This window comes from Amphiprion ocellaris, chromosome 22 (genome assembly GCF_022539595.1).
Source record: "Amphiprion ocellaris isolate individual 3 ecotype Okinawa chromosome 22, ASM2253959v1, whole genome shotgun sequence".
In the NCBI taxonomy this organism is placed as follows: domain Eukaryota; kingdom Metazoa; phylum Chordata; class Actinopteri; family Pomacentridae; genus Amphiprion; species Amphiprion ocellaris.
In genome coordinates this window covers 18,302,287-18,425,073 of record NC_072787.1, presented here as the reverse complement: position 1 = coordinate 18,425,073, position 122,787 = coordinate 18,302,287, and the positions used below count along the sequence as shown (strand labels likewise).

Here is a 122,787-nt window from a genome sequence, read left to right as displayed (position 1 = left end):
GGCAAGGGCACAAACAATAAAACAGAGGAGCAGCTCTGAGGCTGAAATTGATCCTGTGGCCCTCTGATAAATCTCTGACCCAGAATCCAGCCAAAGACCCTTCAGTGATGGAGAACGAGACTAAACAGCAATGACACTGGAGGTTGTGGTCAAAGTCTAAAAATTAAAGATTCATAGCGTGCAACAATATGAAGGGGTGGGAGTATTTCCTGATGGCTTTTGACTAAGTGCAACGACTCAGCACTCAGACGATACAACCCACACATTTACCTGACATTTATTATAAATGGGATGGAGACTGCAGCAGCTTTAGAAGTGTGCATCACCGCTCCAACTCCTTATAAAAGCCAGAGGTACTGCAATATAAAAAAAAAAAAAACAAAAAAAGCAGGTTTGAAAGAAATCAATGTTTTTGTCCAGTTAATGTTTAATAAGTCTGTAGACATGACTGTGTGAGAAAGAGGGCACATTTCTCAGTAAACAGTGGATATTAAACTATTATGATTTTCAGAAAATAGTTTTATACGCTTTCTGCTGAGAGTTTGATGAGAAAATTGATTCCACTTCTGTGTCTATAAAGCAGATATGAAGCTAGGATCAGCATATATTGCTATTTTTGAATAAAATTTGGGAGCAAATTCAACAAAAACGCATTTATAAAAGTGGGCCAAACTAAAATAACTTACAGCATATTTAGACAGATACAAGAGCGGTATCTTATCTTATCGTGTGTCTTTGCGAGAAAGAAATGACAGCCTGATACTGAATTAATGTCTACATGCTCCATTTAGCGTAATCGCTGTACACTATACAGCCTGATCTTGTAAATCATCCTGTTGACTGTCAAATATGAGAGGACTATTTATAATGACACACCTAAAAAGAGCCATAACTGAACAGTCGTGAAATTTAGAACAGATAGGTTTAACTGTGCTGTTTATGATCCATCTGCTGTGTGCTGTTTGATACAGAGTCAGTTCAAACCACACACATAGCAGCTGAAGGACGCCAACTTGTAATGGATTTTAATTTGCAAATAAAACGGGCAAACTATTTTATTTGCGCTTGTGAGGATTAAAGTGGCTCACTAATGAAGTCAGGACTCTATTTGGAGGCTCTGTGTGCTCAGCGGAGCATTTCAATTCGGCGAACTGGATGTTTTCTGCTTTTGCCAGCACTGAAGAAAACCTTTAATCACCATTCACAAGGCGCCACAAATAGAAAGACTCTTGTAGCGCTTAGTTAATACACTGCCACAATGGTGTCCAAAATGTTATTTCTTGGATTTGTTCTAATGCCCTAATGACATTTGTCCGTCTCTTTTAAAAAAAAAAAAAGTATTTAAAAATTATGCTTTTTTTAAAATGTTTCCACAGTCAGCATTTAATGGAGTACATTTATTCGCTTTCTTGCCAAGAATTTAGTGAGAAGATCGATGCCACACTTGGCTATAGCCAGCAGAAAGTCTCCATATAGATTCAAAAGTTTATTGCTCTTGGCAAAGAAACACGACCCATAAAACTGCAACTCGGCATTTTTAATATTTTGTACAAATTAAACAAACAAGATATAATATGTTACTTAGTGAGTTTTAGAGGTAATAGTAGGCAGATGTTGTTACAGTGTGGCTGTTTCTCCTGTTTCCAGGCTTGGATCTTACTTAGCTCACCATCTTGAGCTTATATTTACCTGACAAATATGAGAGTGGTATTGATCTTCTCTTCTAAATCTCAAAAAGAAAGCAACATAGTGCTGCACAGGGCACAGCTCCTGCAGTTAAATCGACATTACTGTTCATACCGTACATAAACATAGTCACACTCGCTCTGTGGGTGTTGTAATCTGAACCACTCTGTTCTAAGTTTGGGCAGCCGGTTCAGCCACTCATGCATGTTAGTGCATGCGAGTCCCTCCCTTTGAAACTGCTTATAAACAACCAAGAGTGAAGTCCCACTCCATTTCAAACTAATTTATGTACATTCATTTTATTTCATTTCAGCGTGATGGTTCCTGTCCACAGCATCCTTCACTTCAACATTTCAAAAGTTGGGGCGTTGCGTTGCCATCTTCTAATTTGCATAAAGATGAGGTCTTGGCTACTTAATGCAAATGATGCGAGGAGCGTCGAGTGTGATGTGTCACGAAACTTCTTGAAAAACTTTTTAAATGATGGTTGTTGATCTAAAATGAAGACAGATTCAGCAACTGCGTGGGTTATTTCTCACCTCAAATGTCTTCAGGAAGACAATTAAAGGGAGTGCCCAAGCAAGCAGCTATGTTGGTCCAGTTTTAAATCCAGGAGCACCAAGTGAAGCATCGTCCAATCAGGTGCAGATGATTTTTGTGCAGTCGTAACGGGGTGAATCCTGTGCTGATTCCTGTTGAAGAGTAGCTCAATCATACACTGCCGAGTTGTAGGCCCATCAGACATCCAGTGTTGGGAAGCAATCACACACATCAAAAAACTGACAGGTACCATAGTGTCACTACTGCTGCTTTAAGGTTCGTCTGCTCCTCTACGCTTTCATCCATTCCATTCCACTCTCGCTGGATTGTTTTTTGTTTGCTCTTGTGTATGCAACCTTCGCGGTTGTAAATTAAGCAGGACGATAAGGAGAATGTTTGACTCATGTTCATTTTGGTCCGAGGTGCTGGTGATTTTTGTGACATCCTGTGGATCTGAGAAGTTGCACACAGAATTTTTGAGTGCTTTAATAACTAATTTATTGGTATTTATACATAAAACTCGGATTCAACGATCATCGGCTCTTCTGCAGATCGAGTGGGGAATACCACGCCAAGTCATTTAAAGACTGTAGCTACGGCTCACAACTACCATTGAAAAGCTTCTTGCAAAATATCTGAAATTCACTCTTTATATTTTCAACCCAAACTGGTACCTCAGCAGCAGGTCAGGACATCATTTAAATCTGACTGATTGCAGAATGAACACATAAAGGACGACTCCCGGCCAGCCAGACCTTTGCCAACTTATCATTCCCCTGCTCTCTTTCCCTACATGTACTGTCTATCTATACTATGCAATCTAAACAAAGGCAAAATGCCAACATCTTAGATAAGGTCCATTGTTTTTATGCTTCAGAGCTGTTGCAGTCAGCACCATTAGCATCGGGGGGGTATTTGTACAAAGGGTTGGAGAAGGACAGCTTGGCGTCTTTCCAGTTCGAACCATGCTGTGGATGAGTACACACAAAGAGACATACATCACGTCACTGACTTCCGCACAGATAATTAGAGTAAAGGCCGGCGCAGACACCTCACCTCCACCTCCCGCCCCCACGGGTAGACACTAATGGAAAGCCCACGACCATCACTCCTGCTGGGGTTAACGCCAGGACAACCACATGACCTTTCATCCAGGGACGGGCGCTGGGGCAAAGAAAATCATGTACGTGGGTTTAAAATGAGATGTGCCTTAATGTGTGAGAGCGCGTGAAATGCAGGCGCAATTAAAACCAGTTTGACCTGTTATGTGTCCATAATTACACCTCTAACCTCCATAAAGCATTTCATCATCTTCTGGAGGTGGAATAATCACACACCGTTTCCGCTCATCTGCGAAGCAAGTGGCGAAGTGGATCTGTCTATGTCATGGAGATACCACTTCACACCTACAGCACTCTATTTATAGCAGTGGCAGCCACATGAAAGCAAACATGTACAGACATGCCAAAACAGATATAGAATAAACTGGAATGTATTTAAGAGCTCTGTGTGTATGCAGTATATCATAGAAGCATAATCAGATTTTAATTGTTGGCATGAAGAAAACATAAAGGTTTCATATTTGCTTTTGGAAAAGAACATGTGTAATGTCACATGTCTGCGTCTCATCAGTACAAAACACGCACGCACGCACGCACGCACGCACGCACGCACGCACACACACACACACACACACACACACACACACACACACTTTCCACCATGAAATTTGTAATAATTTCCCTCATCAGAGCCGTGACAGTTGTGGCTCCCCACATCCCTCTCATGTTTATTATTCGATGATATGCCCATGGACATAAAAATGTGTGCGTGTGCTCAGACATGCATCACACTCATTTTGTGTTTTTGTTTTTTTTTTTTCTTTTTGACACACACTCATGAATGCACACACACAAGAGCCATTAACCAAATGGAAGAGCTGCGACTGTATCATCTCCTGTCCTGGGATCTTTCTCACTGATGGCACGAATAACGGCGGAAATTGCGGGAAACAAAGCACACAGTGGGCGGAAATAATAGGAGCACCTGTGCAACGTAATGCAATCTGGTGTATAGCCTCTCGTCATGTGACCTTTTTGTTCGGGCAGCGGCAGAAAAACGACTGATTGAACCGGTTATTTTTGGCTTTGTAGGTTTGTGCTGCTGTATTTGATCAGATTATGTGGTTGTATACGGCTGTACATACACCACAGTGTGTACATATGACACTTGAAGAAACACAAAGTTGCAGAGACGTGCATTAAGGGCAAAATCAATAATCTTAAATCAAAAATCTAATTTAGCAGAGAGGCTTGGCAATCACCTTCTGACCTCCTCTTATGTTAAATCCAATAATTGAATAAATGCGAGCTGAAAGGGAGAAAAATGAGATTTGTATAGCCTGAAAACCAAATGTTACTCAAAATGAATTCACTGATGATTGATCGGACATTTCTGTGTGCTGACCTGTGCTCCCCAGTCAGAGTCTAGGTTATCCGTCACCATCGCGTGAGGCTTTCTGTGGAGCCAGCAAACACACTCATCATCACCTTCATCATGAACAACACCAGGATCAGAAAAATGAGCAACAGTGACGGTAATATTGCAGATAAAACTCACATTTGGCAGCATTTGTTCTTGAATAAAGCCAGAAAACACACTGCGAGTCCGAGTACGAGCAGCAGCAACCCGATACCGATGCCAGCATACACAGCATCTAAACAAGGAGGAGGCATTCAATCCTCACTGGAACGTGCTGAGACATTAACAGGGTATGCAAGGATATGGTAATTAAGTTTGGTTTAACAGAGGTGAGTGGGGAGGTGTGTTTCTTGATTACCCAGCTCTGTGTCCTCTGGTGTGGGTGATGAAGTGGAGAGGGAGGTTTCTCCCTCAAATGGCAACGGTTTCCTGTCCATCCTGGATTACACCTGCGATCAGATACAAACAAACAGTCAAAAAGATGTGAAATGGATGCTGAGACATAGTGCTGCAGCAAAATAATCAAAACACACTTTACTTGCACCTTTCAAATTTAAAAATGGCTTACACTACATTACAGCACACATCCGGTACAAGTATTATTATTATTCTTAACAAGTCTCACAAAAAGACGAAGGCCTGTTCTATAAAGCACGTTACAAAAAGCAAACTAAGAAAAGCAAGGATTAATGAACCCAATACATCAATTCGGGCAAAAGCAGTTCCATAAAGGTCAGTTCTAGGTCATGCAGTTATTTTTCATCACATGAAATCACCGTGTAATTTATTTAAGTTACTATTTATGTAAGCTGACCTTCTGTAAACCTTTATTTTTGGACTGTCCAGTTAATTATGTCTAATAATATGGCAGAGAGTCAGTGGTAAAATCTTTGCTTTCCAACCAGGTGAGAAACTCCAGTTAAGCCACAACTCAGACTTATCCTGAGTTTGAAAAATGCTGAATTTACTTTAGGAATCCGAAACAATCCTAAAGTATGAACTGACTAACTGATATAAGCATGGCTTATCAGGAACAGGCCTCCATTCTTATTTCTGTACCACCTTGAGCTCCATTTTTGTCCATGAACTTTTGAAAACACACCAATGAACCAAAGACACTGTAGTTTATCTTGAATCAATCTCACAGTCACGTCCAGCTGTCAGAAATACTGAAAAAAGCACCAAAGTTGGAATAATACACCTTTGTAAATAGCAACCAACAAATCCAGTTTGAGAAAAACCTGATGAATTTTCACCCACCTGTTTTCTGAAATTACTGTGCCTTTAAAACCTCAGCACACTCTACATTTGTGGAGAAAACATAGGAAACACCTTATGGTGATGATTTATAAAAGAAAAAAAATGACAAAAGTGAAGCAAAATGAATGAAGAAAGATACTAAGATAAAGAAAATAACCTGGTTTCTCCATCAAACATGTGCACACCGTTTGTATCTTGGCAAATGGTTTAAGATTTATGCACCAGCAATCCAGCATGGAAATACAGAGTAATTTACAAATAGTTTGGCTGGTTTGGTGAGCTGCATCTCTGGGAAAGCAGCTTCCTCGTCTCCCAAACTCTCCTCCAAGTCAACATCTGTTCAGTATCAGCTTGATTTCTGAGCAACATTGACCTTCTAATGCGAAACACACAGCTCTCAGCGAAGCCAGGCTGTGTCATTATCATTCAGAGGGGGTCAGCGTACATTCTGTGTGACAGTCTGGCCATGGCAGTGGGCTGTTCCTGGCCCGGGTCCCCGGTGGACCCTGCTCAGCAGAGTGCAGGGACGTGATTCAAATACAGAGCCAGAGGTGCCCTCCCAGTGCTGGCCTCGGAGCTGTTATCAACGCTGCAACAGCTACTAGAGCTCCATACCACACTGAGCAGTGAATGACAGTGGTAAAGTCCTGTTACATAATGAGAGGAGGCAGCGGCAGTGGTGGAGCTTCAGTGGGGAATGTTGGACAGGGGGATGAATAGGAAGAGGAATCAAACACAAGAATGAGAGAATGAGGGCACGAGGGAGAGGCAGCATCTCTGACAAAAAGCAGGCACAAATAATTTCTTGTCAACAGTTTTTTATCATTAAAAGAAAGAAAGGGCTCTCTGGGGAAATATAAGAATTGCCCTCTTTCCTCTCTAGCAGCTGGAAAGGCATGTTGGTATCTGTGTTTGATTGACAGCATCTGGCAGGCTGAGCTCTGGCAGATAAATTAGAGACAAGCTGCTGATATGTCTCTGGCAGGCAGCTTGTTGTAAGTAGTAAAGATACTGAATAGTAACGGCCACACCAGCATATAAAAGGATGTCTGCAGGTACATATATATTCTGTATTTGCTGTCTAGCCTGCAAACTGACATCAGCGGTGCACTTCTGGTAGGTTTGGCAGCTTACACATAAGGCTAAGCTGGAGAAGACGTGTTGTAAGTTAAGTTAGGTGAGGGCTGCCATTGAAAGTCTGCAGTTTGTAGCAGTTATGGTTTAAAATAAGGCGATTTGACCAACTGTACAGAAAATGAATGTCAACAAAAGTGTGGTTCCTCATTGGGGTTTCACAGGATAATTGATTTGCAGACAGATACGGAAGATGAAACAGACAAACCCTGATGTGTTGCATTTACAACAATGTGACACTGATTGCACTGTCGACACACTGTGCAGTTAACAATGTGACTTTAGAGAACATATATCTCACCTGCTACACATTTCACATCCATTTTTTTTTTTTTTTTGCAGAGTTGAATCCTCATGCACTCATGTCTCAGAGAGGATTCACTGGTGCGTAATGATGTTAGCGGATCCAGCAGCAAGTCTCATAATTGCATTCTTATTTTTTTTAATGAATAATACTTCACTGCACACATTCCACGCTGATGAAGCAGATTCATGAGCTTCATATAAAATCTCCAACAGAGTGAGCGTAGTGTCTGTCTCGACTAAATGAATGACTGAATGAGTTTTCTGTGGCCTACCCGCTAAGACCACTGGTGGCGGAGGCCTCGTTTAAATATTGACCAGGAGAATCCATCGGAGATTCCCAGGAAACACTATGCTGGTGGATAAATGAAGGCAGAACCCCTGTTTAATCTGCAGGGGATAAGCAGATTCCCACATGCTTCGCGGAGCGTGTCTTTCCATGGCAAGAAACAAGACTGATGGGATTTCCATGATTTAAATCTCTCAAAGAGAGATAAAGGAAGGGAGGAGGAGGAGAGAGAAAGCGAGAGAGAGTAGACGTGATACCTATCTTTGTTTGTGCTTGTTTATGAATGTGTGAGTTTGTGCATAGCTCTGCTTATAAATGCATGTTTGTGTCAGTTAAGTTCAACTTACATGCAAACAGGGCCGTTTTGCTCTGCGACACATGTGCCGAGATTCAGGCAATACATTGGAGGACAATCTGCAAATGAAGAAAAAGAAAGTAGCCATTATCAAACATAAAAAAAACACCAAAAATAATTTCTTTGAATGCTTCTTCCTGTCTCCATGCTCTCTTTCTCTCTGTCACTAGCAACCATTTTTCTCTTCCCCTGACAGGGAACAGATGCATTATGTTGTTGAGGGAAACAGCGCACTGTTGAGTGTCTTCCATTAACCTCTACAGAGAGCATGTGGAGTGCTGTGAAAGAGTTTTAGTGCACGAAATAAAATGAGGATGCTTTCAAAAGTAAAGCTATGTCATAAAAAGTGCAGGTTCTCCCAGGCACACTTGAGTCAGTTTTTCAAGGTACTTGGAAAGTAGGTTGTTCCAAGCATTTTGGAAAGGTTGGAGACAATTCTTGGTGTCTTAGTGTTTTCTGTGTCTTCATGTAACCTCAGACTGACTCCATGGTGTTAAGATCAGAGCTCTGTAGGGGCCATCCATCTGTTGCAGGACTTCTTGTTCTTTATGTCTCTGGTTGCACGTTTAGGCTTGTTATCAAACTGCAGAATGAATTTGAAGATAGTACCGCATGGATAAGAATCTATACATCTACCTACGACTTCTGGACCATACTGTTGATTAAACCATTTCTTCCTTCTTCCGTACAATACACCTGATGATGTGTGTTCCTGCCTTCATAGGTTAGTTGAGGGTTATCAGGGTTGGCTGTGAAATAATCATCATGTTTGAAACACCATTATGAAGTTCTGTTCCACTCTTGATAAAGCGACTATGGCTTGGCAGTGAATGTAGGCTAAATGGGAGGTTTGGTCTTGTTTCTTAAAACGCAGGAAAGCAGAGGTTTATATGGATTGGATTTTGGCAGCTCACTGTAACCTGTGAGGTGTGCTTTGAAGACTAAACAGCCAGACCCCAAAATGTGATGGAACACCATACTTGAACTAAATGTCACAATGACTGATGTCAAAGCTTTTAAAGAAGCTAAATCGAAGCATGCAGTCACGAATGCAAGTGGAAAAATGTGGAGAAATATATGATCAAAGCACATTAGGCGTGGTGTTTTGGTGGTGGAAGTAGAAGTAGTCAGACTTTGGAGTGTTGGTAAGGTTAGTAAAAGCATGTTACCATCGCAGCTGGACTCATCTGAGTGGAAAGGCAGGCAGTCGGCAGAGTGATCACAACGTTTCTGAAGCGGGATGCAAGCAGGCGAATTTTCACACACCAGTTCTCCCAGCTCACACTGCAGCAGAGCTGGTGGAAAAATGAGGAAACACGAAGAGGGGTGAATTCACCGATGAGCGGAACATCAGCGCTACTTTGATCATAATCTGTGAGATAATCTGTGTTTACTTCTTCAATTTTCCTACTGCACATTACTCTCGTCATGTTTAGAGTTTTGAGATGTTTAGAGTTTAGATGTTTCTTTGCAAGTAAACATTGTGCAAGTTGTTGCACCAAAATTCAAACAGTTCAGCTTTTGCCTCCATGCTGCTGAGAAAAATCATCATACTGCCAGGCACCACAAACCTGCTGCTTTCAATCAAGGACACAGAAACATCGAGTTTATTTAAGGAGCACATTTTAAAACAACAAACGCTGACTAAAATAAAAATGAATTTAACACACAAAATAAATAAAGCGATACAGTCGTCATATTTTAACTACTGGGATTAAGAGCAGATGTAAAAGACAAAAAACATGAAGAGAGTGAAGAAATCTAACACAGGAGACAGAGAAAATGGTGGAATATGGTTCGAGACAAACCTGGAGTAAATTTGGTTGGTTTCGGATACAAGGACACAAACCAGCAACTAAACACAGCTTCAAAGTCAAACACCTCCACTCATGCAAAAAATGGTTTCATATCTGATTTTACTGCCTCTACAACAGCAGCCATGTTGTCTTTTTGGAAACAGTGCCGTTGCTGCTTTGGATAATCAACATCACATGCTGTCAACAGTTTTTATAGGGACTACTTCTCCAGTGGAAAATAGTTCCAGTGAAAGCAGTTCACCATGAGGTCTGTGGATTATCCACAAGTAACCATTATGCTTTTGGAAAGAGATGATGGTGTTGAATTTTTGAGTTATTTAGCTCGATCACTGACAAGCTTTTATACAGGATAATACATCTATCTGTTACTGGATCACATATTTGTACTATTTACTTCAAGTGAAGTGGATTCCCCAGAACTGCAAGGCCCGTTTCCAGTCAACTATCCTTAATGACAAAAACACACGAGCTAACTCACGGCAGCTGTACTCATCCTCTCCATCTGGGCAGTCAAGGACTCTGTCGCAGCGCAGGATGGAAGGGAGGCAGCGGAGGTCTGAACACTGAAAATATCCAGTCGGACAGGCGTCCTGAGGAGGAAGAGTTCCGGGTACCAAGGCCGGGCAGTGCTCCTCATCAGACCGATCAACGCAGTCCGGCACCCCGTCACACCTCCAGCTCTGGGGGATGCACTGAAAAGAGTACGAACACTGGAACTGGTCCGCACCACAGGTCAGAGGCTGCGGAGTTACTGGTCCTGAGATTTAAAAAAAATGCCCTTTTTAGTGAAGATGGTTCAATGAGAAATGTCAGAGAATTGTTTGGAGATGGGTGTACATGGTGGAAAAGCAGAAAAATTATGCTAACGCTGTTTTTAAGATCACAAGCTTCTCCAGAAAGTCAGTTGAAGAAGCAGTTTAAGGGTAAAGGCAGAGTGAGAAGGTGGGGGTGAGGAAACAACACAATATAAATGTAATTGCTTTTGCTCCCTGAAGCCCTCTGTGCCATCCCCCGGCATTGACCCCGTCTCCACGGTGAATTTATATATGGACCTACAGGGCAACAGGCTCCATTAGCTCACTACACTCTCCCCGAGGGTCCACACAAGTCACATGGAAACTGAGGAGCAGAACGGGGATGTTGGAGGACAGAAAATATGGAAAAAAGAGGAAATGGGAGAAGGTGAAAACGGGAGGAAATGAAATGAAAAATGAGGACGGTGCTGGAGGGGCGGGAAATGTGGGGGGAAAAAAGAAACAAAATGGAAACTACCTCCAATCATGCAATCTGTGGTGAAGGAGATGTCATCCAGAGCGATGTCAGTCCACATGTCTCCACCCACCTCTGCCTGGAAGGTCACTCTGAAAGGTGCCTGGTTGGACAGGATGACATTAGCGTATCTCCATTGGTTGCCATGGTTTCCAGTGGCTGCCCACATCCGCAGACGGGTACCGCTGGATCCAACGGTGTAGACCTGATGAGTTCACGTGACATAAAACGACATTTCCAAATGATGTTGTGCACTAAATTGAGCGAGACAGTGGTTATTGGTTATTTTTGAGTGGTATTTGTTCTGAATGAAATTTATTTTGGTCTGAAAAGGACCCAAACACACTATAACCTTTACAACAACACAAAAGAACTCTCCGTAGATCGACACTGTGTAGGATAAAGTTACAGTTTGCTATGTTGTAATAAGACATCCTTTTGATCACACATTTTACTTGTGTTCATTCATTTTAAAAGTTCCCCTTCAGACGAGGAAGAACTACTTACATCTTTTAACAGTTCCAATAGTACCACAATGTAAAAATATTCCATTACGTACAAGTCCTGCGATAAAATGACTACTTAAGTGTCACAGTTTTTTGTACAGTATTACCATTCATCTACCATTCATTTCCTGTCAGATTGTCTTTTCATCCAGATTTCCAACCATAAATAAGATATATACACTATCCTTCAAAAGTTTGGGGTCACTTAGAAATGTCCTTATATTTGAAAGAAAAGCAGTTTTATTTAATGAAGATAACATTGAATTAATCAGAAATCCAGTCTAGACATTGTTAATGTGGTAAATGACTATTCTAGCTGGAAACAGCTGATTTTTAATGGAATATCTACATAGGAATACAGAGGAATATTTCCAGCAACCATCACTCCTGTGTTCTAATGCTACATTGTATTAGCTAATGGTGTTGAAAGGCTAATTGATGATTAGAAAACCCTTGTGCAGTTATGTTAGCACATGAATAAAAGTGTGAATTTTCATGGAAAACATGAACTTGTCTGGATGACCCCAAACTTTTGAACGGTAGTGTATATATGTTTTTTTAAAATAATTTTTTTGACCTTTTAGACCAGTTGAGCGAACGAGACGGCATTATTAATAATAATTTCTGTTCTGTTTTTGACCTCTGTTTGCTAACCTGGAGCTTCTTTTTTTGCCTGATCTCTTTTCCCTTCCTGTTTTGGTAAAATACAGGCAGACTTTTATCTGCCTTTCTCCGAGTTGTGCATTTGGGCTCATTTCCTGAGCTAGTTACAATGTAAACGTGCTGACTTTATCAACAGTAAAAGTACTCATTATCTAAATTAGCCCTTTCAGAGTGTCACGTTATCAATTATTATGATACTATCCATGCATATTATAAGCACTTACACCTCAGTAGCTTTTCAACGTGGTAAGTGGTTGAGATGGAGCTAATGTTACTTAGCTAATTAACTACTTTATGTGTTGCTGGGTAATTTAATCCTGCATAAGGTACCATATTTTATGATATCTAGTAGGTAAAGTATTTATCTGGAAAGTAGCCCATAATTATATGACTCAGATGAATGCAGTTAAATATACAATATTTTTGCACATATGAATTTTAGTGGAACAGATGCTCCAAATAAAGTAGCACAAAATAGAAGTTATCAAGCAAAGTATGGAGATCATAGATTGTACTTAAGCACATTACTTGTTCATACCTTGTTTTAAAACATACACATTCTACTCATCATGTCAAACTAATTCTCCTTGATTTTTAACAGTTTTTGAATTTTGTATAGTTACAGATTACGAGGCTCAGTTTTGACTTTATTGTCATTATTTGTACTTGATTCTTAGTTTAACAAACTGAAGCGAGTTGCTTTTTGAGCAGCTTTGTTTACAATCTGTGTGTGATTGTTCCCTTTAAAGTATATTTATGTACATCAGCAATATATAACAAAGTCTGATTGCAGAAATAATTTATTTTATACAGTTCTGCAATTACAATGTTTACTTTCACATAATTTAAATTAGTGTATATTCCACATCAGTTCTGAGAGCCTTGTCTTTTCTATCTAATTAGGGTGTTTTTTTTAGTATTTGCTTGTTGTTTCTTGTTTTGAAATTAACCCAGCGAACAAAGAGAGCCTAAAAAAGACATGAAAAGATGGATATGATAATCAGGTTTGTAAGGTGCCATGCTTTGATGGATTATTTGCTGGCAGGGAGACTTTCATTCCCTCCTGTGGGTAACAGATGATTGACAGTAAGCAGACTGTAATGCAGTGATTGGGTGAGTAAAACAAGAAAGAAATTCCTGAAAAAGTGCCTTCAGGTTGATTGTGATGGATCATCTGATGGTAAATGACAATAAAAAACATCCTTGGAGGCTCGGTGCCTGATAGAACCTGAAGAACAGAAAGACTTTGAATCATTTATGGAAATGTGGCTGATACTGGGTCACCTTCAGTGTTCCCATCCTGTCAGAGCCGTGCATGAAGAACCAGAAGCGCAGGTGACACTGGCCGATACTGGCAGGAAATGGACTCCTGGTGGTCACCATGGCAACGTCACCCTCCCTCTGAGTGGCAGAGTGTACGTACAAGAAGTTCCCTCCACCCCCTTTGGAGACAAATGCAGTAAACTTTACATTTGTAGTACATTTATGTAAGATATGAGTAACATTTCAGAGCTAAATCCTGCTCAACCATCCAATTTCAGCTGCAGAAAAAAAATCCAATAATTTTGTTCTGTTGGTTCCAATATACATGATATTTGGACAGAAGAAGGTTGTTGTGAAATGTTGTAGCCTGCAGCAAAAAGCAGCAGAGGGCTTCTTCGGCTCGGCTAGGCTTGGAGATGAGACTGCATCTGTGCAACGCCAGAACAAAGTGGGAGTTTTCCACATGAGTTAAAGGGGATTTAAGGGCATCACAATCCACAGTGAGCAGCAAAACCCTGCTCCCACCCACAACACTGGTTTCTTTTGCTGTGACTCAAAACATATAAATCAAACGAGAGTCAGTGCAGACACTCAGATAAAAGTTGTTTCCCATTAACACATGTTGCTCTGTCATTCTGATGGTAACATAATCGGATAATGCAACTAAAGGATTTCTGCAGAGTCATGCTTTGAACTTGCTCATCGCTGTAATATGTGTATGTTCCACATGGTCAGATTTATTGATCCAGATTCCAGAGTCATCACTCCGATCGATGAACTCAACCGGCCAATCAGAATTGGCTCAGCAGCCCGCTGACAGCCAATACAAGGAGGAGTTACAGCTACATCTCAGAGTAGGACAGCAGGTTAATCGAGTGCACTGTCACCCTCGAAAAAACGCTGCTTCATCTTCAAGTTTATGGTGGACGAGGTATGTGTGGATGATACACCTCCAGTCCAACATCAGCTCTGCAGCATCAGTGCAGAAAAACATAAAATTCCCTTTCAATAATTGTACGTTTGCCCTAGATGCTTTTAGATCAACTGTTAATCACTACACATCAAGGTTATCACAAATGAATTATAACTTGGGCTGCAACAAGCAATTCATCGACTGTATTTATACCTTAACCAACAACCAAAAAAACAAACAAGAAGAAAAAAGTCATTTTATATCTACAGAAAGCCAAAACTACATTATTTCACAGAGCCTGAACCTACAAAAACAGAAAGAACCATTGGATTTCCAAGTTTCCAACGGTCTTGAACCGTGTTCGACCTGTTTTTCTGAAAGGAAAATCTAAGCTTTTTAAAATTGTGGTATTTCATCAAAATCACTTTATTCTACATGTCACATTTAAAAATCCACCAAAAATAAGTAGTAGTATGTAGTTGCAGTAGTAGTAGACATTCCATAAAAAAATAAAAATAAAAATTGCATTCATCGGTGCAGTTGAGAAGCTATGAGTGACTTAGCGATGGCCGAAAGCCACATCAAAAAAAAAAAAAAAAAGACAGGTATTTCATTTGACTAAACTGGGGTGACACGCAGGTTGTTTTTACAGCAGATACAGTAGGAGAAGAAAGAATAGAAACAAATCATAAAATATCTATACTATGTAAACATCTATGGGCAGTTGGAAAATGTTGCACTTTTGCAAAAAAAAATTTCTTTCAATTTTTGTAAAATAAATAATCAAATAATTCACTTTTCATTTTTTTAATTTATGATTTAGGGCTTTCTAAATTTGCTATGTTGCACATAAAACATTTTAAAAATTTTCCTACTTTGAGGCAAGACTCTGCTGCTTCTAGGGAGGCACGGGACTTTTTATTGCAGTGAAAAATGGGCCCACACTGTATAAAAATGTGGCGGAGTTTTAAAAAAAAACAAAAAACTCTAGAAACTGCTTGGAGTTCAAAAGGACGAGCTTCACAATCTCTTTGTACCAATTGTGATGTCTCCAACATTCCAGGCTCTGAAAATGTTCCTTTCACGATGATATAAAACAGAGACAGAAGCAAACCCTCAAATTTGGAGAAGCTGAAAACACTGTGTTCTTAATTAACAGTTATTATTATTATTATATCAACAGACAGAAGACAGACAGAAGACAACACAGTAATCAAAGGTTTGCATTGCCCTTTATAGTTGAGGGTAATTGTAGCCTTGGCACTATCATTTCTTAATTAATCAGTTAAAGCTGCATGGCTATACACAAGACAAACAACAAGTCCGATGCTGTTAAGCTCAGTTTGACTCAGACTGACATTGATAAGGATGTATTATTAACCCTGCCTTCACCTGCCTGTCGGAAGCTCCTATTTCCCGGCTGTCAGGTTGTAATTACAAAGGCGCTGCACTGAGCTGCCTGAGAGCTGAAAACATGGAAGATGTCAGGAGGATGGAGAAGTTGTTTGTTCTTAATTTGGAGAAATTGGCTTTCTTGACAGCATTATTAATATTTCACTGAAAAACAAGCAAGAAAGCAAACAAGCAGGGAGTTTGGAGGACAAGCAAGACCCTTAGTCCAGAATTAGAGCTGTATGTTTGCTCATTATGACGTCACAGGTTGGAAGAAATATTAAAGTATGTTAATTGTACCAAAGTTAGTCGCTGCATCGGTGTAAGGAGGTGGTCAGTTTCGATGGTGGGTCAGTCAAAGTGCAGGACTTCGACACCTAAACCTGGAGTTTGCATTCTGAGTCTGGCATATGGTTGGTTTTAACCAACTAAAGCACTTTGGTTGAGGTTTGGGGAGGATCGTGGTTTTGGTGAAATGTTTCTTAAATGAAGCAGTCATGTCTCGAGCTTCAAGTTACTGCTGACTTTTCAATGCTAAACCAAGATGTCAGTGGTTCCCCAACATTAAGCAAATGCTGTGAGAGTCTGAGCTTAACCATGAAATATTTTAATCATCATGCTGTTCCTGCGAGTGGGTACTGTATTTAAAAGCAGACACGGTCGGGGTAACAAAATAAATGTGCTGTCAGTAATCATTTTGCAGACACATTTAAAATCAACATTCTGCCACTTGGCCAATATACATATTAAAAATGTTTTATTTAAGTGACATAGAAAATAGAAAGTATGACTCTTGTCTGCTGGAGTAACAGAGGAAGTCAGATAGTGGTATTATAAACTTTATAAGGACAGAGTGGTTGAGTAAGTCAGTGAAAATGTGGGAGAGAAACATTCAAAACACTCTGCTAATGTGTGATATTTACTAATTTGAAACAAAAGATACACCAGTGGGGTAAACAAAAAATGATTATAAGTATTCTTGAAACCAGCATAAAGATCTAGTCACTACAAAATGAAAGCGATGAAATGAAAACCCAAAAACAATCCATCCTTTAAACAGATTTCAGTCTGTGGAGCTTCTTCTAAGCAAGAAGTTGCCAGACATTCAAATTAAAGGGGTTTAAAACTAAATTTTATAGCACCAGTCAGACTTGAACCTTGTTAACTTTAGCTGAAGAACCGAATGAATACCTTCCATTTGTAGACCACTACATAAATCAAGTGCATTTGGTGCTTGGCAACATTAAAAAAACATACTATAGTATTATAGTTTATCATTCTATAATTCTTGCAACTCAGTTTTCAATCAGTCAGCATGTTTTTTTTTTAAAATTTGTGACCGTGATCAATCCAACAAGTGATCCTCTAACTTTAAAAAAAGACAATTAATAGAAGTCAAACAATAATCTTTTCCAAAACCCAAACCAACTAGATTCTTGTGCCTAAATCTAACCAAATGTTAACCAGAGCTTTGACACACATAAATGATGCTTCCTGCTGATTCATCAGACCAAATATTGTTTTTGTGGAGGTCAGTAAGAAAAGATGCACTTTGTCCTTTAACTCAGATTTGTTTTTTAGGAGATATTGGTGGCAGCAGAGCAGGTACAGACCTGGGCTGTGGTCGGTGTGAGGTCCAGCTCCTGGTGTCTCGGTCTTGTGACTGATCCTCCAATCAAAGTCATCGTCAGCGTCTTGAGAAAGCTGGCAGCTCTCTTCCCACTGGCCTTCCTCCATGTTGAAATTACAGGCACCTGGCGAGCCAATTATGTGGTCTAAAAGAGTGAAAGATGGAAGGAAACAGTGAGAAGTCTTTCTGCTCTGTAGTAAGACGGATTCTCTCTCGCTGTCAAAGAAAGCTATTTCCCTTTTCTACTCACCACAGTCTATCTCATCTGATTCATCATCACAGTCGGCCTTGTTGTCACATACCAGGTGGTACTCAATGCAGTGGCCACTGTGACACACAAAGTCTGAGACTGCGGGACAACTAAGTGCATCCACAGCACCTAAAACAGACACAGATCTGAGGGGTAAACAATTATCATTCCAGTTTCCACTCTACATCAGCTCATCTCATTTAATCTTTTTCAGGACTGGCTCATTAGACGGGAACCTATGGCCCTTTTTTCTATCCAGAGAATTAAATCTAGCATCAGACAAAATGCTATGATGAACAACTGTATCTTATTAAAACACAGCTTTCCTGGGCTGTGCACAGCAGCAGAGACAACAGCAAACAAAAGCAGACAAAGGCCTGTCGAGGAAATCAAAGCCTCCAGCTCCACCTTGTTTGAGACAGAACAGAGAGGAAGGAAAAGAGATCAGGTGGATCAGAGACAGGGCACATATAACTACATTATGTGCGTCTGTGTTGATATGTGTGCACTGTTGAACTTCAAAGCTAGAGCCATTAAATGATGACTGAAATGAGGAGGAGGTCAGCGGGGTTAAAACCATCATAGAATAAACTGGAAATCCATTTAAGCATACATTTAAAGTTGATTGAAGTCTGTGTCATTTGGTTTTGGACAGACAGTTTGTCTGCTTTTCAGTTTTTACATACGCATCTCTCAGTCTTTTTCTGTCTTCACTTGTCTGTAGGTTAGTATTTATGTCTCTCTATGTAAGTGTGGTAATATTTGTGCATTGGAGGTGAGGAGGAACCTGGCAAAGGAAAAAAAAAACATCCCACATGGTGTCCAGCTTTGTGCCAGGTCCTGTTTAATGTGAAACATCTGTCTTGGACGTCAACATCAAACGGTGTCTGTCAGCGGCTGTCATCACATTGAAAACCCTCATTTCAAGACACACTCGCTCTCTCTCCTTCTTTTTCTCTGAGTTCAGTCAGTGACAGAGTCAATTTCATACCCAAAACTATCAGTTGGAAAGATCATAAAATAATTTCACAGCATAATTATATCTCGCTTGTGAAGATTATTGGAAGAATACTTTGATAATAGAGCGACAGAGGAAAGCAAGAGAGAAATTTAATGTCACTTAATCCATATTATATAATATGGGCTGAACTCTTCTTATTTTCTAGGCCATTTTTGCTGCTGTAATTACTTATTCGGGTGCTTTGAGACACCTAGAATTGGTCAAGGTTTACATCATTCATTACTATTCTTTAATCCCACATTTACAAAGAGATTGATTCATGGTTCAGTGATCTTGAAAGACAAGATTAAGAACATTCTTAAGACTTCTTAGCCAAAGATAGAATGGTATGAACAGAAAATGAGTGAATAATACAAACTCTTTTTCCCAAACTTTTTAAAGTAAAGTTGAATTAAAGGCTACTTATAAACTAAAGAACCAATAAGAAAGATTTGTGCTGCCACTGTGCACAAAGAGGTTTGCTGAATACCAGTGAGTCTGTGATTACTTTGCCAGGTGGTGAGATTTCTGCCTTTAAAAAAACTTTCCTCTCCACTGCTCTACTTTGGACAATGGAATTCCAAGACCCTGTGAATCCACTATGCTCCCCTACAGTACTTGAATTTTAATGGCCCAGAAACATTCAGAGATGAAAGTGGACAAAGGTGCTCTTTTTATGATGCACCATTATTCATTTTTGTGGAGCGATTCTTGTCTGTCTTCTCTCCGTTGTGAATGAAGGGACTTTCTGATTAAAGAGGAAACAAGACAGAGAGTGTGAGTTTAGTCAATGTGTCTGCGGTTATTTTTAATTAATGAATCATATATATATAGTTTATATTGTCCACTATAACTGCAATTATGTGTGTGGTTCACCAAGAAAAATTAGTAATGTAATAATCTAGAGCATATAAACTTGGAAAAAGTCTTGGGAAAGTCTTTCACGTGGCCTTTACTCGATTATATACCAACCCTACAGCCATGCTAGCAGCTCCACCAACATGCTAAAGCTTAGCAAAGGTAATGTCTGCAAGGTTTACCATCTTAGTTTAATGTGTTAGCATTTGATAGTTCATACTGAACAGAACATGCAGCTGCAGCTAAAGTAAATCATTCATTTTGCAGGTGTGTCATCAAACTTCTTCGGAAGAGGATCCGAGGGATGGAAAGTTTTGAAATAACTACTACTTTTTATTAATGCCAGCATGTCTTACTTGTTTTATTATTCCATTGAAATTTTGCTCTAAATTGTCTAAAGTTTTTAGTCTGGTTTTATCATGTAAAGCAATTTTTTATTTAGTTTTGAAAAGTGCCGCATAAATAATTTATATTATATTATATTATATTATATTATATTATATTATATTATATTATATTATATTATATTATATTATATTATATTATATTATATTATATTATATTATATTATGATTTTATTGGATGTATTAAATACTGACCTGAGAAGAAGAAAAAGTCAGACTTTATCGTCAGGGAGCATGAGTATCTTCACCAAATTTCCAACCAGTCTATTTAATAATTGCTTATATATTTCAGTTGAGTGACCAGTTGACAAACCTGCATCGCCATTCCCAGAGGCCTGGAATCTGAAAGAGATCTCCTGTGCTGCTTTGTGTTCAACCCTCTATCAAGATGTACCATTAAACAAAGAGCCCTTGTGGCTTGAAAAATTGACTTAAACTGTTGATTGCATTTATTAGCTGATTTTTTATATTCTATTTTGGTTTACTCTATTGGAAACACTCTTGAAAATTAGTTTTTGTCACGTACTTGGAGCACAGTCTATGAACTCCAGATCGTCCAGTGCAGCTCCTCCGCTCACGTCCATCGAGCGAATCCCCTCAAATATCACCTCAAAGTTCCTGAGCTTCCTCAGGGGGACCTCTGCTTGGTTCCACTGATTCCCCTGATGCCCCGTTTTATTCCACACCTCCACCAAGTTGTCCTCCATCTGTAGGGAAGAGCAGCATTGACAAAATATGATCATGTGGTGGCATTTCACATACCTCTCTGCTTATAACCCTACTGGAATATCATTTCATTGAGCCTTAAAGTGGATTTCAAGCTACAACTGTGATTACTGTCAGAAATATATTCTTCAAAGAATGATTCAGATGTCAAAAGTGAAGAACGTCAAGTTAAAATGAGCTGAAATTAACTTTTAGACAGACTGCTGCTGCTGAGAAACAGTGAATTCCATCTAAGAGGAGTCATTAAAGTCTCATTAGCATAACATCGTAGTAATAAGTTCCCCGCCTTGAGACCTGCTATTCAGACTGAAACCCTGCTCTCTCTGAGCTATGGTAATGGATTTCTCTCATGCCACATATGGAATATATTAGAAGTCAGACCGATGTGTATTCCTCTCTAAGTCCACTCTGTCTTTCCTCATGGTACAAGCAAGGCACTAAATCATGACTAATACAGCTTTGAAACAGTGAATGTGACTTTGAAAGAGGTTCTGTGGACGTATGTCTTCATGAGTCAGCGTCTCACCGGTGGTTTTTAATGTCATGTTGAGAGCATCGATGAGACATTTACAAAGACATATCATATCATATTAAAATTGCACTGTTTTGCTTAAGAGTGTGAAGAACAAGCACAAAGTCAATAATGAAAGCAGTAAAATTTGTACAGCCACTTATAAACTTTTAACAGTAATCCATAGGAAATAAACAGCACCTTCTATACACTCCTGTATGAAACCAACGAACTGTATTTGTGAATTTTATAAAGTCACACTCAAATAAGCGACATTGATTGCAGTATCCTGTTTTGATATTTGCAATTGTGTCATCTAAGGCTGAAATTGTACATTATTTTCATCTCCAGTTAATCAGCAGGTTATTTTTTGCCAATGTCTGATCAATCATTTGCTTCGAAAATGTTGAAAAATACCAAAAAAAAATCATGTAATGTTTTTGTTTTGTTCAACCAATAGTCAAAAAAATGCAGACAAACAAAATCACTAAACTGAACAACAGCAAAGCAATAACGAGGGAATGCTTGGGGCATATTTACTTAAAACTAGCTTAAATGACAAATCAATCACAGAAAACAAAGCGGGAACTGAATCAATTTTGTGCTTATTGACTAAACTGACGATTAATCATCTCTTGTTTAGCCTCTCTTGTCTCATCTACTTTGGGGGCAACAGTCTTGGATGTTTTCAGACATGAGGAAGCAGTTGTTCTCTGCCCTTCAACAGAAGTGTGAAATTCAACCAGGTGTGTATTCTGAGCTAAACCCATCCTTGTATTTCTCATGTAAACCCTGAAACGCTTGTTATACAACATCCTCACCTTTGTGTCGTGCATTTTTGAGCAGAAAACAGGCTCATATTTGCTGCCTGTAAATGCCAGGGATAGAACAAATCCACGAGACTGTAGATGCAGAGACTGATTACTGCTGTTCACTTTTAGGGTGCAGAAATGTGAACAGAGTGAGCCAAAGAATACAGAGCAACAGGAAACTTAAGCTGGTCTCATATAACATAACAGATTTTGAAATCAGGTCGCATCACACATATAAAGTGAATGCCGCAGCCTAGAATTGCTGTAGATGTTCAGCTGATTGGTGTAATTTAGCCTCTTCAGGTGCTGTATATATATATTTTTTTATAGTAATAAGGCATATAAACCTAGTGAAAATGCATACTTATAACTTTTATTTATTTTTGGGTTTCAGAGCCACACAAATCTGCTCATTTTCCATAATTAACAAATGGACCATCTTGTTCGGAGTGCATTCTAAACTATGCCCACTGGCAGCCACAAATTTATGAACCAGTGAAATTATACAGTCCTCTCATTCACCATAACTTAAGCAGAAACCTCACAGATATTTTTCTCTCTAATCTCAGACATGCACACACCACACGATTTGAAAGATAGAAAGATATTATTAAAATTGTTGTGCAAGAATGAGGCAGAAACAACCTCATGTGATCTCTTGGAGAAGCAGATGTAAACAAAAGAGTCTCTGATGCATCAATTTGCTGTAATTGTAATAATAGTTTGCAGTGAGAAAAAAAAACTCCAAAGAAGCAGATCAGAAAATGGCTGGACTTCAGCTTAAACATCTGAAGCTAACATTAACCTCAAGAGCTAGCGGTGCTTGGCAACAGTGTCCATCGAAGCCACATTTTTACTTAGAAATATAAAAAATGGTTTATATTATCAAGGTGGCTGCAAAGAGTCGAAAACCCTTCACGTTACCATTTCTCCCCTGATTGTTGGGAGAAGTCACAAAAAGGTGGCATTCAGGATTTAGCAGAAATGCTTTCATTTCCACTTTCCACCTACAGTGAACAGCTGCAACAGCCTGTTTTTTAAATTTTTTTCTTGGAATCATTTGGAACTGTGGCCCATTCAGTCAACAAGACAGCCAGTCGACAGGGCATAGATCTGTGAAAGCATTAAACAAAGAATAAGAATGAAGTGTAAAGCAAGCCTCACACATCAACCTGACATCCACTGTTGGCAAGCGGAGGTAATATGGATTGAAACGGCCTTATTGGCATCCAACTTACACAGATATTTTAGAAATATGCATGCACACACTCATACTTTCTATCTGGTTTCTCAGTGGAGGTGATTGAAGAGATCGTTAAAAGTCTATTTAAGCTTCAGGTCAATACAGTGAAGCCGTGCCTGGTTAAACCAAAGAGTGTTTAATAGTGGAAAGTATAGATTTAACTACCCATCCTGCTGAAGTTCATGAGTCTAATATTAAGAGTGGGGTAACTCTGCAATAATTTATAACAGCTTCCTCGTCCTCTGGTCTTTGTAAGGTGACAGAATTACTGCGGGTCTATAACGTCACATAATTAATTCAGGGCAGTGCTGCACTGGGAATGAATCGTGGCAGGGCGAAACTTTCTAGACACTGCAGATGAACAAGTGCGCTCTTACAAAATAAGACATCACACTTGAAGTTGCTAAATGTGACCAGAGGCTTGACTGCAGTGAAAGGAGACCTGGTCTAATGTACTCAAAACCAGAGGACAAGCAATGTCACATTCTACTCTGCAGTTTGAAAGCCTATTAAAATGCACCCTTGGGTGAGGCATGCACAGGCTGTCTCCTCTGCTTTATACCAGCGGAGCCCTGGCTTGAAATAATCTTGTTACTGTGAGAGTTGAGCACAGATTAATAGGCAGCGTTACAGCAGGACTTATCCAGATTTATGTCATGGAGTAAAGGCTCAATCTATAAAAGCAGCCTTAGAGCGACTGATGAGTGTATGATACCAGCATACGTAGCACACACTTGATGTCCGGGTGGCATATCAATCGAGGCATTTATTCGATCAATTTGAAGCTTCATTTCCTGAGCTCGCAGTCAAGGCAGCATAACCACAAATTCAGTTTGCTCAAAGCGAAGAGTAGATATACATTTGCATAATTTCATTTTTATTATTCCCCCCAGTGAAAGTCAAAAGGCCAAAAACCCAACACAGAAACAAAGCTGCAATCATAAATGTTTATTTTATTGCAATTATCAAATCCCCATTGTCTTAACTATATTCTGAATGTTCCACTAAGCTGAAATCCTATTTGTTTTCATGGCTTTTTCATTATACAGAACCGCTGGCAGCTGTGTTTCTGTCGTCTCACCTTCACTTTTTTCTCCTCAGTCTCTGCTAAGCTAAAAGATGTTGCAGTACTGAGGGGATATTAGCAAATTATTTTCATAATACGAATATGCTCCGTATCTAGAACATATTCAAATGATTATCCTGGTCATGTTCTATTTTACTTGGGTAAAATATCCTCCCTTTGGCTTAACTGGTGGATGTTTGACTCACTATGAAGGCAGGCCACATTCGAAGCCACAACACCATACACAGCAATATAAATGAGCAAATAGCAGGCTATGCAGGAACTCCTCTCAGTCATCATAACAGTACGCTGATTCAAAATGCATCTGGCAGTGACAACAAACAGCTTGCTTTCACAAATTATCAATAAACTTACATGATATCCATGAGGGAAAGCAGCGTATTAATTGCATGAACAGGGAAAGACCATAGTTCTCTAAGATCTACTGTTGAGATGTGAAAAATTATAATAGCACATGCACAAAGTGTATTACAACACTCTTGTTTCATATCCAAAAAGCATAATTCAGCATTATGGGAAACAGTTTATCGAAATGGGCAGCTGCGTCTAAGGCTGTAGAGTGGGTTGTCCACTAATCCAAAGGTCTGCAGTTCAATCTCCAGCTCCTCCACATGCTGGAGTGTCTGAGGCTGGATTTGCTTCCAATGGTAGGCGAGCACTTGGCATGGTGTGTGAATGAGTTGAAATTAATGTGAAACACTGCAAAGCGCTTTAAATGCTACTAAGAAAAGGACTTTGTAAGTGCAGACATGACATTTCTCTGGTGTCCTGCTGAGAGTCTAATTGGTGAACTTACACCACTCTCACCTCTGTCCAGTAAACATAATCCTGATGCTAACTGCCAGTTAGCGTAAGGCAATTAAAGCTCTTTTCAGACATAGGATACGTAACATTTCTGGCATCATTCAACAGTTAAAGTGATGGCATTCTGTCATTCAGACATAGGTCACTTTTACATGAATGTGCCTCACAGCTTCCTTCACACATATCCACCACAGTGACGGAGAGAGTCACCAATTACTTCAGTTGTTCCACTGCATACATGCGCAAAACTCTCTCTCTTTGGATACAATCGTACAGATCCTGCTGCACTATGATACTGCAAGTACTTAAACTCACAGGAAAGATTCCTACAAAGAGATGGAAGCAACAAACTACACTCAAAACCTGGATTACATTCAATTTATGTCTGACTCAAACAAAAGTGTTTCATGAGCAAACTCAATGTGATCACTGTCAAAAAACTCAGAATTCAGCTGTAATTAGCTGATCTCATATGGTGAATGCTTGAAAATGGTGCATTCACTTTGTGCTATTGTCCCTTAAATGTATTTGTGATGTTTATTCAGAACATAATTTCTGCGAAACAACTGTATTCTAGATTTTAGACTTCAGACTTGTTACATATGGTAGCTTAGGAGTTTGGAAGCTGGCATCTTTTGGTGCTTTGGTCACTGACACTCACACCATTGTTCAGTTCCTGGCTTACATTTCCACTCCACTCTGCTGCTGACGACAGACACTAAATCAGTAAAAAGAATAATGACTCACAGGAGCAGTTCACAGCCCTGGTGATATAAATAGACAGGTCTGCTGAGCCCTTTGTGAACTTCACAGGGGGAAACACTTGCCAGGTAAACATAATCCCATCCCTCCCACTCTGTGTCTTCAGTGTCATTATCATAACTCCCTTTGTTCTTCAATCAACCTTTAAAGATGGCTCACATCATATTTACACTGTGATGCCTGCAGTGTGTGTGAGTGCGGGCATTTCTAGTGTTGCCTGTGCAAATGTGCGTGCGAGTTTGTATTTATGTAGCTGCTTGGGCTCAAGGCAACATCAAGGCTATAAAAATGGTCTAATGTTGTAAATGATAGCACAAAGCAATAATCTGTAAGTGCTAATGTCTTTGAACCTTCTAGGTCATACAAGCACTTAACATCATTTATGTGGCATGGGAAGCTACAGCAACGTAAAGCCGGGTCGGTTCTCTCTCTCACACACACTTCACTCAATGTTTAAAATCAGAGGACGACCTCTGAACTCAGCACCTTCTGTGTCTGTGCATAAATGATCCCCCTGCCTCATTTCCATGTCGACAGTTGACCTTTCTTTAAAAGGCCGGGTTTTACATTTCCCATCCACATGTGCAAAAGGAGGACATGCAAAATAGCCCACACGCATTCATCATCTCCTGCCTCTTGGCGAGACACATAATCAATCAAAAAGCCAGTGGGCTTGATGGAAAAACTGGGCAAATCCCATTACAGGAATTTTTAAGATCAACGGTATCCTTTCACATCAAGATTCAAGGTAAAATCAATAGCATTTGTCTCATAAATGTACCATCCACTAGATGTTCCCAGGTGCCATGATCAGTGTATGAGAAACACAAGAATGGACACTGATAAGCCACAACATTAAAACCACCATAAGCTCCACGGAGCACGAACACAGGATCTCTGGAGGTGTCCTGTGGTGTCTGATTGGAGGCAGATCCTTATTCCTTGTGGGTTGCAGGGTGGACCATTGATCAGATTTGTTGTTGTGGCTCCCACAGATGCTCAATCAGATTGGGATCTTATGCTCTTTGTCATGTTCCTTGGTGCAATTTTTTTCAATGTGGCAGGGACAATAGTCCTGCTGGAGAAAAGCTGCAGCAATCTGGGGATGCTGTTGCTATGGAGGGAGTGTGCTTGTCTGCAACAATGCTCAGGTGTGGAATACAGGCTAAATCACCAAAGATTTCCCAGCAGAACATTACATTGCAACAAGATGATTGATAGATTATTCAATGTTCCTGACAGTGGTTTTAATGTTGTGGCTCAGCAGTGTATTTTAAGTTAGTGTACCTTCAAAGGATTTTTTTGTTTGATGATTTTTGTTTTTGTCGTAAAACCTCAAGAAAACATGTAAACCAACCATGCATGTTTACTTATATGTTTGACTTCACCAGAAGCCCACAGGCTCCTGTTAATAACATCAACCTTTAAAAAATGATATAAATGTGTCAACTTTAATAACTGAAACGGCAAAAATGATTTCCTGAAACAGCTCGGCACTGCAGGTTTCAGCAAATCTTACTTAAAAATGAGTAATGTGTGCATATTTTTAGCCACAGTGCTGGTATGCTAGCAAATATTGACAACTGCAGGGGATCAATCAAAATAAACTACTGTGCTCGTGTTCATAATGGAAACACATGTCAACCAATTTACCAGCGTGACTCAGTGACTGTGGTACAGAGGGATAAATTGTATAATGCTCGAGCTGCATGGGCAATGCTTGTTAGTAGGAGCAGCATGAAATAGCATCAGCGTAATGATATGTAAATTTTGCAGGGCAGGGTTCTACTTCTTGCTGCTTGGAAAAAAAAAATTTTTTACATGATTACTTGCTGACCTGTTTTGCAACCTGCATAAAACTGTTTCTGCAACACACATGAGGACGCACTAAAAATCCTGCAAGTGCTACGCATACGGGAATATGCTTTTTTTTACTACACGCTCCCAAACGGAAACTCGTATACAATGCCTACACCTTAACCTTGAGTCATGTCTGACAAAGTTAGAGGAAGTTGAACGTACACAAACCCAGGATGGAGGCGGAGTAAATCACAGCAGACTTTAAATGGCAGAAAGCTACAAGCAGAAACCTTAATCCCTGAAAGTCAACCAAGCACACACAAACAAGACGACTGAACGGCTAACAAGCAAGAAGCCTCCAGAGCTGCCAAGGAACGAGTGTGTCCAGATGGTGAGGTTGGGTCGCTGTGGGCCGAGGACGACTCTGACCCCCATCATTCTCACCCACAGATCAAGCACTGCAAGAAAGAAAGCCTCACCTCTCTCTTTACCAAATTACCGTGACCCTGAGACAGTGGTGCTGTTATGATGCGATTACTGTCTCCATTAGCATAATTTAATATAATCACACTTTGCTTCTGACTGAGAGTAACCATGGTAACCACATTTGACAGATGGAAGTGGGTCTTTTGTGAACCACAACGGGCTGGAATTGTGTCATATCACAATTGTGCGCAAACAGAGTTTGCTCAAATCTAAATCAGAAGTGCAGAGGGTTTACCTTGATCAGCAGTCGGATGGTTCCTGAGGCCTTGTGGGAAATGTAGTACCAGAAGGAGAGCTTGCAGATGGCACTTGACTCTTTCCAAACAGAGCTCCTAATATGAGCTTTATCGCCTTTCAGTCCCACCGGTGTAGCTTCCAGATAGACAAAATGACCTGAAGGGAGAGAAAAGAAGTGAAGCAATGAAGGAGGAGGGCAGCCAGCAGAAAGGAATTGATAAGTATCTCTGTACTGGCAGCCGCTGACAAATCACAGCAAGGTCACGGAAATTGTGTTGGGGGAATGAGGGCCAGGAGTCATGAAGTAATCTCTGACACAATGCTTAATGTCTCACTGCCTTTTGACACAGGGGACCACTCAAAGTTTCTCAGTTAAATCAAATTCTCAAAGAAGGGAGAAAAGCTCAGAAAATGGGGCTGACTACAAGACAATGGGAGAACTGTTATGGGTCTGTAAATATAAGCAATAATACTCTAAAGCTCTTTAGGGCATAGAATACATAATATTACAGCTTTATCAGTCTGTTATAGTGACTGCATTCTGTGATTCAGTCATAGATCAATCTTGCATTAGTGTTCCTCTCAATTTCATTCAGATATATCCACTACAATGACGGAGAGAGCTGGAATATGAACGCAAAATTTGTCTTTCATTTGTGATTGGACAGCACACCAAGTAATTTGCAATACATAGTGATGCACTAATAACCAAAAGATTAAATCTAAACTCATAGCAAGCTTATCAAAATGCCCAAATTACAGCTTGTCCATGTGTGATGATAATCTCACTACTACTTTATGAGCAGTAAAGTGAAAATTTCCCGGACAGCCGCTATGTAACAAATGATTTAACTGCATCTTCATGAATGTAGTTATTCCACTTGTGTAAATGCACACAACTCTTTTGCTTTCAACATGCTCACACGAGCTGTTTGATGCAGCAGGTATTTCATAAACTCAGAGGAAAAACTGCTACAAGCCGCTGGAACCGACAAACCAAATTTCAGTCCCTGTTAATGTCTTGTGGGGGAAGAAACCCCAGGTTCCATTAATTATTGGTAACTCTCATTAATCCAACCTGCTAGCATCTGTTTTTATCGCAGCAAAGATTAATTGCTATGGGCGTTTCAGTTTGTAGCCTAATAGATGTGAAACTGTGGAGCAAAGTGAATGAGGAAAGCGTTTTTTGTTTTTTTTTGCATGTTTTCGGACAAAAATTGCCTTGCTAAGCCAAATTGCTTCACACAACTCAACGTACCGTCGTACCTATTCATTAATGTGACAGCATGCAGTTCAGACTTGTGCTGTGCTGGAAATGGTACAGAGATGTCACTAGATCCAGCTGAGTAAGATTACCAACCATGATGTTTTCAGACATGAAGCCAGCGTGTTCAGTTGCTAGCAGATTAATGGAAAGCAGTCAATGTCTGAAAGAGGATTAAATCAACAATGGAATAACATCTTAGAGAGCCTTCCTCATAGTATTTTGCTTTTTATCTAGTGCTGAATATTATAAACCAAACAAACTTGAAGTCAGGTTTCAATTTTGTAGAGTTTCATGTAGTTTATATTATTAATGGTCTACATTTTTCAGCAATACTCATTCTGACTGAATATTTACATTCAGTCCACCTTCCTGGATTGGAATTGCCTTTATAAGAAATGATGCAGCTTCCCCACAACCGTTTCCAGACTACATTAATTTACTAGCCATGAAACAGAGTGGCTCTGTACAATACAGTACGATGTATTTGTTACCACAGTTTGCACAAACAACAAACATGTCCACAAGACATGGTCAGTTTTTTGTTGATAACAATTTCATGTTTGCAGGGAAGCAAGGGAAAAAGCAGCGAGACACTTTTCTTCTTCCAGGTAATAAACTTCTTGTGTCTTGCTGTTGCATCTTGCACACCATGATATCATTATTGACTGACTTGTTCATTAAACACTGTATGCCTGATTGATGTCATGTTTTTCTTTGAATAAAGTAGCTACTTAAGTAGTGTCTGCTGTGATATTAACCCACAGCAACCAGAAAGGTTCATCAAATAAACTAGGACTGAAATCTTTAGGGTTCATTTTAAGATACTTAAATGGAGCATCTTCTTAGGAGCTCTTTGTGTGCATATGTGTTTATTTATTTATGTGTATTGCTTCTTAGCATGCACATTGTATAATGGAATTTCAACGCTGCATCAATCACCTGAATTCTCACCTGCTGCACACTCACATACTGAGAAGTAGATTATTGATTTTCTCTCTAAGGTGGGCAAAACATGAATTAAACATAGAGGAGAGCTACCGCAGCAGTTTGGCTTTAACAGGTAAAAATTTTTAAATCAGTTCGTTTTCATTCTGTTTGATTTCATAAAATACAGAAGTGCTCAATTTTACAATGCTAATTCAAAGGGGAATAGATCAATAAGGACCTACCTTTTTAAGCAGAAACTGAGAATTTAAAAAAATCAAAATTTTAAACTTAGTACACCAGGAAGACCAACAAACACAAACCGTTCTCATCCATCAGCGTGTGATCATATGGAGGTCGTATGCTCTGGACAGATCCAGTACCCAGCGTCCAGTCGAAATTATCAGCCAGCGAGCTCTTCCAGCCACAGCGACCGTCCTCAAAGGAGCAGGAAGTCCCACAATCCTTTTCATCGGTGCCATCACCACAATCATCTGTGAAGTCACAAGTCTGCCCTGGAGCAAAACACCTGCCATTTTCACAAGGCAGGAAGTCTGAAGGACAAGACTCTGGGAAAAAAAAAACACATACAGAATACAATTTATTGTATATGTTCTTATATGTACAGTATTAGGTTAGTCATGAAGGACAAATAAGGATGACGTAGTACTGAGGTCTAATGGCAAGTATGCCAACACATGCTGACATTGTCGTATTTAAAACAGAAAAACCATGGAGTCAGAGGTCAAGACAGCGAGGAGGGACACAAATGACACATTATCCTGTTAAAGAATAATTTGATGTTTTAGAAAATATGCTTATTTACTTTCTTGTCGAGTGTAAGATGAAAAAAAAACTACTGCCATATCTGTATCATAGATTGGATGACTTGCATACTAAATGCACACAGTCGGAAGCCAATTAGCTTAGCTTAGCATCAAGACGGTAAACATGAAGGCAGGGCTCAGCTAGATAAGATATTTTCACGCTATAACTCACAAAAATATTTAAACCTGTAAGAATAAGATTCAGGAAATTTTTGCTCCTGATTGTGAAACAGTCAAGCAGAAAAAAACTACAACTTTTTCCATGTGGTTTGGATGAATTACTAATCTTTGAACCTTATAACCCACCAGCAGGTTTGAAAAGGATATTATCTTCAGAAAAATCCCCCCAAAATAACACCATTTATCAGAGGCAGAAACTGTAAAAGCAGATACAATCATCAGATATTGAACACTCCCAATTCCCATGAACTAATCAAAAGAGACGTGCCATTATGTCGCAAAAATGAATAAAATCTAAGATTAGAATTGCAATCATTCTCATTTTATTCTACAAGCCTCACTTTAAAATCAAATCAATAATAGAAAAATATTCCAGATTCTGTGAAAAACTAAAAATTCTGCACTTGTCAGTACAATGCAGAAGCCAGTAGTGATTCAGCTGCAACCAACAAGACAAAGATTTTGGTACTTTTCAGATGAACTTGGCTGAACTGCAGTCAGGCAAAACAGAAAGGAGAAAATTACAAAGATCCATTTCATTTTTTTCTAGTGTTGCATAGCACCTGGAAAAATATTGTGCATATCAATTCCTGATTTTTTTCAATTTTTGTGAAGTAAATAATCAAGGAAAGTCACCTTTGATTTTTCTGTTTTGATCATTTAAGACATTACTGCTGTTTAATCCCTTGTAGTCGGGGTTGAAAAATGCAAAGCAGAACAGAAGCAGAATGCCCAGAAACTACTTTTATTTATGCTAAGAGGGTTAAGTGAGAGACACCTTGGGGTCAGAAGTCAAGATGGTGAGGAGAGAAGACATAATTGACAGGTTAAAGAATTGTCTGATGTTTTGGGGAAATCCTTATTCACTTTTCTTACTGTGAGTCATAGTCTTATGTCTGTAGCATAGACTGTATGTTATGCACACTGAATATGAAACCACAGCCAGAAGCCAGTTAGCTTAGCATACATGTAAAGACTGGGTTCTGCAAGTCTGTTTCCTATTTATATATATGTTATATCTCCTTCGTTTAGCTGACACAAAAGCAAAAAGGTGTAAGAACATGATTTCAGGAAGTTACTGCTCTCACTCAAGAAATAATCAACAACATAAAACTGCAACTTGTCATTTCTGTACATTGTTTTTTGTATGTTCTTTGAACAAATGCGACATAATACGTTAACTCATTAGGTTTAGGGGTTTTTGTAACAAACCTCATCAAGGTATTTAGGCTTATTCTAGTTTCCTGTGCTAACAGGCGGCTGGCTATAGCTTCATTTGGAGCTTACAAGAAGTTAATATTTGTATTTTGCTATTATTTTCCCTGCAAAACATCTAGTATGGGCTTCACTGGCTTGAACAGCACCCCAAGAGTTGAGTATTAACTTCATAGCATAAGAAGTCAATTCTAGAGTGGGGGGACCATCTGCATGCAGCATCAGGGTCTCTTTAAGAGGCTTAGCAAGACAAAGGAGCATGGAGCTGTAAGCCCAAATCACTGTATCATTGGGTGGTGGTGCTGGAGGGGCGAAGAATCTGCTTCTTTTGGAGGCAGGCATTCCAGTGGGGTGAGTGCTTGGCTTTGGGGAGTGTTAGAAAGGGATATGAGGCGTGATGAAGAGGGGTGGTCCTTGTAATTAAAGGAGAGAAAGGGGTATAAGTCTTCCCTAATCCTTTGTTCCTCTTCAGATGCACAGGACCAGAAGCAATGCGCCCCAACAAAGGCACATAGGAAGCCAGGAAGCCACAGCTACCGACGGTGAAGCCAGGCTCCCTCGCTGCGTGTGGATTCATTCTAAAGACATTTTTGAGGCTCATAACATACCGCCACCCCCACAACAGTCGCAGTCTCTGTTTACCTGCCACTAATTAGTCCTCATTAATTCCAGTACATATCCTGTTACATGGATACCTTCAGGGCTTACATTGTTGTGAACAGTGTGATCTTCTCACCGGGGACCCATGGTCCTCACATACAGTATGCAAGTCAGACACCTTGGGTGACATACTGCCCCCTGGTGCAAAAATGTCAACATTTTAAAAATAACAACATACAAAAGTAAGTGTCAATCTGACAGATGCAATGAAGCCTCCCAGTGAAACATGTCTGCCATGTTATTTTATCATTTCCAGTTCTTTACAAATAAAGTACAAACACCACCCATAATGTAGTACAGTAGATCACCACCTTTAACTATGATCTCACTACAAAACATATAATTGAACATTGTGAGTTTTGCTACAACAGAAGTTATGCAGAACTGTTTATTAGACTACATCAGTTTGTACAGGAGTTCTTCGTAATGTGGCCACTAAGTGTAGGTGACTTTACATGTAAATATTCTTCATACTCGATGGGATCTTTAAAGAAAGAGCCACACTAAAACATGTTTAAAAAAAACAAGGATTGTTTTGTTCTCCTGCTGCATTACAAATGGATTCACAAACTTATTTTGCTGGTGAAGCTCAGCTTAATGACCTTCATGATTCTCTTGTAGCAGATGTAATAAACATTTTCAGCTGTTTAATTAGGTAGAGATTTCTGCTGCCTGTTTTAAAAAGCATGGCAGTGACTCAAGCAGAGAATGAGAAGACATTAAACTGGATGAGTTGTTTAATTTTGATTTCCCTGCTCGCTAACTCTACAGTTAAGCATTTGCTGAATTGTCTCTTATTGTTCTATGCGGTTAACATAACACAACACAACACACACGTTACATGTATGATGACAGTGCCATTACTTCGATATTAACATTTTTTGCAAGCTTTGTTTTATAGTTTCATGCTAATGTTGAGATGAATGCTCAGCCACAGAAATAAAACATGTGAGTATTGAGGGCAAATATTGTCTGTCTTTCTGCTCTATCATGTAATATGGTGGTATTATACAGACTGGAGCTGAGAAAGAAAAAGAAAACCCTGAGGGGCTGCAGTATGTAATTACAGTTCCTGCTGTCTCTGCTCTCATCAGTATTACTGTACGTCCTCTGCAGCTGCTGAGACACACTGAGAGCAGGTTTCTCCTTCATCCACAACTCTTCTCCCTCTTGGCTCCTTAATGGCAGGCTGAACTTCACTTCACTGTCAGGGCAGAGCTGTTGGCTCCTTGACTTAACCTTGAAGAAATGCCTCACATCCCTCCATCCTCTAGAATCACCTTGCCTCCTATTTTGAGCCTGTGTTTTTTTGCTCTGTCTTTACTTGTTCAGAAAATAATCCTGTCATGTTTTGAAAAAGAAAAAAAAAAAAAAAAAAAACACATCTTCTGCCCTTTTCACCCACACTATAGTTTTTGGTCTGGCATTTCTTCATGTACAATTCTGCACGGAAATATTTCTACCAGCTACTGTCAGCTCCTATGCTTGAACACCTAAGTAACATAAAAAAATATATATAAATGTGTACATGTGTATATACCATCAGCCATAACATCAAGACTACTGTCAGATGAAGTGTAGAAAACTCATCAGGTTAAAATGCAGAACTCCTGTATCCATAACCCAACGTGTCAGAGCCACCACTCCTAAAATGTATGAAAAGTAAGTTATTTTTTGACATTAAACCTAAAGGGGAAACTTCACTCAAATCACAAGAGGAACTATATATTTCTTCTCTTTGCTCACACTGTCTAGCCACACAGTATTAGGGTCTTAGAATGTCAGCATGTGAGGTTTTTGTGCTTCTATGAATCCACATCTTGTTTCAGCAGTCAATGATGTGGTTACTATCCTCAAGACAGAAATAACATTGTGGGATCTGTAGGAACAGAACATCAGTGAAGGCATCAAGCAGAGCAGCAGACTAAGATGATAAACTACTGTTCAGATGCTCATTGAAATGAAAAGCACTAACGTGGAGGCATAATTAGTCACAGAGCTGCATTACTGAGACCACTCAGCTTCCACACTAGTGACTGAATAACAATCCTGCACTGCTGGAATCAAACTATTCACTGTAAGCAATAAAACAGACAAATGTAAACAGACTGAAAGAATGAGAAGTAAGAGAAAAAGACGACTGTAAGGAAAATCCTGCACATCACAGTGCAGTCAAAGAGAAGTCTTTTCCAGGTCAAACTGACAGAAGGCTTCACAGTTTCATCCTTTTTAGTGCACAGACAATCCAGAAATTCTCTCCTCTCCCAAAAATCCAATACAAGGGCAAAGCAATGCATTTAATAGGCCAATTATAGCCACAGTGACAATGGCAATAAATCAGCTCTTGTTGTTTTCTCTCGCCTTTTCAAGGGTTCCCTCATAAAAAATGTAAGAGATGCAGAGCAACTTCTAATAGCTGAAGAGTTCCCAAGTCTGAGATACAGACAATGATGGGTTCACTTTAGTCGATGCTTAGACATCGTGTCAAGCAAATGAGTGTTTCCCTTCAGCAGTTAACTAAAAATATTCATCATTTTTGGTTCATGTCAGAAAAAAAACATCTTTCATCTTTAATGCATAAATTTAACTTCAGTTTAAACAGGATGTTACTGATCGGTTGCTCATATTTGTGCAGATTTTAGCATAAAAACAGGACATAATTCACTGTACATTTAATAAAGACTAGTGCCGCTTGGAAAAATGAAGATTAAGGTTCAAAAACCCAAATATACAACGTTCTGTAGTGTTAGTACATGTTTACTGGGAGAAAACCAACAGATGTGATACACAACCTCAATTTTCAGAGGCTATGACACGTTTGGTGTTATGTCCCTAGATAAGCTGAGCATTAGTTTTTCATTTTCATTAGAAATATTACATCAATTTCTGAAACTGCCAATTTTCACCTTCCAAATGAAGGGGATGTTGAAATATCCCAGAAGCCATTAATTCTCTGATTGCCCATATAAGCAAACTATCGTGGTGCAAATCATCAAAACTGCAGTTATCTACATCTTCGTGGTGTAATATCTTTCCCAAATCTGGAAAATAATGTAATTTGGCCCTGGGGCTCTGTAGCTACGTTCTTCTCATACTGACAGTCATTTTAAAACATTGTGATAAAATTCTCATACGAGAAAACAGTCCTCAAGGGAAACTGTTATACAGCTATTTACTGAAAGTAAGAAAAGGACTACAGTCTACACTCTTCCTGCCCCAGCGGAATCAAAAAGCCATTATTAAATGGCCAGGCCTTTCAGAAGCAATAATAAAAACCAATATGTTCCAGCTACACCCTGGCCTTCATCTGGGCATCAAGGCTTTCGCAGAAATATCCTGGCAATTCATTGCAGGCCCAGTTCGAGCAGGCAAGGCTTTTTACTACAATTCTTGTTTGCCAAGGACCCTGCCTTGTTGAATCTTTGTCTTACTGAACTTGCCACTGTGAGATTTAGCCCTTGAGTTTATACTGTGCTGAAGCCGTTTAAGATTTACCACTGTTACATAGTACCACTGCACACATCCAGTGTCTCCGTGAAATTTACAGGCCAATATTAACAACTGATGTTTTTTTTTGGCTTGTGGAATTAATGATGGCTCAGATCCATTTGGAGTCTCAGTAACTCATGACAGTGAACCAGCATGCACAAAAGCAGGACTTCCTCTGACACGTCAAAACACCCGCTGTGAAAGAGGTCTCTGCTTTCTGACCCAGACCAAGTTCTCTGCAAAGAAAAGGAAACACGCCTGCCAGGGGGGGAGTGATAAATGAAGGAAAACTTGGGAGACCAGTTCAAAATGAGAGTCTCCTTTTTATCGATGAAGTAGGGGTATGTAAGGCAGTTCCTACACTGACTATGTCTAGAGTCGGCTCTGTTCTGCTTAATGCTAGCAGTAAGCAGGTCTAACGTGGTGAACCATATACATTACAATTAATCTCCTAGTGAAAACGGTTATCGATATGACATTTAATCAATCAAGATACGCAATAGTTGTTCCAGAATTTCAACCAACCCACAAACAGCAATATCAATCACGAGTGAGGCTTCTAGCATGGCTAAAAGTGGAGGACACCTTATTAAAAACAATTCACAAAGGTAATAACATTATTAAAAATAAATAAAATGATATATAACATAACTTATGCAAACCCTATCAAATATGTCCAAAGACAAAAGTTCCCCGAGAAAAATGTAGGATAAAAAGTAACACTGAAACAAACAGCAAACAGCCAAACGTGTTACACAAAAATGAAACAAAAGTAAACGTTGTTCCTGCAGGTGACCCCACAGAAAAAGTAAGGAACGAACCAGTTTTTATAATATTTTCATCTCCACACATCACGGTTATATATGCCTATATATGCTATACTAAATTTAATGACCAGTAATAGAACAGTTGCTCATAAATTTCTGTGTAAGTCAAAGTGGTGCACCAACCAACCAACCAGCCAACCAACCGACAGCCATTGACATCCCTAGCCTTTAGCATGGCTAAAAATGGAGGATACCTTAAGAAAAACAATTCAGAAAAGAAATACCATTATTAAAAAATCCCATTTATACGAAACATAACTTACCTAGTCCTCTGCAATAACTCCACGAAAAAAGTTGAACAACGAAAAATGAGCAGGGATCATAATTAACAGAAACAAACATCGAAACACATAAATGAGCCAAGCATGAATTAAACAAGAGCAAACTTTGTACCTGCAGGAGGCGGAGGAGTGCTGTCCGTTAATGCATCAGAGGAGGCCAGAAGACACCCTGGAGAGAAAGTAATGTCATCCAGGTAGATGTCACGCTTCGGACTTGGGCCCACCTTGCCCTCGAACATGACCTGGAAGTCTCTGGCGCTGCTCAGCGGGACCTCTCTCAACTGCCAATAGTTGCCCTGATCTCCCGTCAGGTTCAGCAGGAGATGGAGACGTCCTTCGGTTTTGCTGAACACGCTAAGGGTCCCGATACCATCTCCAGACATGTGAAAGTAGAAACGCATCTGATCAAAGGAAAAAAATTAAAAATGCATCAAAAATCTGACATACTGAGTGATTTAATATTTCCCACTATATTACAACAGTCTGGAAAATTACCATGCATATATAATTACTAACTCCTGACTATAATGAAGATGTGATTGAAAATTTAATGTTTACATTACTTTTTCTAAATAATGTGTTTTGGGCCACTTTCTTTTCCATGATTTTTTTTCTGATTTCCTTTTCCCTTATTGCCATTAATTATGATACATATTACAGCGAGAAAGAAAATATATGGGCAAACCAAGGTAACGTAAGGAAAGGCAGGTTTTAATCCACTCAGGCAGTCACAAAATCAATGCAGTTTTACTTTCAATCCTTGTCTTTGTTGAAGCATGGAGACAAACTGTGTTTCTCCATCACGCAGCGCTGAGGTAGTGATATGTTTTATGAGCTTCCTTTCCAAACAGAGGTATGAGCTACAGCTGCAGAGTTACTCCCTCACTCTCAGGAACGAGAGCAGCCGTCCTCTCCTTCTCACTTCCCTCCCTTCAGTTTAATTGGTGCCTTTTTGTGGGCTGTGTGATTGATTGGCAGGTCAGCAGTGGGATAAGACAGACACGACACTCAGAGCAAACTGGGCAGTCAATCAAGAAATCATTTCCGGTGGAGCATCAGGCTGACAGCTGGGAGGACACAAACACACACTACCAGCGATCGTACAAGCACACACACTCAGTTTCTAATTGCCTATTTAGCTACATCAGATTTCAGCTGAAACTCAAAGTACAAGAAGGTTGTATGACGAAAAACTAAAAGCATATGATAAAAACTACATTTTCTTATGAGAAGACTGATATTACTACAGATAAAGCTAAGGTCAGCAGCTGATTAGCTAAGCATTTAAGACTAGAAATTTGCATATATTAGCCTGCTAGATCTCATCTATTTAACCCTCTGAGTTTCAACCAGTTTCTGGGGCCATTTTTGCTCCTGTGACATTTTTACTGACATTTTTCACTGCAGTATGAAGTCCTGCATCCTTGTAGAAACAGTACTACCATAACTAGAAGTAGAGAGAAAACTCAAGAATTCCTTTGTGCAGTATAACAAATTATAATGTCATTTGTCATAAAAATAAACTGAAGTTGAATTTCTTTGATTATTTTTTCTACAAAAATTACAAAAAAAAAATCCTGAAAGTTTGTTCTGTGACTGTTGGTTGGAGTCACTAATGACTTCCCAGTTGCACCAAGGAGTGTAGAAATTTAATGTTTTTACAGAATCTGGTTAGAGTAACTGGTTTAGGATACATGTAAAATAAAGTGATTTTGATGAAATTTCACAATTTTAAAGTTAGTTTGATCATGTCCCCAATGGAACTGCATATCACACATGATTAGTCCAAGGACCTTTGGACAGCTAAATATAGGATGGTCCTCTGCATTTTTACAGTTTCTTGTTCTGCCAAATGGTATAATTTTGGCAAATCTGGTAAAAAAAAAAAAAAAAAGAAAGCAACAACACAAAAACATCCCTTTTATACCTGTCTCCGTGAGATTGTATTTTAATGTTTACACTTGTCTGTGCATTAAACAAACCACAAATATTTTGCATTGATTAATGAACTAAGATTAATGAATTATGACTTCCACTTAACAGTATTTGAGCATATTTCCTAAAAGTCTAAATGTTGTTATTGTGAATATAACAAAAATGGTTTTAGGTTGGTCAGTGTTCAGTTTTGTTATTTCCCAGCTGATTATTATGCATATATTATATATTGCATCTATGTGGTGAACAGCTGATTTATGACCACTGCCTTCTGACTCACTGTATATATAATAAGACATAAGATCTAGATTAAACATATGTAGTATCTTTAATATGCTGTTAAAATAATGCTACACTTAGACCAATGGAAACGACAGTAGCTGATGATTCCAAGACCTCGGGAAGCTTTTTTAGCATTTGTAAGGGAGGTCAGAGGAATGCTACTGTTTTAAAGTTTTGTGTGTCTATTTTGTTTGCTTTTGGCCACATAATGTGGGCAGAACATTGTGCAAACATGACACGACATGTTTCTGGGGGACAACAGATATGGAACTGTCCTCACTTCTGAGCATATTCTTAGCAATGTATTACCAGTTTGACGAATTATGTAACAATAACTTTGTATGTAGCCATGTCTAATTGTGAAGTAATTATGTTTATTGGGCCTCAGAGCTTTGATCAAACAAATGCTCCTTAATGTATAATGCAAAATTTGCAAAAAGCTGCCTAACTTCGGCCTCGACCTTGACCTGACCTTGCACTCTGAACTCCTGCTGCTCAGTAAGGGTCCTGTTATGCAGGCGGTGTCGCCTACTGCCTGCGGGAAAGAGCTCTCCAGGTAGAGGTAATGTCCAGAGGGGTCTCTCAGCGTGTGGTCAGTTGATGGCCCAGTTCCAACAGTCGGAGTGCCGCCTGCTTTGATCAGCCAATCAAAGTCATCCTGTCGGCACTGGCGCCAGGAACAGAGGTCAAACTCAAAACTGCAGCGTCCGCTAAAGCCCTCTGAAAGACAGCAATAAAAAAAAAAAAAAAAAAAAGATCAATCCAGGATATCAAATTTTCTGCAAATTAATCTTCCGCCAGCAGCCATCAGTCAGACATCCTCACTGCAGATGTAGGGGTCCTCGTCTGAGTCATCCCCGCAGTGGTTGATGAAGTCACACAGGTTGTCTTGAGGGATGCAGTATCCATTTGCGCAGCTGTACTGCTCAGGTGTGCACGGCTGGTCTGGAGGAAGAGGAGGGGAGCAATCCAGGAAGCTGACGTCATCTATCACCACATCACCCATGTAGCTGATGCCCCGCTTTGTCCTGAACACCACCTAAGAAAGGACAACAAACCTGGAATCGATCGTCTTTTCTGACTGTCATATGAACATAGTCCTAATGAGTCCTGTTATTGTGCATGCCGCAGCAGTCAGCTGATGAAGAGCTCAGAGAGAATAGGAAAAGGGCACTTGTAGTTGCAACGATTTGCTGTGAAAAGGCCCTTCAGCATTGATCTGACTCTGGGGTCTGACAGAGGTTGACGCGTATCAGCGAAATGTGCAGACATCTTTGTATTTGATCGAAGGGGTGACTTCTCCTGTGTAACCAAGCTTTCAGCGCTGAGACTGTTTGTGGTCACACTTACCTGGAGTAACCTCGGCAGACAGACACCTTGGCAAACATCCAGCAAACTGACTGTCACGCTCGCAACTTCAGACTCATTAGACTCAATTAGACTCAATCAGTTCATCATTGATCATCAGGTAAGCAAGTCCAATTCAGCCTGCTGCAGCTGAAATTAGCCCAATAACACCGATGTGCATGTAATCTAAAAGACTGTCCTCTAGATGATTATAACAGAGAACTACCACAGTGAAATATATGTTGTGTTAAAGAGGCTCTTCGCTGTAAAATATGAAGCCTAAAACTAGAAAAAGTGGCCAATTTGTTAACTCTAAGGCCTGGAGGGCTGAAGTGGAACTTTGCTGAGAGAAGGTCAGTTTACTCATTATGGGTAGTTAGCATGAGACTTCAGCAGTCTGAGCCAGTCCCAGTTCCAGTTGCTTTAGTAAGAAATCGTTTTACTTTGTTGCTATTCCTCCACTCCTACTACTATTCAGCAAAAGACAACCAGAGGGAATTTGCTCCAAAACAAATACAGTTACAAGATTGCCGTTTGTTTTGTCTAACGCCAACTGATAAAGCCTCATATTCATTTTAATATAAATATTGGTATAGGTTGGGAACTGAGAATTCTGTCCCCATTATTTACAATAAAATTTCAATAGGAGATCATCTTTATAAACAGTACTGACAGGAAGAATGATTCAGAAAGATCTGACATAATGTTCTTAGCTTTACATACTCGTACAATCACTAAACATATCTTTCCATGTAGATATTTAAGTGGCAGAGAAGGTTATAATTAAATTAAGTTGTTTGTGTTTTGACATTTAAGACCATGCATTTTGTTTACGAGAACAAATCTATATTTTTGTCTGTGATCATAATTTATAGACTTACTAGCATTTCAACACATCATATTCGACAAGTATGGACACATGACAGCATATATAAATGGTAACAGAAAGAGCTAAGATAATAAACATGCAATATATGAGTTGGTGTCCAAATAAATCTCTGGTGATGGTGTCATTGTATAAAATGGGCATTGTATAAAAATTACTGCTTACAAAAAATATCTATTTAATCTAGGTATGAAACCCAATTAAAAGTATTTCGAAGCAAAACTAAATAGAAGACAGACCTGGAAGTTGTTCGATAAGCCCAAAAACACTTCTCCTCGTTTCCATTTGTTGCCTTGGTTACCAGCCTGAGACCAAACCTCATGAGTGACATTTCTGTGCTTCAGCAGCACCTGCAGATATTACAGAAACAACAGACATGAATAGTTCTCCATCTCAGTTCTGATGAGACCCTTTGCATGGAAATGAGTTCTATTCTCCCGCTGGCTATGTCTTCTCCTTTTACCTGCAGAGATCCCACAGTGAATCCGCTCATGTGGTACCAGAAGACCAGGGTGCACTGTGGCCCAGTGGAGGAGATGACAGGCGTCTGGAGGTCAGCGGTTTGACCGTAGCCGCCATTTGAGCTATCTGCATACATATACCAACCTGCAGGGCTGTTTCTATCAGAGGGACATCAAGAAATACAGAACAGCATCTCAAGGTTTTACAGTGAACAGAGCCTATGCATGTCTAACTATCTCTTTAGCTTGACCATATTATACATATAGAGAGAGAATCTGAGGAAACGATGGTGATTGCTTTAATGGAGTGCTACCTTTTTCTACTTACATTAAAGTGGTATACATGAGCGCTGTGCAAACACTGAAGACTTTGGTTAATCATTTATGTGATGTCTTTTGCATTAGCATCAATAGAAAATATTCTATATTAAATAATTAAAATGGAAATTTAACATTAACAAGTGTGGTAACTTCAAGCTATGAACCAATCTTGTGACCACTGACCTATAACTTCTTTGTGTACACTTTGTAATGTCTTTTTATTGTGACCTATTGACCTTTTATTGCGACCTATTGTCCTATGTTTTATTGTATGTTTCACTGTTACGGTTTTTTGTGTACTTTTTGCAGTGTGCTTTTATTGTGACTTATTCTCCTATGTATCACTGTTACGTCTTTTTTTCTTTTTACCAAGGGGCTGCGGATGTAAATTAGCATTGTTGCTATGATCCGGCATATTTACATCCATTGCTGTATAAATAGGCATTAATGTGCACTGTCCCTAAAAAATAAAGAAAGAAAGAAATATGTAAAAGCCAAATATTCTAAAGCTTCAGCTTCTCAACTATAAGCATTTGCTTTCCTCCTTATGTTACATATTTTATATATATATATATATAATAACAAGCCTAATATATTCAAGTTTTTCACTGACTATGGGGAAAAAACAGAAAGTACAAAACTATATATACACACATTTTATATTTCTTCTGTATTCTTTATGCTTTATAGAACAAAAACAAACAACAGAATAACCAAGACTAAAATTATTAGTTGTATTTCTAATGACAACAGTTCATCTTTGATCTCCTACTTATCGGCCAACAATCTAAAACAAAGTTGTCCATTAGCTTCAGTAAGATGAGTCATGCTGCCTTCACTGGTCTCATCGGTATTGTCAGATTCATGCTTACATCTGCTTCAACCTTTCACTGCTTCACTTCATCAAATTCCCATAAGAGTTGTGGCTTTGCTTTGGTTAAACAAAAAGCAGCTTCTCCTCTCTCTTTCACTCATTGCTTATAGATCGAAAGTCATTTAGAGCTGCTGTAGTAGTGAGGAAGAGACTTTCAGACAGACGGAGAGGTTGTGTAACCCTGGCTGAGAAAAGGAATTACCGAAATGTTGTGGTCAAAGTGCACTGCCATAGTCTGCTCTCTGCACCCACTCAGTAAAACACAGATAAGAACAATCAAGCTATGATCTGCTTCAGATGGGACCCACACACACTGAGTAATATGCAGTATATGTTTTCCTTCACATTCTCAAGCCAAAAGCATCAATGCATTCCAAAAGGGGTGAATTTTCCATGGAGCTTCCTTGAAGTAAGTGAATAGAAATTCTTTCTGTCTTTTTTCATTTGCTGTAATTTAGCTTGAAACGAAAGGACCAAGGAATAGTTGCTTTTTTTTTTTTTTTAGCTCATTCTGTTCAGTTAAGTTAGTCAAAATGAGTAAAAATGAATTATTAATTAGTGTTAACTAATAATAACTAGTGTTAACTAATAATAACTAACTAATAATTAACTATTTAATTGAGAAAGAATTATACATTTTCCCAGTGCTCAAAATTACATCTTGAAATTCAACTAAAATACAAAGATTTGAAATTTATTTGATTAAATCAGAAGTTGGAATCCATGACCATTTAGATTTTTTTTTTGTTTGGAAAATGACTGATCATTTATCTAACTGTTTCAGGTTTACAAATATTACTCTAACATAAACTATGTTGCTGTCACTCACAGGGTGTGGTCATTAACAGGACGGTGGTACTGCTCTCCATCGTGAATGCTCTCCCCTTGGTCAGGTGACCAGCGAAATGCATGGGGATGGGCCAAAGACGGGCGGACAATCGTCCATCCACAAGTGTCGCCGTCTTCAAAATTGCACCTTTCCTTTACTGGAGAAAGAGGAAGGCACATGAAGAAACAGGGGCAGGGCAAAGAGATGAATCACAATAAAACATGAGGAAAAGGGAGGAGAATAAAACATAGAAACACCAGAGAGGAAATGTGAAAAGAATGTTATGCTATAACGAAAGCTATATAAATGTTTTACCGCAGTTTATTTCATCTGATCCATCAGAGCAATCATGTCTGAAGTCACACACTTGACTCAGGGGAACACACTCCTTAAGTGTCTCACACACAAACTGTCCTTCAGGGCAGCTGTGGGGTGTAACGGTGGGTGCTGGGGTGGTCACTGCAGGGGCAGTGGTATTCAGTTTGGGGAGCTCTCCTACAACGAAGGGGCAATAGAATAAAACAACAAATTAACAGTGGAAACAGCACTGATTGCCCTAAAAGTTTACCTTCAGAGTGTAATCATTTACCTTCATATGGCTCACAGTTCAAGAAGGAAAGATCATCGATGGCGATGTCTCCATTAAAATCATCTCCAACTGTACCTTCAATTAAAATCTGGCGACAGGTAAAGTGGTCATAAACACACAATAAATTCAATAGACAAGTCAAGATTTAGTTGCACCAACTGCTTGTAAATCTATAAAATATAGATGGGGATGTGTGCAATAGCAACAAAGAGATATTTGCAATACAATCATGTGTAACTGTTGATTAATTAGTGCTTGGTAGCTGCCTTGGTATCTCAGCTTTTGTCTGTTATGTTCACTATTTGTTATCATTTTTTTTGTTTGTTTTTTTTAATGTCTCTGTTCAGTTATGGTTTTATGTTATTCTCTTTGATCTGCCAACGGGACTTGAGATGGAAATTAGCCGTATGGCTACAATCTCTCGTATTTACATGAAAATGTACATTAATACAAACTGTCCCATTTTAAAAATAAATAAATAAATAAAAAATGAAAAAAAAAACTTTTTCAAAATGGCAGTCAAATTCAAATATACCTCAATGTGTTGTTGATTTTTTTGCCTAATACAGTTAAAGTATTCATTTTTAATGCATTGGTCATGTTGAATCTCAGTGCATTTTCAGTATTAGTATGTTGATGCAACTGACAAAGTTGATGTTTGATCATTAGATGTTGTCATTTTCTGGCCATGTGCCCATTTAGTCTGAACTAAATTCATTAGTGCCACTTTTTCCCACTTCAACCCTTTTGCAGTCAATTAATTTGCCAAACAGAGCTGCTGTTTTCAATGCCACAGCAGAGGAAAAGTCTTTAAGTGCCTGTCAGGTTATACTCACTCATGAGTAATGACAACAGAACATCCATCTTGAGGGATCGATGTTGAGCAGTGAAGCTATTAAATAGATCTTCATCATGCAATGCTGGAGTCCACAGACTCTTTGCTTCACTAGCTCTTCATTGTTGCCTGCCGAGGAACTGTGTTTACCTGGAGCTCATGTCTGCACGTCTGTCTTTAAATACACCGCTGGGACTGAATGCAAATGATGCACAGTGGAATGTGAGGTCATTTTATAGTGTTTAAACTAAGATTTGCACCTTAACCAGTGTGCAACGCAAATAGTTACATTTCCCCCTGCACTGTGTATAAGTAGAGCATTTAGATATTTACGATAGGATAGAGCAGGATAGCTTAAGGTGATGGCTATTTAACCATCATATCCAGGGACAAGACTTAAACCAGAGTACTAATGTGGAGCCAAACCTACTAAGTCTTATATAATTAAGCAGAAACCTAAAACATTTAATTCCCTCTTCGGTATCAGTTTCTGGAGCATTATATCCTTCCTTACCTGGAAAGGCCGAGCACTGGTGAGATAGAGAGTCTTGCGGTGCCATATGTTTCCTTGGTCTCCATATCGTACCCACAGCACGTGACCACGGCCTGTAGCGTAAGTCCTCATGTACACTGCCAGGCAGAACACATGCGACCCGAACATGTGGTAATGGAAGCGGAAAACACAGTGGTGGCGGGACTTGGACGGGTCCTTCCCATGCTGGTGGGTGGGTTGGAAGACTCTGCTCAGCAACACAGCCGTGTCTCTGAACTCCTGGGGGACAGAGGACTCGATGTAGAGGTAGTGGCCATAAGTGGTGCCCCGTGTGTGGTCCTTCCAGGGGCCTGTATTGAAGGATGGAGTCGGGCCTTGGATGCGGGTCCAGTCAAACATATCTAATCCACTCCGTTCCTGTGTCCAGCTGCACAGTCCTTGTTCAAAGTTACACTGCAGCGCTGGAGCTACGAGACATGAAAGCTGATTTTAAGTAGAGCCAGAAATAAAACATAAAACAGCTACAGCAGGATAGAATAAATACAAGACAAGTAACCACAACACTTAAGATGAGTTTCTAGGTACTTCTACTTACCAGTACTTTACACCTCTATTCTAGTCTAAAATTGTTTAACTCTATAATGGCAAGCTATTTTCCAGATTAAAAGTAAAACTAAAAGGTGATCTTTTAAAATATTATGAAGCTGTATAATATAGAACGGCAAATTTAGCTCCATCTTCCCCAGCAACAATAATAAAATACTACTTAGATATCTATAGCAATAGTATATCACTCAGAGGGGCCATTTTATGGCATTGTAAATTACTTACACCGAGCTCTACTGATTTAGCATCAACGGTATAACTTTTTCAAATTCAGAAAGGTACTAAAATCAATGCAGCAGACCCAGAGAAGTCATCTTTTAACTCCATGCAGTCTTTTTGCTTGTCAACTCCTGGTGCCTACATTACCCACAGTGTAGTTCGACCACCAACAGTTCCTTTTAAGATTATGCTGTTAAGCTAGTAGCAGCTAATATAGCCTCAAGCTACTAGCTTCAAGCAGAGTTATAGCTCCTTGTGGAGCCACAAAAGGCTTTACACAATTTTTTTTTCACATTTGCTGTAATACTACCAAAGACAGGCACACCGACTTTGATGCGGGAAATCAGTGGAGAGTCCTTTAATGGAAAGGATCCTAATACAGTCTCCCTTCATGAATATTTCCCCAAAAAGCATGAAAAATGAATACAAATTCGTGAGGTAAAGTTCTTTTTCTTTTTCCCTACCTCCCTTAATAATTTTATTTAACTTATGATCCTTTGGAATGGAGCAGCCTCAAGCTTTCATTGAAACTATAATAAAGTAAATAAACAAGCAACATCTTCAGCCAGCTACAAAAGGAAATGCTACACCCATAAGGTTCCTCAATACTTTTTTATATCTAAGTGAATATCGGAGAGTCTTCGGTCATTAATGGGCCATGAACTATGTGATTTGGAGGTGAGAATAAAAACCTGAGACTCTACATTGGTCTCTGAAGAAGACTCTTGAATCGAAGGTCAGACACCTTCAGGAAACAAAAAGTAATTCTAGTTGAGTTCTGTCATAGCTCTTAGGATTACCAAACCATGGACGACTAACATGCAGATAAAAGAAGATAATATTTCCATCTTAGAGACCATTTATGAGTACTTTGACTTTTGTTCCTTTTAGCATACTCCACATATAAATCTTCAGTTTCAATTAGTACTTTTAATTAGTTTTAAGGATCCGATTACTTTTTCCAGTACAAAATATTAAAAAATATAGGTAATATTATTGAGATACTCACAACATCCCTCCTCATCTGATTCATCCCCACAATCATCCACAAGATCACAGAGCTGCAGATGGTCTACACATGCTTTAGTGTGCACACAATGGAAATGTGTGTGATGAGGACACTCTGCCACCGCTGGAGGCATCGAACAGTTCTTGAAGGTGATGTCATCCAAAGCGGAGATACCATCAAATATGCCGAGACTGATTTTAGCCACAGCAATCTGGAACGGCTGGGTGATGCGTCCTAGCTGTACGGTGACCTGGTTCCAGTGGGTTCCTTGGTCATAGAACGTTCTCCATATGACAGTATTGTTTTGAACTCCATTGATTCGAAGGTACATGTCAGCAGCCCCCAAAGATATACCCGAGTTATAATGCCTGAGGGGGATAAGAAAGAGATGGAAGCTAACATTATACTGACAATAATTTCCAGCACAGCAATGTGTGCATTCTGTGGTGTGGTGTAATGCTTTTGAAATGATTTTCTCACTCCAGATAGTGTAAATCTCAGATTCCTCTCATGATAATGCGTAATGCTTCCTCGACGTAATACATGATGACTTTTGCTAACTCTGTTGATAACCTAAAATTTATAAACCTCCTGCACTTTCCTGCCAGGAGAATCCCAATCACCCAGTGGGAAATTCTAATCTGTCATTTGATATAAACTTTAAGGGGCCACAAAACTGTCAGAATATGACAGATTCGTATGTGGATCATCTCATTGTGTGTTACAGTGAGATAAGGGAGATGCAAAGCGAGCAGCGCTGAGACAGTTGAAATGATGGTTGGATGAAAGAGAGGAAGATCAAAATACACACAGACGTTGAGAGACTGGAAATGGTCCAAAAGTGTGGGTGAATCTATACATGGAATAATGCTGCTTATGAGAATAAAACATGCTGAACAACTTTATCGGTCTGCAAAAGAAATGAAAGTTGGTAGAGGGAAGCAGGCTGTCTCACCAGAAGGTCATAGTGCAGCCGGAGGCTGACTGCTGGAACCAGGGACTTCGGAGAACCGCTGGTGGACATAGACTGCTGCTGTTCTTCAGTATAAACATGAAATGACCTGCAGTGAGTGAGATGTTAATTAATATTCAAACCATATTCAGCATCTGCTTTATCTAAGTTCTGCAAATAAGTTTTTCCACTACACAGACTGTGAGTCACCTTTACAAAAAAAAAAGCCGCAACTGTTACGGAAGCAGACAGTTGAGAGTTTCATTTACTAAACGCTTTCCCCACATTGTTGTTGTTGTTACCAGATGGGTCCATTTTATCGACCTCTCCCTCTGGGATTGTTGCGCATTAAAGTGTCTCACGTATACGAATTGAGGGATAAATAAAACATATATCCTATCCACTGACGTTGCCTTGGCAACAGTGTTTTGTCTTGCAAATAGCAGCTCAGAGAAAGCCATTTCATCTCACACCAATTACCAAATCATGCTGGCTTGCCAACAATATCTAAATATGACCCCTTTTAGTTGGCCAAGAACACATGCAAGTATAGTTAGATTTATAACCATACATATCTTTTCAAATGTAAAAGGAAAGTGCAATATCTACCAACATAATAATTTCTTTCAGCATTTGTCTTTCTTTCTTCTAGAAGACAACTTAATTTGTCTTATTTGCAGTCCATAGTTGCTGGGAATTCAATTTAAAACCAGCTCTATTTTTGCTAGGTGTCTATCATTAGTATTTATGCTAAAAGCATTGTAAGAACATAGTTTTAAATAACTGATAAAAGTGTGAGACTTAAAAGTACCTTAATCACAACATGTCACCTAAATTCCACCAAAGCTGAGGTGACAGTAACTGAAATCTGCTAAGCGACCTAGTTTTAGCAAGTTTTTAGCTCTCTTGATTTTTGCTCTTTATCTCATGATAAAGAGCAAAAATTTCAGCCACCTATTCAATAAAGTTAAGTGAAATAAATCAGTTTAACGAGTTATCAGTTCATCAGAACTGATATTTTCCACTTACAGATGGCTGGAAGGACAAATTAAATGTAAATAAATAAGTAAATGTAGTTTTAGCTTTAGCTATGGGTAGCCATGACTCTCTCAGCCAGCAAGTTAACATTTTTATCGTGTAATAAAGAATTAAATTAGACTAGTTTCGCACCAAAATCTGATTATTGTCTAGTTTATGTAAGTGTACAGCTGCTTGTATCTGTATTAAACAATTAAAATGTGCAAATACATAAAACTTCATGTCTGTGGTGATAGCAGCACGCTCTATTGTGATTACAGGCAGTGCTTTATTATTGTTTGCAAAATTTATGCTGTATGTGTTTGGTATAGCTAAAACATTTATTTATATATGGAAGCAACACTGTAATTCATCTGATCAAGTCCTGACTTTCTTAATTACCTAGTTTTTTCCAAATATGTACATAAGATAAGATAAGAGACAGTTATTGTGTTTTGCCTTTGTCTGTGAAGGTAAAAACTATTTAAAAAAGGAATATGAAAAATGACTCCTGGTCTATACTAGGGTATGAACAAACAGCTTTCTTAGCTGATATTAAACGTCTAACTGCTAAATAAGCTCTGTTTAAACAGCCCCATATATCGGCACATTGTTGCAGACTAGATAAGTCTTTGAATGGTCACAGTCATATTTTCTGCATCTTCAAACAGATGCACCCATCAGGATACATGTCATTTCACAAAGCTTCCGTTTAGTCTCTGCACAGCCTCGAAATCTAAACCTAACAGAGCGTCTTTTCTCAGCATGTTCGTACAAAAACAGCAGATGGTGCCTGCATGGAGTCAGCCTGCAACAAGAACTCCTTGTTAAATCCACGCCTCGAAGAGTTAAGTCTGTTCTGGAGGGTAAATGTGTAGAAAAAGTCTAAAGATGTAATGAGGCATAATATACAGTGACATGCTGTGGTACATACGCCCAGAAGAAACTATTGTAGTGTGTCGTTCATTTCAATGAATGATGTTACCACGCAGAATGGGTACAGCATATGTCGATCTGCTTTCTATTATTCAGATGGCTGAGAAAGCATTTCTCCATGAAGTGCTTATCTCTCAAAAACACAGACGAAGGATTTTCTTCTGCAAAACATCGATTTAATCTGTCAATAATATAATCATTTTCCAGTTATTTCTGACCAAACATCCTGGACTCAGTGAAATCGCTTTATCAGCTCATCACATTTCTATTTTTATTTGCGCTGACTGTACACGTCACATGGTGCTGTGTATTTGTAGGGTGACCCCTACCTTCACTGCTGTTAGTGGAGTGGTCCAGTGGTGGTGGGTGACCGTAGTATTCTGGAGAAACCTCCATAGACGTGCCCTTGAACCAGTCGAAGCCGTCGCCAGGGGTGAGCTCATACCAGCCACAAGATCCACCTTCAAAGTCACACTCAGAGGCTGATTGAATAGAGAAATATAGGAAATTATTCATTTGTGACCTTAGAAACAACATTTTGAGCTTTGTTAGTAGCTGATTTTCAGTCACATGAGAAGATCTTTCTGAGAGGACTGAGTTCTACACTTTTCTGAGCACAGTTCAGATCAAAAGTTCCACGATGCTGACTAATGGGTCTTGTGGTGGGATTGTTGTGTCAATAGCTGTTTTTAAGGCCAAGAATGAAATTAAAATCTAAATTTTTCAACTAACGTGGCTGAAAAGTTCCATGACAGCAGGGCAAAGTCTGTCGGTTGAGGAATATTGTCAAATAGAGTTGTAAAGTATGTGGAGCTTTTTCTTGGTTAAATCACCACACCAAATGATTTACAACTGAGTCCAATATATCCGGTTCTTTGACAAAAAAAGACAGCAGCTTGTGTGCATCAAAACTTTGGAGACTATGAATTTGTATGTGCTACCACATGAGAACAACAGTGCAGCAGAGTCACCGATTCCCAAGTAAAAATCAATCAACTGAGTGACAAAAGGAACCAGGTTAGAATTTTTTTCAATTGAGAGGCTTGGTGTAAAAGCTAAAGCAGCTTTTTGGAGGTACAGCGGCAAGAGTTATTTAAGTGACTTAATCCAAAGCAGACGTTAGAATAAGAGGGTTTCTAAAATTTCTGTTTAATGAAAATCGATGCAGGTATATATAAACACAGTGGTAACAATGAAGAAATGTCCAGTGAAAGGTGAAGATTGCACTGTTGAGAAATCAAATTCACTTGTGGATTCTGGGTCAATTTTGTATTAATTTGGAAACTGTGCTTCCAATCTGCCTTCCTTATACAGTTACAGAGCAGGAGGAGATATTTCAGGCAGCACTGTTTGTTTTTCCATAAAACATGTCAAGCGAGTCACAGTGGGAGCATTTGTACAGCTCAGATTGGCATGAAACTTTCTAGGTTCCAGCATGTGTCCAAATAATTACTGTGTTACAAAACATTTGGTTCTTGCTGGAAAGTCGAAGGCATACAAATGTGCATAACATTTTCAGGTGTATGTTAGCAAGAAACATGCAATTGGCGAAAACTGTGTCAGTTTTGATGACACATTTTATGAACAACTGCAGCAACAAAGCACAGATTCACACTAGCTTCTTCTCCATAGCAACGCTACCTGAGGCTCATTGGGGCCACAATTTAAATCCATAAGACAGCTGCATTATCCAGAAGAGCCTCAGGTTTCTGTGTTAACTTTAAGGAGCTTATTCAAAGAAAAACACTGGAATAAGAAAACAGAATGGACAAAAACACTGTTGGAGCCAGTGTTTCTTCCCACCTCACACCTCTATACAGCAGCAATGATGGCTGATATATAGAAATAAAGCTGAAAAGCTAAAAAGATACACTGGTATAACCTATTTGATTGTTAAATTACATGGAAGAGCCCTGTGTTTCTATTTTAAGTAATAAGGAGAGTATTATGTAAAGATAAAAACTTCCAATGTGAAACTATAGATCTTAAGGTGAAAATGTGGTGTCAACTGATTAGATAACGCTTTCACATTCTGTCAAATCATTTTAAAATGTCATAAAGAAAAAACGTAGCTCTGATTCATGCTGGGCCAATAAAAACAACAACCCCAAATCAGGAAACAGCCATCATGCTGCCAGACGAATCACCAACTGTCGCTCAGTCAAACACACTAACGGGATGAGGGTTATTTGAATGTGTTACTCGGTAATAAGGTTCTTACGGCAGCTGGCTTCGTCCTCTCCATGGAGACAGTCTGGGGTGAAGTCACACACTTTGTTCTCTTCAATACACTCCCCCCCGCCGCAGTCAAACCACAAAGGAGGGCAAGCAGGAGGAGGAGGAACACTGCTCTCTGTCACAGAAATTAAAAAAAAAAAAAAAATCAGACATTAATACGATCGGTGGAATTGCAGTTGCAAGAGGCACTCTGATCCCCAAGAGCTATTAAATCAAATGTAGACCCACCACACACAAAGAGTTACAGTTGTTATCGCTGACTCCTGTCATGTGATTTCATCATTAAAAAGCTCATGGTGGATTAATATAGATGAGCTCAGCTGCTTCCAGAGAAGAGTAAGTACATTAGCTGTGTTACAGAAGATTAGATTTAACAGTGAAGTAATGAATGAAGTTCATATATTTTGATCAATAGTACATCTAAGACCCCATCTCTTAAATGAACCCAATTTCATTACGCTTATGAAGAGCATTGGAAACATAGTTGAAAAATTGCCCAATTTTTAAATGGCTTTAGGCCTGCTATTGAAAAAATGTCTATTAAAGGTTGCTGCTTTTACTTCTCTGTTGCAACTAAGTTTTAAAACAAGGAGAAAAGCAAAAGATACAACTGAGATGGATTAAAAGTGACAAGGATTTGGATTAGTGCAGCTCTAATCGGCAAAACTTTTCGCATGCTTTCTTGCCAATCCTGTCGGCTGGTAATTAGGTTTATATACAACTAATCTGCAACGAGAAGTGCGTTTAGTTGGAAACAAAATGCCACTTGGATTATCTTGTCTGGCAAGTGAAAACACAATTAAATATTAATAAAACGTATTGTTAATTAACATGTCTGTCAAGTTGCAAAGAATTTATACCGGAAGCTTCAGTATGTTTAGGACTAAAAAAAAAGATCACAGTGTTGGTTTAACACAGAAAAAAGCCTGCAATGCTTCAGTCGCTACAGGTCTTTCCTTAACCTTAACCAAGCTCCTTGTTGCCTAAATCCAACCACATACGTGACTCATGATGCAAACTTTGTACCCTGTCATCAACCATTATTTAATATCATATAATTCACAAAGGTACTCTTGAAATAGTTGCCTGCTTGTGCTTTTAGTTTAAGGCTTGCAAATAAATTTAACATGCTGAAAAAATAAATAACCATAGCCCGTCATTAGCCTGAAAGAATGTTATCATAACCCAGCAAACGATTACATTTGTTACTGCTACATAATTGGAAACACAAATTACTGACACATAAGCATAATTTATACATAAATGAAGAGCGACAATAAATTATATAGTGGCCATCTCCCAAAACACGCACAGACCAGCTACCACCTGCAAACATTTACACATGAAAAGAGTGAGATTTACGGTTCTGCGGTGCAAAAGAGGCGTCAAACTTCAGCTGCTAGTGCAGTTTCCAATAATATGCCTCTGTGTTATTTTCACCCTGCATCCATTTAATTAGAGTCTATATTGAACGGTTATATTGCCATTATTAGTGACAGTCCATTTAATCTAAATTCATTGATATTGTGAACCCATAATTCAGTGAAACAAATGTATCGGCCATGTATGGGATAAGGATGAATAATGAAGGATGAGGGACATAAAGATTCCTCTGTAAGTGACCGTAATTGCATGCAGTTAGTGATATTGGATCAGAGCCACTTATCAAACAGTGCCCTTTTTCCCATGAACAGGTCAGGCTGGATGCGTTGTACATATTAAAGCAAGTCTGTGTGGTATTTTAATGTGAAACCCATTAATTCTTTCTCCCCTACCAGGACTCTGACTGTAAAAATAGCTGACTTGAACTTAGGATTTTGCTCTAAAAAGCTCTGTGCACCATTGTTCAGGATTTTAATATGATCGATGAGGCTGTAGAGACATCACCCTTTCTTCTTGAGTTCTGGAGCGTTTAACAAACCCACTATAGAGAGTAGAAGACAGATGGAATGAGAGGGACTGTGTGCCAAGGTGACTCTGGTCTGTCCCATCTACTTAGACATGCTAAACTAGGCCTGCTGACGCTCCAACAGACTCGGAAGTTTGTCACACAGGTGAGTCACTATGTCTTTTGCTCTTATTTAACACTATGTACCAGACTTAAAGCAAGATGAAGTAGGAGTTTTGCAACTTCAGAGCAGCGAAAAAAGCTGCAAACACAAAACTGATGAATTTGATAGGAGAAAAACGTTCCTGCTCTTTGTTTGCATTTTGGTGCAGGCAAATTAGTTTATACTGGAATTCTCAGAGCTTTCAAGAACAGAGGAGAGAGTGAATTGAATGAGTGGCTATAAAATAAAAAACAATGAGCTGAAAAATGCTGAAAAGCTCCGAGTTGGGTAATGATTCCTGCAGGATTGCCGCTAAGAGTGACTCTTCACACATAGACATTGTCATTTAATCAATAATTATTATAAAAATGTTCATTATAGCGGCGCTTTGCTTTTAATGGCAACAATGAAACTTTAAATAAATGACTGAATTGTTCGTTAAGCCTTTCTCTCATTTGTGTCTCTCCTGAATGAAATATTTGCCTACAGAAAAGTTACTTTACACAACAGAAGACCAACAGGTATTTACAGTCAGAGGTTAGGTAAAACAAGAAATAGAGTCTTCAGCTACATTAGCGGCTATATGACCCTAAAGATTTACTAATTAGCACCAAACATTGAGACAAATCTGAGGCTTATGACTGTCTGGTGTTAGTCTTTCAAGTATTTGGACATATTGGTGACATAATTTTTTTACTTGATGATGGCAATAAATGAAAATTCAGGGAATTAAAAGTTATTGTAAGTGATTCTGAAGGGTTAATGGGTTAACTTCACTGTAATTAATCAAAAGGTTGTTGAGATATTTATTGTATGTTGCCTCATGGTTCACTAAAAAGCAAAAGAAACATATAACTACTTCTAAAACTTCTAAAACATGTATGTCAGACAGCTTTCTCCGCACTTTTCATGTTAAACAGTGAATAAATGTAACAGTAGGAGCTATTATATAATTCAAAGGATGTAATATTAACCTTTTGAACCACAAAACCTACTGAGGAGTTGGAAAGGAACGTTATGGAAAAAAAAATAGCAAAAACTCAGCTCTGAGCAACAAAATGTAAAACTAAAGGAATTGTTGGATTTTTAACTTTCCAACAGTCATTTAACAACACATCTGTGTTGTGCCCTCCATCAGGAAAATTAACCAAATCTAAAGCATTAAAATGTGTTATTTCATGAAAAATCACTGTCAAAATGTCTAATTTTCAATTTCCCCAAATGAAAAACCAGAGGCTTGAACTAGATTCAAAAAAAGTCTGTACTTCTTAGGGCAACAGTGAAACCATCAGTGACTCAGCTGTAACTAATAGTCACATGACAAAAATTAATGGACCTTTTTGACTGAATTGGGTTGAACTGCAGGCTGTGTTTACACAGAGTGGATAGGAGACTAGTGTGTAAACAAGTTTAAAATATAAGTAGTTCAAAATCTATAGTATGTGGTGCCTCCATAATTTTTCTAGCATTGATAACATCTTGGATTTTTCAATTTTTTGTAATATAAATAATCAATTAAGTCACTTTTGTACGACACTAAGAATTACAACTATGTCCTACTGCATGGATGATATTTTTCAGTTGTCTCTACTTCTAGTCATGGCTGTGCTGTTTCCATTGAGGTGCAGAACTTTATATTGCAGTGAAACGAGCTCACAGGGAATGAGATGTGGCAGGAGCAAATGAAACACCCAGAAACAACTTGTGGTTCAAGGAGTTAAGTAAAAATCTTTCGAACGTTGTAGTAAAACTGCGGAGCTTTCCTTGAACTGCTGACATCTAACCAGTGACATTATTTTCCAGATGGAGCTAAAGAGGCCGAAGAAAGCTGCCGGCCGCACGTTGATATTCTAAACAAGACAATCAATAAAAAACGTTCTGCTGCACTTTACTTTATGGGCTCAAAAGTGGATCATCTTCCAATACAGGATGAACAATAGCAGCTGTGCAGATGCTACAGTTTGTGCTAAACATAAAAAATGGTAGAATTACATCCAAAATGCCAAGTGAACGGTGCTTTATTGAACGCTCTCAGCCAAGACGTTGAGCTGTATCATATTCATCAGTGATGAGTGGGCAGCACGCTACAGCAGGCACAAATAAAGCCATACATTGTGGCAGTGACTGCTCCATATTCAGCGCAAGGAAATGTGCAGTAAGCACTATTTTAACGATTCAGTTATTCTGTTATGAATCCCATCCCAGGTGTTCATCAGTATTCAAAACAAGCTTGCGGCGGTCTGTTTATGTGTGGCGATATTTCAAAATGTCAAGGTCTGAACTCGTCCCGTCTGTGTAGTGAGTTGTTATTAATGGTAGCGGTACCAGACAGAATCATGCAGCCAGGACTGAAGGATAAGTCATCGACGGCCAGGACCTCGAAGGCTTCACTGTCAGCTGAAAGTTCCCCTCGAATTACCACCTGGTAGATACAAGCATAAAAGAAGAGGAAAGTTATCACCCAGTCAGCGCTTTTTACAACAAAATGAGTTTGTTTTAATGATAGTGAATATATGTGTGTCTATGTAGTAACACTGTCTGCACAACTTTTGATGAGGGTGCATGAAAACAAAATGTCAAATTGCCGACAGATTAACAGAAAGGAGAGCATGTCTGAAAGAGGCTTAAGACTTGACCCTATTGAGAAAACAAGGCTAAGTAGGCAGACACCCAATGTTAAAAAGTGCTTTACACATCCTCCAGGGAGTAATTTTGTACAAATGTTACAGGGGACGCTATTGAGCCATTTTGTCACACACTTGCGCAGGTACCATAAAAAAATCTAAATTTTTTTGCCACTTTTCACGTGTTAAATTTTCACCGCTTTTGATGCTCGGGCCCTAATCAGTCTCACAGATAACAGAAATTTGGGCATAATATACAGTATTATGCAATGTATGTTTAGATGTTGAACTGGATATGAGAAAAACTATGACGGAAATTCAGTAAATCAATGAAGTCTTTTTCTTCATCCTTTGTGGCTCATGAATGGGTCGATTTCATGACAACCTATCCAATAGTTGTTAGCGTTGTTTAGTTAGAGACAGGCATTGCCATCCTCATAGCCGTGGTGCTAACAACAACAATTTGTCTTTGTCAGCATGCAATCAGAGTAATAGCATTGAAGCACTGATCAAAGTCCACAGAACGGCTTTATCTACACCAGCACAGTTTTACGGCCCGTCATTTATGACTGGTCTAAACAAATGGTAGATTGTGTCATCGTGGCTGATGTGAAAATGCACTCAAATACAGAATTTCCATCAGTCATGCTTGTCAGATGTGATTTCTTTTACTCCCAAAATTGGACATTGAGGTTATAAGAGTAATACAATCTAAAGCAAGGAGTGCGCCGAGCTGCTTATTTAGGATTTCACAGCCAAACTAGTGCGTTTATCTGATGCAGACAATGTATGCTCGCTTTCAGAAAATCAGACTCACTTATCCTTATTGTCAGTAGAAGCAGTTCAGCAAAAACACTCCTTAATCAGATCAAAGATTAGAATTTCTGTCTCCAACTTTAGGCAAAAATGGTTGTAGATATTATATGTACAAATATTAGTAAAGCTGACCAAAGGAAGGAAGTTTTTCTGCAACACAATCAGACAACAACCGTAACCTAGAAGTGGAGCTCATGAAGCAAAAATTTAAATTACCCAGTAAGTAAACACCCAGTTAACTCAACTGGCTCTGAAACTGTAAGTGGATTAATGGAGGGGAAAGTGAATGTGAGCAGAGGGGTGACCCATCTTTACTGCTGGTACCGGGTTGCCTTGTCTTGAAGCTAAGCTGACTGTACTCAGTGACAGATGGTGAAGGCAGAGAAGAGGAGAAGGCGACACATGACATTGTCTGAGGATACTGGAAGGGCACAAACAGCAGGCTTCAGAAGACTCCAGATGGCCTCTGAAGGGTCCAGTTGGGTCAGTACCCTCTCAATGCACATAAATGGCTCCTGTAGGGCAGCTTATTTCTGCCGTGATGACTTTATTAGTTTCAAGGAACCTCAAACTATACCATAACACCTCATAAAAATATGACAAATAAGACAGCTTTTGAACCACATTATTGACATTTTCAGACATTGGATACATAACATTGCTGGCTTCATCAGTTTGTCAAAGAGACAACGTTAAGACAAAAGTCCTTCCCATCCATGTTTCTCATAGCTTCATTCAGACATATAGCAGTGACAAAGAAAGCCATTGTATGTATACAAATGTGTTATTCACACAAGATTGGACGGTACATCAAGTGATGTATAATGTATAATAAAGGCCCAGTCTAAACTTTTAGCAGCTTAGGAAACTGCCCACATAACTACCAGCCTGGTATATTTATGATTTTCCGAATAATTAAAAAAATCTGTCTATGTGTGAGGATAATCTACTACTTTACCAAGAATAAAATAAAACTATCCCGACAGCTGTGATGGAGCTCAGGACTCAACCTAAGGTCTGTCACTATGTATGTGTACCTAATCAATCCTGTCTTCATGTTGGGGATAACTAATAATTATGAATGATTAATAAAGTTACAGGCGCTGTTGTTTCATGTACATAAATAGGTGTAATTCTGGATCCTGCTGCCGTTTGACGCCTTACGTAGTTGATAAACTCAAAGGAAACACTCCTACAAACAGCTGGAAACAACAAACTAAACTTAAGAACCAACATCAGTTACTAGTGGTGAGTATCACTAATAGGGGCTGCTAGTCTGTTTTCACTGCAATCAAGTTTTTATTGCATTTAAATTTCAATTTGTAGCCTAGCATATGTAAAAATTGTAGACCAAAGTCATTGAGAAAGGTGTTTTGTGATTTTGACAGTGTTTTTGTGCTCTCTGTGATGTTTTTAAGTTTAATATTTGTGCTGAAATGTGGAAAAAGCCGTGCCCAAATCCAATCACACAACTCAAAGCAACGTTATTCCAAACCAATAATGTTATAGCATGTAGTTCAACCTCTTGTCAAGTTGAAAGTGTTATGGAAAAGGATCTGGATTCGACCTAGCAAGATTAACTAACTTTGATGAAAAAGTAACCACAGTGATCATTCAGACATGAAGCCGATACAGTCAGTGTCTGAAAGGTGCTGATAGTACAAAACGATAAGGGAAAAGTAAGCTGTACATCTTCATAAGCATAACTTGTTCACGCATCCAGTCATTACAGAACACCATTACCCTCCATTTGTAGCCATGTTGCTGATGATCTGCATGACTACAGTATACCAGATTCAGCACCTCTCTGACATGCAGTTTTAAATTAACCTTACTTCAATCGAAGACAACGTTAAAAGCATCTTAAAATATTGCAGACAGATAACTGTAACAATTAGAAAGGGAAATAAGAATAGCATATCTGGGGCAAAATGTAATAAAACATTTGATTAACCATTAACAAACTGGTAGTTTTGCATAACCAGAACTATTTCCACAGTATGGTGTCAGTGATGCAGATTGTTATGGCTGCACCAACAATCAGTATTCTATGAGGAGCAAAAGACACTCTGGCTTGTGTGTATTTCTTTAAACCAAACACAATCACCTTTGACAGAAACAGTAAACAAAATAGTGATGAGGGAATTGTTTTGGTGGAACATTTACAAAGCAGGCAGACTGTCATTTAAATAGCTAAATTCACTGAAAGAACCGAGCATTATTATTATAGCACATCTAAGTCTTCACTAAAACTTGCCATTTTAGGCCTGTAAATTCCTGTTTGAATGGTGTTGAAAACCACAGCTCGCAGATAACAGAAAGGGAGGAAAATATAGTGTAAAATACACAACGTAAATGGCAGGATAGGGTTACACCCACAGTCTACATCTGGTGAGTCAGACTAACAAACTGATGTCTGGAGTGATGCAATAATCATTTATGATATCTATTATCTATATATAAAGCATACAAAATATTGCTAATTAGACTTGATATAAAACATACTACGACATAATACAGTTGTAAGTTATATACAATGCCTCAATATGATATGCAACAAACTATTTCAATATCAAACATCATTTATAGTAAATTAAATGGCTATTACAGACCTGAAAACTGTGACTGCTGGAAAATCGAATCACCGTCCGCAGCCATGTTTCCGTCTGCAGCTGTGTGGACTGTTTCCACACCTCTGTACTCTGATCTGCTGGATGAGTCTGAACCAGGACCTGAAGATCTCCATGTGCTCCCCCGACATAATAGTAGAAACTCAGCTGACGAATAAAAAATGAAAGGAAGCCCATCAGGTGTCACAACATTATAAATGGCTTTTGCCTTAGTTAATGCAAGAATCGGAGGATTCTGTTACCTGGCAGGTGTGACTTGGTAGGAAAACAGGACTGCTCAGATCTGCACGGGTTCTGTTTCCTCCAACAGGTGAAAGCGAAAGAAAATGTGCTAAGAGAGAGGAGGAAAATATGAAGAAAACATTCATTATAGGTGTGATTTGTATGAAGAAATGTTAGCTGCTCCAACCTATTTTGTTTTTGTGGTCATGCTTGAGTCCTGCAACTTCAGTTGTTCTGATCCATTTTGAGGGCTTCTCTGAGATTTGGATCAGTTCACAGAAACCCTCCTCAAAGTCACATCTTGTATATGTGGAACCTGCAAAAGAAAAGAGTAACACTTAAGTGTACTGCTACTTTCACTTTCATTAGTATTATTCAGTAGATTGGGTTTAATCTGTGGGTTGTAATGCAGGAGTGTTAATACTATATCGTCATAGATATATTAGACCGGATTACTACTGATTCAACAAATGACATTTATAGTGAGGTGTCTTGAATCACATTTTTGATTTGGCACAATCCCAAAGTATTGTCATGAAAACTTCACACAAATTTACTCGCACCATAAATCAGATATATAAAGCAGTTAGTTTATTTGTTTTCCAGTGTAGAGAAACTAATCATTGATCAGGTTGTATGAGACAACGCCTAGAAGATGCAGAGCTTATTAACATGTTATTTATGTTTCCTGCCAGAGATAGCCTTGAAAACGTTCACATTCTAAGCATGTAGCTATGTTTTTAATTTCTTTCCTCTTTGTAAAATATCTCCTGTTGTTTGTCTCCCATTTGTAGGACTTAAATCAGTGCTGTTGTGACATTTTAAACAAAAACAATGACTTGCCTGCTAATAACAACAACGGACAATAAGCTAATGCTAAGCTAGCCTTTGAAGCAAACTGGATGTACGGGTGTTGAGATATGCGAAAAACAAACATACCTACGGAGATTTCAGATTTTATTTTTTATGATAGCTATTAAAAATGATAACTGCATAACTTCTAATTGCCCTCTATGAATCTGTTACATAATCTTCCACATCTTTGCATAAATTTGCACTCAAGCATGTACATTTTACATAAGCTTGTCTACAATTTTGACATGTGCATTTTACATTTATACATACATTTAATTCTTTATCTTCTTTATTCCTACTTGTCATGCATTGCTTGCAATAAATCGCTAATTTTTGAGTCTTTAAAATACCAAGCTATTCACTCTCAAAAAACACAACGGACTAACAGTGAAATAAGAGATGGATAATATGCTTTTAGGCTTTTATAATATTCAAAAATTACAATTATGGTAGCAAAAAGCAACAGTTTTATAAGATGATTTATGTGAAGCTGCAGCTTGATTTTCATATTAAGAAATTAAAAAAAAAGTCTATTCCAAGATAAAAGTAAATTTTTAGGACATACTGTAGTCATACATAGTGTTATGCAGAGCTGGACTGTGATGCTAAGTGCACAAAAACTAAGCATCATTCTTTATTACTGAATTTCTAGTAAGTTTATTTCAATCACCTGCATGCAAGCAAGAAATTCTTAAATATTGTAACATATACTCCTAAGCCAGAACTTAAAATAGTGCCTTAGTATGACTATTTCATATTATGGGTATGAACAATGCAATGTAACAGCTAACAGCTCGCTAGTGGAAAATGAACACTGAACGGCCTCGTAACAGAAGCTGATGAGAAAAAACAAGACTAAAGAAATTCTGTTTTTCAGTGACAGTCATCCATTATCCAGGTCCTGTTCAGAAACAGCATGTTTTCCCCTCATTTCAGCTATAAATAGGCTAGATGATTTTGAATGAAATATCATAATGGCACATCATGGACGTGTTGAATCCAGGTTCATCCATCTTTTTCTCAGAGAGAGGCAATTTACTGCCCATAGCAGCTACAATCCTCTGAAAATGTTCATTTCCCTGGCACATTTACAGAATCAATGAACTGCAGCCACCTGTGAATTATGTACAAGTTTTAGTTTTATGCTCATCCGAAGTACGCTTTGGCTGCTGTCTCTAATTAGTCTGCCTTCTTTTAATTCTCCTTTATAACAATCAGTTTTAGATTGTAAATTGTCACATTTTACTCACAGTTTTTCTCATCGCTGCTGTCTTCACAGTCGTTAGTAAAGTCACAGACACAGTCCGGAGCCACACATAAACCCTGAGTGCAGGTAAACTCCTGGTTTGAACAGGCGGCCGCCGACACTGGGTTATAAGCCACAACGAAGGCCAACAACAGCCATACCGAGCCCAGCACTAACGCCATCAGAAGTTTGTCCTTTACCTCAAACAGATTATTTTTACCTCCAAGTTAAGCATTTTGAGGAAGACATGAGGAAGAATTCCAGTCCTTGTAGAGACTTACGTCACTGTGTTCAGTTTACTCGGATCTTGGACTGATCCTGTACGCGTGCTCAAGCCGTTGGCTTGTTGTAAAAGGCAATAAATAGTTTTTATGGCTGTGACTCAGTAAGGTTTGCTTTTTAATGTGTTCCTGTGTTTACCATGGAGTCAAGTCACCACAAGGATAAAGAAAGTAATTCTTAATTGTCAGGCACCATCTTCTTGAAAAAAAAAAAAATATTTTGGAAAATATGCTTAGTCACTTTGTAAAGATAAGAGAAAAAAAATGTGAAACCCCTCCCACGTCTGTACATTGATGTGAAGCCACGTAGCTAATGCTAAGCTAAGCTATTGTATGTTAGCTTAGCATAAAGACTGGAAAAGGGTGAAAGAGCTGGACAGGCTCTGTGTAAAAATAACCACTTCTGCTTACCAATTATAAAGCTTACTCGGAAAAAACATGAAGGATATCTTAGACAAGGTCAGACAAAAATTTGAAAAATTGGACTGCAAGAAAGAAAATACAACAAACTTTCCTAAAGGACGTTCCCCCATCTTTTCTGTTGCAAAAATGCCCAAAAAACAAAACAAACATTAAAAAAATCTCATAAAAGATAGTGTGTTCATAATTTAAATTAAGCATTCACAAATGTAACTAGCATATTGGCTTATGGGGAAGGTGCTAGCATGCTAGTTTAAACAACATTTCTATACAATTGCATAAGGAGCCTCCTAAAAGCCACTACTCAGTATTTATTTGAATAAATACCCATTAGTCCGTCTGCACAGATAGAAAGTGAAAAGCCAGCAAAGAAGTAGCCCTTTTCCACAAGATGAGACCCATTAGCTCTGACTAATTACAGCTGATGGATTGAACACATGACAAGAGAGAGTGGAGATGCGGTGGGAATTATATGAACTGCTATAAGAGGATCATTAACTGTGTCCAACAGGGCTCCGCTCCACTTTACAGTGAGGTATAATTTCGTTTCACTGCAATCAATAAAGACAGCACCTTAAAACAGACAAGAAGCAAGCCACTACAAGAGCCGGTGTAGTTCAAATGAAATTAACCTTGAGAGAAAAGGCAGGCTTGATAGCTCCACAGAGGACGAGGGACCACAGAACAAGGAAAAGATCACATCTGGATTGGCCCCTATTGGCATACAGAGTGCACATTATGCTGAAACAGTGCCACGTGTAGTATAGAGGCCTGTGGGTTTAAAATGTGCTCCGTTTAGTCGACGTTACTTCGAGCAGTGTGTCAGGATGTAGGAATGCATGGGCTAGGAAGCAGTTTGTGGTTAGATGATAAGAAGCTGCTGATAAACATCCTATTCCAGTTTCAATATTTTTGTAGAAGGGAACAAAAAGCACAGAATTGTAATGTGGTCAGTCACAGTGCCTCAATACCACAGTTAACTGATTTCAACATGGAAAAGACATTAATATCTGACAGCAAACAGTTGAGTCAACAGGGCAGGAAAAAACTTCACTGGTCAGTAAATAAAAGTGGGAGTTCATTTAAAAGAATTATTTCTTTCCAAGCACATAATTTTCCGAGTAGCTGAATATAAAAGCAGTTCATCACTGTAACACTGATACTGCTAGATGAAATTTTAATTAAGGAATATTCCAGTCCGGAAAATGTAGTCTTTGAAGAAAATAGCACCAAAAAAAAAAGACAAAACAAATAGTCCACACACCAGAAAAATACAAAAATGGATGAGTTTCATGTTATAACAGGAAACATTTTTTGGTACAACACTGTTTTTTAAGCTATAACACAATATATTCAAGTTCTAATAGCCTATTTATTCTCTTATTATGACACAAACTTGTCGCGACATAACATGTAACTTTCTACAAACTAGCAACGGTAAGCAGAACTGAATAAAATTGTGTTCTCAAAAATATATGTTCTTCATACACCATTTCCTAGTTCATACAAGAATATTACAACAATACGGCATGCATTTTACCTTATAACAAGAAATATGGTGTGAACAGAAACAACAAACACTAGTGAAGTTTAGTATTACAGAGTTTTGATGTTGTAATAATGTGAAAATATCTTATTAACCTGCAGTGATAGCCACAATGCGCTCATTCTTAGTGTGTTAGCATGCTAAATTTGCTTCAGGAGTGTACATGATTTTATTATTATTAAATTGATCAATTTAAAGCTTCTAAAAGCAAGTGCTAGAGTAGCTATGTGGTTAGGTAGTTAAGGTAGCTAACAGAAAAATTATTTTCCAGCATCGCACCCCACCAACTAGCATGACACCAATACTCAACAGACTCAATCCACCACTGCGTCATCATCTGCTGATCTGCAAAATTAGCACAAGCGATGCTCTGATGCTAACCTTTCTATCTGCTATCTCGCTAACAAACATAGCAAACAGATGTTAAGCACGACTGACATGATAATCATCAAGTAATTGGTTATGTCATAGCTATTTTAAAGAAGGGAAATGATGTGATGAATGTTTCACTTTCTAGCAGTGTTTTCACAAATTAACAAACTAATAAGCAGCTGACTGTGAAGACACTGCTTGACTCCATACCATCATCTGCTTGGCTATGATGTGCTGCTCTGCTGCATGTGCTGCTAAGGACAAATAATGGAGTCATATCAACTATTCTAACTTATTCCAAAGGTCTTTTTCCACATTATGGTTGTCACACTACGAATTCATATTGGACAGCATGTATTGAGATAAATACGTGATAGACCTAAATTGGCTGACAAAAAATGGACTGATAAAGTAGTCAGGCAATGGTTTGAATACCAACAATTAATTTAGTTTGTCTGAAAATCCAATAGAAGAAATGCAAAAAATGCCTTTGCTAAATTTTAACCTAAAAGATGACAACAATGTGTCGACCAGACTTCCCGACAAGCCGTAATTGTTGAGACATTTGCCCTAAAACCACATTCATCCAGCTCAAGAAAGTCAGGATTACCGAAGTCAGTAGAATTGATCCTCTTGGGAACAGGAATGTCTGTTCAAAATTTTAAGGAAATCTGGTATATCATTTTGGAGACATTTAAGTCTGGATCAAAACGCTGATGCAATCAACAGTACAACAACAACAACAACAATGGTTGAATATACAGGATAAAAAAAACTTGGAATATTTTCACAAAATCTTGCCTCTACAGCTCAGCTCGACTTTTTAATATGAAACCATTCGTGCATTTTCTTCCTCTTTGGTCTTACAGCTTGTGAATTCTTAAGAACTCTTGCTATTCAGTTCACCTTCATAGCCAAAACAGAGGTCAAAGCAATGCTCCACAATAAGTGATTTTAACAAGACAAATTTATCATAGAGGTTGAGGGGGCTGGTGCACACCCATTTGTCAAAGATTTGAACTAATCTGTTTCACACACATAATCCCGCGCATATTAAAACAAAGATGCGATTAAATCCTGTTCCTGTTTATAAGCAGACTGATTGTCTCTGACCTCAAAGGTTTGCTCCTCTGTTGAGGTTTCATTTGAGAAATGGTGAATGGGAGGTTACAGTCACACACTAGCGATGACCTGCGATGGAAAAATTGAGTTAAAAAATCCATCGTTTCACAGGTTTTAAAAGAAAACTGCAGATGGATTGTACTAAGGTGAAAGGCAGTATGCATACAGCAAATTTGTGGTATCATTTTTTAAAGCGCAGCTGAGACAAACAACAAAAACACAGGCAGGAAAAAGGGGAAAACAATCAGTGAAATCTCAGAGAATTTCAATGAGGCAACACTTTATAGTCCCAGACAGATTTCCATTCAGCAGCAGTATGAAAGGGCTGTGTGGCAGCATTTTTAAAGGAAGTGTTCCTGTACAAGAGTGCAAAAGAAACCAAAGTTAGGTTGTGTTGTCTGATCATTTGTCTTCATAATCACTTTTTTCCTTGCCTGCCGCATTTTGACACTTCGTAAATTAGAACATATTGACAGCAAAGGACATTTGCATTGCATTTGAACGCAGCCAATCTGCCTTCACAATCTTATTCAAGCTGTGGCGTTGTGCAGCACCTGCTAATTTTCTTCCAGCCTAAAATCGAGTGATTCACTGCTGAGTGATCATAACAGCTGGGGTTTAATCTTAACAGTGTACCTGTAGGAGATGCTTCACTCAGCACCTCCAATCAGCGCAGTATGAAGACGAACATCCTGCAGAGCTCTGTGATGTGAGATTGCGTGCAGAAAAGTGTTGACAAATGAGCTTAATAAGAGCGATATGAGCTCTGAAAAGCAGACTGCATTAAACACCTGAGTCTTTTTCCATCCCATTTTTCAGATCCTTATCCCACAACAATGCTGCCACCTGTCTGTATTTAAGAGATGTTAAGCCAAAATACTTCACAATTAAAAGGCAACTAAGAGAGAGAGTCTGCTGGCTTTCAGATGTGACTGAAGATCCCAAACTGGACATCCTCCTCACTTTGCCTGTTCATGAATTTCATAAACAGGATGAAGGACAACATTATGACCAGACAAAAGAGAGAAGTAAGTTGAGGTCCTGCTGTTGGCTCGGTGGTCATAAGGTAAATATTTTTCACCCTAAAACTAAAATTACAGCCTCCTGGTTGCACGCCTCCATCAATTAGCAAAACTTACATGTGGGCTCGGATCCACATAATATATGTTCTGAAGACTCTGAAGGAATTAAATAGGTGTGAACCCAAGATTAGTGTCACTAAATCAGTTTCTGGCTCAATCTCAAACATGGTCACAATCTCCTTTCGGTCTCTGGCATTGAATAAAGTCCAGAATTGTGTTTTCGTAGACAGTATGATGCTGCAGTTAAGCTGGACATTGACTATGTTGCTTTAATGTCCTTATCGTTTCATCTTTTTTTTTTGTATTTAGTGTGAATTTTTATTTAATTAGCAAAAAACATGTTTAATGAGTGGACCTTTGACCTTTGCCAAATCATAAGTCATTAATCTTTAGTAAACGTTTGTGCCAAATTTGAATAAACTCCCCCCATGAGATATCAGGGATATTGATATGTGGACCAAAACCATGTCAAGTTTGGAGAGATTTTAAGAAATTCAAGTCATATCATATTTATGAGAACAGGACGAATGAACAGACAACCATAAACGTCAGGTTTCTGGCCACAAGTCTCCGTGGCATGGACATATTATAATAACAAAATGGTAAAATTAGACAAAAAGTACTATGACTACTATAATGACTCTTAGAACTTAGAAAAGACACACAAAATCCAGGATGCTGATCATTTGCAGCCTATTGTTCAGTGTGGAGGCTAAAGGTAAGATGATTAACATATGAATAAATGATAAACCTCAAGCTCAAAACTTTATTTAATAGAAAAACAAATAAAACAAATGCTAAATGTGAGACGGTAGCCTGGATGTCTGTGCTTCTGCCCTCTATTCATCCTGAATAGCCAATGTTCTAACTGTGAGTAAGTAAACTAACTTGGGATTGCATCCTGTGGGAGTGTATACTGTGAAATTAGACTTCAGGAAAAACACCAATTCACTGGAACTGAAAAAATTTCATCCCAGGCGGATGAATCTTTGACTGTCTGGGGCGAAATTACAATTGACTGAGTCTTTCCATTGCCTTGTACAAAGTCACGCTGCCTCCGAAACCAACTCTGCACTCTGTCTGAACCATATATTCATATTGGGCTTTATGTCACGGTTCATTACGTGTTTTGTATGTAAAATCTGTCCTTGAGCAAACATACTGTCCACACAAACATTCCAACGCTGTAATAAAGCAATACATCTACTTTTAAAATTAGTTACCCAATTATTATTTTACTTGTGAATGAGCAGCTCCAGATGACAGAATTTGTAAATAATGCATCTATAGATAGCAAAACGCTGCTCTTTTTTACTGTGGGCATCAACCCTCAAAATAAATCAACTGAATAATTACAGTTTGATTAATAACCAAGAGAAAGAAGGTTCATTACACAAGAAGGGATGTTTTATGGTAAAAATCTAAAAAAAAATCTGACCTCAATTAACAGCCATTTCCTCCACTGTAAATTAAACCCTCTTGATGGAACATTAAGCTGATATTACAATCAGTTCGAGCCTTTTTGACATTCTAGCGCTGCAACAAAGAAGTTATAAAGGGAAACTGACAGAATCCTTGACCACAACATCCATATATGTGTGTGTGAATAATGAGAGCTGACTTTAGTGCACATAGTCATAGAGCATTTACTGTAATTGGGGCATTTACATGCATTCATCGGGGCAGAGAGGCTGTGCGCCACTTTGGTTGCACATATTCACCATTTAGATTCTGCTCAACACAAGTTTCAGTGACATCGTCGGGTAGATACATGATTACACATGATACAGATATTATATAATAATAGCTGCCAAAAGAGCATAAAATGTCAAGGCTCATAGATACACGAGGCAACAAAACACAGCTGCCATGTTATTTATTCTGTCCATCCAGGAGCAACATTAGAGCTCCTGCTTTATCAGATAAAATATAACCTCATTCAGATTATCTCTTGGCGCTGAGTATGAGCACAGAGGGTATAAACATTTTCAGAGGTGTGAAATTCCACATCTATGTTGAGTGAGAAAGCTTATTCTCAGGAAAAAGCTAGGAAGCAGACCTTGATATAAGATACTTTAGTCAAGGAAAAAAAATTTGACACATAGTTTACAATTTTACCCGTCAATATAAACTCTACTGTAATGTGTGGTGTGCCTCACGGATAAATTCTGAGTCCACTTGTGTTCTGTTTACATGAGCCTCCTCTACAAAATTATTAGGGCCCTCTGGTATCTGAAAGAATTCTTCTTCTCTTTTTCTTAATGAATCACATTTATTAAAGCGTTTCGGTTTCTGACTTACATTGTTGCCATGGTGGCACACTATTCACCAAGAAACAGGAAGCTGTTTCATTAAACAGCATTTTGTGTCTAAGTAGATAACCCACTAAAAATCTACAGAAAGATCATAGTAATCCTTTAAAGAAAAACAGTAAGGCAACTGTAACTGTTAAAACTGCAAGGCAAAACACACAAGTATTTTGAGAATATAAAATGTCAGGAAATATTGCAAAAAAAGTGCCATTATTCCCTGAATCTCTCTTTATTAAAAAAAATGCAAGAATAATAGAAAACCAGGCAGAAAATATTGCATTTACCCAAATCATTTCAGCTCTAGTCTCATGGCTGATTTCTGCATAATGACACTGACATGCGTTGTAGGGTCAGTCAGGGCCCAACAACAGGCTTTTGAAGAGTTAATATGGCCAAAATAGTGATATTGGGTGTGGAGACAGCAAAAACAAACAATAATGTGAGGATGAAATATGCAAATGAACGAATGATATAATGAAAATTGTGAGATATTACACTACTCAACTCATATTGACATATTATTCAGAGCCACAAAACGAGATCTCAAGGTTCAATTTAGGCAGCATCACTGAAAACAGTTGATAAGTTGTGTGCCACCTCATAGCCAGGTAATATTGAAAATTAGAATCAGCTCTCAACTAACTTACCTGGTTAAATAAACGTTAAATAAATAAGTATAAATATATAGTTGCAGCTAGTTTTGACTGTGGCTGTTCGGACTCTGAAGAATCTACTTAACTCTTTTGAACCACAATTAATTTTGGCGCCACAGCTACAGTTCTGCAAAGAAATCTGGAATTGTTCTTGTTTTCTTCCAATAATAACAAAAATTAAGTGGTTCTAGCATTCCAGGGAGCTTTTTAAAACATAATATTAGATTTTCTTTCCAGGTCAGGTGAAATTCTTTAAAAATGGTACTTTTTCAGAGGAGCACGCACGTAGTGAGGCTGCAGTATTATCAACAAAATAACCGATCTGTGTGGGAGTCGAGTTAACGTAGCTGTCCTCCATTGTATTGGAACATGGCATTGAACTAAACATCAATGGATTTATTTCCTTGCATTTGCTTGCAGTATCTTCAGGTAGACATCTACTGTAATGGATTTTCCCCCAAATGTCTTCAAGGATGTTTTAAAGATTATTTTTCAATATTACAAACCTTGTAAACGTGACTTTTTTTCAGTTCAGCATTGTTTTCGCACATAAATTGGTTTCCACAAGTTTTCTCTTGAATAATTTACATTTATCTTCCCTTAAATGTCAACCATATAGGAAAAACTCTTTTTACTTTAGTTTATTGTCTAGCTCTCTGGGTGCTATTTATCTTTTTTCAGTATATTTTTTCTTCTTACTGAAGTGTCAAAAAATGCGTAAAAACTGAAATAGTTTGCCAAGCCAGTGATGAAAGAGGCCTGGAATGAAGCACCGTATGGTGCTGCCAGGGCAAAGGATGATATATCACAGTGCCTGCGCTTCATTAACTTCAGGTTAACTTTAGTGGAATAAGCAAGAAAGAAGCCACTGAACTTCAGCTTATCATTTGCTAAAAGATGAATTTTTAAAAGCACATTTAATATTTAGTAGTATTTTTAGTATTAACTAGAGTGCTACTATGCACTCCTGCGTTGAATTGTTTAAATTTGTACAACTGCATATTACAGTTTGCATATTTATGGCCTGAGCATCGAAAGTGGTGCAAAGAATTATTGGCATTATTATACTTTCTCCTGTCAACTGAATTGCATTTTTGAAGGGCTAAAGATGCTTGAAAACACACGAAAATTTGCACACATGCAAAGGGGTGAAAAATCTGATATTTCATTAGACCTGTGCATGTATGTGTGGCAAAATGGCTCCACATTGCCCCCTGCAACATTTGGAAAAATTAGCACTGCAGCCCACAAAAAAGCCTTTTGGCCTTAACCCTACCCTAAACCCAACAGGAAGTCATTTGAAATTAACTGTCAGATGTTTGTTTATTTTTCAGGTGATGCAGCTTGTAAATGATCAAATAATTGTTTGTTAACATGCCAACACACGAAGAATCTTCGTTAAATTAAGTTCCTGTTGTGTTGTTTTATTAATAACCAAAACAATGACAAAGGTCGCTACTGAATTAAGTCTTCATTAGTTATCTCACTGTAACCGAGAGCTGCCTCATAGACCGTCTTTGTACTGACTGAAGAAATTCTTTAAACTCAGAAAATGTGAAATGAAAGCAAATCTGTCAGTAACATTCTCTGTGTGACTGATTCAACTGATTCCACTTAATATCTCCAATTTAGTGAACTTGTTTTCTCAAGTTCAGTCAATTCAAACCAACTAGTTTTACACTTTCAGCAAATGGGGAGATCCTCAACACAGGAGCCTAAAGAAGGGGGAACTGGCAGGTACCCAACACAACACGCTCACTTAGACCCACAATCTGCTGCTAATGAAATGCACATTATGTTCAACACCATGGAATATGAGACAAAGGCAAAACGCCGGAGTTGAAACACACAAAATGAGTGACAGATAAGCAGAAGGGCAGAGAGGAAGACCATAAATATACGTAAAAACATTTGGTGTTTGCTAATTAACCTGGATGAACCACTAGATGGCAGTAAACGACAATAAAAGCTGATGGCTCTCAAGTCAACAGAGAAAACGTCCTCAAACAGTACAGCTGTGTTTTCCATTATTCCTCATTTTCTTATCAAAAATATAAAACGAGACATATTTTTAAAGCAAATGTTAGGAAACAGAAATCAGAGAGATTGTGAGTTGAAAACATTAATCAATCAGTTAGATTTATTGTGTATGTAATGATTCACTAAACTGTAGCCTCTCTGCTTTTATAGCTCTCACTGAGGTCAAAATAAATACAAACATTTTTCATCTACGATCATACCCATACCTCAGCAGTGTTTTTGTTTGCTATTGTTAAATTTGATAATCATGATGAATACTTTATCAGTAAGTAGATTCAGAGCATGGAAGGAGTTCAAATTTTTGTGCTGCTCTCTCAAGCATGAAATTCATTTCACTGTTGTAATTGATGCTTTGTTTGGGAATGTAATCACTTTGCTTTATTTAGAGAGATGGAGGATTAATTTCACAGAGGGCATAGGTACACGCTGCTATTAATACACACGCAATTCACAAACACAACACAAATAAGCCCTGCTTTTACTTAATTTATCGCTGCAATCCTTTCAGATGACACAAGTGATCTTTGCCCATTTCATTAATCCTGCCTTAATAAAGCAGCTGGTACATCATCATATTTTAACACAAACAAGCAGCGACAGAGAGTCTGCCTGTTTTGATGACGCCTTTGTATCTCAGATGTAAGAATTATGGGTTGACTAATACTTTTTTCAGGGTCACTATCAATACAAATTATTAGTGACTTAATGAGCTAACTTATACACTGGAACTGCTATACAGTTTCAATAAAAATGGAAACCATGGCGTTGAAATTTAGACTCCAAATGCCTTAGTTTATTTGTGAAATATATATATTTAATGAAAAAGGAGCTTTTTTTGAACATTTAGAATTGAATGTTAATAGGCCATTCCTTGCGATGTGTAACTAATCAGATTGTGTTGTTGGTAGGACTTGACTGCAGATACAGAGAAGCAGCTCCATCTAGTGTATCTTTAAAACATATTTAGCAGGTGGAAAAATCTGAACGATACTAGTCGTTGAAACTACACTGAATATCAGATCGGATAATCAGCCAAGCAAAAATATGATGAATACAAAGTCAAAATCAAATTGATTTATAAAGCACATTTCAGCAGGATAAGATTTGAACCAAAGTATTGTACAGTTAAAGCAGACAACCATGAAACACGAATAAACACAAGACAAATCTAAATAACAGTTAAATAATAAGAATGAATGAAAGATACAACATAAAAAGAGATGAAGTCAGAGTGTAAAGCTCTACTTGAATCAAATGAATCTTAACCAGTGACTTTAAAAAGAAAAGTAAGGTCTGAGTATTTTTTTACATAGAAAGGTGGGCTGGACTAGAGTTTAGAAGCAGCTACTGTGATGGTTTGATCGCCTGTTTTTGAGCCTGGATCTCTGAACATCCAAGAGCATTTGGCTGGTCGACCTCAGTTCTCTAATTTGGGTATGAAGATACGAGAGTTCTGATGGGTATAACGGCTCCAACTGATTTAAAACCTCAAAACAAACAAAAAAATGTCTTCAAATCAATCCTGAAACGGACAGGAAGCCGTTGGAGAGACACTGGTACTGGTGATAGCTATGTGACCGCATTTTCTTTCATCTATTAACAGACAAGCTGTATTTTGTAGCAGCTGCAAATGCTAAAGAGATGACTATTCTATACCAACATACAAAAAATGACTATAGATCAAGATGAAAATGACCAACTATCTACACGAACCTTCAGTGTGTGCAACAATCAAAGTGTCCTCAGGAAACTATTATATTTTAGGTAAAATATGCCTTTGAGGTTAAGTTTTTCTGAGCAGAACATCCTAAATAGGCCGCAAACCCTCTTCTGCCGTCACCATCTGTGTAAATACCCAGCTAATATTATAAATCATTAATTGATAATTCTATTAAGGCTTGGATCTTTTAATGTAAAAGCAACTGTGTAAAAAAAAAGCATTGGACCACAATTTCAATTATAACAATAGCAGAAAAGCAGGACACAATGGCAAAAAAAAAAAAAAAAATAGTTTCCTGCAATAACAATAAAAGATGATTGAAAAAAGCATAGACTATTACATTTGTTATATTAAGTCCTTATAGGATGTACATTACTGTAATAATAACTACTAACTGTAACAATGGCTCTGTTCTACTGTTTAATGTTTTTAATTCAGCTTTAGGTATTGTTAATATTTATGCCAACTATAGCAAAATATGCTCCTAGAATAAAGTGTACTATTACTCATAATAATGGGCATCTTGTTAAACAAGGCTAGTGTTTGGATTATTTTCCCCTCCACACAGCGTGCCAAAATTTTATACAAATAGAACTACAGTGTTATTTCTGGTGAAATAAACACAATATGTTCAACAGACTGTTAGCATGGAAGCCAGAACGGAAGAAAACCTGTTGTGTATTTTTTTTTTTTTTTTTTTTTTTTTTACACTATTTTGCATTAGAAAAAAAAACACTAATCAAACAACAACCCAAAGAAACTCCTACAAGAGACTGGATGCTCTTGAAAATTATGGAACAAATACAAAAAAAAAAAGAATTGTATACAGCATCATATATCACCTATTACAACCTTGATTTATTAGTACCGATAAAGCTGTTTATATTATAAGTATATATGAGGACAGAAGCCCTCTGCTCAATGAAGCTTCTCTTTCTCATTTAGCATTTTAGTTAATTTCCTTTTGTGCACTGAGGCAACACATTTTGATCCCAGCAGCTTTTGTTGCTAATCTCATTTAATTTAATTTGCCATGAAACCTCTCCTCAAATTTTTTAATCCTCAAACAAAAAATATCTACACTTGAGTCAGAAGCCCACTTATGCATTCCTGTTCAGTACTAATGCTCACTTGACCACTTCTCTGTGCTCGGGGATAATTATGGTGCCCGGGTTGCTGATTCATTTACAGAAAAATCCAATTTCCTAGATGCGTTGCGCAGCTGCTGCTCTCGTGACATTCCCCCTGTCACATAACTGTCAGTTTAAACCAGTCTGCTTATACGTTTGGCAGCTTAATTTGCATTTTACAAGACCTGCTTCATTGCTGAACCGGGACCTCCTCAACCTCCTGCACTTCAATCACATATATGACCAGTAGAGACTGAATATTGTGGATAATACAAGATATCAGATTTACCTTAAGCCTCACAACATAACACTGAGCATTTAAAACGGACAATATTAAATGTCTTATCTGCAGATGTAGAAATGTTGCAGATGTTTAATTCTTCAGCAGTAGAATAACTGCAATGCACTGGCTTTCTACTTACTTGAATTTGCTGTTAAGAGTCAAAACTCTGGTCTATTAGCCTTTTTCAGATTTTTTGGGTTATCTGTGTGCAATGTTTCAGTTGCAGTCTTGGAATATTGCCAGACGTTTTAATTTTGCCCACAGAAACAACAGTGCTAATGGCACCAGAGAGCGAGCACTTAACCTTTCTGTACCTGCAAATTAATAGATTTTATTCACTGATAAAAGAGCTGTTAAGTGTTTACATAAAGTATGAATTTGCTGGGGCTTTATAAATCTTTAAATAATGACTGAAAATGGATGGTAGATTTCATGTTTGACTTCCTTGCATGGTACTGGACAGAAATAATAGCATTAAATGTCACATCGTTGTTGTTTTTGCCTGTAGATGCAAGTAAAAATCCACTTGTCTCTCTTTTAATAAACTAACCTGCAATAAAATATATTTGGAATTTTTCAAATTTCACCTCACATCTCATGTAACCACCTGAACTGACTCACTTGTTACTCAGATTTCTAGTCTGTATGCCAATGCAAACGAAAGGAAAAAAAATGTTAGCAAGACTAGTGTTATAGGCTGTAGATGGTGCCATTGATGATAAGACAGGAGTTGGAGGCAGCTGAGCTCAAAATGGAAAGATTTGCATTGAGTAATGAGGATGGGCAGGACTCGAAATGAGCATATCAGAGGGACAGCTCAGACAGTTTAAAGACAGAGTAAGAGAGGTGAGATTTAGGAGATGGATGAGAGATCAATTTCTTTATTCCACTTGATAAATGTGACTATTTAATAATTGTTTTTTGCAATTACACTATCCTTGATACAGATGAGATGCTGGTTGTTTTGGGAGAAGAATGCTGAGGATAAAAGAGGTTTAAAGGTCTGATAAGAGAGGACATGCAGGTGGCTGGTGTGACAGAGGAAAATGGAGAGGACTGAAAGAGATGGAAAGCCATGATCCCTTATGGAAGCAGTGGGGGAAAAAAGTAGACATGAGTGCAAACTTAAAGCTTGCATCTCCCTCTAGTGGATATAGGTATGATATTACAGCAAACATCACATTGTTAACATTCCCTGAAACATATATTGCAATATTAGGTTGCCTGCTTCCAAGCTTCATTGATTTTTTTTTTTTTTTTTTTTTTAAATAAAGAAGTGTCACAAACACTGTTTATTATAGATAAAATTGAAAAAGTACATAAGTGAGGTAGTGGGGTCTTTTCTTTATTAATAACTGATTCCTATAACTGGTTCTTAATTCAAAATATGCTCAAAAAATAAAGGAAAATAGGCACTTTACTTGCATGTTTAACAGAGTTTATTAAGAAGCAGCATCAATGATATTTTTTTCTGAATTTTCTCCAAGTCAGATTTTGATTGGCTTGCAAATGAAAGTAAATTTCACATCTGGAGCAGCCAGTATCAGACAATATTGATCATGAGTTGAGCTGGAAGTGAAGCTTGTCTTACTGTAGTTTCAAAAGATCTGGGACTTTGAGTGACCCCTGTTTAATTATTACATCTATTTATGTAGTTATTGCTTCATTTTTGAAATTCACTTTAAAATTTATTTCATAGCTATGTTAATGTACCCCATGGGGGCTACTGTGGGAGTATGGGCTAAAAATGCTCCGATTAAATGCACTCACCATACAGATGTCTTTTGAATATTTATCCCCTCTTCTTGTCAAAAGACAACCTAAAAACCACAAAGAAATATAGATAAATATTTAAATGGCACCCAACAAACGTTTCAAATATTCATCGTTCAGTTGTTTTTAAAGCTTTTCAAGGAAGTACCAGTATTTAGACGGACTCTCACTCAAGCTAGTCTCAGTTGATAGACAGGTCCAAATATGTTAGCTTGCAAGAGGACACGCATCAAAACGTCCCCCCCCCGCCCTCCAAAAAAGGCAAATACAAACAAATATAAAAGAAATAAAAGTTAAAAGCCACAAATTACCGTGTGTGTCTCTCGGACGGTGAAGAATATGGTTGTTTGGGGCCGTAAGGTTTTTCCTCTGTATTCGTTTTTCGTCTGGCCCAAATTACTACAGGTGAGACCGCTAAGTAACCTCTGGTCATGTGACCTGTTATATTCGTCATCAAAATAAAATATAATAATAATAAAGACCATTACATTTTTAAACAAGCATTAATTTCAGAGTGGTATGCCTTCAAAGTTACCTTTTTTAAATGTCTTATTTATTACACTTTTAATCGACCTCAATGACTGTATAATCTCAAACATTAATGAAATTACGACATAAGATATTAACACAAATTTGAAACTGAAATCTCTATGAGACCTGACAGGTACCAATCGAATTATTACATTTAATTATTAATTCATTTAACCATTTATTGCTTTGTAATTTGAAGATTTATTTTATGCCCTTAAGAAAAACAAAGACCTATCTAACTATTACATTTAATTATTCACTTATGTATCCATTTATTGCTTTTTTAAATTTAAGGATGTATTTTATGTCCTTTAGAAAACAAAGACCTATCTAATTATTACATATAATTATTAATTTAATCATTCATTTATTGTATTTTTTTTTATTTGAGGGTTTATTTCAAGTTAACATGTATTTTTTGATTTAAATGTAATATTTACTCACACATTTACGTATTTAATAATGAATAAAATGGTATTTTATACGTATGTATAAGAAGGAGTAGTTTCTGCATAGAAGCCTCCGGAAGGTTAAAGGTCAGGGCTAAACTTGACACTATAGTCAATATCTCAACTAAAGCAGAACGATATGTTGTTGTTTTCCCTCTACAGAAATCAAAAACATTTCCTAGTATTACCTCCTTATTCGGATGCCTCATTGAAGCGACGTAGAACACAATTTTCAGTACTGCAACTTCTTAAATCTATAAACTAACGTGTTCAAAAGATTCTCCACTCTGTGCTTCAATTTCTACAGCCGTGACGTGTCAGCTGTGCGTGCTACGTCACTGACGTGCGTCTGTCTACAGTGTAAACAGTCCTGCTGCAGCAGCTGCTGCTCCAGTGTTTGCTAACATGAAGAGCCAGCATATAATATTTCGCTCCGAAGATCTTCTACTCGTCGCTGCATAAATTATTACTTTTAATAATCCCAGCAGCTATCGGATGAAGTTTTAAATTCTTTTTTGGGGCTTTACAAGGACGCATCAAATTGCTGTCATAAAGCTAATCTTAGTGTAGAAGCCAGTTAAGCTAGATAGCTCTCAGATGTACTGTACACTCATTCTGCTGCTACGTTTTTAAACTTAAAAGCTCGCTCTGCTTTGTGCTGAAACGATGCTTAGCTTGGTGAGCCTTTGTGCCAAGGAGGTGGTGAGTGACCACAGCTCGTCGCCCGGCTGGCTGCAGTGGGTTCCCAGGGAGCTGTACCGCCCGCTGCTGGAGGCCGCGTTCGCCAGCTGCAGACCACTGGCGGTGGGTGAGCTGGTTCAGCGGTGGCCTGAACGCACACTGCGGGTCGGAGGACGGAGGAAACAGGGCCAAACTGCGCCGAATCGTCTCTGCATTCAGGCCCTTTTATTGGCAGTTGTCAGAGGACTGTCTGATCGGAGGTGAGGAGTGGTTTGGAGCATTATCTGTAATATCAGTCTTGTTTCTGTGAGCAATCTTTAAGACTTTTATTTCTTATCTAGGTGTTCACTGCAAATACTAGACCTCTGTGGACTCCAAGGAGATGAGGGAGGGATGGGAGACCCGATGGGAGGCTGGTCCCTAACTGTAGCCCTTTGCACCATGGTCGTTCAGGCCAGAGCTGGAGCTCAGAGATCACAGAGGAAAGAAGGGGAGTGGGAGAGAAAACGTTTCTCAGCTCTGGAGAGAGACAGGGACATAAAGAGAGAGAGAGGACAGAGGAAGAGGGGACAGGAGCTAAATGGTGATGAAACAAGCAATGACAGAGAGAAGATTGGATCTTCTGGACTAGTGAGTGAAGAGGACCTGAGTAAAGGAGTCAGGAGGAGGATGGAGATGAGGAAGAAGCAAGAGAAAGCAATGACAGGATCAGAAGGCAATAAAATTGAGACTGATGAAAAAGAGGCAGATAATGAAGTTTTGGTGCATGTGAGAGCCGATCTTTTTGTCAATGCCCGCTCTTGGGAGCGTGTTCGAGTGGCTCTGAGCACATCAGGACCTCTAAAGCTTCAGTGCAGATATCTACGTGTGGAAGAGATTTCAGTGTCGAGTATCAGGACCCTGCTAGACCTCCTGCCTCGCAGAGGTCTTTTGGGCATCGACGTTCGCTACAGCAGCCTCGGGGTGGCTGGCTTGGCTGAACTGCTTCCTCTGCTCTCCACCTTTCCTGCACTGAAATCCCTCCGTCTGCACTACTGTAACTTGGACTTTCGCCGAGACCACGTTGGCCAGGAAGAGGCCCTGAGGGACCTGTCACGGGGCCTGACACACTTGCAAGAACTGCGACGGCTCAGCCTCACTGCGCTGCGCCTGCCTGGTCAGCTGCGTGTGCTGCTCAGGTATCACTTGTTTCCCCATTTTACTTGTTCTAATTTTGTATCGATCAAGTGTATTGAGTGTAGTACATAACACATTGCAAGGTTTTCTCCAAACCTCCATGTTATGAAAATCTTTGTATTTCTGAATCAATAACATCTGATGAGACTTAATCTTTTAGAAAAGATTTAGATGTAGAAAAGAGAAATTGAACCAAGTAAATGCTTATGTGATGTTTTTTTCTGTGGATTAGACAAAACAGCTAATTTGAATACACCACTTGCTTTTATTAATATTTCCTGGCTTTATAAATTTAATGTTTAACCAGTTAATCAAGAAAATTAGCAGATTAACTGATAATGCTGACTATCTACTCCCTTATTTAAAGCACATTTGCAGCCACCTTTAAAAAAAACCCATAAACAATGAACCTCTTCTGTGAGTGTTTGAATTAAATAATTAAAATGATGTGTTATATTTAAGTGTTTTGCTCCTCCATCTTTTGTCACAGCTCGCTGCCTCAGCCTCTAGAGATCCTGGAGCTGCCCTATTTGAGCCTGAGTCCAGCTGACCTCGCCTATCTGTCCTGCAGCCATCATGCTTCTACACTGCAGCAGCTGGATCTGAGTGAAAACCGTCTGGATGTAAACACTCTACCTTCTATCTGCCGCCTTCTCTCCCAGGCTTCCAGCAGCCTGCAGCACCTCTCTCTAAGCGGCTGTGGTCTGACTGATGGCCTGCTGGGGCTCCTGTTGCCCTCAGTGGGGGGCTGCTGGGCTCTCAAGAGCTTGGCTTTGGCCCTGAACCCTCTCTCCATGACTGGCCTCATGGACCTTGTGAGGATGGCTGTGAGAATGCGCTCCCTGAGACAGCTACTCTACCCCAACCCCCTGGAGGATTACCAGCCGGGCCTTCCGGATCTCCCATCCAGCGCTCAGCTCTTAGACTGGCCTCTGGATGAAGCCACAGACATAAACTTGACCAGCAGCCAACTGAACAGGGTGCTGATTGACAGTGGACGCTCTGATCTCTTCCTGACCTGTGACCTTCTCAATTACGATAAAGACCTGGTGGACTAGAGCAGGTGTCAGGGGAAGAACCCTGGTGTTTTTTAGGTCACTCGCCGACATATCAGAGCAATGTACACAAGCCTGACAATCAAACCGTCTCATGGAAAATAAGTATTTAAACATTTTGTGCCTTTTCTCTGTGACTGTTTGTCTCATGAGAAATATAAAAAAAAAAAAATCAGTTAAAACAGGCAAATGAAATTAAAAAGATGTCAGTCATTGCAATGCAGACCTCCACCAAGGCCCAGCAATCTACCTTAACTGTTGTTTTTCAATCAAACCTGTCTGATTTAGATGACAGAGTTTGCATTGAAGGGCTATCAAATCAAGTTTTTCAAAATGATGCATCAAAACGTAACATAAAAATGTACAAGTTGGTCTGATGCTGTGCCACAAATAGACCTCTGGAGATTTGGTGGTTACACACAAATGTACACTCTGCTAAATGGTAGAGACACTAATATGCCATTCAATCAGAAGGTGCTGCAATACTTTAATAAATACACTTATTGGCTGTCTAAAATCAAGTGTAGTATTTGAGTTACTGCTGGCTTTCTACCAAAAATTATTAATCCTTTATTAAATAGGTTACAAGGATAGTTAAGTAGAAGTCATTCATTTAAATACAGTGTCTGATCAGTCTGCAACATGTGCAAACTACATGCAAACAGAAGAAACTACAAGTTTAAAAGTGTTTTTTGTTATATATGAAATGAATGTAACAAGATATTTCTTTTTAAATTGTGGCAAGTTTTTATCTTTTTAAGTTTTATTCAGTAATATACAATGTTTGTGCTGTTAATAATTCACCTATTTTTCACACTGTATTTCTTGAATGTTTGTTTTAAAATATTCATACTTCAAGCTTTCTGTATTCTTCCACCAGCATCAGGAAGTTAGTTTACCAAATCAGCCTTCTTCTTTGCTACCAAAATGCATTTACATACTGAAAGTCACAGAATAAATCAGTTACAAACCAAAGTTTTGAGAGCTGTTTAATTGTTGCAAATGGTTTAAAGTGTGGTACAGGTGTTACTGGGATTGCTACAGACTATGTTACATTCTGAGAAGCATCATCTGTAGTACTCTACCCAGGACTGACGTTGAATGAAGTAGCGTCGAGTCGAGCTCCTCACCCAGTCCTCGTCTGAGTAGGTTTGAAATGGGCTCAGAGTGACTCGAGGTAACGGCAAACAGATGAAACCGGGGAAGTGCATCAGGAAGGGACGATTTTGTAGAGGGGGCAGAGTTATACCTGAATAATCATAAAGACATTATGTTTATTTTGCACAAGTAAACCATTATATTTAATCATGTTTTATAGTGACATCTCACCTGGCGGCCTGCGTGTCCTGGTCATGCTGTACGTCTCTCCTAGACGAAAGATTGGTTGGGAACTACTACACAAACACACAACAAAGTGTGAAAAAACTGTAACAGTTGATCATGAATATAGGACTCTGCTATATGCACATTCTTTCACATACCAGTCATACAAAGGCAAAAGCACTGTGTTTTTGCTGCCAGCAGGTGCAACAGATCTGGCTCTACTGTGCTCCTCTTTTTTCACAGAGCAGAAATAATTCAGCACATCCACCATGCTGAAGGTTGAGGGTTTCCAATTTGCTGTACTCCTGAGGTACAGATACCTGTTATGCTCCTGGTAGCGTGGAAAAGAAAGCGGAAAGCAATTAATCAAAGTAAGTAGCAGTTGGTCAACAGCAATGTCACAAGCTCTCATCTACTCCTATTTAGAGGAGTGAAGGTCACAGTAAAGGACATCAGAAGCAGTGCAGAGCTGATTCACAGAAGGAGAGCCTCTCAGTTTTCAAACAGCTGTTCCCACCTTTTGTCACACTCAGAAATACTTCAACGGATGGTGATAGCGAACAGCAAATATGGTGTAAATTTCCAAATGTAAATGTGGCATAGAGAGATAACAATGCAAATATCTCAGTTACTTTGTATCTGGAGATCCATAACTCCAACCACCAGTCTGCTCTGTCGTGGAGGCTCTTCCAGGGGTCTGAATCGTCCTGCAGCTCTGAGTCCCAGCTTTCCAACTCGGGCCACAGCCACTGTTTAGCCTCATCCACACCTAATCTTCTCAGAATGGGCATTACTGTCTCCCTATTAACAAAACCACAGCAAATACAAACCTTTTGTCATTTCACAAATTATAAATACAAACATGAAATAGAATGTTTCAACACTGATAGACTAACCGAAGGCCTAGTTTTTTATAGGCTAGAAGAGTTAGAAGCGTCTTCACGAGATCACAACTAGCAGATCTTAGACGCACCAACAGCTTTAACATTTCAGCCAGCATACTTCGTTCCAAAGGCGACTGAAACACACACATAAAATCAATCACAGCCTCATAACCAACACCCCAAACTGCACAATCTGGATCTTACAGTACCATGTCATGTTGTGCAAATTTGTGCAGGCAGTCAATGAGGCCTTGGTAAAGTTTGTCTATATTCTGTAAGAGCCCCTGGCTGTGCAGGATCTGCACTGCAGCGAGGATCTTTATCTTGGACAGGATGCTGCAGGTCTGCAGATGGTTCAGCAGCAGCAGGGAGAAGTCCTCTGGAGACAGGATGCTGTGGATACTCTGCACACATGTATATACGCACCTCAAGATGTAAACTTTATCACTTATGCATAACAGTGCATTGCAGTTATCTTTGCTTTATGCTACCTTTCTATCAGGGAACAAGTCAATAAACCAGTCCATCTCTGCAAACTGTTTCAGAAATGCTGGCACTTCAGGGGACGGTTCTCTCTGTGGAGGTGGTGTTGGGCTCCTGGGAATAAAACGAGGACGAGGTGGAGCCGGAGGAGGGGTTTGGGGTTTGGGTTGCTCTACTGGAGAAATGATCTCTGGAGGCTACAGGAAGAAGTCAAACAGATACAAGAACTGCTGTTTGAATGTCATGTGTCTTATGATAAAATAAGACAAGATAAGATAAAACTTTATTAATCCAGAAGGAAATAGTTTTTTCAGATACTGCTCAGAAAACAAAATAGAATAATATTAGGAAATGCAGCACCTAGTAAAAAAGCAGAAAAAATAAAAAACTGAGACAATACTCTTATCTCTTTTTCCTCTTCCACAATGACGGGTTTCTTGGGTAAGACTCTCTTAACAGGCGGTGGCTTGACTTTTATTGCGATTGCTGGCGTCTTTTTCTTCAGCAGTTGTACATTTTGCTCCATGGTATCCTAGAAGACATAGAAAAAAGACAAACAAATCCTCAAATATTTAGATATCAACACCACTCTGTTGAAGATATAAATTCTACTTTTTTCTACTACATTTTAATCTATTCCTGTGCTTCACTTCATTCATTTAAACAAACACCCAGAGTGCTGATATGCAAGGTTGGACATCATGGCAACAGTGCATACCTTCTCCACGGGTCTTGTAGGAACGTTCGGTTTAGGGCCAACGTCCTTCTTTACCATATGAAAGTCACAAGGCCTGATGTCATTTAGTTCAGAATAAAATGAAGATTCATCAAAGGTGTCCTCCAAATTAACCTGTAAACAGAATATTAGACGTTTGACAATAGAAATCTCTCTGCATAATGGAAATGTGAAGAAAAAAAAGCATTAAACAAAAGTCACTTCCTGCGAAATAATCATTACAGATGGTCTTTAAAGACTTATAGACAAGGAAACGTGTTGGTTGTTATTATGTTTACATCTAGATGTGGGTGTCCTACAATGTCTGCTGTACATGGCGCTGGCTCAAGGAAAGCTTGAAATTAAGTTGATTAATTCTGCATTTTGTTGAAACTGAAGATGGACAAGTAAAATCTGTGGATTTAGGAGAGTAGAAAAAACCTTAATTTTGAGTGGAAGGCCATATATTATTTTCATGTAGCGATCAAAGGCCTCTTTCTTGGTTTGCGCCGTACTCGGAGGCTTCCCTTTTTTGCATTTAACTGTGCCTTGCAGGAGTGCAGCTAGGTCCATGCTCGAGGTTACTAAGCTCTCCTGAAACAAGACAAGTGAAAAGGATTTCATTCATTTGTTTGAATAATGCATCTGCAACTGACAAACATTGTCTCACACACCTTCTGTTCTGGCTCAGTCAGTAATTGATTGCTGGCGATTGCTTGTGATTCCTCTTTATCTGTGGAAATCCTGTTTGTACCAGTGTTGCTCTTAACTTTTAGGTCGTTATTCTGCATTATTTTTGATATGTAAAATGTATAAACCTTACTTTGTTTGGTTGTATGTCTCTTTACTCTCTGGGATAGGCAAGTCAGGAGGAGGCACGACACAATAAGAGTAAGGGAGCTGTAAAAATTTAAAGGAAACACAGAAGCATTACTGTATATGTTTTAATCCACAGTCAGCCATCCAGTTGAATGTCTTACTGTTTGTCTGTAGTTCTGTGGAAGGAGCTTTGCACAGTTCATCCTGTACAGGTCACCTCTAATGCCAAGAAACAGTTCTCCTCCAAACCCACCATATGCAAGACACTCAGGGGCTGCATTCAGCTGGAGCGTCCTAGAAGGGTCACAGACGAAAATAAACATGCAGTATGTAGAAACAGTGTGAACTACAGGCTGTTTTTCACATATGTTACGGTAAAGATCAGAGACGAGTCCTGAACTCCAACCTGATGAGGTGATTCTCCTTGTTCCAGATATGCATCGTCTTATCTAGACTGCTGGAAACAAACATCTCCAGATCAGGAAACACACACAGTCCTGCAAAAAATGAAACACTTTCAAACACATGGGAACAACAGCACAATCCCCAGCATGTAATTTCTTAGCAATACAAACTCTTTCTATGACCTGTGCAGTGGTCTGAATGCCCTTCTGTGGGCTGGTTATCTGTCTGGCTCTGGTTGAGTAGGTTGAAGTGTTTCAGATTATAGGAGCCACTGTTGGGCTCTTGAAACGTCAGGGCCAGCTGAGGACCCAGAGCTGCCAGGTAGACTTGAGGCTGACCACAGTGCAGGCTCAGTTGTTTGGTGAGACACTCCCTGATGTAAGGGTTTACTCTCCACACCACCACTGTCAAGTCCTCGCCTTGACAAATTGGGACAAAGTCATCAAATCATCAGTGACACATATACAAAAGGCAGAAAAGTTACATTTATAAATACCTGTGGAGAGGAGGTAGTTGTTCTCAGGATACACCTGCACTGTGGTTACTCTTTGTCCATTGTGTGCTGGAGTCCTGTATGAGACTTTCCCATCCTTCATTTTCAGAACACTCACACAGCCTCCACTTTGGCCAAGAATGATCAAAAACCTGTCTCAGACACATATATATATATAATCAAATTTGTGGGGGAAAAAAAGAATCTTTTGGCACCACTGAATATTTACTCTGAAATGAAGATGCGCACTTATTCTTGCCATCATCCAGCGCTGCCTTGTTCCTCTGACTGCAGCCCCTCCTGTCCTGTAAACTCCTCCAGTCCTCTAGAGCTTTCTCTGTTTCTGGCACATAACTGTAGAGAACCAGGCAGCAAGCTGGGCCAGGGATCGGCAGATTCCGGGCATCATTTTCTGTCACGTCGTCCCTCTGCTGCCAGGGCCCCTGACCTCTGCCTTTCCACTCTTGCATCAAAGTGATTGGATTAGTGAGTGTGTTGGCTTGGAGCACTGTACCTGCCTCAGTTAAGGCCAGCAGAATCTCTTTGTGCATGCAGTAGTCAGCACATAGAATCTTGTTCTTTGCCTTGAAAGAGGTCAACACTGCTCCTGTTTCTGCAGCCACAAGAGTGATATTGCTGTCGTCACTGAGGCAGAGGACTCGTGTAGGGTAAGGAGCAGGCAGGGATGACACTAGGATTTGTCTCAGCGGAGCACCTTTATCTGCTCTCAGTTGACAGTGGAGGGTGTATAAAGTTCTGATGGTCCAAAAGTCCACCCCTTCGTGCGAAAAAGAGAAGAAGGTGTCTCCTCTTCTGGTGCCTCCAATGTACAAAGGAGCATTTTTCTGCTCTGTGTGGATGCAATCGACTGCATCACGCTCTTCCACATTCCAGCAACGGATTGTACAATCCACTGAGGATGACACCAGCATGCTCAACTCAGAGCAGTAGAACAGGGAATTCACCACATCTAAATACAAAGGAGCAAACACAGAGCAGAAAAAAAATCAACATGACGTTCAATCATAAAGATGCAGAAACAGAACTATGGAGTGAATTTACCATTATGTCCTGAAAAAGCTACGCGTAGCTTCCAGCCTGGACTCCACGCTCTAATAGACAAGTCTTGGTAAGCAATGATCAAACAGTCCAGTTGAGAGCAGTACACCATTGCAGTGACATCGCTGTAAAAAATAACTGGTTACTCTTTATTCAGTCTCCCTTCACCACATACACTCATTGTCCACTTTATTAGACACACCATACCAATTTACTGCAATTCAGTACAGCAGTTCTGCCATGAATTCAACCTTTTCAAAGCTCAATATGTCAATTTATTGTTGACTTAGTTGGAAATGGGTCAATTCAATTCTAAGATTATTACTGAGGTTAAAGATGGTCTTGTACTGGGTTATGTTATGTTGAGAGATTTTTGCATTTTTTTTGTCTGATGAGTGCAGAATATAAGTCACATCTCCAAATATAATAGCAGCAACACTAATAGTAGTACAAACACTTTAATAACAAACTGCACAAAGACTATTTAGGTCTACCTAATGAAGTGGCCACTAACTATATTTCACATGCATCCATACACACCATTTGTAGACGGTCTGCCTTTGCTCCAGAACCTTCCCGGCATCGAGGTCGACCACTGTCACGACCTCTCCACATGCAACAAAGGCCCTGTGGGGCCTGTCGGATCGTGGAGGGACCAGTGCCATGTGGTTGAAGGAGCTTTGCTGCAGCCCCTCCTGTATCTTCACCTTACACCTCATGAGCATCACCGACCACACACACACATTCCCCACACCTGCAGTCACCAACTCTGTGGAGTGCTCTGCAGCCTGACACACTCTTATGTCCAATGCATCGTCACCAGCCACCAGTGGCCGTAGCTCGCTGTCCAGGCGTGTGAAGACTGGCCCGGGGCCCCATCCCACCAGAAAGCCTGAGATCTTTGTAGCAGTCAAGCCCATGAAAGGTAAGCGTGCTGAGAAATTCTGCTTGCAGCTATCAGTTTTGTAAAGACAGACTGTGTTGTCTGAGTGGAGGCTAATGAACGCCGCAGAGGCCTCAGAATACATCATGAAACGCACAGGGCTGCTGCAGGGGAAATGCTGCAGGCGACGGAGTCCATGAGTGAACAAGCGCTGCACATTCTCAAAGAAGATGATCTGGAAAAACAGACAAAGAGAGGGCATATAAGGTGTGAAAAACCTCTGACAATGCTCATTGTAGGTTTAGCATCATGGTAGTCTACCTTGCCCAAAGGTTGCTCCACATCCTGCTTGAGCACAATCTGTTTTTCAGGTGTTCGCTTCTTTGTGGGGGTGGGACTGGTGGGTAGGAGGACTGTAGTTGTTGTGCTCCTCTCACCAGGGGTCATCATCTCCACTGCTTCTTTACACGGGATTCAAAATCTCTGAAATCTCCTGTTTTTGCTGGTGGTAGTCACTTGTGCATGTCTAGAAAAAGGGAATAAAATTGTGCTGTTTGTGTCATTTTCTTAAATGCTTTGAAGACTCTATCTAAAAATAGAGAAACAACTTCGCAAGTTATCTAACTATCTGTCAAGTCACCTGCCATTACTGCTTTTATTTTGACCTTTAACACTTCTGTAACTCCTTTAGGTTCTTAACCCTGGTTCTTGTCAGATGGGAGTCCTTAGCACACAACAATACAATAAATAATTGAGTAAAAAGAGCTAGTTTCAGAGCAACATGGCGATCATCTTTTTCCTATTCTGTTATATACAATTTAAAATTGATCTGAAGCTTAACACTTACTGTGTGTACACCCATGTGCAATATCCTTAAAAAGTGGGGGAAAAAATACAAAAAACAAACAAAAGTCATTTACCTTTTGGGTACTGCTTCGCATAAATATCGTTGTCATTGTTATGTTCATGAGCTAGCGTTAGCCAAATCAGTTTTTCTGGTCTTCTACAAAGCTGCGGATTTATAGGTGTGACTCTAAAGCGAGGTAAACTATATGTTTACATTCCGGTGTCAAGTACTTACCTGTCGCGGATATAGAAGTAGGCCCGCATTCTATTTAATGTTATGATAAGTTAGTTAAAAACACGATTTAAGCTAGCATAAGTGCGAAAAGTTTGCCGTCTTCCCATTGTTCGTTGCTAGGCAACAGGTCGGTCGCTCTAACTTCATACTGAAGACCTGGCGGTGACATTATACAATAAAAATTATATTTTCTAGACTCTTTCCAGTCGGTTTTGGACTCAAGATATTCAAATTTGAAAACTTTTAGACCAATAAAATAAATAGAAATGTATTATTTCACCACCAGAATTGCAATCCTTGCAATATACACAATCTATGTGTTGCTGAAAAAATATTCGATTTTTTGCCTTGTCGTTAACTTTTTTGAAAATAAAAAAAACAAGTGTCTGATGAATTCTTTTTTTTATTTAAACTGCATTATTTTCCCAAATATATATATTTTTTGAGAAATAGTTCTCATTGAAATCTTCACTTCGGAAAAGAGCATTAAAAGACAATATATTAACGTTTGTTCTTTATCAATATTTTTGAGACTTTGCTTTTTTTGTATCAGGCTTATTTTATTATTATTTATTTATTATTGTGTTCCCACCATTTCTAAAATCCTGTCAGTTTAACCTGGTGAGGTTAACAAGTCAGTCCCCATGTGTGAAATTACCAAACCACTAAATAACACCAGCAAAGACATCTGTTTATTGTATAAAAATTAAACTTGTTAACACCATAGAAATATTTTATATAGTCAAAAAGTAGAAATATTTACATCAGCAAACATGTACAAATATTTCTCATAATGTATTTATGATGTTGAATACACTGACCCTTGTTTAGGATCTTTGGTATTTTGCTACATTCTTTTTATAGCTGAGATAATTTTCTAGCTGTGAGCCATTAATTTAAAAAGAAATAAAACAAACTAAGTATTCAAAGTGACTGTTACAACATATTCACTAGTTGTTCTCTATGTTCTTCTGAATTTTTAAAATGCAGTAAATCTTTTGGAGTAACTCCAATGTGGATCCTGTGAAGTTTCAAAAGGCTTCAGTCATCATACTCTCCAATTTCTCCTCTTCTGCAGAGCTGGACGCAGTCAAACTTCTCGTGAAATACTGCATTTCTATTTTTCCTGACTCATGTGCCAGCGCTATTCCTGAATATGTGTTTTGTTGTCCTGAGTCTCCAAACAGCGCCATAGCTGTCACCCTAAAACAGAAACAACACATTTGATATTAAACAAAAATCACAAAAATAGAATTATTACATTCATCACTCATGTCTGGAGAATGTTACCTATCTGCATTCATTCTCTCAGTGACCACAGGCTGAGTGTCATTTTTCAACAGGTCCCATATGTGGAGGTTAGAGGCAGCATCGAGTGCACAGAAGACCGTGGGCCTGGTCTGAGCCCACTGCAGCGACACCACCGGCTCACCAGCTGTACCATCCGTCCACTCTGCCATCGGCTGCTCATGGCTGACAGCATGCAGCCTGATGCTACCATCACCACAGCCCACCTGGGATAAAGACAAAAGAAGGCTCTGAACAAAGTAAATACACATTTAAAGCTACAGTAGGAATTCTAGTCTCTGTAATTATCATATTTACAGCACACAATAAAAAAAGAGAAGGAGAAGGAGTTTCCATGATTGTGTGCATTGAATCCTGTCATTGTTGTGGAATTTTCAGTGTACCTTTCTGTGGAGGTGTGAAGGTGTTTTTATGATGATGTTTGGTGAATTAATGTTTTCTCCCTTCAATTTTGTACAGATTGAAAAAAAAACAGATAGTGAGCTGCTGTTAGGGTACTAATGTCCTACTGTTGATGCTAAGCTAGACTAACTAGCTCCTGGTTAAAGCTTCATATTTAACAAACATGACAGTGGCATCAAACTAAGTCTCAAATATGCTTATTTCTTTCACTCTCACCAAGAACAAGTGTTGTTTGAAGGGAGAAAAGTGTACTGATGTGATGTCAACAGGCCGAAGTCCAACCTCCTGACACCTGTAGAACTTCGGTGGAGCTTTCAAACCGTGACTTGTTCCATGGTTGACCAGACCCTGGACAGAAATGACATAAGTATACAATCACAAAATTGAACAGGGGAATCATTTGCTCAAGATATTATGAGATTTATTTGAAATTTCATGAATAACACTCACCATATTGGTGCCAATAAAGAAATGATTGGAGTCTGTTGGAAGAAACTTTAAAAGCAGCGACTGTAACGGCCCTGTTTTCATTGCACCTCGTGGTGAAGCCCTGAAAGTTGAACAAAGCAGGATACAGGGGAAAAAAGAGGTTACAACATTCCCACCCCAAAACAAACGGTGTCACAGTGGAATATGACACATTTACACTGCACGTATACGACCGCAAATATGCTCCCATCTGATGTTGAGGTGACAAGGAACAACATCGTGTAAAAAACAGGATCGTATGACCACAACAGAGCAGCTGTGTTCCACTGGGCAGCGACATTGGGGGGTATTTTGAGCGCGATGGCTGGCAGTGATGGATGGTCATCACAAGCTATTTATCAATCTCACCTCTCAGCAGTGAGGAGGGACGAGCTGTGAAGCAACTTTACTTTGCCCCCAGGTCGGAGCCCTGCAAGAGGGAGGAATGAGAGAGGCTTGAAGTGTGAGAAAGACAAATATGTTCATGGAAAAAAGACGGAGCGCTGTGAAATGTAACCGTGCTACCTAGATCTGTTGGAGAGCCTGCCTCGTTGCCTTTGGGGAGCTCCACCACCACCTAGAGGAAATCATGCAAATCCATCAACATCTCTAAAGCAGACAGACAACAGCATCTTTCTGAGTATTAGTAAAGTCAAAAATACTGGTTTTAAAAAAAAAAAAAAAAAAAAAAAAAAAAAATATATATATATATATATATATATATATATATATATATATATATATATATATATATATATATATATATATATATACATGTCAATGTATTATTAACATTATCCTTTCTTTTCCTGTTATTGTGGTATATTCACAGTGAAAATTTTAGAATTACAGTTCTATGAATTTTAGGGCTGTAATTTGGAGTATCCAACCTGACAATCTGTTTATTAGCCCATATTCATTTACTTATTGGCTAATTAGTATCATTAATAGCTTATGTTTGCATGAAAGGCAGAGAGAATTAGAAGAAGTTCACGAGTTACAAGGAGCAGAATTGTTGATGATTTCCAAGTGGATGTTTATTAGTGATGGACAAAAAAATGACATGTGCAAATCACTCTGAGTCAAAAAAAATTTAACATGATGGATCTGTGTGTTCAGATTTGATTTGGTGTCCAACCTACCCAGAAATTTAAAACCCCGCTTTCATCCAGAGAAGCCAGCTGGAATGACAGCCCCGACAACTCTGGATTGTGAAAAAGAATTACATTTAATTAAACATAAATGCAACTGTGAATGGCTAGAAACATACAGCACATTATAAACATGACATGCAATCCATGTGCTAACAATTCCATACCTTCCTCAGATGCCAAAAGTGGGACCTCTGGCCTTATCGCTCCGGCTACAGTGGAGGGGACGACTTCTACAGACGTGACAGATGAGAAATGACCGGAGCCGGCCATCACTGCATCTATGTTGACAAGATGACGAAAGAGAATACATGAACATACGCTGAATTAGCATTACCATTATGTAAGAAAAAAGCCTTTGAACTGAAGGTTATAGAAAGCAGCTGGTTGATTGTGTACAACGAGTAAGGTTGTTTACCACTTAGTGCTTGCTGACATTTCTGACAGTGCAAACAGTGAAATCTGTAACATTATGTGGAACATCAAAGGACCTTATGTTCTCAAAATAAAAGTAGACAAAAAAGCTGTAAACACATGCCTGCATTCTAGGGAACCGGTAGTGCTAATGATATTACACTCTTTTGGGGGGAAAAAAATCACCCACTTTATAATGGGACAAAGCTTGAAATGTAGTGAAACAGAGAAGAAGGTAGAGAGAAAGTGTCACAGAAAACAAAGAACAATGCAGGAGTACCAGTGGAGAAGGTAGGCTGCCTGAAGGTCCACTCATCCTCCCCTATCTTTAAGCTGTAATGGTTGCTAGCATGCTCCCTCAGGTCCCACAGCACCACAGAGCCCACTGATGTGCCTGCAAACACCAGGATGGCCTTTCCAGGGCTGAAACAGCAACACTGAACCTGGAACAAAGTACATTACAAAATGACTGGTGTTGTAGATATTAGCAGTGAGGCAACTTTGGTTTCATTGAGATTTAATCTTAGGCCAGGTTCATTGAGCCTTATTGGCATTGGCTTAACTTTGAAAGCATTTTTAAAGAAGTGTGGATTTTTTTCCATCATTTACACTGAGATCGCTGTATGAAGAAACGTCCTCACAGTCAGTATGTGCAGACAAAACGTTTTGCATAAGATCATTGTATTGTAACAAGAAAATCATTGTCATTCACTGTAGTTGTTTGTGGTTTTATTATCCAAACAGGACTTCTGTTTGTTCGTCTGCTTCAGTTGCAAGATTTCTAATTTAAGGTGATTTACTGCACATTGCAGGTGTCATGGTGTGTGTGCATCCTGCAGTTACTCAGAGAGCCAATTCATTTTCATGTTTTTCCTTTGTGTCCTTTGGAAGTCCATTAATTCCCAGGTCACTCACCTAGGTAAGTACCTGAAGGAAACAGGACTAATTGAGAGGATTTTGAGGTTTTTTTTGTCTGCCAATCCACTGTTCCACACTCTCGTCCTGTAAGTGGCTGTAATACACCTTAAACCAGGTTTGCCAACTGCCAATCAAATCAAAAGAAGTTGCCTGGTGTAAGTTTTATTGTAGTTGCCGTTTTTGGAGGGCAAGCAAAGCAATAAGGCCAGCCGCTTGCATTGCATTTATCACAACTAGCTGTGCTCTAACTGAAAATGGAACCAGGAAATGTTACCTCAGATTCATAAACGAGGACCTTCTGAGGTCTGGATGGCTCCCAGATGTTCCAGATGCAGATGATGGTGCAGCTGTCAAGGCGCACAGCGCTGGGCTTCATGGTGGGCATGTGGATTGACATCATGGTGTGTCTCTGGACCTGAGAGAAGTGCAGCAGGCTGATTTGACGACCTGCAATTGACAATCAGAAAATCAGTGTCCCATAGGAGAAGCTAAAATCAAGATAGAGGCAACAGGTGTCAGCTAAGAACATAACAACAACAATACAGAATAAGAACTACCAACCAACTACGACAAACAGAAGAACAAAATGAATTTCTCTGGTTGTGCTGTGTACCGTAAAGAAAAGGCAACTTAGTGTTGAGCTGTAAACTTCCATCGCTGAAAGACAAAGTGTCTGTTTGAGAGTTAAGCTTCCTCAGCGATTTTCTCTCAGCTTGATCTTCCTCCAAAAGGACAATCATCACCTTGATTTGGCCACAAAAGACAAGAGGAGTCAGGAGGACAATAATATTCTTCATGAAAGAAGTCAAGACTTTAACATTTCTGAAAATATGTGATTTAAAAACCTGCGAGGCTGAGCGTAGAAATGCTGCCAGACGCTGGGAATCAAAGTTCATGTCATTCATGTTTTTGTCTCTTGCTTCCAGAGAGAGGTTTGGATCTGTCAAGACATAAGTAACCCAATTAATAAACTCAACATGTCCGTTCTAAAAATGAATCAGAGAATCATCTTGATGTTTTCTTACCTCCACAGGCTCCACCGTGCTCTGGAGGATGCTGTGTCCACTTTTCACACATTTCTATTTCCTCTGTCTGGACGTCTCGGTCTGCATTATCCTCATTACACTGAACATAAGCCTGACAAGGAAGATGTTACTTAGATACGGACAATTGCTCTTTTATGATTGTGGTTCAGGTATGTGCCAAAAGAAGGAGATTACAGAAATTAATACGGACCTGTTTGGTGTTTGCAGTCCCAAAATTTCTGATGTACATGTCATATTCGCTGACAGGTGGCAAATCGAAAAGGGAGACTGTCGTGGAGAAATCCAGATCAATTAAACGAAGCAGCTCTGCACTTCGCTTCCTGTCGTCACAAAAAAATACACACTGAAGGTCAGAGAAATAACGAATACTGTATACTGCCAGATTGCTTTAAGTATTATGCTTACACACTAAATATTACTTTGCCCAAAATCATAAAAAAGGAGTGAGCACATGTATCCTGTCTCATTATGATTATCCTATTAACACAGTCAGAATGCAGGGAGTCAAGGAGAAATGAGCTCTGAGAACATAATTCCTCTCAAATATTGACAGAGAATATTTTCACTATACAATTCTGTATCTTCATCATCACAGATCACATGTAAAATAAGGCTATTGTTCATGTATTATTCATGTATGATACTGAATGTGTGTTATTTACCTACTTTATCTCTTTATCTAAAAAACTACCTTGATGCCAAACAGCTATAAAACAAAACTGAAGAACAAATTCGACCCTCTATGGTGCTGAAAGCAGGCAACAGTCGCTACTTTTCATCAGTTGTCTTATTCTTATAATGAATGTTTGATAAATAAAATTCGAATCAAGTGCTTTCTTCATGTAGTTTTTGTCTTTCCAGTCCAAGAAGAAGAGGAAAAAAAGTGAGCTACCCTCAAAAACCATTGTGTTGTTTGCACACTTAAAACTACATTTTTTTTGCCAGTTAACTTACTTCTGTTTGGTGGCAACTTTCTTGCTGACTTCACGCTGCTTTGCGGCAACAAAGTCGATAAATTTTCCACGCTGAGAAGCTCTGTTCTCATTTTTCTCAGAGCCTGCAAACAGAGCAGTGACTAAGTATTACATCCGCTAGAATTCTGCAAAAAACATCCTGGAATTAAATGACTTGTGTCTTCTAATCGGACGCAAAGAAGCAAATCTGCGTACAGTGTGGTAACACCAAGTGCTTTCGTAAAAAAACAGATATTTTGCATTGATAAGAACAGACTGTACCTTTGGACCATTTAGGCCCATCTTCCTCCTCTCTGCTCGTACTTTGCCTGGACTGAACTGTTCCAACTCTCTCATTCTCTTCATCCATGGCTCTCTGAATTGCTTCAATCTCCTTCCTCCGTCGTGCTGTGAGCTCCTCCCTTTCTTCGCCCACCTCTGGATGCAGCAGTTCCTTTTCATCCTCACCTTCATTTGTGCTCTCATCCATCTCCTCAAAGTCCTCTTCATAATCCTTTGCATAGAGGAAAATGCATTCACTACTTTACACTTGCAATATTTTTTGACAGAAAACAAGAAAAATAATGAGGATGAGCAGAAATGTCACATCTTTTTGGAGTAAAAACGGATGCACTTGTCAAAACTTTCACTACTCACCACTTTCTTAGAACGCAAATCGATTAGTGCATGCAAAAGTAAATTAATGTTAAAAACAAATATGTTAACAAAATGTCGGAAGTAAGAAAACAACATGATTAGATACTGAATTATTTTTGCCTATTTTCGATCATTACCTCAAAATCATCTTCATATTTTTGGTCAGCCAAATCTTCATCATTGGCAACCTGCTGATGTTATTAAAGCAGATAGAATAGGAGAAACATTAAAATAATGTTAATTAACACATGTAGTGACTCCTTGATGATGATGAAGCTGTATTTTAAGGAAGCTGAAGTTCAAAGCGGAAGGGAAAAGACTGTGCACATGTAGCTCAAAGACCAACAGATTTCCCAACTACTGCAATCAGAAAAAAGCTTGATTTGTAATAATCAGCTCAATGCTTTTCTTTAACCAACTGCAGTTGAACTGAAAGGTGGTCTACTTTGCTGCAAGCACATTATAGCGTATCTCAGGTATTAAAGTCCACTGTGACTGCCATGATATTCTATTCTTTACGTTCAGTCAGATATAAAATGGAAAAAGAAAAATCACACCACCAAAGTAAAGAAAAAAATGTCCCCAGAAATACAGGAGTGGATTTTTTTCCCTTGAAGGCTATAAGCCAGGTAACCACACTGAATATCTTACAGGTTTCTCTGGGCATACTTCATATTTCACATTAGCTGTCCCCTGCTGGGAAATCACTTCAACTTCCTAGATTGTGAAAAGTGACATATTGGAGAAGAAAGGCATGAAATCCTTCAACGAATCCAGAGTAATGGATCAGCATTGTAATGTCTATAAGAGCAATTTATGGTTCTACTAACCTCTGTTTCTACCATATTCTTCTCATCATTTTTGTCAGATGATGATTTCTTAGAGTTGGTTTTGTCTCTGTTATTTATTTCTGGTTCACCTTCCTCTCTGTGCCTTCGCTCTCTGTGTTTTCTCTGGACATCTTCTTCATCCCTGTGTCTTCTCTCTCTGCGTTTTCTTTCTGTGTCTTCTTCGTCTCTGTGCCTTCTGTCTCTGTGTTTGTCCCCCTCTGTTTGCTCTCTGTCACCACGATGATGCCTGACCTCTTCACTTGACCCTTTCAGGTCTCGATGCTCCCTGGATTCACCATCATGCTTCCGCTTCTCCTCCTGAATAGCAGGAAAATCCACACAAGAGGGCCAATGTAACCAGGGATTTCAACACAGCTGCACTTATCCCAAATATGTTAATCAATTTACTTATTTTTCTTGAAAATGCAAATTAGCCAAAAGTCAATAATATTACAAATGTTTACATAATGTCCTCTCTCTTTGTGCCTCCTTTCTCTCTCTTCTTTATGCTTTTCTTTGCACTCTGAAATAAAAAAGACAGAAATAGTGACATCACTTGGAAACCTTAACCCTGTCAGTCTGTGTGCACATTGCTGTATCTTTACCTCGTTCCTCTTTCCGTTCTGAATGCTTCCTGTCTCCATGTCTCTCTTGAATTTCTTTATCATTCCTCTTGTCTTCATAATCATATTTGTGTCGATCTCTCTCCTCTCTGTGGTGCTTTCCTGACTGATCTCTTCTTCTTTCCCCACTTTCTTCATGCCTTCTTCTCTCCCTCTCACGCTCTCTGTCCCTTTCCTCTCTTCTTCTTTCCTTGTCTCTTTCTTCCCTCCTTTTGTCCCTGTTCTCCTCATTGTGTCTCTCTCTTTCCCTAACCTTCTCTTTCTCCTTATCCCTTTGTCTTTCCTTGTCCCTCTCCCTTTTGTGCTTTTCCTCTCTATCTTGTTTCCTGTCCCTGTTTTCTCTGTAAATATCACCATGCTTGTTCTCATCTTTAAATCTATCCCTTTCTCTTCTCTTTTCTCTGTCCCTCTCCTTGTCACCTCTCCTGTCTTGCGAGCCCTCTTTCCTTCGCTCTGCATATCTGTCTTTTTTGTCTTCATCTCTTCTCTCTCTCGTGCTCTCCCTTTCCCTGGGCTTCTCTCTTTGTCTTCTGGACTCCCTCTCCGGATCTCTGTGACGTCTCTCTATGGATTCCCCACCACGGTGCTTTCTCTCATTGTCATCTCTCCTGTTGGCATAGGGATCACCACGATCTTCTTCCTACAAAAAAAATAGATAAAATAGGAGTATTTATATTGCTTTGATGTAATTGTGTTGACTGATATGAATCCAGCTTCTTCTGCAGTGCTTTCCTAAGCTCTCCTTAACTTACCCTGATGTGTTTTCTCAGGTCAGCAGGTCTCCATGTGTCTTCCTTGGTTATTTTCTGAATAAACAGGGTTTTTAATGTTCACTGGGTGACCATATGGACGTTTAATCACAGGTAAAATAAGCATATTTTGCGCCATCAAAGTAAATCCATACAAATGCATGAAACAACGTCCTCTGCCTGAGATAATGTTTGCAACTACCAAAGCGAACATAACCTTTTATAACCGAATAAACATCTCTCAGCTGTGACTCGCACGCGGTCAGAACAGAGAAGATCCACTTACCTTGTCGCTGTGCATGTTTTCATCTGCGTTAATGTTTTTTAAAGTTTTTCAGTTGCTGAAAATTAGCTCATATTTTTGTACTGACGCCGCCATGATGGTAAGCGTCTACGACGCATGCGCTGTTTGTTGAAACCAAGGCGAGCGCGTCAGTTCGGCTTGACAACAGGATTATTAATCATCAGAAGAGCAATCGCTGGAATCAACAACCAGTTGTTATGGCAGCAGTCAACGACACTTATTAATCAGTATTTTTAAAAAATGAAGGTAAATTATTATCAACAAATAGAATGTAGCCATCTGCACTCATACCGCTGTTACTTCTAAATGTGTTTGAGTTAATTTCGGTATTTTTGTACATAAAAGTGATTACCCTGTGCTCGTCATTTCTTACGGTTAGCAAACAAGTGATTGCAGCGTTTGCTAACAAGTAAGCTAGGTAATTGTAGCTAGGCTTATAAGCTAGGTAACTAGACAATTATTTAACTTTGGTCAATTCGAGGTGTTACTTTTGTCGTATATTTTTAATAACAACTATTTCAAATGTGTGTCAACCAAAGTAGAGCTAAAATTGATAAACTGTGGTTACCGCTGTTGAACACCAGATGGAGGTGTTTCATCTTTTTAGCTAGTGCTGCTGGCACCACAGTGAGCCCACACAAGTGGATCCCTGTGCGTTTTTTTTGAGACGATCATTCCCTCCTCGTGTGCAGGCAGCGTGAGTGTAGCCGTGGACTGAACTGGCTCATTGGACTAATCTAATCAACGGGATGCTTCCCCAAGCCGTTGTTCTCAGTGAACACTAAAGTGGTCAATGCCAACGATTCCTCCGAGGGCGATGGGCTGGTGTGCAGGTGAGCCAACGTGAGAACAGGCTCCTCCGTAGGAAGCGCTTCGCACATGGGAACTGTGTCACTCGACCTCATGCGCATTTGGACTGTTTGAAGACAGACTCAGAGACATGTCAAGAGACAGCATGACAGCTGTACGAGGAGCCCACTCACACAATGCTTCCCCTAAAGAGAACGGACACACCGCGCCGAGACCCGCTCAGCCCAGCGCCAACTTTCCCCATCCCTCTGCGGGGAACACACCCGACGACTCCCCGGTGTCCTCTACCAGCGAGCTGACCCAGACCTGGGTCCACTTCGCTAAAACATTTGTGCTCATCTTCCCTATTTACGCATTGGGGTATTTTGAGTTCAGTTTCAGCTGGCTGCTGATTGGACTTGTTATCTTTTTCTGGTGGAGGAGAAACACAGGAGGGAAACACAGCCGAGTGAGCCGAGCTCTGGCTTTCTTTGAACAGGAGGAGCGAAGTGCCAAGCAGGGTCTGACGACCTCTGATTTACCACCATGGGTAAGACACGTTGTGAAATACAGCACAACAAATAATATCTACAGCTGTTTGTCTTGGCTAAGCTGTTTCTCCGAAGAGCTTGCGTGGTATTTTTGTAAACAATATTTTTGAGTTTCCACGAAAATACAATCAGCTGACAAGATCAGGAGGAGCAGAGTTGAGCTGTAAAGCTGTGATGGGGCAGCTGTCCCCCAGCAGTGACATTAGACTGAGCCCCAGTCTAAATACAGCAGGGTACAATGGTGAACCAGACACCACGCTGCGAAGGAAACATGCCCACAGGGTCCCTGTTATTTTAGGATCCAGACTGACTTATCTCGCTTGTAGTGATTCGTTCTATTTCTGCTACACTTTATCTTGGCAAAATTGTGAGACAGCACTGGGGCCCTTGACTTTTCCTTGTCAGGGTTAATAATTCAGTGTGTAGGGTTTTCATTTGCCTCTTCTTTAAAACCCTTCATCAGCTTCACTATATAAATCTGAAACGCAAAGTTTATCAAAGTAGAAGCCAAACAGAGTACAAAGCAGATAATAACATAATAATAGATGGTGTTTTACAGAGATTGACTGAAAGAATTGATATATGCTGTTTTGGAAGAGAGCTCCCCATCTGTGTCACATGTCCATAAATTGTGTGACTCTTCTCAGGACTAGTGCCTTTGAAAAATGTTTATAAGATACCTTGTTGTGTATGTTGTTAACTGCTGGGGAAACATAAAGTGAAAGTAAATTCTTTTACCAATGAATGCACTTTGTTTCCCTAATGATCTTTAAACTAAACTAAATCCACTAGACAGAGATAAAGGGACTGTAGAGAATTAAGTTTATTAGTGCAATATTTATCTTCTGCAGAAATTACTGTGAAATTGAGAATTTATATCTTTTAAAACCTTTTTTAGGAAACCAGAGGGTCTCACAGGTCCGCTGTGGTCCAGTTATGGAAAATATTTCAACTTAATTTAATTGAGCATTAGCTAAGTAGAAAATACAATTCAATTGAACTGCAAATTAAACGGAGGCTCAAGTCTCAGTTGCTTAACTTATCAACCTGCCAAATTAAGACTTTCTGTATCAGGCTCACTGGAGGTTTGTGATGTTCAGTGCAACAGTTAAAAGCTTATTCTGCTGACACAAGGCTGAGGATGCATTTAGGCTGTTAAATGGGGGTGGAGGAATTAGATGGTGAAGAGTGAGAGCTGCCCACTTACAGGAAAGAGACATAATTGAATGACCTCAGCACCCCAGGTTTTAGGTCTGTGGTTTGTAAAAGAAAGTGGAAGTCAAGCATTGCATGCATCTCTGCTAATACTTGCAGCAGGTGTGAATCATCATTTGAAATCGCATCACATCTTTCAGGGCTTCACAGCGCTCCAGACTGACAAGCTAAGCGCATATCAGTGTGCATTCATACTGAGCTGTCATCAGCGGTGGAGATTTTCTCTACTTACTGCTTTTAAGTCTTGCCTGTGCACTCAACTATGCAGAACTGAACACTTTTTAGTGGTGAAAGAAGTATCCAGGTCGTTTACTTAATAAAAGTACCAAAATAGCAGTGTAAAAACACTCCATTACAAGTGAAACCCCTGCATGTAGCTATATACAAGTACATAAATATCAGCCGCAAAGTAAAATATAAGTACTGGTTTGGTCTTTCTGACTGATATATTATTATATATGACAGCATTAGATTATTAGAGCTGAAGCATCAGTGTGTCAGCAGCATGTTCATGTTATAGCTGATGCAGGTGAAGCTAGTTTGAACTACTTTATATATGATTTTATATATATAGTGGTGCAAGATAAATATGAAAAGTTGTTAGTTGATTAATGGGAGAGGACAGAGAGAAAACAAACGTCTGATGTTCACATTTGTTTTCTGTTTTTGAACTTTTTCTCTAAGATTTGATTTTTGGTGAGATTTTCGATCACTTGAACATTTATTGAAACAAAATCAGGGAAAAGTCACTGATAATGACTCATAGACATCTGAAATGTGACCCCCAACTAGACACTACTTCTTGTTAGACTTTAGAGGAAAAAATGTTTTGAAACCACTGGTGTACTCTTTGACAACTTGTTTTCTAAAACCTCTTATTCATTGTGGAAAGTCTTAAAGCTAATCAGTAACAAAAACTGTCAAATATACGCAGTGGAGTCGAAAGTACAACTTAGAGAAAAACTCTGAAACGTGGTGGAATGGAAGTATAATGTAGAATAAAATGGGGAATACTTAGGCAAAGTACAAGTACCACCACATGTTTTGTTTTATAGCTCAAGCAGTTTTTCCAGGGTAAGTCAGTTGCTGGCTGATGTACAGTATCAGGGCAAGCATCATATCAGGCTAAATTATCCAGTCATAGAGGCATAAAGATGAATGCACTCTGTGGGGACATTTTTTACGTCATTAAAACATCACTTTCTATAAAAAAAGCTGAGAAAATGGTTAGGAAATGATATAGGTTAATATGAGTGAACGTGACACTACTTCTCATCAATTTTACAGTTTTTTTTGCCTCATAAAATGAAACATTGTAATGCACAGCAAGCTTGCATACATCATACATAGAACAGTACCTACAGTAGCCATAATTGTGTTTTCTTCTGACTCACTGGGCACAATTCATTCGTGCAGAAATTTTGTTCGGTTGTTTAATGTCACATATCAGCAGGAGAAGAAAGAAGCTGCTTTCGAATGTCAGCTTCATATCAGTTCTGTAGTAGGAGTGTAAGTGAGAGGGTCAGATTGTCTGCACAATATTAGATCTTTAGATGCAATCATGTCAGCATGACATGAAGTTTGAGAGATAAGATCAGCTCAGCTTAATCAAAAAGTATTTCTGCTTTGTTCAAATATGTGATAGTATTCAGGAGAGATGTGAGTGTGGCGCCTCAGTAATGTTGTTCTGTCTTACTAGCCAGAGGATGTATTTGCTTTCAGGTCCAGAGCACCTGTCTGGGTGACTGGGCTGATGATAGGCAGATTGACTTCAGGGAGAATAATCCTCTTTGATTCAATACCCCAGCAGACTGTTAATTACACTTTAAAGAGACAAAACCCTCTGATTTCTCATTTGTGCACCACCACAAGAACAAATTGGAACTGGATAACAAAAGTGCTTTGCCATCGTTCCTACTGCTAGCTCAGCTTTCTCAGCCAGCATTTAAAAACGTGTCCTACTGAGTGAACCATCAGTGCCTCACCTACATTTTATGAATAAGGTCACTGTGCTGGGAGTATTAAGGAGTCCTTACCAGCACCTCCTCCAAATTATGTTATTTACATATATAGCGAAACTATGAGTCTGGATGTGTCAGATTAGCTGGAACTTTCTGTTCCCTGTCGTCCTGCTCTTGTCGCTGCTTCATTCACTCTGTGACATAAATGCTGGATAAGCACTTAGCTGGCTGCATGAAAAATAGTGCTGCCTCTTGTAGCTGTCTCATCGTATGTAATATCTCACCAGAGCTTCAGACAGCTGCATCACTTCTTATCTCTGTTGAGACTAGAGAATAAACACCTTAAATTTGGTGATGAAGAAGCAGTGTTATGCCTCTGCCACTTTTTAAGTTGGTACGTGCATTGCTTTACACCTTTGTGCACGGTATCAACTTCATTTCTGGGATTTCCTTCAACTCATATTAAATCAATGCCTCATTTACTTTGGTCATTTAAGAGGATTAGTCAAACTGCAAGTGAGACTCAAAACAGTGTGGAAATGTGAGACTAGTGCAGGAAGGAAATACAATTAAGAGTGACATCTTGGTGCTAAATAAAAGCACACAATCTCAGTTCTGATCCTAATAAAGCAGTAAATCCAATAGTATTGATCTAATTGGACATACATGGCATGACATCACACTCCAGATACCAGTTGTCTTATCCACACAAAGCGTCATGAAAAAAGAAAGGTCACACAATCGATGCATTCTTCAGGTAGAAATGAAAAAGCAGGTAAAAACACAGTGACCTTTGCTTGAAGAGTTCTTCTGAGATTCTATTTCATCATCTTTTTCCTTCATCTTCTTTCTTTTTTTTTATCAGGCTGTGACACCATATCAAAAAGCAGCCGCAGTGAATGTTCACATGCATCAATACCCAATAGAAACACGCTCCTCTATTGTATTATTCTTGTCTGGGCATTGCAGTTTAATTGATGTGTTGCTGTGGAATGCCAGTTCCGTTTTAGTATTTGGACCTGCCAAAAGAAATCTGTCATCTTCAAGGTATTGCTTTTCCTTTGATGCAGAGTTACAGCAAAAAAGCTTTTAGAAAATGCAATTTTGCATTAGCGAACATGAATTAGTTTACAAATTGGCATATATATAACAACTATTTGGAACAATTCGTACCAAAAGAACGGAGTGTGCTGTACACTTAGCTTTGATGATGACAACAAAGCTTTAAGGCAGTTAAACGGAATCATTTTAGACAATTAGATAGTGAGGGTTTTTACCATGCTAAAATAGCAGCATGGCTCAATTCTCTTTGGTATGGATTGTAATCATTTTGGTAAGTTCCTAACTTTTCATCCAGCAACATCACTGGATCAATATTATTTGGATGTTGTTGTCCAAAAAGCTTTATGTCCAAACCTTTAGCAGTAGTTTGTGTTTGGTGCCAATCAATTACTTTTAACATGCTAAATAAGGATGATGAACAAGGTAAACACTTTGCTTGTTACACATTAGGATTCTAGCATTGGCACTGTGAGCATGTCATCGATTTGTCTGTCTGTCTGGAGACAGGAGGTGAAATTTGCCTTTAAAATGTTGTTAGCAGGCTTATTGAAACCAGCAGAGATTATCTGCTCTGTCTTCTCCTTTGTAGGTCCACTTCCCAGATGTGGAGCGAGTGGAGTGGCTAAACAAGGTAAGGAATCGAGCGGCTGTCACTTGAATTTGTTTGCTTGAGTGAAACCCTCCTTTTTGTTTTGTGAAAACTGGAGTAAATGCGATGTCTGTTGCCCTTCTGCAATCTCGCTTCTTCCCACTGGGATGGCACACTGCAGTACGTAGGACTTAGCATGCAGCCTGGTTCCTGCAGCAGTGTGAAATGCATTAACCCTTGTGAATCCCCATGGCAACAACCAGGATGTAAATTTTGAGTCACTCATCAGTATACATCAGAAATGTCTAGGTGGGGATGTAAAAGAAAAATCATGTTTTGGTGTCCCTAGTTGATGTGTGTGAGTCTAACAGGATTTTACCTAAAGAGAAGTACATTTTAAATATTTAAAAGTAATCTGTCTTTCATAGTGTCACACATGTGCCTGTATGAAGCAGTGAAATTGGTCATAAGAGGATGCAGTTAATGTAGTGACTTCATATATTACACACAGTGTTATAGCACATACAAGTATATGCCCTTTACAGCCATTTTATAATAGAAGAAGGCGCCATATTTTATTTTACCCCATCAAAACTCTGTGATTCTCTTTGAAATTCAGCCTTCTTACTGTATCCCCGTAGACGGTGAAACAGATGTGGCCGTACATCTGTCAGTTTGTGGAGAAACTGTTCCACGAGATGATTGAGCCGGCGGTGAAGGAGTCAAACGCCCACCTCAGCACCTTCTGCTTCAGCAAGATTGACATAGGGGACAAGGTGAGCGTCTCGTAGTGTTGCCGTGTGTTGTACACAGACTGATCATGTGTTACTTCAGCAGTGACAAAACAGACCACCAGCAGCAGGTGCCGGGGGACAGCTGGTCAGGCTGTACGGTAGCTTGAACGTGAACATCCATGCACGTAGCCGACACGTTCTTGCTTCATAAATAGTTTCCATATGGGGTCGGGAGAGGGGTCGACCTTGTGCTAACCACGTGCTAGTTGGGAGGGGTGGGTGTGTTGGTGTAGCGTTGATTGCCTGGAGTGGTGTAATGGCCTTAATGGTTCCCTCTGTTGCACTGCAGCCGCTGAGGATCAATGGGGTCAAGGTGTACACAGAAAATGTGGATAAGCGACAGATCATTATGGATCTGCAGATCAGGTGAGCCCATCACATCTGTTTAAATCACTGTTATTTTATCTCTGCGGCTGCTTAGATTCTTTACGATGTCAATCCTGGTTATTATGGTAACAGGTAGTACGCTTTATAGCCAACACTCCTTGAGCAGCTCCTTTGTCAGACTAACTGGGATGTCTGTTGACAGTGCAGCCAAGCAAACTCATATTGTTTTCATGCAGAGGTCAGTCAATAAATGGCCTCTTTCCATTCTCATGTCAGCAAATGACTAACAGTAATAGGCAGTTTAGGTCCAGGGCAGGAGAGACAGAAAATGAGATTGAAAATGACTACATAGAGAGATAATTAAATGTAAATACAATAAACAGCTATTGCTGAAAAACACAGGCTATAGATTATCGTTTGATTTCTTAAAAATTGATTGTGAAATCTGGAAAACAACAGGTTTATTTATTTTTAAGTCGTTATATTGAAAAATGATTGCCCTCTGATCGAGGTTTCTTCTTGTTGTTTGCATCTCAGCTTTGTCGGCAACACAGAAATCGATGTTGACATCAAACGCTACTACTGCAAAGCCGGCATCAAGAGCATCCAGGTGAGGAAATTCTTTTTTTTTCTGATTACTTTCACATCCTCATACAGGTACTTTCTCTCAGCGTGAGTTTCAGACTCTGCAATGGTTGTCAGGAAAGAACATGAAGCATTGCATATAAAGTGGCACTGTGTGTTGAGGTAAAGGTCTGTCCTGTCAACTTGAATTCGGGAGACTTTTTCAGTCCTGCATGAACGGTAGATTTCCTTTTTTTTTTTTTTTTTAACAGCATATAATAACAGGATCCTGCAGATATTTGGACTGCAGCCTTTAGTTAAACATTCCATATATACAGTGGTTTATTACATGTCTAAATATAGAAAGGTTTCAGGGATCCAAGTATATAGTTTATGATTTTCTGCTATGAAAACACAAATAGAAGTCAGGTGGAAGAATGTGTTCATGCATGCTCATACCGATAAGGTTGGAGCTGTGTAATGAAGCACGTAACAGAAATGGAATAACATGTACTGTATTTGTAAGCAGCTGTAATGAAAAGCTCTGCAGCACTGGTTTTCAGCCCTTTTTGGCTAGAGGATTCACAGGTTGCATAAGTCTAAATGTCGATATGATAAGCATCTCAAGGACGTAGTTCCCACTGTGGCTGGAGGGAACCTGCCTCCCCCTCGCTGTTCAAAATCATTTCCACATGGCATATCGTAGTGCGGTCAGCCACACGTATGACTGATAACGTCAAAATTGAGCTAGTTTCCAGGTCGTGGCTCACTGTGGCTTGTGGGGGCAATGTGTAGTAATTGTAGTTTGACTTCCTCACCTTACCTTTGTGACCTCAATTGTTGAGGTACGCAGTATAAACAAAGAGCAGATTTTTGACCTGGATTTCATCTCACAGGCATACAGCCTACCCCAAGTCTTCCTAGGCCTCAGAGTTCAACCAAAGAGAAAATTAGAGCCACCCCCTCCAGTGATAATGAAGTTTTTATTTACCTTGTTAACATGTTCATACGCAGTTTTTTATATGCTAGAAGATATACTACAAACTGCTGTGTAGCGTTGACCAATTTTGAAAGCGTATTAACACACATTACAAACCCGAAGAACCGATCCTGTCAATTTATGGAGGGAAGCTTTCTGTATCATCATAATTCTTCTCCAGGATCGGTTTCTGGTTTGAGCATGTATGGCAAAATTACTCCCAGTATTACAACTTGCCATAGTGTAGGTGTAGGTGAGCTGGTGTGCTTGAGCTGCAGTGACTGGGGGGAGGTGTGTGGAGTGAGAGGCAGTGACTTCATAGGTTCATACGTTTTACAGAAAGTAGCAGTGTAGAGTAAAATTTAAGATATTATAAGGTGGGAAATTTGTGCTTCCTTGGAAAAAAAACTCTAAATATGTAAGTTTGATCCACAAATAAAGACTTTTAGGGGTTGAATGAACAACCAGAGAGTTACTTTAAGAGGTAGAACTGTCAAGTATTTTCTGAGATAAGATTGTTTTTTTTCAGAAATATTATCTGATCCTTGGATGAGGGATTTGACTTTGCTGTTGGGAACTACTACTTTGCAGAACTATTAAGACAATCAATGGGCTGAAGAGAAACACAGTAAGGGAATCGTAAAACAGAAAACCATGCAAATAAGATTGGGGTACTTTGATGTGATCACATGAAGCATTCCCTTATTATATGTGTCTAATAAACAAAATTTTAAACAAATAAGCTAATAAAAACTTAAATAAATCACCGCTCCTTGCTTAGTTTTCCGTTTCGCTATATTGCCCAATTATTCAGAAGTGCATGTGTTTGATTTGTTGTTCTATGTCCTTGGCCCCTTGTGTATCACTATAGGGCAACAGCAGGCAGAAAAAACCATTTGTGTCCCTCCTAGGAGACCGAATGCAGTTAGGTCTGTCACCAGGAGACATGTGTTGCTTGCTGCCCCTGTTATGTAACTCAAACAGGCCTACATACAGCCATCTCCCCAGCTGATTATCAGCCACTAATACATTAATCCCTGTCCATCTTTGAACTGGTTTGCGTTACACTGGGCAGGTGTGTTTGACTCCATAATAACACTTAGATTAGTGGTGGCTTTGTGAGGAGAGGGGTTAAACACCGATGGCCACTTATTATATATTTAATATCAGCCTGTCATGTGGTGCGACGACTGTGATGGAGGCCTTAGCTGCTGCTACTTTACATAAAAGCCTTCTGAACCAGCAATTAAATCACTCGCTGCGACAAATTGCAGTGTTTTGTTTTTTTCTTTTGCAGATGGATCTATTATTAAAAGCCATCCATTTAGTTGATATCTTTGCTAGTCAGTAGCTGGTGTAGGTCACCCTGCCTTTAGTCATTTTCAGTCCTTAAGACAGTTTTGTCAATACTACTTTAAATGTACTTTATTCTAACTAGAAGCAGTCATGACTTGGCAGTCTCACTGGGGTGAGAAATGTAGCACTGTCTAAAGAGAAACTTAAATATTTGTCTGATTTTTGTACAAAGTCTTGCACCCATGTGGGGTTTAAGTTCTTGTGCATGTATTTATGATCCACAAACTTATTCTTCATGTAATTTTCTAACAGATAGCAAAGTGACACTTGAGACTTCCAGTGTTTACTTTCAGGAAAGAATGTATGAAATTGAACATTCCTTGGCCACAGAAATAAGTCTGAAAATGAATGTGACGGCATTTACTGTGATAAGCTGCAGGCAAACACTCTAAGAACTTTATTGGTTTTGGTTTCATAACTGCTTTATTAGTATCGTGTTCAGTGGCGCAGGTTGTTTCTGACACAGTTCTATTTGGACAAGATTTTTTGTCTCCCCAAAATAGAAATATAGCTTGAAAACAAACACGTCGGTGCTAGAACTCAAACATCCTTTGTTCCCTGCTTTGGATTAGAGCAGCTGTGTGGTGTCCACATGACACATCCAAAGCACTTCCAGGACCATAATCCTTGTAATTGTCATATTATGTTATGGAGAAGGTGGAGGCTGACACGGGGCAGGTGTGAAATCAGGCCGTGATCGAGTTTCTAACCTGTCATGCGCTTCAGCGAACGGCTCCACAGCGGAAGAATGTCAAGGGCCAGCAGGGTGTGAGTTCCCTTTAGCTCTCTGTTTGTGTATATCAGTGTGTTCCTCTTGTGTTTCCATAGATCCACGGCGTGCTGAGGGTGGTGATGGAGCCGCTGCTGGGCGATATGCCACTTGTTGGAGCTCTGTCTCTGTTCTTCCTCAAGAAGCCAGTAAGTGCAGATGCTAATTGCACGACACTAATTAAGTCTTGTTTTATAGAGAGGCCGTTGAAGCTATAATGACAGCGCAGTCTGAATAAATTCATACTTATTAAAGATGAGGCCATTAAATAATGCAAAAACAGATGCTTGCTAAATCTTTTCCAGCGCAGCAGTGCAGCATTACTATTCAGTACTTTACTCTGATTTGACATGACATTTGAAAAGGAATGAAAAGTTCAGAACTCTGCTTCTTTCTGTTCTGTATACTTGCTTTTTTTGCCAAGGTTGTCAGCATTATCCTGCTGTCCTGAATTTCTTTTATACTCACCTTGGTTGTCAGTGAGTGTTCTCACTAAATTCCATAGCATTGGGCCTCATAAACCTGTTACCACTTGGTTTACTGCTTTGCTAATCTGTTTGCCTTTTTCGGGCAGAAGCAGCAAAGATGGACATAAACTTTAAAAACAGCAAAAAAAAAAAAACAACTAAAATTCTGAGGTAAATCACAGCTGAAGCACAGTATAATGTGTTGGTTACATTTTAAAGCCCCAGTGTCCAGTTTAATTTCAGTTTATTTTCCTCCATGCTCGTTAATATCAACTCCTATCTGTGATACACAATCTGCATCACTTTACATGATTTGCATTCACATTACCAGTTGCTTGCACATCCAATAATTTCCAGTGCACGTTCCATGGATCTCTGCTGTTCATCAACTGTGCAGAGCCGCTACTGCACAGCTTAAAAATGTTTGACCGATTTATACAAAACGGGAGGACCCAGTGGAAGCACAGCAGAGCTTGAAATAGCTGCAGATCAGGCCAGACCTACTTTGGCAGATTTCTCTACCCCAGGCACTTAGCTAAAGCTCAAGGTGGAGATATTACTGTCGGAGGCAGAGGAAAGAGGCAGCTCTAGTCAGTAAATTGTGCTGCAGTCCCACATGTAACAACATACACACAAGCTAATGTCTATCAATCTTCTCTAGCTTCTAGTTGAGGAACATTACATTGGTTTACTGAGGGAGGGACAAAATAAATTGCTAAAGCAATATCCTGTGGATGAAAAAAAAGAAAATCACGACATTGTGTACCCTGGACTTCAAAGAACTCAGCGTCCTTCTGTCCGTGTGCTATAAAAGGCCTGATGCTGAGTGCCAAATGAAACAGAAGCATTTCCAGACCATAAGAGGTCTTAAACACGTCTGAACTGTATGACCTCACCAATGCAACTCATTGTAACATAAATAAAAAGATGCAACGCATTCTGCACTGAGACCTCTAAAGAGATTTCGTTGCTCTGGCTCAGAGGAACAAACTGTTTTATACTTCATGTAATAACTGATGAAGCAGCATTGAAAGAAATCTACTGTGACTGTTGAAGTAGTTACTAGATTCACATAGATTGAATGTATTTTTCAACCATCGGGTAGTCTTTAGGCTGTGGAAAATCCTAAATATTGACAAAATTGATGTGTTAAAGGAATACTTCAACATTTTAAAGCACATTTTCACATTATAGATTTCCAATTGTAATTCTCACAAACCCCTATTAGCACAGATTTACTGTCTTTGTGCTATTGATAAAAAAAAAAAAAAAAAAAGAACAAATTTATACCAGACTCTGAACCTGGAAGCTGGAGACAGATTAGCTTAGCTGAAACTGGAAATATATCATGAAAAATGCAATACAGGGACCATATAGAGTCATTCATTTAATTTTGGGATAAATGAAATGAGGCACAACTTGTTAAGATGCTGGTAAGTGGATTCTTTCTTCTTTTTTTTTGCCTTAATACCCCCTGTTTCTAGTCTTTAGGCTAAGTTAAGCTAGACTTTGCGTGGCTGTAGCTTCATATTGAATCAACACCAAAGTGTGTTTTCCAAAAAGTATCTCTTAATTTTGCTTATTTTTAAGCGCCCAAAATAGAAAGGCGTCCCAATGACATTGATTTTTGGCACAGAAAATCCTCACATTTGAGAGGATATAGTCTGCAAATTTAGTCAGCTCTGAAAATAGTTATGTTTTCATCTTTTAATTGATTCAGTTCCCACCGGGTTTACGGGTTAAAGACCTTCATTACTCAAATATAGGAGAAGTGTTTTGACATAGATGTGAAATGCAGGCAGGGGGGTGCTCTGCAACACCACCTCCCACCACATTCACAGCCCTGCAGTGCTCTCCTCTTCGCTGCAGCACTCAATGCATCTGCTGCAGTGTAAGCAAGTTGGACAGGAAAAGTAGGGTGGGAAAGGCTCATTAAGAAAACACTGCTCCTTCAGCTCGCAGGCAGGAACAGATCAAAGCCAACTGGAATCAGCCTGCATCTCAGGTCTCTGCCGCTGCTCCTCACACCTCTCTTTGATTTCTTTGAACTGTCATCCTTTGTCTAGATTTGACCTGCTGCTGGATTTTCCACGAAAGAGAATAAAATGAGAAAATAGCTTTCCACAAAAGAAAGTACAGTGTCCCTGACCTCGTTATCCTGAAAACTAATGAGACTCCAGAGGGCTGCGGCTACTTTTATAAATATTTTAGCAGGCAGGTGTTTTTGTATTAAATTCCAATTAAGCATTTGCGCTTCCTGTGCTCTTTTTGTGACTCGTAAATTGCAGCTAACTGAGCAGATAACATCCATATAAACACTTGAAAGGTGAAGTGGGACTTTAAAGGAAAAAACTGAAAGGTTAAAACAACAGCCTTTAATATTTGAGCAACACTTTTTTCCCAAATAGCAACTTATCTATAAAACTTTAGATTTTTTTTAAATTTGTAGTGAGTTACTCTCTTTGTCTGCTGTTTTTAATCAGTGAGGTTTGTTTGCCAGAAAACAAGAAGCCAAGAGGTAATGTAGCACGAGGGCAGGAAACAATAAAGTTAAGTGTGAGGATCAATTTAAAGTCATTCACACTTTATCTTCTTACAGTCTAACCCATCGGGGATGTTCTTGTTTTTTTCTTTTGTTTTAGCTTCTGGACATAAACTGGACCGGCCTCACCAATATACTGGACATTCCTGGGCTCAAGTAAGTCAATTCAAAATTGCTTTTCTTGCTTTTGTAGAAAACAGCTTTTGCTTGTTGAAACTGAAACCGAAATGAAAGCTGAGATCTCCAAGGATTCTAGAAAGCTTGCTGTGTTTACAAGCCACATACCTATTTTTAACTGTAATATTGCAAGCTGCAATATATTTTCTTAATCATGTATCACCATTCTATCTCTTGGAATTGTGTTATTTATTCTTTTTAGTAAAATCTATAACATTTCTATGTGTTTAGGGTAGGGCAGACTAAACTAAGAGTTCCCTTATTGATCTTTGTGGCTTTATACACCATTACATCTTATGAAAATTCACTATGGTGTCTCTATAGTTGTATTTTCACTGCATGTTGTCTTGTCCAGCATCTGGAAAGATAAATTCCACCAAATGTACCAGAGGTATTTCCTGCTAAAGGGGTTTTGTGTAGTATTTATTTCCCTGCTGGATGCCTCTGGTGTTCTTGTTACTGTTGTACTGTTATTTAGCACTTGGACACACTGAGCTTAGATAACCTCTTTTTTTCTGTTGAGCAAGCTGAGATCAAGTATGATGCGGGATTTCTTTACACTTCTGACCTCCATTATGTTTACATGAATACATTTTAATGAATAACAAGATGATTGCTTAACTGGGCTAAAACAGGTCAGATCAGAAAATGTGCTGGTTGTAAACACTTTTCTCCATCTTGCCTTATTTTGTTTTGCTTCTGTTAAGCATCTTTTCCCCCAGGGTTGTTGTGTGGGCTGAGCAGAGACTAAATGAGAGGAGATTAAGAGTTGCGAACAGCCCAACACAATTACTTGCTGCCATCTTGAGTGGCTCATACATTATTCGCAGCCTAAACAAAATGACACATGCATGAATACTGCATGTCACGGATTACAACTGCTTGCTTGCCCGCAGACATGGACAGACATGTTGACACAGGCAGCTCAGTGGACACCCTGTTCCAGCGTTTCTGTTGAGTGCTCTGTGGGGGTGAAATGGATCCATAGAGCTCATGTGCTTGTATGTGGGTGTGTTGGTTTCCAGGGGGGCTGGGGGGATTTCACATGCAGAAAATAAGGGGTTAGCTGGTGTAGCAGCAGAACATATGGTGAAATCGTAGCTGCAGCTATAGAGTTCCTTAAATGCAAAGACAGACAGACACACAGACAGCATCAGCTGCTTACTTGAAGGCTTGATCAGTGTGTCGCTCTTAAACCCTGTTATTATTATTATTATGTAACAAAAGTTTGTTTACATGTTTTAAAGTGTAATTCTGAATCCAAACAAGAGTATAAAGCCATGCCACTCGCTCTGGTTTGTGGTGCTTAACCCCGGCAAGGTTTTCTGTATGTCGAGGTTGTTATGTTTGCATGTTCTCAGTGACGCTGCTGATATCTATTATTATCATATTCCTAATCAAGGAGGGCGATATCCATCATTTGGAACTGATAAACATTTGCAGTAAAAAATTTTAACCTTGGTGTCAAAACTTAGAATAGCTTAAACTTCAACACAACACTTAGAATTGCCATTATTTTAGTTTTACATGCTTTAGATAAAGGAGAGCCATTTATCTTTTATTGCTGATAGCCAAAGTCAAAGTAAAAGTCTAATTTATCTATGAAGCACATCTAAAAACAGCAAGAAATGAGCTAAAGTGATGTGCAATTAACATACCCAACCATGAAACACAAAAAACACAATGACTAAAAGACAAGCCTGTATAAAAGGCATCAGGCTGGTAGTCGGTACTGGTAACCAACCAGAGACTGTGCTGTGGACAGGACAATACTTGAGACCACAGAGTGGTGATTACAGGTAGAGAAAAGTGGTTGCATTTGAGCCAGAGTAACAGGTAATCAGTTAAAAAGGAGTCACAATATCGATAATGAGGAAATGCTGAATATCGGATTGGATAATTGGCCAGGCTGATAATTGATTGACCCCTTGTGGCTATGATGCTCACCAATTAATCTAGTGTGTTAGCATGCTAATACGTGCGTATTTTCCTATAAGAGCTGCAAAGATTAATCCTTCAGTTGTCAAATATTAAATTAATCATCAACTTGATCATCAATTTTAGTCATTTTTAAAAAGTCTAAATTCTTGTGATTCCAACTTCCTTACTTTATGTATTTTAAGGTTTCTGTACTCATCCACGACAGTTAACTGAATACCTTTGGGTTGCGCACACAAACAAGACATTTGAGGACTTCATCATGGACTTTTGGAAAAACTGATTATCAACAATTTTTCACTAGTTTCTGACATTTTCTGACATATTTTGCTGCTACAGAAAAAGTCAGGGGTCATTAAAGTAAAAAATCTTCCTCTGAGGACCCTGAATATGTCTGCAATTTCACTGTATATGACAGTATTTTCCTGTGCATGTGGAAACATTAACCTGCTAAATGTGCTGGAGGAAAAGTCATGGGATCATTAGAGTCATTAGGATTCATCTCCTGGGAACCATGAATGCCTATGCAAAATTTCATGGCAGTCTGGCTAATGGCAATTGAGATTTTGTAGCCTGAGCCAAGGTGATGGACTGACAAACTGACACTAACATCAGTCCTACAGGATTATTGTCTTTGTTGTGAATCAGTAGCATGCAAAAACACACAGTATCATACTGTATGTTTTAAAGTATGAGTGTGTGTATGCAGTGTTAGCCTAACATGAATAAGCAAACAGTCTCACTATTGTTAGTTTCTGTACACACACACACACACACACACACACAGAAGCAGGACCATGTGGGTGTTCCAGCTTTTACACCAGGGGAGTCACTAAAACGCCACACCAAGCGCTGATGCAGCAGGAATCCCTTTACACTTTCAGCTCTCTGCTGGAGAAAAGCTGTGATCAGTCCCCCACCAGAGAATCATAACACTTGTGCTGCCGTTTCATCGTAAGCTAAGCCGAGGCGTGATCAAATGAATGTTTCTCCTGGCCCCAGAGAAGCGCAGGTGACTACATTGACTTAATTTCACCTGGCGTCTGTGCTGCTACAGTACTGTGGTGGAAAATCACAGTTTTTAAAAGAAAAATAACTGGATTTGCAGGACAGCATAAGAAATTGCAGCTCCTCTTAGGAATTTCTGATTCCCACCACAGTTATGCTACATCTACTGCTGTAATAAATAGCAAGATTGTAATTATTTGCAGGTAATTATATAAAAACAAAATTAAATCCCCTGGTATTTGAACTGATTCCGAACACTGAATTATCTGGAGTGAAACCTGGATGAAATTCCTGCTAACTCACAGCTACTCTTTGCTCTGAAATGTCAAACTGCTGCTGGGGAAATATCATCAACTGACATCTGGATGGTTTGACATTTAGAAACTAGCTCTCCCTACTTGTTATATTTTTTATCATTTACTTAATCAATATGTGTGCCTATCTTGTAAAAGAAAATGTACATTATTGATCTCAGTGTTGGCTGTGAACTTTGCTCTCTGTGCTGTGAGGCGCATTCAGCCCGATCACTTAGCCTTCAGCCTGTGTTTGCTGGTGTGAGTTAGGGTCAGGTGTGCTGGGACCCGTCTACTGACCTGTGGGCTACAGCAAGGAGGAAATTACTTGTAGAGCGTTGTAGAGTGGTGGTGAGTTGAATAATGATGGAAAATAAAAATGTATGCGCCTTAGGAAAGCAGATAGAGAAGTAAACAACTGTGACAATAACAAAAGCGTAGGCTGTCAAACCTTAATGTTATGCAGTTTTAAGGGAATTATTGATAATTATCATGGTCTTTACATTAAACCAAATCTTCATTTTGATATGCCAATCTGCTAGTATAGTGCCTACAAATGTTGCAGTAACTACAGCAGAGACATTTAGTGTGACATTGTAGGGCATTTTAAACTTACTTTCTGACATTTTGGTGAATCTTTATGCACCAATTTATGCCTTTGCTACATCAGTTTATGGTGGTGGTGGAAAAGTCTGTATTTATGTAAAGGAAAACATCCCATAAAATCAGACAGTAGGAGACAAATCAATATATAATGAAACTTATATGGACATTTTCCGCCACAGATTCAGCTATGGTGCAAGTTCATAATTATTTTTTTAGGGTTGAAAAAAGGAAGCCAGGGCTAAAGCAAAAAGACCAAACCGTCCAAGGCATTGTTTAATTTATTAGTTATGTTAGAGTGTTTTTTGGATAAAAGCATTTTTTCTTCTTACATATTTTCATTGGGAGGGACAAATGCATGTGCTTTAAATATTGAGGGGGATGTGCTTCCTGCATCTCCCTGAAATCTATCCCTCTAAAACAATACGTCTTTCTTGAGTTGTGCTATTTATAGCAGGACTACTTTATCTGGCTTTGCCTTTTTCTTCAGTGTGATTAGATACTGCCTAATTTATACAGTTTTAAATGATCAAAAACAGAAGATAAGTGGGTAAAATAGCTTTAGTGAATCCACTGCAGTGTGTTTTTTCCCCTTCGTTTTCTTGGTCACGTGCTGTTTTCTTTTGAAGGTTGCATGTGTCTATGGCATAGTGTTTTTTATATGGTAAAACATGTCATGTCACAAAGTCAGATTGTGCTTTCAAGTCAACTTTACCCAGATATGTCGCTCACTGTGTGTTGACTTTGTTGCTCAGGGACAGTAACCGGTGCTTTCGGTGGACTGTTGTGGTTCAGGCAGCCATGCTGGTGCTGAAAATATCTTGGGCCTAATTAAGAAAGACACCAACCATACAAGTTTCCTAAATTTATAATGCCAATTACATACAGGCTGTTACCCAGCTACTGTAAATATCTGCACTGGTGAACAGCTAGAAAGCACAGGGGACAGATAGAGCAGATCCTGTGTACCAGTATAAAAAATGTCCAATTTTATCAGTCTAGCTTGTCAACTGCTCATGTTGCTGTATCTCACATGGCCATTTAGTTGATTTGTCCAATGCGAGTAGATGTCCTAGAGATGATTTCAGACTCACCCCCAGTTGGTATTTCATATAATTCACGAATGCCTTTGATTAGGAAAGCCACACACATGATTAATGGACGCTTGTCCCGGAATAGCAACTGTTGTTGTTTTTTTTTTGTTTTTTTCAAGGAACAGGCTCAGCAATAACAGCATGATGGATTTTCATTGTAATTCCATTTTTTTTGACGCTCCGACTATAATTTTCCAGCTGTGCCATTGCAGCTAAATGAATACAGGAAAGCCTTGCGGTAATGTCATTCCCTGCCCTCGCTGTCATTGTTTTCGTCTGCAGCGTTGACTCATTAGCGGATCAGATAGAGATTCGGAGGTTTGTTGGCTAGCAGCAGCAGCAACATGCTTGAACTGACTCCAGTTTTCCTACTGTCACCTCACATGTAAAACTGAAATGTACTGTACTAAGCTGAGATTAAAAGAGAATATTTATAACCCAAGGGCACCCTTACTGTCTTTTAAATAATTCATTGCTCCGCTCTGTTTATCTTCCTTTTCCTCTCTTCTCTCAACCTTCTCTGCTGTCCTCACAGCGGCTTCTCTGACAGCCTGATTCAAGATATTATCTACAGTTATTTGGTTTTGCCAAATCGTATCACGATCCCACTGGTGGGAGATGTGGAACTGGCCAAACTACGCTTTCCGATGCCAAAGGTACTAATGGAGTTTTAAACTGCATCCAATTAAACATAAGCTGTGCAAGCTGCAAGTGTTTGGGTGAATTCAAAAGCAAATCAGACCGCTTCATCAGGGAATACATGGTTAGTGGATCAAAGCTCTTGATTGTCTCGTATCTCAAGGGGTGTGGTTGTCAGATATATGTGCTTTGATTCTGACTTCATCATTAAACGAAGTAGCTATCAGGGTATTGAAGGTAACCCTCAGCACTGAAACACAATAAACAAAAAGAGCCACTACACGAAAAGACGTGTCAAGGCCGCGCTGCTAGGATCCGTATCCATGGCAACAAGATGAAAAGTTAAGAATGTTTCACTGCAAGAAGCATCCTTGTTGTGGATGTACTATTTTATTATATTTAAGATATTTAATGCAGCAATTATTTTATGCATTTGCACTTTTTAACGTGAAACCACTTAAACTGACTGAGGAAAACATTAATTATCAACAACTGTGGTAATAAATCATTCATAGTTTTCAAATGCAAGGTTTTTCTTCTTTGCCCTCTTTCATATCATTCTAGATTCAGTGTATGGAAGATAAACTGAAAAAAAAACACCTCACTGTATCTGACATTTGATCAACAGAACAAATAGCTGCTTATGTGAATGAAGGACCATCACAATAATGGACAATGAAAATAATAATATAAATCCAAGTGGAATAAGCAGTCTAGTTTTAGTCAAAGATTTGCAGCCCAGGATGTAAGTAACATTGAGTTTGTTAAATGTTCTGTATTTTACATTTGCATACAAACAAGCACTGATGTAACTGTCACCTTCTGCATTGTTTTACTAGTTCCCCTTACTTATGATATTTACTTTTAATAATGTCTGTGGAAAATGTAATAACATTTGTTAATCCTCTGAACCCAGAGTAGTTTCTGAGCGTTTGTTTGTTCCATTTTTCTCAATGTGGGCCCATTTTCACTGAAATCTAAATTCCTGCACCTCTATTGAGCTGCACAACCATGACTAGATGTATACTTCAGTATAGTTGTAATGACTTACATTGTTTCTTTAATTATTTGTTTGACAAAAATTTTAAAAATCTGGAATTGGCATGCACAGCATTATTTCAAGTTATTGTGAATTTTTGTCATGGGGCATGTCTTTCCAGTTTCTTAAAAGATATTAAATGATGTGAATTTGGTGATTTTTAAAAGAGAGCACGTCTTTCAAACCCATCCGTAGGTTATGGGGTTCAGAGGGTTAATAGAAACTTTAAAAAATAATCAATAAATTGTTACGACTTGATCGCAGTAAAAAGCCACAGTCTTCGCATGCACTTACCGTATAACACCCAGTGCTATACTGCAAGTACTGTCACATCTTGTAAACTCTGACTTTACCACAGCCACGAAGTGTCAGAGCTTGCTATCTCAGAGATGCTCCCTTTAAGTCTCTGCTCTGTTCGTCTCCACAGGGAGTCCTAAGGATTCACTTTCTGGAGGCTCAGGATCTGGAAGGGAAGGATAAATTTCTGGGCGGGCTAATTAAGGGCAAGTCCGACCCCTACGGTGTCCTGCAGATCGGCAACCAGTTGTTTCAGAGCAAGACTGTTAAGGAAAGCCTCCATCCCAAGTGGAACGAAGTTTACGAGGTGATGATTAGAGTACAGCAGAACATCTCTTGTTTCCCCTGAGAAAATAGTAATTAATTCATTTCCTATTATAACTTGCTGTTGATAATAAAGCAATCATCAGGTTGCTTTTTCCCACAGCCTTAATCAGGCCTTTTCCCAGTTTGCACTAATCTATCCACAGATTGTTCAAGCCTCAGCATGTTGTTGTGTTTCGTCAGGCTCTGGTGTACGAGCACTCAGGTCAGCATCTTGAGATTGAGCTGTTTGACGAGGATCCGGACAAAGACGATTTCCTGGGAAGGTGAGTCACTCTTATTTCCTACACTGCTGTAAACTTATCACACATATTTCATGAGAAACAAACTCTGTTGCGCCTCAGTAATGTGACTGATGATTTAGAACAAGAGTTGCTGTAACTGGCTAGCTA

At 39.0% G+C, this 122,787-nt stretch overlaps 5 protein-coding genes across 10 annotated transcripts in view; 2 read left to right on the top strand and 3 right to left on the bottom strand.

Annotated features, from left to right (window-relative positions):
* Nucleotides 1-1,354: 1,354 nt before the first annotated feature.
* On the bottom strand, nt 1,355-64,743 carry malrd1 (MAM and LDL receptor class A domain containing 1). Its single transcript, XM_055006943.1, is given in 34 exon segments — nt 1,355-3,194; nt 3,283-3,390; nt 4,693-4,744; nt 4,846-4,942; nt 5,066-5,107; nt 5,110-5,156; nt 8,041-8,107; nt 9,218-9,343; nt 10,344-10,622; nt 11,138-11,339; nt 13,588-13,745; nt 17,485-17,646; nt 17,752-17,880; nt 20,540-20,720; nt 28,480-28,637; nt 30,996-31,241; nt 38,264-38,552; nt 40,841-41,088; nt 41,194-41,407; nt 42,841-42,951; nt 43,065-43,221; nt 45,087-45,243; nt 45,402-45,581; nt 45,676-45,763; nt 47,025-47,470; nt 48,838-49,205; nt 49,793-49,898; nt 52,072-52,224; nt 53,964-54,095; nt 58,357-58,453; nt 62,084-62,248; nt 62,344-62,432; nt 62,511-62,639; nt 64,429-64,743. Coding segments are annotated over 34 exon segments (5,463 nt in total). The 5' UTR covers nt 64,607-64,743; the 3' UTR covers nt 1,355-3,092.
* Nucleotides 64,744-80,502: 15,759 nt separating this feature from the next.
* Nucleotides 80,503-84,025, top strand: si:ch73-174h16.4 (leucine-rich repeat-containing protein 14). The gene is made up of 3 exons (XM_023297651.3): nt 80,503-81,079; nt 81,161-81,997; nt 82,486-84,025. Exons 1-3 carry the CDS (start codon nt 80,805-80,807, stop codon nt 83,051-83,053), a joined length of 1,680 nt encoding a protein of 559 aa, XP_023153419.1. The 5' UTR covers nt 80,503-80,804; the 3' UTR covers nt 83,054-84,025.
* A 1-nt stretch (nt 84,026) lies between these two features.
* On the bottom strand, nt 84,027-91,715 carry wdr97 (WD repeat domain 97). Of its 2 annotated transcripts, none has more exons than XM_023297653.3 (21): nt 91,196-91,715; nt 90,436-90,640; nt 89,772-90,349; nt 89,235-89,356; nt 88,422-89,142; nt 88,176-88,324; nt 87,862-88,098; nt 87,681-87,771; nt 87,436-87,568; nt 87,279-87,355; nt 87,130-87,199; nt 86,897-87,049; nt 86,459-86,590; nt 86,141-86,272; nt 85,749-85,937; nt 85,467-85,661; nt 85,270-85,391; nt 85,006-85,174; nt 84,532-84,704; nt 84,380-84,444; nt 84,027-84,299 (listed from the first exon to the last, which is right to left on the bottom strand). In XM_023297653.3, the coding sequence occupies exons 2-21, from the start codon at nt 90,562-90,564 to the stop codon at nt 84,118-84,120; spliced, it is 3,819 nt and encodes a 1,272-aa protein (XP_023153421.2). In that variant the 5' UTR covers nt 90,565-90,640; nt 91,196-91,715; the 3' UTR covers nt 84,027-84,117. The 2 variants fall into 2 exon arrangements, with proteins under 2 accessions (XP_023153421.2, XP_023153422.2); XM_023297654.3 differs by having other exon boundaries at nt 84,380-84,441.
* Nucleotides 91,716-91,865: 150 nt separating this feature from the next.
* dync2i1 (dynein 2 intermediate chain 1) lies at nt 91,866-101,600 on the bottom strand. 3 transcript variants are annotated; one of them, XM_055006944.1, is made up of 23 exons: nt 101,001-101,600; nt 100,718-100,771; nt 99,948-100,605; nt 99,807-99,865; nt 99,343-99,660; nt 99,164-99,229; nt 98,650-98,703; nt 98,138-98,369; nt 97,857-97,959; nt 97,093-97,222; nt 96,882-96,993; nt 96,702-96,796; nt 96,470-96,599; nt 96,131-96,303; nt 95,219-95,381; nt 94,692-94,805; nt 94,516-94,577; nt 93,899-93,950; nt 93,743-93,803; nt 93,356-93,455; nt 93,122-93,253; nt 92,486-92,709; nt 91,866-92,398 (listed from the first exon to the last, which is right to left on the bottom strand). In XM_055006944.1, the coding sequence occupies exons 1-23, from the start codon at nt 101,013-101,015 to the stop codon at nt 92,227-92,229; spliced, it is 3,279 nt and encodes a 1,092-aa protein (XP_054862919.1). In that variant the 5' UTR covers nt 101,016-101,600; the 3' UTR covers nt 91,866-92,226. The 3 variants fall into 3 exon arrangements, with proteins under 3 accessions (XP_054862919.1, XP_023153423.2, XP_023153424.2); XM_023297655.3 differs by lacking the exon at nt 99,164-99,229; XM_023297656.3 differs by lacking the exon at nt 99,164-99,229 and having other exon boundaries at nt 98,650-98,700.
* A 112-nt stretch (nt 101,601-101,712) lies between these two features.
* The window catches only part of esyt2b (extended synaptotagmin-like protein 2b), a 37,125-nt gene continuing 16,050 nt past the window's right edge, over nt 101,713-122,787 (top strand). For all 3 annotated transcript variants that reach the window (XM_023297646.3, XM_023297644.3, XM_035942653.2), the window contains exons 1-10: nt 101,713-102,357; nt 107,186-107,227; nt 107,827-107,961; nt 108,269-108,345; nt 108,844-108,916; nt 112,034-112,123; nt 115,084-115,139; nt 120,632-120,752; nt 122,202-122,378; nt 122,579-122,661. In XM_023297646.3, coding sequence (XP_023153414.2) covers nt 101,959-102,357; nt 107,186-107,227; nt 107,827-107,961; nt 108,269-108,345; nt 108,844-108,916; nt 112,034-112,123; nt 115,084-115,139; nt 120,632-120,752; nt 122,202-122,378; nt 122,579-122,661 — 1,253 coding nt within the window. In that variant the 5' untranslated portion in view covers nt 101,713-101,958. The remainder of the gene's footprint in view (nt 102,358-107,185; nt 107,228-107,826; nt 107,962-108,268; nt 108,346-108,843; nt 108,917-112,033; nt 112,124-115,083; nt 115,140-120,631; nt 120,753-122,201; nt 122,379-122,578; nt 122,662-122,787) is intronic.

Coding starts and splice junctions, on each gene's coding strand:
- si:ch73-174h16.4 (XM_023297651.3), top strand. CDS start 80,805: ATGCTTAGCTTGGTGAGCCTTTGTGCCAAGGAGGTGGTGAGTGACCAC. Junction 81,080..81,160: donor AGAGGACTGTCTGATCGGAG/GTGAGGAGTGGT, acceptor TTTCTTATCTAG/GTGTTCACTGCAAATACTAG. Junction 81,998..82,485: donor CAGCTGCGTGTGCTGCTCAG/GTATCACTTGTT, acceptor CTTTTGTCACAG/CTCGCTGCCTCAGCCTCTAG.
- wdr97 (XM_023297653.3), bottom strand. CDS start 90,564: ATGATGACCCCTGGTGAGAGGAGCACAACAACTACAGTCCTCCTACCC. Junction 85,662..85,748: donor ACTTGTTCCCTGATAGAAAG/GTAGCATAAAGC, acceptor ACATGTGTGCAG/AGTATCCACAGCATCCTGTC. Junction 84,445..84,531: donor CTTTTGCCTTTGTATGACTG/GTATGTGAAAGA, acceptor GTGTTTGTGTAG/TAGTTCCCAACCAATCTTTC.
- dync2i1 (XM_055006944.1), bottom strand. Junction 98,704..99,163: donor AAGTATGCCCAGAGAAACCT/GTAAGATATTCA, acceptor TAATAACATCAG/CAGGTTGCCAATGATGAAGA. Junction 98,370..98,649: donor AATATGAAGATGATTTTGAG/GTAATGATCGAA, acceptor CTCTATGCAAAG/GATTATGAAGAGGACTTTGA.